Consider the following 109,845-nt stretch of genomic DNA (forward strand, 5'->3'; position numbering starts at 1 on the left):
CTCTTCTTCTATTATAAAGATAGAAGAAGATATTATTTCTTTTTCGCTTTCGTCTATAATAAACTAGTTATTATTTTTATAAGATTAAAGATATTAATTTAAAGATAATATCGCTTAATTAAAAGCGGAGAACGCGATATTTTAATATTTTAACGCTCGAGTAAAAGATATTATAATATTATTTAAATAAGAGAGAGTCGTATTAATAAGAAAGATATTAATATTTAAAAATAATCTTAGCGTAATAAAAGATTTAATTTTTAAATATAAGAGATTTAGATAGTAATTAGTCTAGCTAATTAAATTATTAAAGCGTTTAAATTAAATTTTAATTCTATATTAATATCTAATAAAATAAATTTAATAGTTTTAAGATATTAATATATATTTTTATTAATATAGCTAGCGATTAGAATATTAATTAAATAAATATAATTTTTAATTCTAATAATTAAAATAGTATAGTAATAAATAAATACTAGTATTAAAGTAAATAAAGTATATATTATATTAAATAGAGAAGCGTTAATAGCTAAATTAATTAGAGTTTTAAATTAATAAAATTAAATATTAATTCTATATTAATATTATTATATATTTTTAAATATATAATTACTAATTATAACGCTAATTAGAAAGAGTTAATTTTTAATTTAAAATATCGAGAATAATATAGCGATATATTATTAAAGTAATATAAGTTATTAAAGCGATATAAGTTTCTATTATAGCGAGAAAATAGAATTTATATATTAAATATTAATCTTATTTTATTTCTAATATTTTATTTATTTATATATCTCTTTTAATTTCTCTTTAAATATCTTAATTTTAAGATATTAATTAAATCTTTATTTAGCGTAGACTTAATTTTCTTAATTAACGATACTTAATATAAGATATTAATAAATATATTTTAATATAAAAATAATAATAAATCTTACTTTTTTTTTAATATTAATAATAAAAAATAATAAATATAGTGGTAAATAAAGATAATATAGGCTATATAGAATTAGTTTAAACTTAATAGCGACTATTAATCTATCTATTAAGACTTAGAAATTAGAAAATTCTAGAAATAAATATAATTTAACGAATATACGCTCGTCGATTTCGAAGAGTTATATATTATTTATTATTACTATAATAAGATTCTAATTTATTTATTTATAGATTACGAAATAAGCGATATAATAATATATATTAAGTCTAAAAAATATATTAAGAAATCTAATTTAAGTAGTTTATAATAAACGAATTTAATTAATAATTATAAAAATTAAGTATATTTCTAAGCTAGATAATATAAATTATTAATAAATAGAATAATAAATAGAATATCTAGTTTACTATTTACTCTAGAAAAGATAATATTAAAATTCTCTTATAATATTAGAAGATTAAAAGCTTATATGCGAAAACTTCTTAAAATAATTTTATCGCTAAATTATAAATATTAGTATTTTATTTATAATTACTAATAATTCTAAGATATTATAACTTTTATACTATTTTAATTCTAATATATAATTAAAGTTAATATCTACTATAAAGAATTAATTAATAAAAAAAGTTATAGAATTAGAGATAAGATTATTAAAGAATTTATTAATTAATAATATTAAAATCTCTCTAATTTTAAATTATTAATTATTTTATAATTATTAATTATTTATAATAATCTTAATCTTTTTTATTAATATTAATTAGTAATAATATAAGATTCTTATAGACTTTAAGTATATCGAAGGTAAATATACTAGCTAGAAACTTATAAGTATTATTAATTTAATTCTTATAGAATATAAGATTTAATTTTATATATTTAGACTTATAATTAATAATGTTAATAATAATAATATACTCTTCGATAATTTAATTATTTATCTTTCTATTTTCGTAATAGATAATCTACTTAATATTAAAAAATTTAAGTTCTTAAATTATTTATAATATATTCTTTATATAATATATATTATTTAATTAGTCTTAAAAGAACTTCTAGATAATATTAGAATTACTTTAATAAATAAGAAATTTTAGAGAAGTTAAAGTAATAAAGAAGATAAGAATTAAATTCGAATAAATATAATTAACTTATTAATAATTCTAATAAAAATATAATATTTCTTATTATTATTCTAATTATTATATTATTAATTATATTAAAATTTAAAAAATTATTATATATATTAATATTAGCGATTAGCGTAAAAAGATCTTTTTTATACTATAAGCTAAACGACTTTAAAATAAAAATATTTTAATATTAGATAAATATTAATCTTTTAAAAAGAAGTAATATTATTAAAAACGCTCTTTTAAGCTCTTTTTAGAATATTAAGACTCGCTAAGATTTAACTTATTAGATATTAATCCGCGCTTTACTTCTTTATATTAATATTATATACTTTTTAGAGAATAGATTAACTATCTATTTAAGATTAAGTAATAAAAAATAATTATAAATAAGAATTATAATTTAGATATCTAAATAATTTTTAATTAATTTTTAATAGATTTAATATTTAATTTAGCTTATTAGATCTTTTTATAAATTTATAAAATTAATAAATAGAGAAAAGAAAATTATAATTTACTATATCTTTAATATTTATAATTATTTATTTAACTATATAGATAAAAAGCTCGAAAATTTATAAAGAAAGAGAATTTCTTAGAAAAAAAAACTTCTTAAAGCTTTTAAAATGGTTTATGAGAAATTAATTATCTATTATAATCGAATTTAATTAGATTTAGATTATCTATATAAATAAGTTACGCTTTTATATCTAAATTATAATAATATAAAATTAAAGAGATTAAATTAAAAGATTAATATTAGAGAGAAGTTATAGATAAAGATCTACTAAAAAGCGCTTAAAAGAATATTTTAAAATTATTAAAATATTAATATAAGTAGTTAATTGTAAAGAGCTAAGCGAATAAATTAACTAAATAAAAATATATTTAATTAAATAATAAAATTTAAGATTAAGAATTTAAATAATAAGAATAAATATAATTAGCTTTAGTAATATAGAAGAAATAATAAATCTTCTAATTATTATTTTAATTATAATCTTATTTCTAATCTTTATAAAGCTTCTTTTAATAATTTAGCGAATCTTTCGATTTTAGAGTAATAAAAGAAATTAAAGTCTAAATACGTTATAATTACTCGAATAATTTATAATATTCTTTATTTTCTCGCGAAGACTATTATATATAAGCGATATTTCTTAATAATTAAAAAATATTATAATACTTAGAAGTATTATTTATTAGCGATATTTTATACTCTAATAATAATTCTTTATATAAAGTATTAAGAAAATGAGCTTAAATAAACTAAATTTAATTTTAAAGGAGATCTTAGTATATCGAATTAGATTAAAAAAGCTAATAATACTTTATATAAAAATTTAATTAATATTTATAATAATTATATTAGCGAAGATAATAAGCTTACGAAAAGTATTCTAATAAGTCTAATATTTATAAGTTTATTAAGATATATTATTAATACTTTATAATATATAGAGAGATAATTAATAGGTTTATAATTAGAGAGAGTTAGTAATAATAGATTTAATTTTTAAAAAAGAGATTTAAGATAACTCGAGAAGCGAATTTATTTATAAATAGTTAATAAATTTAATTAGATAAAGATAGACTTAGAGAATTTAAAAGAATTACGATAAAGTAGAATAGAAGAATAATAAAGAGTTTAAGAGAAGAATAAATATAAAGTTTATTAAACTTATTTAACGCGTTAAGATAAATATATAAATAGAGATAGTTATAGAATTTTATTCTTATAATATTTAAAGATTTAAAATTTAGAATATTCTTTTATATTATAATTTTAAGAAGAAGAATAGAGACGCTTATAGTTCTAATTATTATTCTAATTATTATTATTAATAAGAAGATAAATAGCTATATTAAATTACTCTTTATATTCTCTCTCTCTTAATAAAGAAGAATAAATATATTCTATATATCTTAGTCGGATTATTCTATAAATATAGAAATTCTAATCGAGATATTTTATATATATATTATTTTATAATATAATATTATAAATATATTATACCGTAAAATATTCCATTAAGATCTCGAATCTATATTAGAAAAATAAAATAATATTCGACTCTATTTATATTATACTCGAGTACGATATAATATTACTTAATATAAAATATTCTATAAAATATATTATATCTTTTCGACTAGTACTTATTAGCGAGTAAGTATAAGAGTATTATCTATAATATTATTCTAGTTATAATAAATCGATTTATAAAAATAATAAGATATATTCTTATATCTATTATAATCGATATTACTTAACTAGCGAAAGTATTTTATTTCGAAATAGTATATCGCTATAGTATATCAAATAGTATTATTAATAATAGAGACTCTATATTTATTAATAGCTTCTAGTTCGTTATTTACTTTTATTCTAAAATTAAGCGACGCTTAAGTATCGTCTTTTATTTATAAATCGACAAGTAGACTAAGCGATAAAATTAGATACTAAAATACTTCTTATATATATTTACTAATAATAAGTAAAATGTTTAAGCGAAATAACTATTAATAATAGAGTTCGCTTATATAAATAATTAATATTCCTCTATTAAAACGATATTATTCTTTTTAATATATGAATATTATTCTAAAATTCGTTAAGAGATTAAGAATAACTTTATTAAGGGGGAGATATCCGCTATAAATAATAGAATAAAGAAGTTATAAGTATTAAGAAATAAGATAATAAAGTATTTTTATAGCGCGATTACGACTTAGTTTAAATATTATAATAAAATATATTAATCTTAAAGCTATAAGATAAATAATTTAATAATATTAACGATTAAGAATCTAAAATAGAAATATTTAAATAAGAAGTTATCTTATAAATTTATAAGATTATTTTAAATTATAGATAAGATAAAGGCGTAGATATATTATCTACTTCTACTCTCGACGTATAGAATTTATAATATCTTTTATATATTATTATTTAAGTTTTATTATCTTCGCGATTATAATAATATAGCGAAAGTCTTTATATAAATTCTTAATCTTATTAATAACGATAAGCTTTAAAAGATTAAAGAAATTATTAATAAGATTAAGTATAAAAAAAGCGTTTAGTATAAAGTTAAATAAATTAATTAGAATAAAGAGTATAATTAATAGCTATTAGATAATAAACTTATTAATATTAATAAGCTAATTTAAGTCTATAAGTAAGCGAGTAGTAAGCGAAAGTATTAAGTAATAAATAATAAGTCTCTTATTATTAAAGAGCTTAATTAATTATATAAATTAATAATAAGTAAATAAAGACGATAAAATAAGATATAATTATCGATTAGATTAAATATATTTCTAGATAATACTTATATTACGCGTATACTTCTTTATACTTACTATTATTAAGATATAAGTTAAAAAAATAATTATATTATTTAACTATCTATTAAACTCTATTATAAAAAAAAGTTTATTATATTAGAGTATATACTATTAATATAAATATATTTTTATCTAAAATAGCTATTAAAGAACTATCTAGAAACCCTACGCTAGCGCTACTACTAAAAAAAAATCGCTATTTAAATATTCTTTACTATCTTAATATTAGATTTCGAGTTAAATCTATCGATCTAGTTCTCTAATAAAAAGATAATTAAAGTATAGTCTTCGCGTTAATACTCGTTAACGTTTATCGTATATTAATAAAGACTCTTAAGCTTCTTTTTTAATAACTTATTTATTCTCTTTAATTTCTCTATATACTTATATATCGCTATAAACTAATCTTAAAGATCTATAATTATAATAAAGATAATTAAAATTATTATTATCGTATATCTTTATAATTTATGTTATTAAATAATCTTCTTATTAAGCTTAACTTATCGACGAGATAGCTTTTAAAACTATTTAGCGCGGCGATAATATTCTATTAATTTTCTTATTTATATTTAAAGATATAGAGAGATTTTAATATAATAATTAATATCGCGTTTTTCGACTTTATAGTTATCGTAGAGAGAAGATTTATCTTAAATATATAAATCGTCGTCTTAATAAAAGTAAGTTCTATATAATAAATTAGATATTAGAATTTATTAGCGAATATATATATAAAGTAATAGTAATAGAAATAGTTAAGAGTTAGTAGTCGCGTCTATAAAGCGACTATATACTTACTATTAAAGTTATTATTATTATTAAAAAAGAGTATTATAAAATTATTAGTTTATATATTAATATAATTAATAATAATAAGATATTTATAATAAAGAGAAATAGACTACTAATATAATAAGATATACTATACTTATATTAGTATTAATATCGATATTATAATATTAGAGTAAGCACTTATAAGAGAGACGTTAGAAGTTATAAAGAATAAAAATAAATAATTTAAAAGAGGTTTTTATATTCTTTATTATAGCGCTATTATTAATAAGTAATAACTAGTAATATAGATAGTAGTAACGCGATAATATTTCGCTGTTATTTATAGAGCCGCGTCGCCTAGCTATTATTATTATTTCTACTATTATTATTAATTAATAATCGAGAGCGTTATCGCGAACGCGTTACTTTATTAATTACTCTCTTCGAATTTCTATAATAAAGGTTATTATTACGTTACTTCGCTATAAACGTAATATATTATAAAAACAACGTTATCTATAAAGAAACTCTTCTCTCTTCTTTTACTTATTAAATTTTTGAGGTTTTATTATAAATTTCTAAATCTAATATTATTCGCTATAAGAATTATTAATTAGCGTTATAGAAACGTTAATATTAAGCGCGTTAGCTTACTATAGATTATTATTAATTAATATTATAAAAGCGATATTATTCTCGAAGATAGTATTAATATTATTATATAATATATTAGTAACGCGTCTACGGCGCGTAATAATTAATTCTATCGCGTTATCGAAACGATATCGTAATAGATTAACTCTTTTCCCTTATTTCTCTATTAGAATTTAAAGGTTTTTTAATAAGCGTTCTATTTTTACTTAGGCGTCTAGAAATTAGAATTTAAAAGAAAAGATAATTATTAGATCTAATACGTTATAGGCCTTAGCGCTACTTACGCTAAGACGTCGATATTATATACTCTATATTAAAGTTTCTTTTAGAATTTAATTTTAATAATATATCTTATATACTTAGAGACTTAGCGAATATAGGTCTACTTCGTATATCTCGAAGTTTTAATATTTCTTAGAGATTAATTCTACTATTAAATATACTATTAAACTCTATAACGATACTATATCTTTTATAGTCTATATCCGCTAGCTAATCGCTAGTAAACTATATTCTTATAGATATAAACGAAGTTAGATAATATTAATATCGATATAATATATTTATAAGCTTATCTAATAAATATAATTATTATAAATAAGATAAGAAAGACTATAACGTAAGTATTATTAAAGAGAGTCTTAAGAGAAAACGCGATTCTTAATCTAATTCTTAAGAAAATTCTAAAGCTATTACTCTCTTATCTATATAGAATATTTAATATATATATAATAAACGGCTACTATCTAAAGTACTTTAGAATATTAATAATAATTATTCTTCTAAAGTTAAATAAGGATTACTTAATTTCTAAAGAATATCGATTAATAGCTTTACTTAACATTATAGAAAAGATAATAAAGTTTATTCTTACTAGAAGAATAGCGTATCTTATAAAGATATATAAACTTCTATTAACTATATATATAGAAGATTATAGATTATAATTATATAAATACGATATTTACTATCTTCTAGAAAGAATATATTAAATCTAGAACTCTAATAAAGTAACTATAATATTATTACTAGACGTTTTAAATATATATAATAAAATCTCTTATCCTCGATTACTTTATAATCTTTAAAAGCGAAAAATTAATATAAGAGTAGTTAATTAGATAGAATCGTTTTTATCTAATAAAATAATAGTATTAAAAATAAGCGAAAACTTTATATTAAAGACTTCTATAGTAATCGAAATTTCTTAAGAATTATCGCTATCGCTTATACTTTATCTCTTCTATAACTTAGATCTTATTAATAAATATAATAATCGCATCGACTTAGAAATAATAGTTATCGACTTTATAGACGATATAAATCTTCTAATAATAAGAGACTTTATTAAGAAAAACTATAACGCTCTTTATAAAATTTATAACGAAGTTTATATAAAATAAGCGTTATAATATAAATTAGAGTTTAATTCTAGCAAATATCAACTATTATATCTTAATAGAAAATAGAGATTTAGCTTAAACTATCTTCTATAACTTAACGAGAAATAATATATTAAGACGAGATACTTTATTCGCTATTTAGAAGTCGAAATTAACTTTAAACTTCTATAAAGCTATTATAATAAAAAGATTTAATTTAAAATTACTAAAAGTATTAATATATTAATAAGAATTATCGAATCGATATAAGATAATAATTATAAGAGTATAAGATAGCTTTATTAAATAGTAATTATCTTATAAATAATATACTACTACTTAGTATAATACTAGTTTAAAAATATTATTAGCTATAATAAAACTTATCTTTTATCGCTATAAAGAATTTAATCTTAGATAAAAAGAAAGATAATTAAAGTATTTAAGATTATATTTATTCTAGTACTTAATATAAAAGTATATCTTTTATTAATTAAATAATAGCTAGATAAGATTATCTTAAAAGCTATCTTATAAATCGCTATTAGTCTAATATATAGCGAGATTATTAAGTTATAATTCGAGCGATAGAAGTCTAAAAGAAAACTTAAGAAGAATAAAAAATTAAGTTTACTAAAGCGATATATTAATAGATTCGAAAAACGATATAGCGATATTAATAAGATTAAGAAACTATATTCTTTTAGCGCCGCTCTTAATTAAAAGTCTTCTAAAATAATAATTTATAAGATTAAGAAAGTTATTAAAGAACTAGTTAAAAAATTAATTAATAAGAGTTATATAATAATATATATAGATAATAATAAGATTAATAAAAAGATAAGAGCTTTAGCTATATCGTTAGATATTAATTCTATTTTTAATATTTATTTAAGCTTAAGTAACTAATATATAATATATTTAACGAAGCTATATAATATTCTTTAAGCTTTAATTATAATAGTTATATACTAAATAAAATTATAACTTAATAGAGTTATAGTAAATACGAATAATTAAATATTAATTTAAACTATTAAAGATTTAAGTAAATATTTAAGATAGATCTATATAATATAAATAATATAGATTATTAATTCGCTAAGATATCTCGAAATAGTAATAGAATTATATTAAATCTCGATATATATTAATATTAATAGTAATAAATAGACGAATAGAGAGACGAAGAAGGTTATTAATTAGCGAGAGTAAGTAGTTTATAATAAAAGAGTAAAGGTAAATACTAACGAAATAGTCTAATTATTAATTATATAGATAAGAATAATATTAATAATTAAGATAGCTATTAGAGATTATACGATGAAATAATAAACTATTAAATAAGCTAATAAGAAGCGAGGCGATATTCTTAAAAGAATTTAATTAATATTGAAACGACTCAACACTCGCTATTACTAGTACCCATTCGGTCTAGTTATAAATATATAAAGGCATTCTCTATATATAGATATCCTTCTTTCTTAGATATTATTAAGAATATTATATCTAGTAATTAGTCTTATTATATAAGTAACTATATACTCTAATATTACTAATACTAATTAGTATACTTTAATACTAGTATATAGATTAGCAAGACTATACTCTAAAGAAAGTCCATCTCGATATCGTCGCGGTACTTCACATAATTCTATATTATATAATCGATTTCGCTTATTATAACGATTCGATTAAATAGAACTATAATTTCTATAATTTCTATAACTTCTACTCAGCAGAGAAAATACCTAGAAAACATTAAATATTATTAAGCTTCACACTATATTAACATATAACACATATTAAAATGAATACCAAAATGGCTACTAACTCTCCACCTATGACTATAAGTAAGCTAGAGAAACTATAAGAAGTTAAGCCACCAGACAATAAAGAGAAACTCGAGAAATTCGTTCGTTAAAGAGTACAATAATATAAAATACATAAATTTTCCACACTCTCTAACGTCTTTGTTGACGACTTTACCCTATATATTAGAGAGAACTTCAAGATTCTTAGTAAGAACGCTATTATCAGCCTACGAGATTGCCTACGGATTAATGAAGCCTATGTTAAGAAAGAAAGAGAATTCTCAATAGCCAAAGAATTAGCGGACGTAATCAAGGAAGAGATCCTATAGCCACCAGACGACGAAGACCGTCCCCCACCAAAACCATCTTATTACTACCCTCAGCGACCGTTTTAATCAATATAGAAACAACAGCCTTATCGACCGGAGAACACTATTTCTCTCCCCCGCAACCGCCTTATCGACCGGAGAACACTATTCCTCTCCCCCGCAACCGCCTTATCAATCGGAGAATCCTGCTTCAATTCTCCCCCAACACCAGCTTACGGCCCAAATTACCGAGTCCCACACCTACTACCCTCGCCCTATCAAGTCATTTAAGACTTCGGGAATAATTAAAATCATGGCTATACTAAGAAACTCGCTACACTGGCTAAATTGTATATAAGCGAGAAGAAGTACGGTGAAAGCCCTACCGAAAGTCTCAGCTATAAATTCATGATTTTCATAAATCTTTACAAGAGAGTCGAGATTCTCTAGTAGATTCTTCAAATAGCATTTCTAACTATGCTAAAATCTATGGTATTGAAGTACTACTACTCTAGTTATTAAGAAATCAGCCTCACTATTTAATAACTCTTCGATCGATTTCAGAGCTATTTCGAGAGAGAAGAACACTATCGTCTTATGCTTTATAAGTAGAATAGCATTAGTCTAAGAGGCTTATTCCGAGCTAGTCCCGAAAAGAATAAAGAAACTATCTTTAATGAGATGATTTAATAACTTCGTTAAATCTAAAGAGAGCTAAACTACGAATTTCAGTTAGATATAGCACTTTGAAATAAGATAGTTATCTTTTATAGTAATATCTCTACGTATAGTATTGTAATTCTATAATAGATGACTATAATTACGGGGCTAATCAACAATATCTATACTATAATCGAGAATCACGAAGAGATTATAAAGGCTAAGAGATTCGAGCTATTTAGGCCTATAATATACTTTATTAATTAAAAGTATTATACTAATTAACCTCTAAATTAAAGTAATTATAGCAGACCGTTCCCGTAGATAAATAGCTTTTAGAAAAAGCGGTGCTTTGTCTATAGAAAGATAGACTACTAGTTAACTAAGTATATCGATAAGAAACGCTAGAAGTCTTAAAATAAGTTCGCTAAGCGGTTTATCGGCTTTATTAATAAGCGATATAACTTTTATATTTAAGAGTTTAAAGGCTAGAAGGATAAGATCGAGAATCTTAAGATCTTAACTCTCGATATTTAAGATAATAACTTGAAAAAGGCCGAAAACTTTATTACGACCACTTTCATAGTTATATTAAATCAAGCCTAAGCACGTTACTTAAAGCTTTCTAGTTATTTTATATACTATAATATTATTAAGTCTAATAGCTTTCTTAACATTAGTCGATATATCTTAAAGTAGTTTTATAGTATTATACTAGATATCGAAGTCGCATATATGTTTACTACTAAATACAGTTAAGTAGAAGTCTATATAAGGGAATTCGATATATAACTAGATATTATTATCGATAGTATTATTACTTAATTTAAAATTGAAATAGTAGCGTTAATTGAAAAACTTATAGTAAATTCGTTTATTAGTTAAGTCGACTTCCACGTAATATAGACTAATATCTTATTTCTACTATACATTCAAGATATAAATAGGCTAGAAATCTATCTGAATAATCTTAAGGACTAAGTTATTTTAAGAAATGAATCTACGGTCCCAATTGTTCGTTTTTACGAATATCTATTCTTGATATAGAATTCTATATTAGTTAACTATCTAACTAACACCGAGTTACGTTAACTATATCGTCGATTTAGTCATCTCTCAGTTAATAGACTTGTTCGGACCTTGGAGAAAGCTGGCTATGACGACTCCGAATACCGTTATATATTTAAACGAATCACCGAGTTCTGTATACTCTGTTAGAAGCACTCTCGGTTTCCAGGCCGCTTTAAATTCTCACTTAAGGACGAGAACAATATTTATTTCAATCACATAATTATTATCGACGTTCTCTATATTAACGATAGCCCAATTCTATAAGTTATTAACGAGAAAACTTTATTTTAGACCGTCCGATAACTAACGAATATAACTGTCTTCTATATATAGAATATACTTAGATTATACTAAATAGACGTATATATTAAATCTTTAAATATTATTATCTATAACGCTGAGACTAATTTTAATAGTATCGAGTTTAGATAAAACGCTAGAACTCTAAATATTTAAACGAAATGCGTACTAGTTAAGGCCGCTAATTCTATCGACCTAGTAAAACGATATTATATTTTATTAAGACGAGTCTATTCGATAATCACTGCGAAACTAGAGAATTAAGATATTAAAAAGGAGATTCGCTTATAAATAGCTGTTAAGGCTGTTAACGATATAGCCGAATATAACGACATCGTTTTCATATTATTAGTTTTTAAAACCTTTTCTCGTATTATAAATGACGATATATTAACTCTATCTACTACTAAGAGAATAAAAGCTATTATTATAGTAATAACTAAAGTTATAAAACTTCACGCTAAGAGATAAGTTAATAACGCTCTATATTAGCGAAACGGCTTCTAGATAATAAGAATATATAATACTTTAATTAGTTCTCCGATACTAGTCTAAAGAACGTATTAAAAGAAGTGAACCGGACTATACAAATTGCTAACTACTTCTCGAGAGACATATATCGTCGAATTATCAAATGGTCTTACTAATTTTCGAGTTACTATCGTTAAGCTATATTTGAAAGAAATAGACACCTTAATCGAGTCTCTCGAGTTCTTCGAATAAGAATCTTTATAGTTAGATAATATTTAATACGAAAATAACGATAATAAAGACTATTAAGACTCTTTTTAGGACGCTTCACTACGTTATAACTCTTCTCGACGTCGATATATTTCTGCCCGTTTTCGGAACTCTATTAATATCATAATCTATATATCTAAGTCTATATCATAGTTATCTTCATCAAACTTTTAGATATCTCGATAAAAAGAACTTAGTGAATTACTTGAAAAGGGTATATTTAAGATTATAAAGATCGAAGATGTCTTTATAGAAGCATGAATATTTGGTACTCGTTTTATGAATTAAATCAAGAATAAGAGTATTAAGAAAGTCTTCGAGAAGTCGCGACTAGTAGTGCAAGCATTCAATAACTCGGAGAAGTATGAGATTCTTACTTAGGCCCCCACTATCTAATAGACTAGTTAACGACTTATTATCGCTCTATCATTAGCTATTCTACAGCTATCTCTATATCTACGCGATATTACTTAGGCATATACGTAATCTCGATCCGAATTAACTAGAGATGTCTTTATTTTAGCCTTAGCTGAAATGGAATTATTATCGAGAACGATACTTCGTATTATTCTCCCCCTTTATGAAATTACTAAGTCCGATATCTACTAGTTTTAGATATATTATAAATACTATATAAAGAAGCTAGAAATAACCTCGTCTATATTTAATACTTATCTATTATTTAATAACGATATAATAGTAATTATTGGCTTATAAACCGATAACTCTCTTATCGTCGATACTATCGAGTTTATAGATATAAAATTATAAGAATTATACGCCGCTAAACTATTAGCTAAGTTATTCGAGAGACTTACTTCGAAATAGCCTCTCGAATTTAATAAATTTTTTATTATACTCGGGGATAATATAAAAAATTAGCTAATATAAGTAGGTAAAGAAGATTTAATTGCTTTTAAAGTTATTTATAAAAGAGTAATACGTCGCCTAGAGGGCTCGAGGAGCGTATATTATAACGGTATCGCAGTTATAAGCTATATTTACCTTATTATACGCCGCTTAGATTATGAATCTTATTTACGACGACGCTTAGTATCTAAATTACTATCTTTCATGGTAAATAAAAGAAAGAGACCTTACATTCGTTAAATTAGATGTAACGTCTCTAAGAATTATAACTTTTACGAATTCGTTATTCGTTAATAATAAAGATTTTTCTTCTTAAATCGACTATGTAATAGCTCTAGCTGACGCTTAGAATAAGGTTAATATTATTTATTAGCAATTGATTAAATGCCGCTAAGTTATTAGAAGCGTATTGGCCTTCGAACTTTATATATTATCTCTAGAATTCGACGTTGTAGTTATTATAAAATCCACTCTGAATTAAATTTTCTCTAGTACTTTCTAGGGGAAGATACCTCTTTCTATATATATAGACTCGAAATCTCTATATAAATATCTTGTTAAGCTAGGGATAATATAAGAGAAAAGATTAATAATAGATATTCTATATCTGAGATAGTCGTATAAACGACGGGAGATTACTAAGATTCTATGGATTAGAGAAGATAAGAATCTAGCTAATTTAATAATAAAGGATAAGGGATATAACGTACTATAATGTCTAGTGGATATAAATTATCTGAAACTAAATCTAGAAGATTAAATAGAAAGATAAGATACTGATATTAATTAATAGAAAGCCGTCTTAGTATAATATTACTAGAAATACGTCTAGTATAATTAAATTTATATTTACTATAGTAGAGGGAGTAATTACGATTATAAGAGTTATAAAGAAGAAATATAATATGTAAATAGCCTTATTTTCTATTTTTTGCCAGTATTGAAACGACTTAACACTCGCTATCACTAGTATCTATTCGATCTAGTTATGGATATATGAAGGTATTCTCTATATATAGATATCCTTCTTTCTTAGATATTATTAAGAATATTATATCTAGTAATTAGTCTTATTATATAAGTAACTATATACCCTAATATTACTAATAATTAACATCGTCGAAATAAATATAACTTTTATATTCGAGAGTTAAGTACGCTAAGACGTCGTTAATAATAGAAATAAGAATTAAGAAAATAGATCTTAAGGTCTTTCTTTATAATTAATAAGTATTAGATATAGAGAATAAAGAATATAAGTATAAAGCGAAGTAGATAACTCGATATATTCTTTATAAATATAGACTATTTAATAAGAAGCGAGAAATATAATAGATTAAAGAAAGAAGAAAGATAAAAGAGAAGATTATTACTTATAAGAATATGCTAATAAAATTACGCTACGCCTCTATAATAGCGAACTTTATAAGAAATACTAAGCTTATTAGATAATATTAAGCTCTTAATAAGAATTAATAATAAGAATTTACTAGAGTAGACGATTAAAAAGAAGAATACGATTAAGACGAGAGAGTCTTAGCGATATAGAGTATATCTTTTTTTAAGAATTAAGTATAGTAAGATATAGAATTATAACGATAACTTATATAATCTTATTTATTTAAGACTATATAATTAATTAAAAGAATTAAATAGATTATATAACTTATATAGTCGATTATTAGAGTAAGACTTTAGAGTAATATAATATAATTAATTAAAAATCAATTAATTAAATCTAGAGCCAGATATTTCTTAATAATTTCTTAGAATTTTAGAGTTGAGAACTTGAGATAACTAAGCGATATTCGATTAAGTCGTTTATAATAACGACGTAGACCTTTCTATATTTAAAGACGTCTTTTTCTATATTTCATATACTTATAAGAGACTCCGACGTTATACGAGATATTCTTATTTATCGATATCGCCGCTATTAATATCTAACTTCACATTAAAAGAATAAATTATCTCCGCTTCGCTCTCCGCTCTACTCTTCGCTATATATACTTACTTACTTACTTACTTACTTACTTACTTACTTACTTACTTATTTATTTATTTACATCTATCGCCGTAACGACTCTTATAAGCCTAGTCGTTTAAAGAATAAAGGGAGACTATAAAAAATAGAGGGAGACTATATCGTCTAATCGAAGTAATAAACTAACTAGCGAGGCTACGGCATTTTCTCTAATACGTCGTATCGTCGATTTAACGAGTATTATAGTAGTTACCTCGAGGATTAATATACTAATAAGAAAATTTCTATATAGTATCTACGTATTTATTAAGACGTATACGATATTCTTAAGTACTAGTATCGCTGCTATAACTAAGTTAGCTAAGTTTTTTAGTAAAATAGAATTAAAAGTCTACTTCTTAACTACTATACCATAGCTTCTAATTTAACGAGAGTCTATTTAACTATTTATTCGACTTTTTTCCATATCACATAGTTACGCATTTTTGTTAAGGATCATATATACGTAGGGTGTGAATATTACATATCGGGCAATACATCAAAAAAATAAGTCTTGGTAGAGTTTTCTACTCAGACTCACCTCAAGGCCGGTGGGGCTAAGCTGAGACTAGAATATTAATGCTTTACATAGTAGCGACATCAATGCTATATATATGGAGTGTATGCATATGAAGTACATAGTAGCGATATTACTGCATGCATACGGGGTATATAGTTGCGATATTACTGTGTGCACAGTAGCGATAGCAGCGTAATGCTGTGCATACTTGCGCTGATAAGGGCATTATGAGAAATAGAGAATAGGGGGAGAACATGAAGCTTTTCAGTATATATTCAGTGTACATCCAGTGCAGTAAGTGGACATCTTTCCACTACTCTCCAATCTTGAATAATGTCTAATGCTTAGAGTATCAATCATGACGACGGAACCAGACTACAGGCACTCGCTTTGGCCGAAGCTGGAATTGGATAAAGCGACGTACGACTCGAAACGGTGTACCTAAGACTCGAAAGGAGGCCGAAAAGCGATGGGCCTATTGCTGGAAGCATGAATTATCACAGAAGAGAATTCAGGAGTGGATAGAGCGTATGCCTAGATATATTGCCGAAGTTATTCGTTTACGAGGCGGTAACGAGTATCGGGAGGGCCGTGAAGGAGGGATGAGCGGCCCTATGATCCAGATCCGAGCAATGTACATACGTAATTATATGAAACATCGTATGTAGATTATGAAGCTATTCAAGAAATTTGCCAAAATGCTAGAAATGCCAAGAATGCCAAGGGTTTTAGCGCATGTTCAGGACTTTCGGTGGCAACCTCCGTACCCCTATATTCTTAATCATTGAGAAACCAAAAAGTTCCCGCAAGCACCCCCCTTCCGATAATTGAAAAATGAAACTTCTGGAATAACTTTACAACGATAAATTATAATTTTCTAAAAACTTTATAACTATTAGAAGATATAATAAAGACTATAATTTTTAATTTTTAGAATATTCTAATGATCTATTATATAGTAAAATAAAAATTTATTAAATTCTTAAGATTTTTTCGATAAGTCTTGGCGATTATAGAATAGCCGAGGTAACTTTTCAACGTTAAGCGTATATTCTTAATTTATACTATATCTTACGATATCTAAATTAAAATCTTCTAAAATTCTTAAAATTAATTATTTAGTATCATAAGAAAAGATTATATAAATTATAGATTATAAAGACTAATGGTTGTAAAGATATTTAAAAAAAATTTAATTTTTGGTTTTCGAGGGGGGGTGCTTGCGGGAACTTTTTTGTTTCCCAATGATTAAGAATATAGGGGTAGGCTGGAAAGCGTATGACCGCTTTCCCACACATCTAGCCCTAGAGAAGCCCTCCAACGGTTGACCGGCTCAAGCTCAAGGCAAAAACAGCTATGCGAGGAATCCAATCACGTCCTTGGTTTTTCTTAGATCCTTCGCCTTCCCTTCTTTGTTCGTCCACCTGTGTCGCTAAGACTGAGACCTGCATGCGCTTTCCTTACCTTATTTTTAGAGTATCCGTCCACCTCGCTTCATTTAAAGAAAAAACAAGAAAAAATTGTTTCTCGAGAGCTTCAAGGCGTCGCCTGAATATATCATTGTCCTTTTGTTCCTTTAGCCCCCCGCTCTCGACACTGCCTCTTCAGCAGCTCGCAACGACATTTCTACCCAATCCTTCTCCTCCAAGCCTTCATTTCCCATCCCTCCCCACAGTCCCCCAAACATCTTTCGAGGCAGCAGCCGTCATGATACTCTTATCCATGCGCTCGCAAGACCCGAGCCCCAGCCGCCAGAGCAACGACTCTTATAACCCTTCTCTCCCAGCCAGACGTAGGGACACCTCACCCCACACATCCGAAATTCGAAAACAAGTAGCAGGGGCAATGCTGTCCGTCATGCCATCAACGAGGCCGGCAGCACCCAAAAGACCCAAGCTGTCTCTCCAAACCTCCACATTGTCCTCGCCAGCAGCTCAAAGGTCAGCCGCAGTCACCAGCCTCTCTGCTTCTACAGAGTCTCCCACCAACCGGAACACTTTTGCGAACATTCTTGACGCCCCTCCCCCTACACCGACGTCTGCCATCCAACCCCAGGTTCATTTCCCATCCTCTTCGACTACTTCGTCCGCCTTCCCAGGAATTTCTCCTTTCCATAATGACGCTCCTTATATCCTCCCCATTGGCACTCACAGCATCCTTCGCAACAGTCCCTTACCCCGACGGCATGTATCTGCTGCGTCAACCAGGGCGCCGAGACGGATGTTCCCACCCGTGAAGCGAGTAGCCTTCCAAGAGAGACTAGTCGAGTTTATGCCTACCCCAGTCATTGAGGGACTTTCAGACTCTGAAGTCGAGACTTCATCAACGGAAGATGACCACAAAAGAAGACGAGAAGTCATCGAAGCAGAGGACGGCCATTCGACGCCTATTCATGGAAGGCGCAAAAGGCGAGATTGGGTCTGGAGACCTGTGGAAGACGATGCATTGACATCGCATGATCTTGTCTCCGTCGGAAATGACGCCGGGGCTCCACCAGTGCAGGTACAAGTCGATGTAATAAATGTGCAGCCTGGCTCGGGGACGGGGAAAGACGATGTTGCCGCAAGGCAATCCTCGACAAGGGAATCCTCAACACGGGAACGAGGATCTACCAATTAGCGCACCGAAGCATCCACATCTATGATGCCACGACTATCTACGAAGTTATGAGCCTTGAATTGATACCCACCTCGCCGACCTAAAGGGGCCAGCAGTATGAAAGAGATGATGGAAGTGAAAAGTAATACTGGGCGATTACGATTACGATGACGATGTAGATACGCACTGTAAATATTTCGCTTACATAGGTAGCATGAGGAATCTATTGGAAGTCTGGCGTAGTCTATTCGAAGAATGGCTCGATGCGGAGCTGACATTTCGAGAAATTAGCTGGATCAGATAGGTTCTTCAGTTCTACGCTGTCAATGATTGTTCGGTGCTCTTACATGACCGCTCAAGTGCAATACAAGCTATCTCTATAATTAAGTCTCTTGCGTTCAAGGGGTCGCTCTGCTCATGGCGATCAAGCGCTTCACTCCAACCTGATATCCGGTCAGCCTACTTCTCGAATTAAGATTCAACATGATCAACCCACCATCCAGTTCCCACACTCATCGGTCTTGTTCGTCATTATTTCTACATGTATGGCTTGTGCTTGCTCAAATTCCCTGGCCTGTATCGCTTGCGAGAGCTCTGCCATATTCGCAATTGTATCTGCCTTGAGCAGATCCTCGTTGTTGAGGTGATCGAAAAGTATATTAAGCCTCTTCTCCGTGTCATTAACTTGCGCCTTGAAGGAGGATGGTGCTCGTGACTTGACACGCTGCATATCTTGATTGAGGATTTCGTAGACGGGGTGTGCGTTGGATGGAATATGACTTCGGTCTCCAGGGGCTAGATACTTTTAGCGGCTTACCCTTTAAGACGTGTCTCCTGTGGTACTTACGGTATTTCGGAGAGGGTAGAGCGGACTTGCCCTGGGGTTGAGCAGTCCCAGGCCGAGAACCTTGAGAGGACGCTTGTGGTGGTCCTGAAGGAGCCGCGGTGGATCTAGGTGGGGGGCCAGCTGATGGAGGCGGCTGTTGAGATGGGTTCTGCAAGGGAGTATTATAACTCTGCTGCGGAGCATACGGATTAGCAGGCGGCGGTCCCTGTCGATTGCCTCCAGGCAACATTGAAGGATCTTGCGGATTTAAAGGTGCTGCGGGTTGCGTAGGTTGCGAGGGGGGCATAGCGGTTACTGGGCGGCGGAGCAGATGGTGGAGCATTATACGGTGATGGTCCACGGGGAATCATGGGGTGTTGGTGAACAGGCAGATTGGAGGATGACGGCGGAGGGGCGTAAAGATTTGCAGCAGATGAGGGTCTCTCGGGCTGTTGGTATATAGCTGGATTCGTAGAAGGTGATGAGATCCCTGACGGCGGGGGGGCAGGTCCTTTGGGCGGTGGACCTACTAGTGGTGTCGACCTCGGCGGCGCCCCAAATGAAAGCCCAGTGTTAGGCTGCGGTGCTGGTTGGTAGGCTGTCGACGCATTTGCACCAACGCTTGGGGTCCCGCGTCGGGAAGTAGGAGCTTTGAAGAAGCTTTCAGGTGTATCGTTCCAATTACTCAGGTTCGGAGCTTTGGAAGGGGGCGGAATTGGAGGAGACACATTAAGATTTCGTGGAGGAGGCCCGAGAGGCTGTTTTTGGTATGAAGAAAAGGTGGGTGCAGGTGCAGGTGCCAGCGCCGGCGGTTGTCCTGGCTGATACCCCCCAGAGCCATTGTAGCCTGGCGCACCATTGGTAGGAGCGTATGGCTTCTGAGGCTGAGCAGACAAAGCCGGTGCGTATGGGTTGCTTGAAGCAACGGGTTGTCTAATAAGACTGGGCTGCTGCTGCTGCTGCTGGAAATCCAGTTGTGGTACTCGCTGCGTTACGCGCCCAGTATTCGAAGGCTGTTTAGGTGCTGATGCCGGTGCGGCTTTGTGTGTAGCTTGCTGTACTCTGCTCTTTGCGACCTCTGCAGCAGGATAGTTGCTAGGCAATAGTTCAAGGTACCTCTCCGCAATTTGAAGCTGCCCATGCGCGGAAGCAATATCGGCGTACTCGATGTATTTGTCGTACAGAGAAGCGAGCTTCCAATCCGACGTTATCCCTCTATCGCTGTCTCGATAATGAGTAACCTTGCGGAATATTGTGACCTTTTCAATAAAACTTTGCAACGAACGTGCGTGAACGGAGAACGGGGAGTCTTTGCTCGTTTCTTGTAGTCCTGCGCCCTCGTTCTCTTCCAACTCCGCGATCCAGATAGAGACAACCTTCTCCAATTTAGAACCTGCAAGGTAACAGAACGAGGCGTCTTTTCGAAGATTGCTATCGTCCCCCTCGACCTTAATCTGCTCATCGAGTCTGTCTCCGAGTGCTTCGCAGAGGTCAGGGAACTCCTTGCTATCGGCGTACGTGCAAAGAGTCGCCATTATCTCTTTCCAGCTAGATAAGTCTGCATTGTGTACCAAATCCCAAAGATTCTTGCCGACGACAGATGCTAACAGGCGCAGATAATTCGGACCTCCGGCCTTTCGATTAAAATAAGCCTTCTGCGTCTTGTCAATACATTCCTGACCTCCGCAGATGGCGATCATGAATGCATCCGATAGCCTGTCCTCTTGCAAGCATACATCCAACGCCTTATCGAATTCTCCAAGCAGCAGTGCTCGCGTGATTCTTTGATCCGGTTCAGACTCTGAGCCAGAGTACAGTTGAAATGGATTATTAGTCTTTGCACCTTTAGTGGCTGCAAGTTCGGAAAGAAAGCTGTCGCCGTCAGCGCTGTTATCGAAAAATGCCGAGAGTCGATTGGACTTGGACGCCGATGGTTCTTTCAACCCTTGAGGGTCTTCATCCTTTGAACCATTCATTGAAAGCTTCGAAACACCATCTGCTACCTCGTCATCTTGGCTTGAGAATCCAAGGTAGTCCACGAGGTCCTTTCTTGGACTCTTCGACGTCAGTGTCTTGATGACCCTCCAATCTGCCTTTTCCGCGTCAAATGTAGCTTCGGAAATTCTGATTTCACAGATTCCACTTAGATCATTCTCCTTCAACGCTGCTTCGAATGCCTCGGTCGACGACGCAATACCATCGTCAATTGCAAAAGTCGAGATGCGAACCATCGATCTTTTTGATGTCTCCGATGCACTTCCTTTGAAACTGACAACCTTCCCGCCAAAGCCAAATGATGCACCGCAGGGCCTCTGTAACCATTTGGGTGCTTTTTGGAGGTTGAAGCTCGTGCCTTGGGGCTGTGATTGCGCTTTGCTGAAGAAGTCATCGTCGTCCACAGTCTGTGAGTGACTGCCAGCGGGACCGTCTGCCTCAGGTTTGGTGCTTTGAATTGACTGAATTGCGATTCTGCCGTCGAAAGAAGCTGTAGCAACAAGACCAGGATTGTGAGGGTTCCATCTTGTTTGGAATGCCCAATTGGTAACAACTGGAAACTCGCCGTACGAATCGCCTGTTTGAGGATTCCAGCAAATGTTTCTGTTGTCTTTTCCAGAAGAGAGCAGCAAATCACCATCTTGTGAGCACCAGGAGAGCGAGAGTACACCTCCATCATGGCCTTGCAGGACCTAATAGCGTTCAGTGTGCCTCCTCGTAATATACAAAGAGTACTTACCCGCTCCGGGGCGTTCGCGTTCCTCAAATCCCATACTAGGATGACAGGATCTGTATCATTAGGAATGGCAGTGATAAGCCGGGTGGTCTGAACGAAGAATAAGCCACAGCCTTTACAAGTTTACGGTGTTAGATACCTTGACTGGATCCCAAGCTATTGCGCTGACAGGCTTTCGGCCCAGATTGTTCAGGGTCAGACTTTCTCTCTTGTTCTTCACATCCCACACGGTCATTGTCCCTCCGCTACTGCCCGTGGCTAAGATGTGTGCTGTTCTTTTATTCCAATCAAGGCAGTCGAAGTCGTCAGCTCTGGCGACTGCATTACCCATGCGGAACGGACTTCCAACGTTATTAAGATCGGAAATGAACAGCTAAATCAACCTCAGCTGCCGAAAAAGACATCTAGATAATCTGCATACCTCGCCTTTAGCTCCCACAGTAGCTAGCAGCTCTGACCGAAATGCGTTAAACTGTAGTGCTTTAATAGCGCCGCCGTGTTTTGACGTCCGTGATTTGAAGGCGTCCCTGGGAGAAGGTAAGACTTGAGCATGGGCATTGGACAACGAGCCTCACCCATCCCCACTGAGAAGCTTGTCGGCATCCCATAGATCCAGCGAGCCATTTTCCAGCGCGCCAGCAACTATGCCTCTCGATTGATTGTCGTGCCCATTCGTCCATGCAATGTCGTTAAATCTAACCCAGCAAATCACTGTCAGCAGTTTTCTTGCAGACGTGAGAAGAGGGGCAATGATTTGGACACTTACCGCGAGTCAGTACTTATGCTTGCGGCTGGTTTCAGTTCCCGACCCTGCTGAGGACTGTCCAGGTCCAGGTCCCATAGCTCAAGTTGCGTCTCATTGGAAAACCCCTCATCAACTGCCCCGGCCTTGGTACCAGTAGCGAGGAAATGTGAAGATGTGCCGGATGACCAGGCGAACGTAGCTGTCCTTGGGATCTCTCGTAACCCAACCATGTTAAGCCGTTGAGCGCTTCAACCGATGTGTTCGTGGAACTGGAAATGAAAGGCAGGAGAACAGATGGGAGAAGGGAAGTCACAACCCTGCTGAAATGCTTCACGATATAGACTTAAGTTAAGCGTCAGTTGCTGCATGCAAGATCTAAAGCTCAGCCATGGGTATCAAGTATCAATTGCTGCAAAGTGTCCTTGACCAGTTCTTGGAGTGGTGCTGTAGTTTTGTAGCGTCGGCGTTTCAACTCTCTTTTTCTCCGCTCTTTTTTTCCGTTAGGGTCCAGCTTCACCACCCTGCGACTAGCCGACTACAGCCTCATGGATATCTTTGAAAAGGTCATAAACCACTACATTATATTTATCCCCTGATTGCACCATGACAGACTCAGTACGTTTTTATGCCGCTCGTCTCTAATCCCCAACAGCTAACGTCTGTAGTCGCGCCTGAAGTCAACAATCTACGTTGCTGGTCTGGACAACGCAGTGAACGACAAAATATTGGCGGACGTCTTCTTGCCTTTTGGCGAGATTTTAGAAGTCACAATACCCAAATCAGAGCTACCATCATCAACGGACCCTCACAGAGGGTTCGGCTACGTCGAATTCGAAATACTAGGAGATGCGAAAGAAGCAATCGACAACATGGATCAAAGTGAGCTTTTTGGTCGAGTCATCAAGGTCGCGGCAGCCAAACCGCAGAAGGATAGTAACGAGGGTCTCGGAAGCAAAACGGCTGTCTGGGAATCGGTAGGTCCGGCCTCGTCGTTGCTATGTCGGCACTCAAATTCTGACCATATGTTCAGGAGGGGTATCTTGCAAAGCATGCCGTGAGCGAAGAAGATCGGATAGCAACGGGTCCAGGACGAGAAGAACTGGAAGCCATACCAGAGGACCCAATGCAAGGTCTCGAAGGCTTAGACGTAGCTGGACCGCAACCAGTGTGAGAGCGCAACGGAGGACAAGTCTATTTGACTCGCTTGCCTCTCTGAGTGGGACACTGGGTTCTTTCAAAGATTGCATGCCAGTTATATGTACATGACGACATTTCTTAACGCGCATTGCTCAAACCCTCAGCCAATTTCGAAACCTCGATTCCAGCACCGCTCGCAAGGCACACCATCACCGTTTGGGACCATGTCCAACTTTGGAGCAACTGGTTCACTTAAAACTCTCTGATCGGTTCGTCTTGTGAAGACGTAGCGTCTTGTCCGTGACCAGTTTGTTTCCCAGACTGTAGACAGCAAATCCGATTGCAACACTGAAACAAGGGTTCAATCATTTTAGTTGCTCACTGCGGATTAATCGCACTCACCCAAGCACAACACCTATTGTTATAGGAGACATTAGCGAAGGCAGTATTAGTAGTCTGTGGAAGAACACAGCTTACCCAGTGGCATAAGCTCCGGAGGGATCTTCTTCAGGGTTCGCAGACGCTGAGATATTGTGTGTGCTACCCAGACATATTGTTAGCTTCATGATTCGGGAATCCTCTGTGCAAGGCTGAGGTTTTGATTATAAGACTGATGAACACACCACTGTGCTCCTCTTTCTGCTGAAAATTAGTGACTGACAGGGTAGGTGGACGACGTTGACTTACTGGCATTGGCCTGAAAAGTGGCCTCGTAGGCTGCATCCTGAGTATGCGAGTTGGATACATGCTTGCGAAGACAGTTGCGAGCTTCAAAGTGTGACGCTTTTGCACCTTATGTAGTTGCCATTGATGATTTTCAAGACGCCCAAATATGGCGGGTAGGCGTTAGCGTTTTGCCAAGAACTCCGAGCTTTGACGTAGTCGACCGAGCTACCGACCTCAAGTCACCTAGCTCCTCAATTGTATCGGCATTCAACGCCTACAGCTGTCTTCTACGATACCCACGTCCTTTATCAGCATTCATCAAAATGGCGGACGATGAAGACAAGCTCGTGACCAAGCCGTTCAAATTTGTCACCGGTAAGTGCTCCTTGCTCAGGTCTCTTCGTTCTGTAGACACTAATGTACATGGCAGCCGGTCAGCTTCCTCCGCCCTTCCTAGCATGAGGAACACTCGGAACGAAGTCTCTTATGTCCACTGCCTTGAGCCCTACTAACCGACGTCCTATCTCTAGGCTTCGATGCGCGATTCCCCAACCAGAACCAGTGCGTATCCAGTCAGTTCCTACTTTGTGGATAGAGCTTATACCTACCATAGGACCAAGCACTGCTGGCAAAACTATGTCGACTACCACAAATGCATCTTAGCCAAAGGCGAAGACTTCGCTCCTTGCCGTCAGGTACATCGTTTTAGGCTCTACGTTTGGGTATTCTTGCTAAATTTCGCCCTCCAGTTCTTCCTTGCCTACCGGTCACTTTGCCCTAGTGCTTGGTGCGAACGCTGGGACGACCAGCGAGGTACAACTGGGCCTTCCCGTACATCGCATGGCTGCTAACCTCATTGACAGAGAATGGCAACTTCCCGGTTGATCTTGAGTAGAAATAGATTACTCCCCTCAGAAGACACACGCAAGGCATATGTGACAAACGGTTTTTGGGACTCAACTCGGCTGTGATTGCTTCAATGAGCACTCCGCATGATTGTACTACAAAAGATTATGGAACAATAGAACTGAGATCCTTCCGTCTTGACAATCAAGAATCCATTGTTCTGATGTTTTGTGAATGCTATGCAATACGTGGGCAAAAGTGATCCGTCTCCTCCCTTGGCGCTTGATATGCACGGTGTAATATGCATACAATTGTTGCTTGTAACGACAACTCTCAAGCAGCCTCAACTCCCCCTCTTGCCAAATCGAGTACTGCTTTCTCCTGCCTCTTAATCTCATTCAACCTGGCCTGCGCCTCTCTGTCTCTCTCGCTCTGCCTCTTCTCATCATCCACGTCTCTCAATTCAGCCAACTCATCAGGACTCGCCTCGTACGGCATTCCTTTTGTCAACTCTAACAGCCTAGATAGAATCTCACTCTCGTGCTTATGCTTCATGTCAATCGTCTCTATTTTGGCACCAGACGCATGTCCTGATGGCGCAGTAGATGGATCTGTCGACGAAAAAGGTGCAGACGATGCTGTAGCGGAAGAAGATCTTGGAGGAGGTGTAAAGAACACTGTAAGGGTCGCGGGTCCTTCCTGGTCAAGAGTGCGGTTTACTGTCATTGATATTGCCGGATTGTGGTATTTGAGTCGGGGAAGAAATTTGCGCCAAACTTTACGAGCACCAAAGTGGCCATCGTTGAGCTTATGGGCAAAGTCGAGATGAATTCGCTTAACGTCGTTCGATAATACAGCTGCTCCAGGTCCAATGCGTATATCAAGAAGCTATATAACATATTAAGGCGTGCCCCAAAGATATTAGACAGCCATCTGTCTTATACTCACTTTCTGTGCACATTGTTAGCGACATGAGATTCAGCTCCTCATAAGCTACGACTCACCGCCTTCAGCTTTTTCGTGCGCTTTACAACGTTCATTGTCCCTGCGCTGATGATTTTCGTGTTTTCAATGCTCGTTGTCGGAGAGTTTGATTCGTAGCGCCGATATTCATTACTTACGCGATACCCGCTAATTAGCTGTTTTTTTTTCGAGCTAAAGTATCTCGCCAATTACCTTCGCTTGTTCCCACAATAATCTTGCTGTGCACTGCAAACAACTTTTCAGAATGGCCTCATCGGGGCTCCGTGCTGTAGGCAGGATAACGGTAGGGCATATTCGAAGCTCTTGGAGACATAAGACTCTTTCGAGGGTGCAGCGATTAGCGATTACTACTACCTCCATCTACCCTTCTACTTCTAGACCTACGGTCAATAGAGACAGATTGTGGGCCGATATTCATCACACTTGTCAATATGGTCAGGGCGAGAGATGGGGAAAGTAGGTCGTTGTCTCGAGTGTTCCTTTTCTGTCCGTCATTCCTTGCAAACTACGTCGAATACAGGAGACATCGGGGCCGTCTGTTCTGACTGAGCTGACCTTGGGGCAGTGGCGAGACCGACACGGGCATGTCCAGGTTGGCTTTATCTGATGGTGATCGAGAAGCTCGCAATTGGTTTGTGGCAACTACAGAATCCCTTGGTTGTAGCACTACGGTTGATTCGATGGTAAACCTGCCCTTTTGCTGATTTGATAAACTGATTGTCATTATCATCGACGCAGGGTAATATATTTGCGGTAAAGAAAGGCAAGTATAAAGGGCCCCCAACAGTGGTAGGATCACACCTGGACACTCAACCCACTGGGGGACGATATGTAAGACTAAGAGTCTCACTAGTCGTTAGAGCAACGCTAAATAAAGAGCAGGATGGAATTTTGGGAGTCTGTGCCGGAGTCGAAATGCTCAGAGTTTTACACGAGGAGAAAATCGAAACCCGTTTTCCCGTGGGTGTGATCAACTGGACCAAGTGAGCAAACTTAGATATAACTCTTACAACACTGATGCGTTAGTGTGGCTTGCAGCGAAGAGGGAGCGAGGTTCCCCATCTCAATGGTATCATCAGGTGTATGGGCCGGCCAAATTCCCCTCGAACAAGCCTACAGTCTTCAAGAAGTTGGAGGTGGGAAGCAGACCATGAAACAGGAGCTCGAACGTATTGGCTATCTGGGTACAATGGAATCCAGCTTTAGCGCAATGCCTATCGCAGCAAGTAGCATAGTCTGTGAATGTTGACAGGTAGAAAGCTGATTGTAATGGCAGGCACACTTTGAATTGCATATCGGTAAGAGAAATTGGTGCCGTTTCTCTGAGCACCCCTACAACCATGTCTCTCAACACTTACACTCAAAGCAGTGCTGCTCTCGTTCTGCATATCATGTCTTGACTTGCGAAGGTTGAGCTGACTAATTCGAGGGGTGACAGAACAAGGTCCTCGTCTTGAGAGCCAAGAGCAGAAGATTGGAGTGGTTCATGGTGTAAGCTCGGAGTACCGGCAATAAACAAATCAGCCAATTAACTGTTTGCACGTGCAGGTCCAGGCCTACCGCTGGCACACTATCCAGGTCAACGGCCGCGACTGCCATACTGGCACAACAGATTTTGCTAACAGGTCTGAGTATGTACTTCCGGAGTGCAAATTTCTTTTTTTGAACCAAATCTTGAGTCTGGAGGTTTGCCTCGGGAGCTCTTACTCTATCGACAGTTTTCGAGACTTAAGATTGCCCCTCAAATAGGCGATACTGACTCTGGAATCTCACTATAGCGCGATGCTCACGGCAGCAAAGATGATACTACACTCGCATCGCCTCGCAACGAAGCACTCTTGTTTGGCAAGTACCGGCATCTTAACCTTGAAACCTGGAAGCACGAACACTGTTCCAGGATTTGTTCGTTTTTCACTTGACATCCGAGCCGGTGAAGACGACCGCTTGATGATGCTGGAACACGAGCTCAAAGTTGATTTTGATAAGATCGCAAAGAATGAAGCAGTGGATGATTTGAGCGAGAGCGGAACTATTGGCAGAGGGTGCACTGTGGAATGGACTCTTGATGCACCAAGTGAAGCCATCGAATTCGACGAAAATTGCATTCGTTGCGTGGACGAGAGCGCAAGAGATCTTTTCGGAGATGAATATGAGAAATTCACCCAGGCAATGATTAGTGGGGCTGGGCAGTACGACTTTCCCGGCCCCAAATTTTTTGTGGATATCTTCATGTTTTGGGAATCCACACACATCTTTCATGAGCTCAATCCCCTTTTGTAAAGAGCAACTGCTGACATGCGAATTCAATCAGTGACAGTGTGTTTTGCAGTAAAGTGGCACCAACATCCATGATCTTTGTACCATGCCGCGATGGAGTCTCACATAATCCGACCGAGTATTGCTCGCCTACAGACTGCATGAATGGAGCGCAGGTTCTCATGGGCGCTGTTTTGCGCTATGATGTGCTTAGAGCACAACGAAGTAGCATGTGATAGAGAGGGACCGCTCAGTAGACCTGGTGGCAGGATGTAGGTTCATTCATGGTTCATGTGCAAGTAGCACGTCACAAGGAACGTAGAGCAGAGACTACAACGATTTTGAGGTTCACTTTTTGATAATGGCCTATTTGCAGTGTCATCTGCCTCCTTCGACCAAAACTACCCCGGCATTTTCTCTCACTCGACCAAACACGCTACTATTTGGGCCGCTCTGGCAAGTCATCCTCGATGGCACGTTCGCAGGGTCGCAGGCAGCCCTTAAGAGGCAGGAGCACCACGCCCCCTGCCAAAACCGCCGCGGAATGAGGGGGCGAATTCGCCAGGAGCACCACCTTCCTTTGCGTCTCCCATTTCACGTCTTCGGTATCCGCCTTCACGGTCTCCACGGTCGCCGCGATCACCACGAGGTCCGCCACGTCCACCAGGGCGACGCTCACGGTCGTCACCACCCATCATTCCCTTGGGAGGAGCGTGAGAACGCTGTTGCTTGATGTGGGTAGCGGGCACGATCTCGGCGGGTAGATGAAGCCATTCGCGGAGATAATCAAGACCTTCGGGAGTGAGAGTGTAATAATACCACTGCCAAGAAAATCTTTCACCGTTTTAGCAAGAGTCTCTACAGTGGATGTGGAGAGCAAAGACTACTCACTGGGTCTTCAGGTAGCCGCGAGACGTTAGAGACTGGCATGCCTTGACGACCTGTGACACGTTAGGCGGAGTAGAATTTTCAGGCACGGTAGATCTTACATAGAGGTTCTTGGTGTCAATCTCATTGTGCTTTGGGAGGTTGAAATCTTTCTTCGCCGTGAGAACTCCCTCTGGGGGATTGGTGAGCACAAGTGGATGAAGCCAGCAACATGGCCAAGTCGAGCCGGACTTGGGAGGTGGATAGACATACCACGGAAGAGATACTCGTGAATCTTCTTTCTGTCGGCTTTAGGGATGAGCCTGATATCGGTTAGCTATTCGTTGAGCAGAATCAGATTTGTCATAATTTTCATCGCTTGCACTCAAACTTGGAGGGATTCCCGACAATGATATAAATGCGAGAATAAACTTACATGATCGCGAGTTCCTGTCGTGAGTCGGGGAATCGCTTTGATCGATGCTGAGCTTGATTTGATGTTATTGGCGAAGGCAAGCAAATATGTTTGTGGGAGCTAGTGAACTAACGCCGGAGTGCCTTGGCGCGCGGCTAATTTCTTTATCGAAAAATGGCGTGGTTTGTCCGGCTGACCAGATTTTTGCTGTTCAATTTTCCGTTCCGAGTAGAGTTCATTATTACATGACCTCTCATCAAAGCGACAATTTCCGGAATTCTCTCCTCTACAGTTATTTAAATGGCTTCTCAGATCATCAACGTCTTCTTGACTTCGTTTCCCGGTCTTGGTTTGCCTTCTACCTTGTCTCTACCTGTCGACAGCTCTACTTCTATCACAGATTTGAGGCAACAGCTTTCAGATCGACTTCCACACATAGACTCTCGACTCATTTTTACCACTACCTCAAACAAGGAGGTTTTCTCTTCGGAAGCCCCAGTAGCTACCTTACTTTCCAGTCCCAATGACGCATTCCTACCTCTCCGACTCTCGGTACCGTTATGTGGTGGAAAGGGTGGTTTCGGCTCCCAGCTTCGTGCTGCTGGTGGGCGCATGTCCTCCAAGCGAAAGAACAACCAAGGCGATAGTAATAGCTCCAACCGCAACCTGGATGGCCGGCGTCTCAGGACAGTCAACGAAGCGAAAGCCCTGGCTGAGTACCTCGCGCTGAAACCAGAAATGGAGAAAAAAGACAAGGAAGCCAGACGAGCTCGCTGGGAGCAAGTTGTTGCTCTTTCCGAAAGAAGAGAGGAAGAGATTCGAAATGGGTCAAAGGGAAAAGTCGACGGCAAATGGGTGGAAGATAAAGAAGAAGCTGGAGAGCGGGCGCGAGAAGCAGTGCTGACGGCAATGAGATCTGGAGATTATCATGACAATCTCAAGGAGTCCTCCAGCGGTAGTTGTAGCGGCGCATCTGCTCAGACAAGTGAAGAGAGCGAAGAAGAGGATATGAGAGACTTGAAACAAAACGCACTCGCAGTTTCCTCGATTTTACAACCAACCCCTACGCTCGCCAGGTCATACTTCGGCTTCGACGAAGACGACGATTTCATGAGTGATGACGGAGAGGGAGAAGACCGGGCCGACGATACCACGGTAGATGTCACTGCATCTGTAAACGGCAAGGGCATGAGTGATGACGGAGAGGGAGAAGACCGGGCCGACGATACCACGGTAGATGTCACTGCATCTGTAAACGGCAAGGGCAAATCAAAAGCCATGGCGTAGCGAGTCTCGAACCATATTGTGCCATTCATTTATGATTAAGCGATGGCGTTGTTGGGAGATTTTTCGATAAGCAGGGAAATTCACGATTAGGCCACCAGGCTTGATATTTACCCAATCAGATCATATTTCCAAAAGTTCCCGTCTGAGGCTACGATAAGTACCTGTCCTCTTGAAAGTGAGAGTTGGAACAAGCTCATTAGCTCCCAAAATCACTGGCCCCACCAGCCCTGTAAACAAAGTATATCGTCGGACTCACCACCTTCAAAGTGGATTAGATCTGCTTCATTGATGGCATACGGCATACGCACAACTAACCTGTTGAAAGCGCCCAGTAATCTGATACCGCTGTTTCTCTGTCCCTCAATCGCATCATGTACCAACATCAGCTATGGTCTTGGAAGACGGCCTCCGAGACCTCGCAAGCACCAGCTCCATGTTGATGCTACCACAACACCCTCACACGGCTTTCCAACTCCTTCACAACTGTTAAATCTTCCACGATCATGCCCAGGTTGCGGTGCGTTTACACAGACCGTCAGCCCGGGGCAGCCTGGCTTCTATGGCAACAATCGAAAGTCCGTGAAGGCTTTCATAAGTCGCCATGGGCAATGCCCGGATAAGGGACATGATGGGGAATTAAGACTGTTCGAACGCATCTTAGGAGCTGCAGACGCATCTTTGTTGTCTCAGATGGGCCTACAGGGAGGAGGGGAAAACAATACAGAGGGTCAGATAATATGAGCATAGTTTCAAGCATCAATCTAATCTAGACACAGGCCGCAAAAGCTCCACAAACATACCCACACCAGTTTGTAACCGCTGTCATGACCTGATACATCATCGTACCGGCCACTCCGTAGTCCATCCAACAATCAGATCTATTCAAGAAATCATTGCCGAATCGCCGCATAAATACAACCACGTCTATCATGTTCTGGACGCAGCTGATTTTCCACTTTCTCTCATACCTTCTCTTCAACGAAGTCTTTCGCTAGCACCGCAAAGATCATTGAATAGGAGAGCTAGAACGAGTCACTATCAATATGGGCGGAAAGCGGAGATGAGTTTCATCATTACACGTTCGGATCTGTTGGCCCCGAAGAAGGAGCAGGTCGACAGCCTGATGCCTTACATCTTACAAGTCCTTCGAAATGCTTTGGGTGGATCCGCTGAAAACTTGCGCCTCGGTAACGTGCGCTGTGTAAGTTCAAAAAGGGGTTGGTGGACGAAACAGGTCAAGGAAGATATCTGGAATCGAGGTGGAGGTGGGTGGATGGTCGGCAAGGTGAACGTCGGCAAAAGCAATCTGTTCGAGAACATCTTTCCGAAAGGTCGGAGCAATGACCTTAATTCCGGCTCCTTCCGGTATGCTGCGCAGCAGAAACTGCCTCGTGACGTACCTGATGCCAACGGAGACGAACAACAGAGGAGCCAATCAACCCAGGACCCGCCCAAGGAAACGGAATCACAGCTCTTAGAAGACTCTTCCTTGCCTCCTGCGCCACCAGAAACTCCGTACCCTGTGTTGCCTTTAGTATCGTCTCTCCCTGGGACGACAGCGTCTCCAATCAGAGTACCATTTGGCGGCGGCAGAGGCGAGTTGATCGATTTACCTGGTCTGGCGCGTGGGGACCTTGAACAATTCGTTACGGATGTTCACAAGGTTGATCTTGTAATGCATGATCGGGTCAAGCCAGAGCAACTCGTGATCAAGCCTGGCCAGTCACTCCTCGTTGGGGGCCTGTTGCGTATCACGCCGACTACGCCTAATTTGATCTTTTTGGCCTACCCGTTTCTACCATTGAGGTGCCATGTTACCTCTACAGAACGGGCAATTGCAATTCATACTCAGCGCGAAGATTCCGGTGTATCTACAATTGCGAAACCGGGCATTGGAAGCAGGATGCAATCAGCCGGGAGTTTCTCCTTGGAATGGGACGTCACCAAGCAGCGCGCTGGACCATTGACCAAGGCTGCCGCTGCCGGATTGAGCACGAAAACATTGCCATTCATGGTGTTTTCGGCTGACATCCTGGTTGAAGGATGCGGCTGGGTCGAACTTGTTGCTCAGGTTCGGAAAAGGGACATGGAAACGGGGATGGAGCCTGGTGACCTTTTCGACACCAGACCATATCCAAGGGTTGAGGTTTCTAGCCCTGATGGCGGCCATGTAGGAGTTCGCCAGCCTATGAATATTTGGTCGCTCTGTGGTGAGAAGCCTGTGTCGTCGAGCAAAGGGCTCGTGAGGCCAAGACGTAGCATGAAAGGGGTCAAGAAAAACTTGAAGAAAGCCAGGAGGGCAGTATCGTCATCCTAAATTTACGGGAAAGATACCCTGTGAAATATTCAAGAGATAAATTTTTGAAATATGGGATATACCTACCGTAGCTGGATGTTATGGGCTCACGTATGGGGACAAAATAATCAATTGGTTGACTGATAGCTCTTCCCGGGTCCCTTTAAATAGGTAACACCACGACTACGAAAACCGTACGGCTTAGTAATGACCTTAGTACTATCGACGAGCGAGATAGTGAGTACTTAATTCCCAGGGGTGGTGCGGGTGTGAAAACCACGGCCTTCCGACACAGTCCCGTAACGAGAGCTTTACCAAAGAAAACCTCGGCAACAACCTTTGAGCTGTTGATGTTTTCTACTATTGCGCCATAGAAGCTTTCTTCTGAAAGGGGTTGATCATCAAAATACCAGGTGATGAAGTGCTCTGAATTTGGTTGTTCCAGCGCCACGATAGATGTGTGTGGGAAAGCGGTCATACGCTTTCAAGCCTACAACTAGTATAAGTTACTGTTTAGTGACGGACTACTAGTGATCACCTTTGGGTCTAGTCGTAACGAGCATAACCCGTCCCGCTTCTACGATCCGCGGGCACGCTGAGGATTGAAAACTACCGATAGTACCTGGTGGTACCTTACTTTACATACAGGTAGTGGGGCTTGGCTCTTGGCTTGAACGGTCAACCTTCACTTTGGTCTTTCCCTCTATTTCCAACAATGCCCTGCTCACCCTTTGATTTCCAGGAAATGCCCAGCGTATCGGTGGTGCACACATATCATCCACCGTTGCCTTTACTACGACTCCTGCACAAGGATTTTCGCGATACGGGCCAATTGCTTTCACCACGTACTGCCTGCGCGTCCCACTCGTATCTACTGCATGTCTCGAGATCAGTCTTACGTTAAACATAGTTCTTCGTGTAGAACAAAAGCTGCCCATTCATATCGACTTGGCACCCTCGACTGCGACCAGCAATCAGTCCGCACTGACCTGCTGGTAAAGATCAATGCCTCCTTGGCCGGCTCGGCTACACCTTGGTTCTCCTGCTCCAGCTCCGGGCCCAAAGTCAAGAGCTCCAAAGAGTCCGCCGCATCGCGAAGACCATACTGAACAGAATACGTACCATGACCAGCCACTTCACGGCGTGCCCGTAATCGCTTTGACCGGAACCTCGAGTCCCTCCCGTCCAAGCCATGGACGATCGTACAGTCACCCTTTCCCTTCAATCTTTGGGAGTGGAAAGAAAGCCGAGAAGATATCCGAAGTCGATTACAATGACGACGCCTTAGAGACGTTGACTGAACCCCCATTTGTGTCTACTGGGCTTTCTTCCAAGGATCACATGGCAGTGAATGGGACGTCTTTGCAGAACGGGGAAAAAGATCTCGTAACAGGCAAATGCATTACTTGCGATTCCCTAGTCAGATGGCCCAGGCACTTGGATGTCTTCCGTTGTACGGTGTGTCTCATGGTGAATGACTTGAAGCCGGGAGCAGGGTCATCGATGGAGGGTCGTCGGGCGGAAGGCCCAAGTACTGCCACATCCTCCTCATACCCAGACCTGCCCAGAAAAGGTACCACAAACCCTATGATTAAAATATCCATCTAACTTGCAACAACAGTCCTGTCTCTGTCTCTCGACAGGACTCGAAACCTAATCGACGAATGCATAAGTCTGTATTTACAGTCGCGCTTGGAGCACTGTTTCGACCAACTTTCTCAGCGTGTGCATATTCAAAACAAACGTGATCACAGCACATGTTCCTCGTTACCATTGCTTGCTGGAAAGTTTGGTCTCGCAAATCCCAATGTTGGACAGATCGCCCCTACGATGCCATCCCCCTCTAGAGCCCCGCCGGCGCCGCCACCATCCGCATTGCAGGCGCCGTCGTTCAAAGTTACTAGCGCTGCATCTGAACCTACCCCGCAGCACGCAAAAGAACCTCCTCGACTCATGTTCCGGCCGTTGGAAAATTATTTAGTAGCTTGTTTCAGTGGCGTCGAATGCCTGAATACGTCTTTTTTGACCGTCAAAACTCATCAATTGCTTCGAGCTGCCAGCGAAGGTACAGTACTTGAGAAGTGTATGACTCCAAGAGCTGAAGATCGGTTTCCTCATGAGACCCCTTTTCCAGAATTAGATGCGAAAACATTGCTCCTTGGAGACTTCGCGGAAAACGGGACCTGGTGGACGGGAAGAAGCCATCTAGAGCAGCTCCGATCTCATGGCAATGCTCTCAAAATAGCAGAAGGGGGTTTTGAAGAAAAAAGTAATCTGAAGTCCCCATGCGTCAATTGGGCGGAGTTGGATGAGTGGTATCACGCGATCGTGACTGTTGGGAGCTCCTGGAGGCAGAGACTGCAGAAATTTCAAGGAGGGGATTTCTTGAGCGAGAAAGGAAAGGCAATGTTGAGAACTACATTGACGGAAGATCTCGCGCAGATTGAGGAAGATTTTGCCGAAGCTTGTGCGCATGTCCAACGAGCGCTGCTCAAGGTGACTGAGAATCTGCTTCGACGTCCAGGACGGCCCTTAAAAACTCCTGAAGATTGCCGCTTCTTACTCATACTCCTCACAAATCCATTGCTGTACACGCCTGAACTTGGCAAAGCAACACTGTCCACCGTCGCCAAGTCCGAAACATCTGCTAGCCAAAGCCAGAGTACCGCCCCACGGCCGCTGATGGCTTCTTTGCGTCAACCTTCAACGTCCGATCGACGGTCTCCGAGCACCAGAAATGGTAGCACAGGCAAGCACTCAGGTATAATCAAGCGCATTCTAGGTCTCATGTCAAACCTTCCAAGCGAGTGCCACCACTACCTTATCATATGGTTCTCTCGATTCTCTGAAGTGCATTTTCGAAGAATTGTAGATCTCACTGGAAGTTTCGTCACGTATCGCCTTACCAGACAGCACGGCAGGAAGCGAACTAACAGTCACGATGAACATGGCGGGCTAATACCTAGTATTTCAGGCCCAGGTCCAGGAAGCTCTGCTCAGCTCCATGCCGCTCTTGGTATATCAGGGGCGCCTAAGTCACCTGACAGGAACGATGCCGGCATGCCATATGGCGAAGACTGGCAGATAAAAGCCGCTGCAAGGGTTATGTCTTTACTTTTCTCCGCTAACAACCAAGGCTCGTCTCGAAGACGAGACAGTACCAGAATATCTCCATCTGCCGCTTGCAGATCCAGGGCTGGCTCAGCCGCTCGAAATCGAGCCCACCGGCACGGTCAACTTCTCCCAACCAATGCCTTTTACAACGTTCTTTTAGATTATTCCGATCTGGTAGCCGACTTCGAAGCTTGGGAGTCTCGAAGGGGAAGATTCTCTTTCTGCCAGTATCCCATGTTCCTGTCCATTTGGGCCAAGATACGCATCATGGAGCACGACGCTCGTCGGCAAATGGAGATCAAGGCCCGCGAAGCGTTCTTTAATAGCATCATGAGCCGAAAGGCAATAAACCAGTATCTTATACTGAAGGTGCGAAGGGACTGCCTTGTCGAAGATAGTCTTCGTAGCGTCAGCGAGGTCGTTGGCACAGGTCAAGAGGAGATCAAGAAAGGCTTGCGCATCGAGTTCCTTGGCGAAGAAGGGCTAGATTCTGGTGGGCTTCGCAAAGAATGGTTCCTCCTACTGGTTCGCGAGGTGTTCGATCCGGAACATGGCTTATTCGTCTACGACGAAGACTCTCACTATTGCTATTTCAACCCTGGTACGTTTGAGACATCGGATCAGTTCTTTCTTGTGGGAGCGGTTCTTGGCCTCGCCATCTACAATTCTACTATCCTCGATGTTGCGCTTCCCCCATTTGCCTTCCGAAAATTGCTCGCCTCCGCTCCCAATTACACTGGACCTGTGACGTCATCTTTACGTCCGACTTCTGGTTATACCCTGGAGGACCTGGCGGAGTTTCGGCCAACGCTCGCTAAAGGCCTAAGACAACTACTGGAATTCGACGGCGACGTTGAGGAAACATTCTGCCGAGACTTCGTTGCGGTTGGGGACAGATACGGCCAGCTTCTGGAGGTCCCACTGTGTTCCAATGGCGAAAATAGAGCTGTCACCAACAGCAATCGATACGAGTTTGTAGACCTTTACATCAAGTACCTTCTCGACACGTCTGTCGCCCGTCAATACGAGCCTTTCAAGCGTGGCTTTTTCACAGTTTGCGGAGGGAACGCCCTCTCACTTTTCCGTCCCGAAGAGATTGAGCTTCTTGTACGGGGCTCAGATGAGCCTTTGGACGTGGCAACACTGCGCACGGTCGCCATCTACGACGGTTGGGGCAAAGGCATCAATGCATCCGACGAGCCTGTGGTGGACTGGTTCTGGGACGCCTTCGGAAAGGCTAGTGCCAAAGATCAGAGGAAGCTATTGAGCTTCATCACCTCTAGCGACCGTATTCCGGCCATGGGCGCTACCAGTCTGGTCATTAAGATCACGTGCCTTGGGGATCACAGCAATAGATTTCCCATAGCCAGAACATGTTTCAACATGCTAGGTTTGTACCGATATCGCGATAGAAGTGTTCTGGAGGCCAAGCTCTGGAGAGCGGTCATTGAGAGCGAAGGTTTTGGGATCAAGTGATTCTCTAGGTACCTAGGCGTTTGTCGCGCCTCTATTGTTTGCATTTCCTGATAGCCACGGAGATGAGGTGCAATGCACAGGTCTGAATGGAACGGATACCTTGACAGCGGCTTGATTACGGGCGTGGGGTTTCGGAATTGGGGCAAAGGCGTTGTGCCCAATTCGCTTGGACCTCCATTCGGACATTGGCCATCCCCAGTGTAAAACAAAGATACCCCAACTGCCGTCTTGAGGGCATTGCAAGCATAGTTTTTTCAACGAAATCTAGGAGTACGATAAAGAAAGCTGTCCTATCTCTGGCCCAGTGACAAGCGTAAAATGCCATGATTGCGTCGAGGCATGCGATCGGTCTGGCGTGGGCACTGTGTCAAAGCCTTCGGTGTTCCTGTAAAGCTGTCTGGATCGACCTTCGATGTCAGCCTGACAGGTCACATAACAAGCGTTCCCGTGAAATAGTTTGGAGCATGGCAGGAGAGAACGTGTGATTCTCTCCGTTCAATTTCGTTATGATTTGATACGGCAACTGTTTGATGGGACAGGGCTAGACGTATACATCAAGTAGAAGCTTTTGAAGCATTGTGCAACGAATAGGAGCAATCCTTTTAGCGCTAGATCACGCTCACTGCATGCCATGGCCCCAATAAAAGCAAGTTCAAGCTCAACGGTAACGCCAGTATGACTCGGTATTGTGACGCTTCCATGTCTTCCTCCTGCCCGCCGTAGTCTTGTTGAACTTGTGACCCCTGCCCAGCCCACGAGACTTCTTGCCGGTTGCCGTGAGACCTCGAGATTCACGGTGCTGAGCTTATGTCAGCTAGAATGACTACTGAGTGAGAGGACAGAGTGTTACCTTGTGCACAGGCTTGACAATCCAGTTGATGCGGGGATCGCGGCGAATGGCCTTGTGCTGAGGGTCGACGAGGATGATCTCGAAATATTTGTAGGTCGAGTCTTGGTTGATCCAGTAGGAATTCAGCACCCTCAGATTGGCGCATCGGCGCCCCACGCGTTCTTCGGCGGTGGACTTGAGTGAACGCTGGTACTTCAGCTGGTTGATACCCTGGTTGGTGGGTTTGCCTTCAAGGTGTTCTAGATCAGCATCTCTCGAGAGACAAGGGCAAATCCCTTGTACTGACCGTAGGTAGCGCCTTTGGGCGCAGGTCGCTTGCGTCCTCCACGACGCACACGCACGCGGTAGATGACATAACCCTGCTTGGCCTTGTAGCCTAGACGACGCGCCTTATCCGGGCGAGAGGGACGAGAAGCGCGGTGGATGACGTGCAATTGTCGAAGCTATATCCATGCACTCTCAGCAATGTTCAACGAGTGTATAGCAACACACATAATGTGCCACAAGAATTTTCCCGGCCAAATGTAGGTTTTGCATGGCGCTTGCCTCATTGAAGGGCATGAGAGGGCTGTCTTACCTCCCAGCATCGGACGCGCAGCAGGAAACGGAGGACATCGGATTGCTTCTTCTTTTGAAGCTCTTCGACATCTGCGGTAGGTTTCAGCCAAAGGTTGGGGGTACTGGATTGCTGGGGAGACCTTCTTACATTTGAGGGCACCCATCTGCGCTCACTTTCTGTCAGCCTGGAATGGATCGCAGAACAATCAGGCGATGCCTTCGAAGCAAGTAGTATGACAGACAGGAGTTACTCGGAATAGGAGATTATACCTTGACTTGATTGACGAGAATGTGTCTTGTCGTGATGTTCCGGAATTGGATTCGTCATTCTTTGTGGGCGGCTCGTCGGCAACAATATAAGCGAGGCCTGGTAAGGCTGAGCCCAGCTATTTCAACTTGGACTCCGTGGACTCGCAACTTGACGAAGCATTCTGGCTTTATTCATATTGAGATTAATAGACTCGATTTTTTAAGGGCCTTGTGAGACTTAAATCAGCTATGCCTCAAGCTACTGAACAAGTTCCGTTACTGTAGCTCCTAAGAAATGGGCATGCCCTTCTATTACCGCGAACATCACTCGCCATCCTCCGGAAGGTTTTTGACTGTACGTCGCACACCTCGTTGTGCATTCTTTGCTACCACTGCCCACGTATCTTCTCTTCTTCCGTCTAGCGCCTCGACAATTTTCTCCTTAGCTTCACCCACAGCAAATCGATTCCACAGATCGGTGTCCAAGTCTGACATGTTACACTTGAACTGCTCCTTTGAGGATTCTGAGTCTTCATTGAGAATTTGATGTACCTCAGACTTGATCTTCTCTCCCTGTTGGTTGAGAATACGTTGCAGCGTTTGTAAGTCCTTCTCCCATCCAGACTCCATCATCGGGACCCTTTGTCCAGAAGCGACCTGTTGAGACGCTCGTTCGTAGTGTCCTAGCAATCCTCGCGAAGACGCTATGTTAGACTTGGCGCTCTGGTAAATGGCGCATGCTGTGGGCTTCGATGTGGAGGACGGGTCGACCCCCTCCTCATCGATATCTGTTCGGTCTCGCTGGGCGTCGTGTATGACTTTGATGAGAGTGTCTTTGAGTTCAGAGTCTCGTTTCGTGCTAGAACTCAAATTACTCGGAGTCATCCAACCCGTAGATACATAACGAGCGTACACGCCAAATGCCTTCTGCTCGAGTAGTTTGGCTAGCCTTTTCTTCTCCTCCTCAACAATATTCTTGAGATCTGAGACCGCTGCATGGCTCCTCTTCGCAGGTTCCTTCGCTGCAGCCAAGAATTCTCTGGCTTGGATTTGAGTTGATTCATTGAGCACGGCGTAAGAAAAGGCTTACACGCTCGTTGAGTGTCCTAGTTCTTCTTCAGGGTCAGGCACGTCTCCCATCTGAGCAGGCTGCCGATTCGAATTGCTCGGTTTAGACCTCTTAGCTCTTGTAGAGTTGTAGTATGTTTCACCTACGCAGTTAGGATTCAGCTGACTCGACACTGCTGGAAGTTGAACTCGCAGGACAAACCGTTAGACCTTTTACCAGCTTTGGCCATGACGGATAGTTGTTCATGGGAGTAGATGGCCTTTGATTGATTTCACTGAATGCAAACAGTTGCTGAGGTTGTCTGGGTTGAAGTAGAAAATACCCGCATTTGCTTGGGCTCTCAGCTACGTCAAGTCAAGGAATCTTTCGTTTCGTGATTCAGCCTTGACGGGTTGGTTCTGTGGGGTCTTCAAAGTTGGTCCTTCATGTGTTATGATTTATGCCAAAGTGCTTGGATCAGGCGGGGTTCACATCACACAGAGAAGTGCCCTAATACAATGGCTCTTTGAGTAAGGACGAGCACACCAAAGGTTAACATTATGAATAGTTTACGTCAAAGTGCACACCACATACTACCATTCAATCTCGTCCTTCACTTATTCTAGATAACAGCTCGATCGTCAACCAGTGCTTCTAGGTAGACACGTGACCTGTGACATATTTGATCTACCTGAGAAGGTATCTGGCTACCATCAAGTCAAGCCAACGTCACTATTATTCCATATATGTCATCAATATGAGAGTAAGAAAGTTGGTCTATGCGCATTTGCATTCATAAAGTCGTTCGCATTCCCGCAAACCATACGTGCCGGAAACACTAGATTCAGACCTGTAAAAACCCCCGAGCTGTACGCAAGGCCATCGCGCAGACAGCAAGAAATGGACGTGGCCATTCGAACTTGGCTGTCGTCGATTCATCTGCTATGCATGAGAGAAGAGTTTATCGCAGCGAGCACAGACCATGGAATGGTGGAATTTCCTCCTAAGATCGGGGACTCTCCCCGTGTTCGTCCTTTCAAAGCCGCTCTTGGACCCCAAAGCAAATTCACGGGAGGTCAGAGGTGTCAAGGATTCAATGATAGTCCTTGAAACGATTGATTCCAATCCCTGCCGAAAACATGTGACGCTTGTATCCCGCCGTTGCCACTCTGCGGTCTGGCGGTAAAAGAGGAAGAGTGGTGAGGATTTGGTGCGTTATAACCGGGAGAATTGAAAGGCGAGTGTATGTTAAGTACCTGATGGAGACCCTGACGGTATTCTATCGGATACTGGTCTAGCGAGCGAACATCAAGGTCATGAGAGGGAAACGGTTGTGCGTAGAGCTGAGGAAAGGCTATGGGGCCAACGGTAGCATTATCGCGACTGGCGCTCCAAGCGTGGTCGAAGGCGCCCAGTGGTGCTTGGTTTGGACCACTTGATGTAGACATTGGATATTGTCTCTGTGGATGGCGGTTGGAATACTGGTCTGTATCAGCGCTGAAAACGCTGGACCCAATGCCTCCAGGCAATTGCAGTCCTCCTGCTGGTGTCTGGAATGACGCGGGATTGATTGCAGACATCCAAATACGGGTTTTGTAAATCTTGAATAAATCTGTGACCAAGGAATTGAAATTGATGTACTCATCGGCGAAGTAGTAAAAGGTAAGTTTCTTCCAGTCCCTAAAAGGCATTAGCCCCAGCCCATGGCATATCTCGCTCACTACCCACATTTGGAATTCGGCTTCTAAGATCTCCATATTGAGACGGTGTTCGACCACTTTCTGCTGGCAAACGCGTTTTGCTTTGGCCTCGTTGCCTTCTTTGTCTCTCAGAGTCTGGATCTCGTGAGGTTGTGCCAGTCGTTTGATCATCTTCGGCTTCAATTCGCTGTTTGGAAGGTCCTGTGGGCCCACTTGCCCCGGCGATCCGCTCATCCCTTCGATCGCACTATTTGACGTGTTTGGTTGACCGTTTGGGTTGGGCCCTGCCACTGTCCCGTCTTGACCATGACGAGAAAATACCATGAGCCAATTGTAGTGTTCTTGCATGTATCGGTCCTTCAATTCTTTCGCCTCGGCGAACGGCACATTGTTACTGGCTACAGTCCCAAGGTCTGCACCTCTGTCCGCCTCCACGATCACCAAATCACCTTTCTTTACCTGAAGACCGGTGCCTTCTTGCACGTAAAACACGTCAGCTCGTTGGGCCTTGAACGTTACAATGTAGAGGAGTTGACTGGGGCGCGCTTGTAGATGACCGAGGTGCTGCGAGCGTCCGTACTGGCTCTGCATGTACTCCTGGTGATGATTTACCGCAGAGCCGTGGCCCTCTCCGCTCCGCACCGAGGGGTCCCTTCGGGAAAAGTAGGCAACTGCGAAGTTACGGTCGCGTAAATGTTCCAGTCCTAAATATCGTTCTTGCATAATTTGAGGCGAATGAAAATGGGTACACTCACTACCATCGCCTTGGGATGGGCGAGCCAATGCATCACTATACCCTCCGGGACTCCCATGTCTACCATTAGATCGGAGACCGATGTCACCTGCGCTATGCCCGTTCTGCGAGTCACCTGCTGAACCGATCGAGTTCTGTCGGGTCGGTACGTCGGCGAAGGAATGACGACGGCTCTGAGGTGGCTCTCCCATTCCACCAAAGCCTAGTGAGCTTTGCCAGTGTCCTTTCTTGACACTCTCCAGTGTCCTGTTCTCAGGAATGCCTGCCACTGTATAATGCGGACTCGATTTAGTAGCGTACTCACTAGATCTCCTCCCGTTCACACTTTCGTATTTGTACAGCTTGGGAGTTTCAGAGTCCTCAAAATCGTACAAAGCATACTCTGTCTCTTCGGCCAGTGGGTCACGTGAGTGTTGACTGTACACTTGAGCAGAACTACGCAGTGCTTTGCTTGTGATACTAGTGGCTGCTCGATTGCGTAATTTTGCGCTTTCTGATCGTTCGGCGGCTGCCTGCCGGAGCATGGCGTTCTCCGTAGCAAGCTGCTGAATCTTGGTTTCCTGTGCTGAAAGCTGAACGTCCGTTTCCGAGCCGTTAGAGCTTTCCTCGTCGTCCTCGACCTCCCGAAGCTGTTCCAAGAGAGGTGGATCGTGTGACAGATCTCCTAACATGCTTGGACGCGAGGGTCTGTGCTGAAGCCCTGCATACGGTGCTCCATTCCTCGAGCGGCCGTAAGCATTGTAGCCACCATAATTGTTGGAAGGCAAGTTCGAAGATTCTGGATCCAGTTGACCAACCGAATACGATTGGGACCGATATGTCTTGAGCGTCGGTTGAAGCGGGATTGCAAAAGGGATCGCAGAATCTGCCATGTTTTCTTGACTTAGCGGAGGACTGTGCAAAGGCTCCTCGGTGTAAAGGCTCGTAGATCCAGGAGATACCATGCTGGTGGGTGACGGTAATACTTCGGTCAAACGTTGAGGCAGGCCCTTTTGCGGGTCATTGTTCCAGATAGTGTTTCCCCATGGAAACGAAGTACTGGTGGCATGGCCGCGGCCTATCGTTGACCCAGTACTTGATGCAACATTTCCTCCCCATGGTGTCTGATCATTAGGAGATGCCGTCGTGTTGGGGCTAGCTGGTGCAAACGGTCCGTTGCCGCCCAAAGACCCCTTACGATTTGGCACTTGTTGCATGTCTGTGAGCCACGATAGTCGGCGGACTGGTTTTGGTCCAGGATTGCTGGTCACGGGATGCAAGCGCAGATGATGATCTTGTTCGTCATCAGAAGATGCGAGTGCCTCGGAGTCGGGTGTAGAGCCACGGAAACCAGCTTTGGACCTATCGAGGAAGATTGACGCGCCACCCCCTGGAAAGCCACCGAAAGAAGTGCGCTTTGCTTGGCCTGCCTGGGCCTGCGAACTCGTAGTGGATGTCATCTTGACAACCTAGACGATATGATCTTGGGTGAATAGCTTGTCCACGGGCTTGAGACCATTCCTCGTAACCGTTCTATGAGACCTTGCTCACTCAGGATATTTAGATAGATCTTTGAACTTCGAGACCGCTACGAACGTCAAAAGTCAGTCACACGATGTAAGGTGATAGGCCATCGAAGCTTGCACGCCGGGAGTCCGTAAAAAATGTGAGTCAGAGAGTCTCTCTTTGTGGAAGAGAGGTGATTATTTAATGAAACTTGCGTAGATCAGAAAGGGCTCACATCAACAAAATGCCTGGTGAATAAAGTGCACCCTGTCCCTCGCCGACGACAGAACGTGACAGACTCAAGCCTGATTTTGATGGTCGGAGTATTGTCCAACGAGTTTTACATCAATAAACACTGCCTGGTGAAATGCAGGCTAAAAGTCCGTCAGCAGCTTCATATATCACCACTCAGCCGCAATGGTATCCCTTTGACTTACATTGCACAGATCTTGTGAGGTAATCGCAGGTCTCGGTAGAATTTCGTTATTTATGAATTCGTGATGATATAGCGATCTAAACGAAGTAACGTCTCCTTCGAAGTCTATGCTACCACATCAGTATTGACTTATGACGAGCTGTTGACGCTATTCAAGGCTTTGCAGCTGCAAGGAAATGCCATCTTCCTTACGTCCCATTAACCTGTCTGAGAAATACGAAGCATTTAGAGATCAACAGAAGCAATGCTCTCAGTCTGTCGTAGAAATCGATCGAGTCATCCCAAGCATGGAGGGAGCAGCAAGATGGCATGACAGCGCAACAACGTGCGGGTGAACTGCAATGACAGCAGGGAAGTAGCAACGACCCACCTAGCAGTTCTATTCACAGTCTTATTCAGAGCAATTCTTCCTCTAATTTTTGCGAAAATTGTTGAGAATGGACGCCGGCGGATCAATAGTCCTATCAGTAGTAGTTGGGTATCTTGCAGAAGTCAGCAAGCTGCTTAAGAAGAAGCGTTGCCAGTGATCGTTCTGCAAACTTTGAGAGACACGCAGGATTGGAAACGCGTACCAATAAAAGGATCAACAAGAATAGTATAACTGAATCTATGTATGCACAGGCGTAATAGAAATTGGTCACAGATAGTGTCTCGGAGATATACGATGTTCAATTGTGGTGCTTTTAGGCTCCGCCAAGAGTCTTAAACAGGACCCATAAAGGATTCAAGTATGTACCCGATGATTGTGTTCTTCTCTTGCTCGTCAATTCTTCCCGGCCGAATACTGTTGTAGGACGCGACGGCCCATCGAAGGTACCAAATTGGGGAGACTGTGGATAAGTCTTCAGGTCGTTGAGGTGGCGATATCGACCATCAAGACGACTGGCCTCATGACAGTCGGGAGTCGAAAGCCTAGACGGCTAGACAGGGAGGAAGAAGAACAGCTGTCGAAGTCTTCTGGTTCTCTAACGGCGCTGCTCTTGCGCGGGTGTTTCACTCAGGATGATTGCGGGGTTCCAAGCAGGTGATACGTTTCCAATTCGATGTCCCTCTGGGTCCTTGTCGACCAGGCTGCGTTCACAGTGGGAGTATTCGTAGATGATAGGGTTCTCAGGAAGGGAAGTAAACCTCAATAAGGGTGGGAGCGAGCAGAGGAGGAGAGGAGGCCAGAGGCCAGGATGTTCCCCAGGGATCTTGAGGCGCTAAAAGTGAAGGACCCCAGTCGTCCCCGCGGGCGCGGGGTCTCTTTGAGTCTAAAAGAGGCGAGAGGCGTTCTTTTCAAATGCGGAGAGAGACTGGAGTCAAGTCTAGAGATGCTGCAATGCATGAGGATCGCACGAGGAGGGGTAAAAGCTCTGTCAGTCCTAAAGTAGCCAATGTCGATCATGCCATCTGATACGCTGGTCTTGGGTACATGCAGCCTACATGCCTGTGCTGAAGGGATTCGAGTAGTTATAGAGAATTATTCTACAGGTAACGCTCTCAACAAGCCAGTCCGGCGGGATGGCGATGCGATACGGTGGGAAACTCCATCGCATGTAGCGGGATAATAATATCGAGCAAGTCCCAGGTCAATTCGCCTACTATTGCTATGCTCGAGCCTCGAGGTTGTGAAGGGTCCAGCTCACAAGCCACAGTTGGATAGCCTTCACAAGGACCAACCGGGATACCCCACACTTTCACTTTCACCAGTTTGAACATGTTAGGTGTACCCGTGTACCCGAGCAGCAAGTAGCCGCATGCACTAATGCTTCATGTGAATACTATTATTTTCAGAACATCACGAGACAGCTGTGTTTGTCGATCTCGCAGGTCTGTCGTAAAGTCAAAAGAAGAATAGAGGCCCTGCAACAATGGCCGTCACGCTATATCGCAATCCCCAAAAGTATTAAGAATATCTTTTAAAGTGAACAACAGACTACCTCAGCAACTTGGTTTCTACTCGAAGCAAGACATGTATCGGAAATGCTCGGCGAGCTTTTGCAGATAAAGTGGCTATCTGATCAGGCGCCCAATTCGTCTGGATTCTTTGTCCGGCATGTTTGCCTTACTCGGTCCTCAGAAAAGCTTCCAGACCACTCACAGGTGACCTTGATAGAAACCAGATGTGCGAGGTAAGGGTTCTTGAGAGGCCATCATAAGATCGTCCTTAGCATTCAACCTCTCGGTGCATCCCAAACGCCCTGCAGAGTCACTTGCAGTATCGTCAAAATTCCACATTCGTTTATTAACGCTTCAGGCTTCTGCAGTATCCAAGCTCCCTTTCCCTACTGTTGAAGCAATGGCATCTGGTCCCTTCTGTTCCTTCAACTTTGCCTCGAATTTGGCAAATTCTTGCATAGCAATCTCCTCCTCTTGATCAAGCACTTGTGTAACAGCTTTGACTTCTTCAATCTGTAGCGGATGATTGTCAGCACAGACATAAAGCTTATGGCCAAAGCAATGCATCACTAACGTAATGCATAAGCATACTCTCGATGCCATTTTTCAAGGTTACAGTGCTTGAATCACACGTTCTGCAAGCACCGCGGAGCTTCAGTAGAACATGCCCATTTTCAAAGCCTCGAAACTCAATATCCCCCCCCGTCTTCTTGGATCGCTGGTCGAATCCGGGTCTCGAGAAGTTCCTTGATCATGCCTACCACTTCGCTATCGTTCTCGTCGTATCCAAGCGTATCTTGTTCCCCTCCTTCTTGCCCCGCTTCAGCGGACTTGTTCTCGATCGTATTGACAATCTGCTCGCCAGAAGTGACTGCTTCCGTGATCAAACTGAAAACCTCTGGTTTGACGTGCGCCCAGATAGCATCAGAGGCCTTCGTGACAGTAATGAAATCTGGACCATAGAATATTGAAGTAATTCCATCGACGTTCAGCAATCGCGCTGCCAAAGGCGAAGGGTGTGGAGGCGCCAATGTAGATCTGGGCGACAAATACTCGAGAAACGGCGATGCTAAACCCTCAGGTAAAATAGTGTGGTTGGGAAGGAATTTGAGTGCCTTCGATGCCTCAGTAGCTGATACTGGTCGTGTGGGGTCGTTTGCTCACATCAGCGTTTGGCGTATTCTCTGTTTGGATGAATATCGTTCGAATTGTGCCAGCGAGGGCATGTGGTTGGAACTTGGACCTCGAATTCAACGAGTCAAGCCGCGGTCTAAGTCGTATACTCGAAGCGGTCAGGGTGTTTGATGTGGTGTATTGATGCAGTGCTTTAGAACACCTTGGGACTGCTCGTGATGCTGTTGCTGAGGGTCGCAAGACGCCTAAGGATTGCAAAGAGGCTCGAGGGAAAATGGTCGACATCTTTTAGAAAATCAAGTACACTTGTTGTTTTTTGAGGAGTGAACGTTGAAGCGATCATGATAGAAGCCCGAACACCGTCGTCATTATTACTAAATTTGCCGAAAATAACCAAAGTCCTCTATCTCTCGGGTGTTTCTATACCTCAGCCAACGCTAAAAAAATTATCATTAGCATAGTTTTAGAGTGGCTGCGCTATACTCGTATATATTCGAAAGTCTTTAATATCTAATAATAGACGATTTAAATTTTACTTTAGTAATTTATTCTTTTATAATAATAACGAGTAAAGGCCTATAAATTAAATTTATAATTTTTTTTTTTAATTAGAGCTATCGAGTAAATAGATAGATAATATTAAAAGTAGAATATTAGATATATTAGAATAATTGAAAGACTAATTATTAATTTATAAAATATACGAATATTTATATATATAAAATAGATAACTAATAATAACTAATAATTACTAGCTCTAGTAATACGCGATATATTATACGATAGTCGAAGGGGCTAATATTATAACAGATAAGCGAATCTTTAATAAGCGAACTTTAATAAGCGATATTTGAATTCCTTACGCTTTAATAATTATAAGACTAAATTTAAGAATTTTTTTTCTTCTAAAAGTTCACATTTCGTTCTATAATTTAAAAAAAAATCTTAAAATTTTAATAGAAAATAAAAAAGTTATTCTATGTGTTAATAATATATATCTATTTTTTTAATATTTAATAATTACGAACGCTAATTTATTTACTCGCGATAACTTAGTCGATCTAATTAAAGAGCGTAGTAATTTTAAATTTATAATTAGCTATATATATAAATTTAAGATTTTTAAACTTAATTCTATCTTATTCTTTTATATATACTAATATTAAAAAATTAAAAAATTAAAAAATAGAATATAAAATAAGATATCTAAGATAGAGTTTTAAGAGTTTTATAAATTAGATTTATATTAAGAACGTTATATATTAATATAATAAATTTTATTTAAATTTTATAAATTCTATATCGCGTAATAAGACGTAGAAAAACTCGAGATAAGTTTTCGAAAGAGTATTCTCTAAAATTTACTCTCGAATTTATTAAATTTAAGATTATATATTATTAGATAGCGAATATTATTAAATAAATATAAGTATTTATATAAGCGTTATATTAAAATAAGATATAACGTTATTAAAATATCGCTATTATCGTTAATAATCTCGCTAGTAATATATATAATAGAATAAGATAGACTTAAATTAAAAAGTCTTAAATTTATATATATAGTTTATTATAAATTTAAGAATATTACGCTTTTTAATTAAACTATTTAAATTAGCTTATTAATTCTCTTAAGTCTCTTTTATTAAAAAAATAAATATATATTATTTATAAATAAAATAACTTTTTTATTTTCTATTTAAATATTAAGATTTTTTATTATTCTAGAGCGTAATTTACGCTTCTTATTATCGAAAAATTTATAAAATTTAATCTTATAAATATTTAAAGAAAAGAAATTTAAATATTATCTATTAGAAGTTCGCTTATTAAGTTTACTCGATAGTCGATAATTCTATTAAAAAAATAAGTATATATTATTTAATTTTAGAATAACATTTATATTTTCTATTAAATTTTAAAAAATTTATTTTAAATTATAGAACGTAATTTACGCTTTTAAATAAAAAAAGAATTATTAAATTTAATCTTATAAATATTTAAAGATAAGAAATTTAAATATCGTCTATTAAAAGTTCGCTTATTAAATTTACTCGATAGTCGATAGTTTTAATTAAAAAATAGATGTATATTATTTAATTTTAGAATAACTTTTTAATTTTCTATTAAAGTTTTAAATTTATCTTTTTAAATTATAGAACGTAATTTATACTTTTAAGTAAAAAAAGAATTATTAAATTTAGTCTTATAAATATTTAAAGATAAAGAATTTAAATATTATCTATTAAATTTACTTTATAGTCGATTACTCTAATTAAAAAATATATATATATTATTTATAAGAGTCGTAAGAGTCTAAAGAATCTAAATTAGATATAGTTTAAGGCTATATTAAATTCGAGAGAATTATCTCTCTAGTATAAATATATAATAGTACTAGACGTATAGTAAATATTATAAATTATGCTTATAATAGAAGCTAGTAACTAATAGCTTAATATAACTTAATATTAAGATATATTTAGATAACTAGATTTCATAGAAGAAGAATCATCTTTTTTACTACTTAAGAAACGTCTTTCTTAAAAAACGTCTTTCTTAGAAATAAGATTTCTAAGAATCTAATATTATTATAATAGTAATAGCAATATCTATATAGCAGCAGCTACTATATAATAACTTACTACTAGAAATTAATAGAGTTCTTTATTAATATTAAACTAATTCGAAGTTGAGAATCCTTATACTTCTTAAATAAGAACGAAGAATCTTCGTACTTCTTTATCTTTCGCTACTTCTATATACTCGTTAAGCTAACTTTCTATAATATAATCATTTAGACCTAATAACTACGAGATTTTATTACCTTCGATTATTAAGTAAGCTCCCTTATTAATAAAACTACTTAAAAGATTATTTAATATCTTATTAAGAATACCTTTAGATCTACTAGACTAGTATTATTATTATTAAGAGATTAATAAATATAATCTTATTCTTCTTTATTTAATTCTCTTTCTTAATAAACTTAGCTAGAAGATTAGACTATCAATTATACTTCCCTAAGAATAATACTTTATTCTTTTTCAAGAATCTACGACTTAGAAATATCGCTTTTTCAATTTCTCTTCTACTAGTAATACTCTAGAAGTAGAAAAATATACCCCTTTAGATTAAGCTATAAATATCTCGCCTATTAAATCTTTAAATAATAATTTTTAACTTACTACGAAGTTTAAAGATTTATAATATCTTTTATTAAAAATCTTAAATACTTTCGCTAATAAGATTATTTATTATTATAGTAATAGTAGAATAATAGATAAAGAATTCGAAGTAGATTCTTAAGCTATTAATATAAAAATAATTATTATTAATATTATTAATCGCTATATAAAAAATTACTTAAATTTAAAATCTTCTAACTTATCGAGTTCGCTAGAAAATCTAGAAAATCTAGAAATATTAAGTTAGAATATTATTAACGAAAATAATAAACCCCGCTTTCTTAACAGCGATATCGAATTCTTCGATTCTTTTTATAATAATAAATCTTCTAATATAATAGTAGATATAGAATATATCGAGAAAGAAACCTATTTTCGAGATATTACTATCTTTATCGATAGAATTAAAAATATTATAAGAGTTAAGAATGTAGAGCTACTACGGAATAACCTGCAGATCTATCGAAGCGGATTCTTCGATTCTTTCTACGATAGCAAATCTTCTAATACGACAGCAGGCATAGAGTATGTCGGGAAAGAAACCTATTTCCGACATATTATTATCTTTATCGATAGAATTAAGAATATTACGAGAGTTAAGAATATAGAGCTACTACGAAATAATCTATAGATCTATCTTTAAAGCGAAGCACTTAAGTAATATATATATTAGCTTATTAATAATAAAAAGCGTCTACTAACTTATAATAATAATATTAAAAAATAGAGTACTACTTTATTTAAGAGATTTAAATCTATTAAAGTATCGAAAATAGCTACTATTATTAAGAAATAATATATACTTAATAATATTATAAGATATTATAAGTTACGTAAGTATACTATAACTATTATTAGAGTTACTAAAATAATAAAACTCGATAATAAGTATAATTAGCTTAATATTATTTAAAATAATCTTAATATCAAATTTTAATCTAATATAGATCTACTTACTATTTAAATTACGCTAAATTAATTTTTTATAACTATAGATATAAAAAAGAATTAATAATAAATAAAGGCTTTAAGAATAACGAAGTTTAGTTTAAGTAATACTTCTTATATATTAAATCTATCTTATAGAAATAATCTTAATTAATATAATTAAGTAAAAGATATATCTAACCGATCTATAAACTCTAGTTTTTAGAATTTTAATTAATTATAATAGTAATCTTTAGCTTTTCTTAATTAGTAGAATTATTAAATTTATAATTAATCTTAAAATTATTAACTAGCTTATTAAAGTAACGATTCTACTTATTAAAGCTACTCTTAAAAAGATATATAGTAAATACTATTAGCTTTATTAATATAGTATTAGATTACTACTAATTTAAATTAGTATTAATAGTAAAACACATATAATTCTCGCTAGTCTTTTTAGTCTAGTCGTATCCTATATTAACCTAAAGAAGCTTATTAGAATACTATTATTTAATCTTTTTAACTATAAGAGTAGCGAGCTTATTAAACCTTAATTAATAAAATAAAGAAATTCGAGGATTTTTAATAGAATTTAAGTTACTCGAAGGATTTTAATAGCTTTCATAACGACTATAGTAAGAAGAATATTAAGAAATAAGAAAACGATTACTTTAACTTCTACGAATCTTATAGAAGCACGAAATCGAAGATTAATTTCATCGACTTATCGCTATTAGAACACTCTTATTAACGATATTATAAGAAGTTTAAATCTAGAAATAAGCTATTCTATTACCTTAGATAGTAATACTAGAATTACGAGAATCCCGAGAATTTTAAGAATTTCAAATATGCTATCGAAGTAGATATCTATGCTATCGAGACGAATTCTATACTTAAAATCATTAAGTCTACTATCGTAGCACCGCCTAAATACGAGTAAGAAATCGCTTTTCATAGTTTTTAGTATATTAAGGCAAATACTCATCTAAATTCAAATTCTTTCGATATAAAAGTTTATCTAAATTTCGAATACTCGATTACTCTCGAAGATCGAGCTTTACTAGCTTTCTTATCTAACTTCGAGAAACAAATCTAAAAATAAATATCTCTTATACCGGTCCGAGGCTACGGTAATAAAATCACGAATATTATAGAGTATATTCTTATAAATCTATACTTTCTAAAAAGTCTAGAAAATATAGAAAAAGCTACTCTTACTAAGATATAGATAAAAATTTACTTAATAAATAATCTTAAGACTAATATATTAATTAAAACGAATATTCTTATATTATATAAGTTTCTATTAAACTACGAGTTATAGTTTACTATTATAAATAATTATTAAAATATTAAGATCTCTACTTATTTTATAACGAAGTCTTACTTTTAAGTTAAGCGAGTCGTAAAAAGTAAAGTCTATACTTATATTATTATTTAACTTTATAATAAATATTCTAATTAGCTATTATAACACGCTTTTTAATAATTATAATTATCTATTTAAATTTAAATTCTTAACTTTTCTTAATAAAGAAGACGATATTCTTATTTACGTTATAGATTTCGCTATATCTTTTATATAAATAAGAAATTCTATAAAAGTACTAATCTTACTTTCTAGAAATACGAGACTAGATACTATAATAGAGTATATTATAAATAAATACTACTAAGTTTCTTATAAATTAGTAAACTTAGTAGCTTATAAATAATATACTTTAGATTAATCGAAGATAGCTATCGTTATTATAATTACAAATAATTTTATTAATATAAATTATACTATTACGATAGATTCTAATCTTAAATATATACTTTTAAATAACGTAATTATTTATAATAAGAATAAGGCTTATTATACTTTTAGCTTCGTTATAATAAAATTTAAAGATATCTTTATAAATTTAGAAAGTATTATAGATATTTCTAAAGAATAGTAAATATTAATCTTATTAAAGCTAGACGTTAAAGTAAAGTTATTAAAAGTCTATTTTTTTAATTATAAAGATCGAGAAGTAATTAATATTACTTTTAATAAGCTATAATAGTAAAAAAAGCTTTATTTTTCTATATAATTAACTTCTTATAGTTAATCTTACTTTATAATTTAATAAAATATATTATAAGATCGTAAAAAAAGAATTATTATTAATATCTAAGAATTTAATACTATAATAAAAGATAATAACTATCTATTACTTTTATAATTAAATATTATTATATTAATAATAAAATATATCTATATTTCTATTATAGATAAAGTTATATAATTTTATTAATTTAATATAAAGCTTTTTAATAGATATAAATTTACTATTATTAATTATCGTAATTAAAAAGAATTTAATATAACATTTATAAGATATAAGAAATTTTTATTATATATATAATATTAGACTAATACCCTACTACGTTTACTTTATACTTTTATATATACTTTTATAAACGATATTATTATCTTTAATAGAATCTTTTAGAAGTATAAATCTTATCTTTAATAGCTATTTTAGCTATTATAAGAGAAACGTACTTCTCTAATATTAACGAAATTCTTTCTAGAATTCTTATTAATAATACTATTAGAATAGCGCGTTAATTCCCTTAGTATATCTATAATAGAAGAAAAGATTAAAATAATTACTATACTTTGATTTCTATTAAGTCTTTATAACTTAGAAATCTTTCTCAGCCTAATAAAATAGCTAAGAAACTCGATTCCCCGCTATACGTAGCGTACTTAGCCGTTATAGAAATAAAAGACTTTTCTTACTTAAGCAATAATAGCTAAATCAACTACTTTCTTAGATTAACCCGAAGCAGCTACTACGCCTAATCACGTCGGCAAATAAAGACTCTATATCTCTAAGTCTATATAGTAAGAAGTTTTCCAGCTAGTATACGATTAAAGTTTCTATATAGGTTTTTACACTATCTACGCTAGAATCTCGTTATTAATCTATATTAAAGACTTATTAAAGTACTTTTAAATTTATCTAAAGTACTATCTTAAATATTAACTTAATTAAATTAAGCGTTATCTCACTTATAGCGAGCTTAATTTAATTTCTATATCGCTAATTTCTTTTTATATTATAATAATAAATTTTATTATTACGCTTTTCTTCTAAGAAGATAAGAATATACTTTTTATTATAATATATAAATTCTCTAAAAGAAAACTTCTTATACTAGAATTTAATAAATAAACTATTATTAATTAAGCGAATACTTTACTTATTACTCTAATATCTTATAATTAAAATATTTTTATCGCTATAATTAACGACCGTAATACTAAGTTTATAAATATTTTCTAAAAAACTATTTTCGAGAAGCTCGAAATTACTATAGCGACTTCGATTATTTATTATTCCTAGATAAACGAATAGTCGAAAAAAACGAATTAGATTATCGAGATTACTCTATAATTTCATCTTACTACTAATACGAATAACTAATTAAGTATACTTTTATTTCTTTAAATATATCTTAATAACTTAGTCACTTTAATAGAATTTACATTAAACGAAATTATATATAGATTTCGAATATAAGATATACTAAAACTACTTATAGACTTACCGCTAAAGAATCTTAATTAACTTTATCTTATTAAATAAAAAAAGGTTAATAACGCTATTACTTTCGTTAATACTATAATAAAAACTCGCTATAATAATAATTATAAGGCTATTAATCTTTATAAGAGATTATTAATTTATCTAAGACTATATTATAACTACTTTATTTTTAACGTTAATCTTAAACTTTCTAATTAGAGAGTTAAATTATTTAAGATATTAAAGAAAATCGAAAATCTTACTTATCGACTAGATTCTTTCGAGTATTATATATATTTATTCTATAATATTTATAATCTAATTAAAGCCTATATTAGACTAAGCTAAAGATTCTTATTATAGAAAACTATATTCGCTATAATTAATAAAGAAAGAAGAAAAATAGATAAATCTAGACCTTACTATTAGATTTTTATTATTCGAAATCGAGAAACTAAGTAATAGATAAGGAATTAGAAGAAATATTAAATATCTAATATATTAAAAGAATAGTAATAAAAAGCATAATACTTAATACTTACTATATATTCTCTTAAAAATAAAAAATCTTATAATAAAGTACGACGCTCGAATTTCTACTAATCTTATAAGGAATCGTTAAGAAAAGAAGAAAACACTTACTCTATTAACTCTTAAAGCTAACGCTATCGAGAATCAAGCTATTACTATTAAAAAACGAGGTTATTCTTATAAAAAGAATTATATTTCCCAGAAAAGACCTACTTCTATAATTCGAATTATAATAAAAATACTAATTTTTATAAAGAATACGACTTCGCCGCCTACGTTATTATCTACTTCGCTATTAAATTCTTCTACTACTTCTACTACCCGCCGTAATATATAGCTTCTTACTTAATAAAATGTCTTTCGAGAAAGGCTATTCTTATAGAAGATAGATCTTACTACGAAAGAAAGAAAGTTCGTGCTTTACTTACTTACAATCCTTATCTAACTTATCTAAAGAAATTTCTCTACTCTATTACGGAAAGCTTAAAGAAATAAATTTCTTTACTTATAGCGAGGGCGCTATATTTCTTTTTCTTATCGATATATATTATAAATTATACTTATAGTAGAAGCTAGTAGCTAATAGCTTAATATAACTTAATATTAAGATATATTTAGACAATTAGATTCCATAGAAGAAGAATCATCTTTTTTACCACTCAAGAAACGTCTTTCTTAAAAAACGTCTTTCTTAGGAATGAGATTTCTGAGGATCTGACGTTATTATAATAGTAAAGGTGTTGATAATAGAGGTTTAATCTCTCTTACTAATATATTATTTAAGAGATATTTCTACTAAGTTCTCTAGAATTCAATCTATCTTATATAGTAATAATTAAAATATTATTATTAAGTTATATATATCTAAATCTTATTATAATTCTAAATTTTATAACTTTTAGCTATCTACGTTAGTAAAAAAGATATATTTAATTTTTAATAATATTATTATTATAATTCTCGCTATTATCTATAAAGTATTATATTTATTTTAAAATAATCTAGATAAGAATAATATAATATTAAAGTTTCTAATAATAATATAGACGAAAGAAATTCTTATACGAATTTTTTTAATTCGAGTAATAATAATATATAATATTCTATTTCTTAAGATAACGAGTTTATAAATACTCTTATTAACTTAATTAAATTAGCGAGTTTTCGAGAATATTAAGTAACTCTAACTTATTAATATAATATATTATTAAGTTATAAGATTTAGAATTTATTAATAAAAGAGAAAATAAATTTAAAATTAAAAGATTTAAAATTTTATAAGAAAATTAATATCGAGAAATTAGATAATTTTATCGACGAATATTAATAATAATTTATTTTTAAGAGATTTAAGCGAGATAAGCTTATTAAAATTAATATAAAATTATAAATAGCTAATTATAAGAAGTAAACTATAAAGAAGATCGTCTATATCGAAGATTATCTTAAAAAATATATTAATTTTAAATTTAAATTATAAAAACTTTAATATCTAGAAAAACCTCGATTATAAATATATTTTATAGAGTTATTTTATAAGTTTTTTAAAAGAGATAAGAATAAAGTATAGAGTAAGAATAATTAGAAGCTCGCTACTATTAGATAACGTAGATTAAATATTATTAATATCTTTTATAATTATATTTATAAGCTATATATTTATCTATAAACTTTAAATTAACTAAAATCTATATTTAATTAATATTTCTTTAATTACTTTTATATATAAGTATTATTAAAGTATTATATTAAGCTAAATAAGTTTATAATAAGATTAAAAACTATATAAGAGCTATTAGCGTAATTATATAAGTATAAATAGTTAATAAAACTCTAATAATTAAAAAATATTAATGAGAATAAATTTTGAGTTAAAAGATTAACGAAGTTTTAAAATAAAAAGAAAGATATTAAGTTCGAATATAAGAGGGTTATTAATTAGAAACTTAAAGATTATAATAAAACTATTATCGAGTAAAAGAAAAAGAAAGAAGAAATTAAGAAATATATAATATATAAAGATAAATTAAAAAATAATATACGAAAGTATTATTATAAGAACGGTGTATACTATAAGTATAATATATATAAATATCTTACTCGAGATTATATTATTAAAAAATAGATATTTTTTAATTTCTCTAAGATATTAAAGTTAGTAAAAAATAAGTAGATATAATAATAACTTTAATCGCTATATCTTAATCAAAGATAATTATAAATAATCTTAAATTAATAGATATTTTATTAGATAGTCGAACTCGCGACTTAAGTATCGATTTATATAATAACTTAATTCTCTTATCTATAGTTAAAATAGAATCTTCTATTAATATTAAAATATAAATAATAAAGATTTATACTATAGATTAGTAAATTAAAAAATTATTAAAAATAAATAATTTCTATATTAAGAATACTCTAATATTAAATATTAAAAATAAAATTAAGAATTTAAATATACTAGCTAATAATAGAATTAAAATAAATATTATTAATTATATAATTATTTAGAAGATAAACTTATTAGTACTTAATATTAATATTAAATTTAATATAATTTATAATAAGGTAGTTAAGATCTATAGAATATATTATATCGAATTTTAATAGAAGAATAAATAAGATCGAGTTTATTATTTTTAGAATATCTTTCTCGCTATTAATATTAATACTTAAATAATTCTTAAAATACTATAACTAATTATAGCGAATTCTAATATTAATTAAATTAAGAGATTATTTTAGTAAAGAATATATATCGCGATAGTAACTCTAATAATATCATATATCGAGTTAATATTATTAATTTAAAAAAATTTATTAAATTAATTATTAATAAAGAAGTATATTATTTTATTATATATACGCGTTAAATAGTATCTATTAATAAGTCTTTTATTTATAGAGATTATAAGTAGAATATTATTTAGATTAATCTTACTATTATTAAGACTATAGAGCTCCTTTTAAAATATTATAAATATTTTAATATCTTTTTAAATAATAATACTATTAAATTATTTAATTACGAATTTATAAATTATATTATTAATCTTATAAATAAAAAATAATTATTTTATAATCTAATCTATAATCTAAATAAAATAAAGTTTAAAATGTTATAAAGTTATATCGAGGTTAATCTTATAATTAGCTTTATATAACTATCTATATTATTAACGAAATTATTAATTCTCTTTATATAAAAATCTAGCGAGAGCTTATATCTTTATATAAATTATTAAAAACTAAATATAATTATAATTAAGAATCGTTATCTCTTTTCTCTAATTAGAGAATCTATTAATTATCTAGCTATAATTAAGAGATATATTTAATTAAATCTTATTACTATATATTATTATCTTTATATTAAAAAGAATAATAAATAGAAGACTACGTTTAGAATATATTACGATTATTATAAGTATTAAGTCTTACTATTTAGACTTATAAATTAGTATATATAATAGAATAAGGTAGGGCTGAACTAGAAAACCTTGAATTTGTATGTGCAGCCAATCATCAATTCGTCAGGTCTACGCTTTTTGGTTAGACACCGCGGGTAAACAAATTAGCGTCCGCGACCATCAAAAAAATAGGTGTACATTATTGACATATAGAATAACTTTTTTGTTTTCTATTAACTTTTTGAGATTTTAAATTTTAAATTTTGGAGCGCAGTCTGCGCTTTCCGAATTTTTAACAATTTTGAAATTTGGTCTTATAATTATTAAAGCGCAAGGAATTCAAATATCGCTCACCAAAGTCCGCTCACCAAAATCCGCTCGACAGCCCTAATCAAAAAACAGGTGTACATTATTTGATTTTAGAATAACCTTTTTGTTTTCTATTAAAATTTTAGAATTTTTGGTTTAAACTATAGAGTATAATGTGGGCTTTTAGAAAAAAAAAGAATTACTAAATTTAATCTTATAGATATTTAAAGGTAAGGAATTTAGATATCGCTTACCAAATATCGCTTACCAAAATTTACTCGACAGCCCCGATCAAAAAAAAATGATTATGAATTTAATTCATAGGCCTTTACTCGTATATTTATAATATTTTAAACGTATATTAATTAAGCGTTAATTAAGAAGTTAGATATCTTTTATATTATTTATCTTAATAATATTTTTATTTATATATAAGATATAGATATAAAATATATCGAGATTATAAAGTAGATATTAAATCGATTAAGATAGTATAGACTATTGATTAATTTTTAGAAATATTATTTTAATATAAATAAAAGATTTTTTTTAGCTATATAATTACCTCTATTAAGATAAAAAAAAAAAAAAAAAAAACTATTAATTAAGAATTAGCTAAAATTAAAATTATTATAAAATATTTAAATATTTATTAAATTTATAAACTTTTATTATAAATTTATTTAAGATTTTAATAAGATCGTTATACCCCTTATAAAGTTAATAAAATTATTATTATTTATAAAAGATTTACGAGTTATTAATATATAAAGAAATAAGTTAATAATATTTAATTCGAAGTCGCTTAAATCTTAAGAAAATAAGCGTATTCTCTTTATATTTATTAAAGATATATAAAAGATATTCGATAAATTAAAGATAGTCTTTATAATTATATTAATCTTATAATATTTTAATCTTAAATTACTAATATAAATAGAGACGAATATATTAAGCTATACTTTAAAAGATATTTTAATATAATTATATAATAAGAAGTAATATTTAATTATTTATTACTCTTATAAATAAATCTTAATTAAGATTTAATATAATAATTATAATAAAGAGCTATTAGCTATTATAAAATTATTTAAATATTAACGCTATTATTATAAGAGTAACTATTATAAAATTAAAGTCTTAATAAATTATTATAATTTTAAAAAGTTTATAAATATAATATATTTAAATAGTAGATAAATATAATAAGTTTAAGAGCTTAATCGCTATAACTTTATAATTAAATATTAAAAAAAAAAGATAATTCTATAAATTTTCTTAATAGAATTTCGAAATATAAGTAAGACGATAGTATTATTTAATAAGAGAATTATTAGTTATTAAATAAGCTTAAAAAAACTTTATAAAGATTTCGTATAGTAGAAAGAATAAGATTTATATCTAATTATTTTCGAATACTTATTATAGAAATTTACGAAGTCTTTAATATATATTAATAATAAATATATATTTATACTACTATCGCAGTTAAGAATTCTATAAAAAACTTTATTAATAATTAATTTTTTAATAATAAGCTTATAAAGCTAATTTATAAGAATAATTATATAAAAAAAGTATTTATATAATTAGAATCTAATATAAATAACTCTCTAAATAATCTTAGCGACTAATTTTATAATTATTCTAATATAAAATTATATTATAATAAAAAGATCTATATTCTTAAATCTTTATAAAATATAATTTTTAAAAGATATCATAATAGCTTATTAGCGACTTATTTTAATATTAAAAAAACTTAAATATTAATTTAATATTAATATTTCTAACTAAGACTTATTATTAATATAAAAGAATATATTATATTATATTCTATAAGTAAAGGCCTATCAATTAAATTTATGGAGTTAAATTCTTCTAAGTTATATCGAATTTTAGTCTTAGCTCTAAGTTAAATCGAACTCTAATTACTTACTATACGTTTTTAATCTACTTTTATTACTATAAAATTAATTTAATCTATATAGTATATAAATATATATATATGAAGAGAGGCGCGTTAAGGCTTAATTAGAAAGGTATATTAAGTATAAAGAATTAATTCGTAATAATTACTTATAAAAAATAGAGAAATATAGTATATAGATATATATATACGAAGAGAGGCGCGTTAAGATTTAGTTAGAAAGGTATATTAAGTATAAAAGATTAATCTATAATAATTACTTATAAAAAATAGAGAAAGATTATATCCTTATAATAAGAAGTATTAAAATATTAGAAAGAAATGGAGATAATATATTAATTAGTAATATAAATTCTATATTATCTTCTATCGTAGTAATAAAATAGCTATTAGAGTAAGATATCGAATAATTTCAATTTATTTAAATATATATTATTCGATATTTCTTTTATAAAGACTTAATTAACTATAATTATTATAATAGATTCTTCTCTTATAATATTATTATAATAATATATTATATTAATATAATAGAGATAATAGACTAAGTTATAATAATATTCTCCGCTTATTAAATAATATTTTAATATAGAATTATAGAGAGTATATAATATGAGATCTTAGAGAGCTAAGCTATATTTTTAACGATAATAATTTTATTACCGCTTAGTTTCTTTATAGTATTCTCTATATTTATCTATTATAATTTCTTCTCTTACTTCTTTTTTTATAAAATATTAAATTAAGTAATTAGCTAAGTAGTTAATTAAGTAAATAACTAATATAATATAGAATCTTAAAGAGCTAAGCTATATTTTTAATAACAATAATTTTATTATCGCTTAATTTTTTTATAATATTTTTCGTATTTATCTATTATAGTTTTTTCTCTTATTTCTTTTTTTATAAAGTATTAGACTAAGTAGCTAGCTAAGTAATTAACTAAGTAAATAACTAATATAATATAAAATCTTAAAGAGCTAAGCCGTATTCTTAATATTAAAAACTTTATTACTATTTAGTTTCTTTATAATATTCTCTATATTTATCTACTATATTAACTTCTCTTATATTAACTAAGTAAATTAATATAAGATTATAAAGAGTAAGTCTATTATATTACTACTACTAATAACTATCTCTATAATATTCTCTATAATATTCTTTATATTTATATATTATAGATTCTTCTCTTATTTAATTAAATGCGAGGGTATTAAAGATAAATATATTTATATTAATAAAATTAATAGAATTAATAAAATAGTAAAAGAAGAATAATTATATAAATAGGTGAAAGAATTATTAATTAATTCTAAACGCGTTTAATATAATTATAATATTTAAATATTAATTTAATCTACTAATAGTAAATTAAACTTTATTATTTTTATAGCGTTAAAAAGCGTATACTAGGCTCTATAATTTACGAAATTATAAAGAAATAATATTTATAGAGAGCTGGTTATTTTAGAGTATAAAACTTCTATATATAAATTTTTGATAAGAGAGCTTAAAAGAGCTAGCGGGCTAATTTAGTTAGTCTAGTCAAAAGGCGTAATAACTCTAAATTTATAATTGGCTATATATATAAATTCAAGGTTTTCTAGTTCAGCCCTACCTTATTCTGTTATATATACTAATATACTAACGAGTAAAGGCCTATGAATTAAATTCATAATCATTTTTTTGATCAGGGCTATCGAGTAAATAGGTGAGCGATCTTTGGTGAGCGAACTTTGGTGAGCGGGCTATCCGGCTGTCGAGCGAACTTTGGTGAGCGATATTTGAATTCCTTGCGCTTTAATAATTATAAGACTAAATATAGAAACTATTTTTTTTATCTAAAAGCCCGCATTTTATTCTATAATTTAAAAAAAATCTCAAAATTTTAATAGAAAATAAAAAAGTTATTCTAAAATCAAATAATGTGTACCTATTTTTTAGTTAGGGCTATTCGGCTACATTTTTTTAATAATTGCGGACGCTAATTTATTTATCCGCGATGACTTAGTCGATTTAATCAAAGAGCGTAGTAACTCTAAATTTATGATTAGCTGTATATACAAATTTAAGATTTTTAAGCTTAGCTCTATCTTATTCTTTTATATATATTAATAAGTAAAGACCTATGAATTAAATTTATAAAGTTGAATTTTTCTAAGTTAAATCGAATTTTAGCCCTAGCTCTAAGTTAAATTAAACTCTAATCGCTTACTTTAATCGCTTACTATTACTACTATAAAATTAATTTAATCTATATAATATATAGATATATATATACGAAGAGAGGCGCGCTAAGATTTAATTAGGAAAGTATATCGAGTATAAAGAATTAATTCGTAATAATTATCTATAAAAAATAGAGAAATGTAAGAGTAATATGAAAATATAGATATAAGAGTAGTATGTAGTAAAGATGATTATTCTTTTACTAAGAAGTAACTACTTATAATACTAAGCTAAGATTCTTACTAAGATATCTTCTTAGTAGATATAAAGATAGATAAAATCATATATCTATATAATTACGCTAGCTTACTATAATAATATATCGTTAATAAAAAGTATAATAACCTCGATATATATATAAGTAAAGAGATAAGTTATTATAAAGTAAGTAAATATAGTAATAAGACTCTTATATAATTAGTTTCTTTCTTCTCGATATTATAATCGCAATAGCTTGCTTTATAATAATATCGATTACGAAAGACTTTTATAATTACGTCGTTAATAGCGAAGATAGTAACTCTAATAGCGGAGATAGTAATAGTATAGTAATATTATCGATTACGGAAGGCTTCTATAAATACGTCGATAATAGAAGGGGTAGTGGCTCTAATAGAGGGGATATGGCGATCTTATAGTCTTTTATTAATTTCGGAGTATCGCCTAGCTACTTGATATTATACTATTAATTATACTTAGAGCTATATTCTTTATAACGTATTAGATATTTAATTAACTAACTCTTATTATAATATCTAATATACTTATTAAATAAGAATTATAGCTTATATAACTTATAGTTATTAATATTATCTTCTATATAAATAGAATTAAACTTTTTTAATAGTAATTTATAAAAAGAATTAATATTAGCGGGCTATAATTCTAGCTATACTATTAAGAATATAAGATAAACTCTTTAATAATTAGATATATCGAGGTGATAAGCTTACTTATTTACTTTAATAATAATTTTAAAAGAATTAATATAGTATTAATTAATTTTATTTATCTTAATAGTATTAATAGATTAAGAAATAGAGTAGCCTTTATATAGATATAAGAGTATCTTATCTCTCTTTTTAAAGTATATAGATTAGTACTTATAATTATAGTAGAATTTCTAAGATATTTAAGTGAAGCTTATTATATTAATAGCTTTAATCTTAATAGTAATATATATTTATTATAGTAATTCGAATAATATAATAAGATTAAGAGTTTTATTAAGAGGGAAATTATAGAAGAGCTTATTCGATAACTTAATTATAATAGTTAACTATATATTATTAAAAAGTATTTATATATATAAGAGAATAATAGACTATATTAAAGGCTTTTATAAGATATATAAGTAGAAGTATAAAGCGATTTCAGTCGTCTAATTAATACGTTTATTACTACTATTTATTTAGAGATAATAAGCTATAAAGTATAGTAGTTTAACTTTAAATCTATCGAATATAGCTTTTTATAGCTCTAATAAAAATTTAGAATCTCTATTAAATAGTAAGATCTTTAATATTTTTTAATTATTAATATTAAAGCGATCTAGTAGAGTAATAGCTTACTCTTTAATATCTTAAATAGATTTATTAGAAATATAAGTAATTTACTTTATAAATTTATTTATAATAATTATTATATAATTAAATTTCTTATTAGATAGTAGTATAGTAAGAATAAAATTAAGTATTAAGATATAAAAAGATAGAGTAAAACTCTCTATAGATTATAGATAACTATAAGACTTATAGCGGCGAGTTTATAATATTAGATATTTAGAATAGTATTTAATATAGCTATAAAGGTGTTTAGATAATCTCTATATATACTATAATTTAAAGATTATATTAAAAGATCTTTCGAAATCTAAATAATTATTTCTATAAGCGATTTCGAGAATATTTTTAATTAGCGATTAGGGTATATATAATTATTCTAAATCGATAAATTTATTCTTATAAAAAATAAGGTTAGAATTTATAATATTATAAATAAAAGAAAGCTTAACGCTCTCGCTCTTTATTATTAGTTTTATATTAATATTAATAATATCGATAATTTTTATCTAGTATAAATCTATGCTATATCTAGTAAAGAGCTTATTATAAAAGACTTTATTTATCTCTATTACGATAATAGAGTAATTATAAATATTACTATAATCTATTACTTACGTAATATAGATATATAAGATATTAAGCTTTAAGTAATCTTTAAGTAGCGTTGATTTATCGATGCTAGTAAGGCGTAAGAGAGTATTTAATATAATATATTCTTTACTAAACTTATATCTTATATCGAGATAAAATTAATAAAGAAATTAAGAAATATATACTAGTTATATATTTAGTTTTATTATAAATATTATAAAAGTAATAGAAGATTACTTTATAATATCGAGAATAGTTAAATAATTAATTTAAATAATAATAAATCGCTTAGATAACTTTATAAGATATTAAATCTTCTTAATAGTCTATACGAATTTTACTATCTCGAGTTCTATAAATTAATAATTCTTTTTAATAAAGATTAATATTCTTAATAAGTATATAATTAGTTTTATAATAGTTTTAGATGACTACTTAGTATTAGCTATAATAATATATTTCTTTTTAATATAAAATACTTATACGCCGAAATCCCATTTTCTAAAGATATTAAGATCTATTTATAAATCTTTATTTAAATTAAAGTATATAAATAATAAGAGTCTACTTAAAGCTTTCTATAGGCTTTTAAAGCTTTAATTCTCTTATAGAAAAGCCTTTAATAGACGGAGTTTAAAGAAATAAATATAATATAAATTATTTTTAATAAGTGCTTTTTTAAGTAAGTGGGTTTTTAATACTTATAGAGAATTAGTAAGCTATATATAGTAGTAAATTAAACTTTTTAAATAGTTTATTAGTTTAAGATAATATTCGAGATCGCTAAGTATATTAAAATAGGCGATCTTATTAATAACTTTTAATTTATTCTTAGCTATTATTATATTAAAAGAATTAATTTAATAATCTAATAGATTAATATTAAGATATTTTAAGAAGATTTTTATAGATATAATAATAATATTATACTTAATTAAAATTTAAAATAACTTTCGTAGATATATAATATATTTCTTTAAGGTCTTAAAGTCTAATATAATATTATTAATATATATTTAAATAAAGTCTTTAATAGATTATAGAATTTTATTAATCTATCGCTATATATAAATTATAGAATTTATATATCCTATAATTAATATATTAAAAGTTTCTTAGTCTTAATAAGAAATTATAATAAGTATATAGCGATTATTATAGTAAATAAGTTATTAATAAAAGAAAGATATTATATTAAATATAGATAAATAAATATATTCTAATAATCTTATTATAATATCTAATTATAATAATATAAGATATATATTTAAAATAATAAGATTATTAAGGCCTCTAATATTTACTATAACTCTTCTCTTTCGCTTATTATTTAATAGTATTTTCTAAATTATAAAGATAAGATAGCTAAATAAAATAGGCTTAATAATATATTTAAGTCTATCTTATTATTATAAATTATCGAATATATTATTAATTATTATTTTATTATTAATATCTAAAGAATAGATTTTAATATAATTTATTTATTTTAATAGTTTATTTTATTTAATTATATTTAAATACTTTAGCGTAAAGTCTTTATTTGTAATTATGAGAAGTAACTACTTATAATACTAAGCTAAGATTCTTATTAAGATATCTTCTTAATAGATACGAAGATAGATAAAATTATATACTTATATAATTACGATAGCTTACTATAATAATATATCGTTAATAAAAAAATATAGCGATCTCGATATATATATAAGTAAAGAGTATAAGTTATTATAAAGTTAAGTAAATATAATAGTAAGGCTCTTATATAATTAGTTTCTTTCTTCTCGATATTATAATCGTAATAGCTTTCTTTATAATAGACTTCGAAGGTTTTATTAACGATAAGGTACTATTATAATAGTATAATTAATTATAAAAGACTTCTATAAATGCGATAGAGGTATTATAGATAGTAGCTTTAATAGCGAAGATAGTAATAGTATAATAGTATAATCGATTACGAAAGGCTTTTATAAATACGTCGTTAATAGCGGAGATAGATAGTAGCTCTAATAGAGGCGATATAGCGATCTTATAGTCTTTTATTAATTTCGAAGTATCGTCTAGCTATTTAATATTATATTATTAATTATACTTAGAGTTATATTCTTTTTAATATATTAGATATTTAATTAAATAATCTTTATTACGACGTCTAATACGCTTATTAAATAAGAATTATAGTTTATATAACTTATAATTATTAATATTATCTTTTATATAAATAGAATTAGACTTCTTTAATAATAGTCTATAAAAGAGATTAATATTAGCGAGCTATAGTTCTAGCTATACTATTAAGAATATAAGATAAACTCTTTAATAATTAGATATATCGAGATAATAAGCTTATTTATTTATCTTAATAATAATTTTAAAAAAGTTAATATAGTGTTAATTAATCTTATTTATCTTAATAATATTAATAGATTATAAAATAGAGTAGTCTTTATATAAATATAAGAGTATTTTATCTTTCTTTCTAAAGTATATAGATTAATACTTATAATTATAATAAAATTTCTAAGATATTTAAATAAAGCTTATTATATTAATAGCTTTAACTCTAATAATAATATATATCTATTATAATAATTCGAATAATATAATAAGATTAAGAGTTTTATTTAGAGGAAATTTATAGAATAGCTTATTCGATAACTTAATTATAATAGTTAACTATATATTATTAAATAGTACTTATATATATAAAAGAATAATAGACTATATTAAAGGCTTCTCTAAGAATATATAAATAGAAATATAAAGTAATTTTAGTCGTCTAATTAATACGTTTATTACTATTATTTATCTAGAAATAATAAATTATAGAGTATAGTAGTTTAACTTTTAATCTATCGAATATAGCTTTTTATAGTTTTAATAGAAATTTAAGATCTCTATTAAATAGTAAGATCTTTAATATTCTTTAATTATTTATATTAAGGCGATTTAATAAAGTAATAATCTACTCTTTAATATCTTTAAATAGATTTATTAGAAATATAAGTAATTCGCTTTATAAATTTATCTATAATAATTATTATATAATTAAATTTCTTATTAGATAATAATATAGTAAGAATAAAATTAAGTATTAAGATATAAAAAGATAAAATAAAACTCTTTATAAATTATAGATAATTATAAGACTTATAGCGATAAGTTTATAATATTAGATACTTAGAATAATACTTAATATAGCTATAAAGATATTTAAATAATTCTTATATATATTATAATTTAAAGATTATATTAAAAGATCTTTCGAAATCTAGATAATTATCTCTATAGGCGATTTCGAGAATATCTTTAATTAGCGATTAGAGATATATATAATTATTTTAAATTAATAAATTTATTCTTATAAAAAATAAGATTAGAGTTTATAATATTATAAATAAAAGAAAGCTTAACACTCTTCGCTCTTTAAGTTATTAGCTTTATATTAATATTTATAATATTAATAATTCTTATTTAATATAAATCTATATTATATTTAATAAGAAGCCTATTATAAAAGACTTTATTTATCTCTATTATAATAATAGAGTAATTATAAATATTATTATAATTTATTACTTATATAATATAGATATATAAGATATTAAGCTTTAAGTAATCTTTAAATAATATTAATTTATTAATATTTATAAGGCGTAAAAAAGCGTCTAATATAATATATTTCTTATTAAACTTATATCTTATATCGAGATAAAATTAATAAAGAAATTAAAAAGTATATATTAGTTATATATTTAGTTTTATTATAAATATTATAAAAGTAATAGAAGATTACTTTATAATATCGAGAATAATTAAATAATTAATTTAAATAATAATAAATCGCTTAAATAACTTTATAAGATATTAAATCTTCTTAATAATTTATATAAATTCTACTATCTCGAGTTTTATAGACTAATAATTCTTTTTAATAAAAGTTAATATTCTTAATAAGTATATAATTAGCTTTATAATAGTTCTAGATAATTACTTAATATTAGCTATAATAATATATTTCTTTTTAATATAAAATATTTATATATCGAAATCTTATTTTCTAGAGATATTTAGATCTATTTATAGATCTTTATTTAAATTAAAATATATAAGTAATAAGAGTCTATTTAAAGCTTTCTATAGGCTTTTAAAGCTTTATTTTTTTTATAAAGAAGTCTTTAATAGATAAAGCTTAAAGAAGTAAATATAATATAAATTATTTTTAATAAATATCTCTTTAAATAAGTAAGTCTTTAATATTTATAGAGAATTAGTAAGCTATGTGTAATAGTAAATTAAACTTTTTAAATAGTCTATTAATTTAAGATAATATTTAAGATCGTTAAGTATATTAAAATAGACGATCTTATTAATAACTTTTAACTTATTTTTAGCTATTATTATATTAAAAAAATTAATTTAATAATCTAATAGATTAATATTAAGATATTTTAGAAAGATTTTTATAGATAGTAATAATAATATTATACTTAATTAAGATTTAAAATAACTTTTATAGATATATAATATATTTCTTTAAGGTCTTAAAGTTTAATATAATATTATTAATATATACTTAAATAAAGTCTTTAATAGATTATAGAATTTTATTAATCTATCGTTATATATAAGTTATAAAATTTATATATTCTTATAATTAATATATTAAAAGTCTTTTAATCTTAATAAGAAATTATAATAAGTATATAGCGATTATTATAGTAAATAAGTTATTAATAAAAGAAAGATATTATATCGAGTATAGATAAATAAATATATTCTAATAGTCTTATTATAATATCTAATTATAATAATATAAGATATATATCTAAAATAATAAGATTATTAAGGCCTCTAATATTTATTATAGCTCTTTTCTTTTACTTATTATTTAATAGTATTTTTTAAATTATAAATATAAAATAGCTAAATAAAATAGACTTAATAATATATTTAAGTCTATCTTATTATTATAAATTATTAAATATATTATTAATTATTATTTTATTATTAATATCTAAAGAATAGATCTTAATATAATTTAACTTTAATAGTTTATTTTATTAGTTATCGCGTAATATAATCTTTATTTAATTATATTTAAATACTTTAATAAAGTCTTTATCTCTTTATAAGATAGAAAATTTATTAATTAGATCTATTAGAATCTAAGTATTATATTTATTATTATAAATTATAATATTATTTAATAATTTAATCTCTTTAATAAGATTTAATTAAGATATAATAGCGTTATAAATAAGCTATAAAAGACTATTAGTTATATTTATTAATACTATTATAATAAAAATAATTATTTTCTTAATTTAATTACTTATAATAGATTTATCTATAAAAGACTTCGATAAAGACTTTATAAAGAAGATATTTTTATAATTAACTTTATATAGTATATCTAGATAAAGTTTTTTAGAAATTTAAATAATTTAATTAATTTTATTTTTAATTAGAATTTTAATAATATATAAATTTATAAGATAAGCGTATAGAGTTAAGTTTCGCTATACTATTAACTTAAAAATATAATCTCTCTTAAATAATTCTTTAAAAGAGTTAATAGATATTATAATATCGATATAAAATATTATAATTAGAGCTTTATAAATATAAATAATATATCTCTAATATAAATTATATTATTAATTAATAATATTAATAGTAATAGTATAGCTATTAATATATACTTTAACTTAAATAATATTAAATATAATCTTCTTAAGATCTATAATATTATTTTTTAATAATATATAGGCTTTTAGATTATTAATAAGATAAATCTCTCTTTAAATATAATAGAGAATCTTACTATTATCTATCTTATTAATAGAAATATATATTAAAATTAGAATATATTTATTAATATTATATATAGCTAAATCTAAGCCCTTAATATAAAGAGATAAGATTATTTTTTAAATTTTTATAAGAGATAGTAATATTAATAGTTATAATTTATCTCACTAAAGTAACTTTATAATTAATATTAATATAAATCTTCTTATTAATTATATTAAACTATAGATATATAAAGATATAAATATAATTTTACTCTCGAAAAGTAACTTTTATATCTAGATTAAACTTTTTAATAAAGTTAAAGTTAATAATTTTAATAGAATAAAAGTCTTAATAATAGAAGACTTCTAATTAATAAACGAAAGGCTTTTATTTAACTACAAAAGGCTTTTATAAATAATCTTTTTAGCTATAAAAGGCTCTTATAAATAACTCTTTTATAAATATTTATAAAGTTTTATTTTTAATATAAATAATATATCGTAGTTTTAATAGATTATATAAATATCGACGAAGTTAATATAGATCTCTTTATATAACTATTCTTTATAATTATTAGCGAAGCTTTTCTTAGATAATTCGCCTTAATAAGCTTTTTATACTTTATTATATTCTTAAAAGATATTAGATTAATTCTTATTAATATAATTAGCTTAATTATAAACTATTTAATTATTATAATTAGCTTAATAAATAGCGATCTAACTATAATAGATATCTTATAACTATTATAGCTACTTATCTCTATTACTTTAATAATTATAATTATCTTATCTTAAAAATCTTTTATCTTAAGAAGAATTTAATTACTTAAATTAATTCGAGAATATTAAATTTAATATATTTAAAGAATTGGCGATTTAAAGGTATAGCGATATAATAAGTAAATAATTATCTTATAAAGAAGCGTATTACTAATTTAATTAATAATCGTATTATTAATTATTATAAGCGTATTATTCTTTATTATAAGATTTATTCTAATAGCTAGAAGACTATCGCGAATAGAATTAAAATTAAAAAAAAAGTTAAATAATTAATTTTTATAGTTCTATTAATCTTAATAATTAATATTTAATTAATCTTATTAAAGATCTTATTAAAAGATTTAATTATTACGTTATTATTATAGTAATTAACTTTATTAAAATCTTTAATAAAATAATCTAGATATCTTAAATTATATATTTTTCTTTAATTTAAATATTTAAATAAATAAAGAAATCGATATTATAATAGATAATAAATTTATAAAAGTATATAAGTCTACTATAATATCTTAATAGATAAATATTAATTAATTTTTAATATTATCTATATTAGTAGATTTAATATAATAAATAACTACTTATATATAGCTCGAAGGCTCTCTTCTATTATATATATTTATTAGAGTATACTTCTTAATAATAAAATAAGCGAGTATTATTTTAATTAATTTCTTAAATTATCTTAATAATATCTTATATTATTTCTTAATATCGTTATCTATTTATAGATTAAGCTTCTTAAAATTTAATAACTTAATAATATATTATAATAACGCTATATCTCTTAATACTATATTAAAATTAACTTTAATTATAAAAAGTCTTTTATAATAACTATATCTTATAATTATTTAATAAAAAGAATAACGCTATAAAAGTAGATATCTTTATTAATTATAACGATCTCATTTTCTCTATAGAATTTATCGAGATAAGAGATTAAAGTAATTAAGATTTAATAAATTTTATTAATTAAAAGTACTTAATAAGATAGATAGCTTTTTAGATAAATCTTATAGCCTTAATTATTTTATAAAGTTTATAGAATTAAATAATATTTATAGATTCTATAATACTTAGATTATAGCTCTTTAAATAATATTATTAATATCTTATTAAAGCTATTAATAATTAAGAGAAGAATTTAAAGTTATAATATTATTATAGATTATAATCTCTATAAAGATCTTAAATATAGAAAAAGAATATTTACTAGATAAGCTTATTAATATAAAACTTTTTATTTAAATAATTTTTAAAGATTTTTATATAGCTAGTAAGAGAGAGCTTAATAAAGATAAATTTAATAGAATAATATTAATTAAAGAAGATTTTAATAGCTCTACTAGCTATATAATAAGATTATTAAAATCTCTAATTATCTTATAAAAGAAAGATTTATTAATAGTTTAATCTAATAGCTATAATACTAATAACTTAAATTCTAAAAAATTAAATTTAATTTTTACTCTATTATTTTATAATATAGATAAAAATCTTAATAGCTTTAAGAGGCTTAAAAATATAAGTAATAAGATATTAAATTATAAATACTATTGAAGGCTTTAATAGATTAAGATATAAATATACTATTTTAATAAAGTCGTCGATTTAAAAGACTAATATAATTATTTTTTAATTAATATAGATATAAATAACATTAATATTAAGAAGATATTCTATTAGATTAAAATTACTTATTAAATTAATAAGATAGTAAAGACTTTTAATTAATAAATAAAAGAGCGTATTAGCGAAAGGCTTAGATAGTAGAATAGCTATAAAGAATTAAGTAAATAAAGTACTATTAAATAAATAAATAATAATAAGAGAAGCTTCTAGATTATTCGATAGTTAATTAATATCGAATAATAATATTACTATTATATTATAAGAGTAATATAAAAATATAAATATAATAAGTAATATATAGTAAAGATAATTATTCTTCTACTAAGAAGTAACTACTTATAATACTAAGCTAAGATTCTTATTAAGATATCTTCTTAATAGATACGAAGGTAGATAAAATCATATACTTATATAGTTACGATAAATATTATAGTTATTTTATTAAAAAAAAAAAAAAAATTTTTTTTAAAAAAAAAAAAAAAAAAAAAAAAATTTAAAAATAAATAAAAAAAAAAAAAAAAAATTAAAAAAAAAAAAAAAAAATTTTTTTAAAAAAAAATATTTATTTTTTAAAAAAATATAAAAAAAAAAAATTTTATCTATGTTTCTTTCTTTATAAAAATATATAAAAACTTTAAACTTAGAGCTCTTATACTTTAGAATCTTTTTTAAAATTTTATATAAAGTATTAGATTTTAACGCTAATCTACTTTTAGAATTAATTTAAATTTACTACTTTTTTAAAGAAAGAATTTTTTCTAAAAGAAGTAATGGCTATAAGAGTTACTTAATTCCCTTATCTTTTTAAATAACTTTTCTTCTTTTAAAAAAATTTATCTCTTATTTTTAATATCTTTCTTTCTTCTTAATAAAGCTTTATTTTTATTTTATTTTTATATCTTTTTTATAATAAAGTATAATTATTTATAATTAACGAAGTTAGAAAATCTATTTTATTAGAGTTAACGATTTTACTTATCTTTTAATTTTAAACTTTTTTAATAAGAAAATTCTAAACTTTATAAGTAGATTTTTAATAAGAATTATTATTAGATTATTAAATTAATTATATAGACTTATAATCTATCTATCGACGTTTTACGTAATTAAGATTTATATATTTAACGAAATCGATCTTAGAGTAGTAACTCGTTCTCTTCTTTAAAGACTACTCGATTAGAGAAATCTCTTATCTATTCTCTTTTTAAAATTATAGTTTTAAATCTATAAATACTCTAATAAGAGTAGTTATTATCTTTATATAAGAAGTTTATTATTATATAAATAATAATTACTTTTTATTTAATAAGCTAAAATAACTCGCCTTAAATTTAAAAATATCTTTATTTTCGAGAATTTAAGTCTTAACTTAAGAGGTTATATAAACGTCTTTTTAAAGTTATTATTTTCTTTTTTTTTAAAGATAATTTAATATTCTCGTCTTAATAATAGAACTTTTCTTTCTAAACTTAATAAAGATAAAAAAAGAAGATTTATTAGTCTTTTCTTATTACTATTTATAATATTTATATAAAGAACTTAATCTCTTTTTAATTAATCTTAATTTATCTTTCTTTTTATTACTTTTAAATTCTATATTAAAAATAAACTCGACTTTAAAGAAATTAAGTATATTAAATTTTTAGAATTTTTATATAGTTATAGACTTAATAAATAGAATTCTCTTTTTATTAGATTAAGCTATATTTAATAAAATATTAATAAAAATTATTAAATAAAGGCTATAAATTAAATTAAATTATATTAAGTAATAATTTTTTTCTAAGTCAAATCGAACTCTAATCGCTTTATATACGTTTTTAACCTATATATAAATATCTATATAAGAGAGAGGCGTTAAGATCTAATTAGAAAGGTATATCGAGTATAAAGAATTAATTTATAATAATTACCTATAAAAAATAGAGAAAGACTATATTCTTATAATAAGAAGTATCGAAATATCGAAAAGAAATAAAGATAATTTATTAATTAGTAATATAAATTTCATATTATCTCCTACCGTAGTAAAATCTTTCGAATAATAAAATAGCTATTAGACAGTAAGATAATTTTAATTCGATTCAAATTTATATCGTTCTTTTATTTATAGAGATATATATTAATTATAATAGTAGATTCTTCTCTTATAACGTTATTATAGTAATATATTATATTAATATAATAGAGAATAATAGACTAAATTATAGTAATATTCTCCGCTTACTAAGTAATAATTTAATATAAAATTATAGAGAGTATATAACGTGGGATCTTAGAGAGCTAAGTCGTATTCTTAACGATAATAGTCTTATTACCGCTTAGTTTCTCCGTAGTATTCTCCGTAGTATTCTCTCGTAGTATTCTCCGCATTTATCTATTATAGTTTCTTCTCTTACTTTTTAATATAATAAGATAATAGACTAAGTTATAATAATATTCTCCGCTTACTAAATAATAATTTAATATAAAACTATAAGAGTATATAACGTAGATCTTAAAGAGCTAAGTCGTATTCTTAATACTAAAAGCCTTATTACCGCTTAATTTCTCCGTAGTATTCTTTATAGTATTCTTTATATTTTCTTTTTCTATTATATTTTTTTACTTTTATTTTTATTATATTAATTAATTAATTAAATAGTTAATTAAGTAATAACTAATATAACGTAGATCTTAGAGAGCTAAGTATTCTTAACGATAATAATCTTATTACCACTTAATTTCTCTATAATATTCTTCGCATTTATCTATTATAGTTTCTTCTTTTACTTCTTCTCTTATAGAGTATTAGATTAAATAGCTAGCTAAGTAAATAACTAAGTAAATAACTAAGTAAATAACTAATATAATATAAGATCTTAAAGAGCTAAGTCGTATTCTTAACGATAATAATCTTATTATCGCTTAATTTCTTCGTAGTATTCTTCGTATTTATCTATTATAATTTCTTCTCTTACTTCTTCTTTTATAGAGTATTAGATTAAATAACTAGCTAAGTAATTAATTAAATAAATAACTAAGTAACTAATTAATAATCTAATTAAGTAAATTATTAAGCTAATAAAGTAGATAGTATTAACTAAGCGATTAATCGAATATCGCTAATTTAAGAGAAGTATATAGAAGAGAATAATAGCTATAAATTCGTTCGGGCTCTTTTTAAGAGTTTTTTAACGTATTTCTAAATAGATAATATATAAATAACGCGCGATATAGTTGGCGAGCTTTACTAAAGACTAAATAAGACTTAAATAAGAGTTAAAAGATAGACTAAAAGAATATAGGCTATCGAAAAGATCGTTATTAAAGAAGTCTAATAATAAATCTCGTAATAGAGAGTCTTCTATATCGTCTTTCTCTCATTTAAAAGCTTCTTCTTAATTATATTTAAAATCTAATACGCGTTAAAAGACTTTAAAATAGAGTAATAAAAAATGAATTAGAGAGAAAGACGCGTCTTAAGAGATAGTATCGCTAGATTAAAAGGTATTATCGCTAACTTAGAAGAAGTATTAGTAATAGATAGCTATTAAGCTCGCTTACGACCTCGATTATCAGCAATAACGAATTCGCTAAAAGATAGTCTAAAGGCGTTAATAGAGGCTCTAAGAGGCGAGTAAAAGAAGTATATATATCTAAAGCGTTTAATAACATTTCCGCGAGGGATATCGAGAACGATTATATTTATATTAATAGAATTAATAGATTAATAGAGTAGTAAAAGAATAATAATTATATAAATAGATAGAAGGATTATTATTATTTAATCTCGGATACGTTTAATATAACTATAATATTTAAATATTAGTTTAATTCATTAATAGTAGATTAAACTTTATTATTTTTATAGCGTTAGAAAGCGTAAAGCGAGCTTTATAATTTGAGGAATTATAAAGTAACTATATCTATTATAAGCTAAGTATCTTAAAGTATAAGACTTCTATATATAAATTTTTAATAAGAAAGCGCGAGAGAGCTATTAAGCTAACTTAGTCGATCTAACTAAAGAGCGTAGTAACTCTAAATTAATAATTAACTATATATATAAATTTAAGATTTTTAAGCTTAGCCCTATCTTATTCTTTTATATATACTAATCTTACTTTATAATTTAGCGAGATATATTATAAAGTTGTAAAGAAAGAGTTATTATTAATATTTAAGAATTTAACGCTATAATAGAGAATAATAACTATCTATTACTCTTATAATTAGATATTATTACTTTAATAATAGAATATATCTATATCTCTATTATAGACGAAGTTATATAATTTCATTAATTTAATATAAAGCTTTCTAATAGATATAAACTTATTATTATTAATTATCGCGATTAGAAAGAATTTAATATAGTATTTATAAGATATAAGAGATCTTTATTATACGTATAACATTAAACGAATATTCTACTATATTTATTTTATACTTTTATATATACTTTTATAGATAATATTATTATTTTTAATAAAATCTTTTAGAAATATAAATCTTATCTTTAATAGCTTTTTTAGCTATTATAAGAGAAACGTACTTCTCTATAATTAATATAATTAAGTATTTTATCTTTATATTTTAATAGATTATAAATTTAAATTATATTTAATAACTATTTTAATAATAATATAATCTATTACTATAGTTATAATTATTTTTAGATATTTATATTTATTATAATAAAGATAATTATAACTATAAAAGACTTTATTAATCTTCTTAATATAAAAAATTTCTATTTTAAAATAATTATTCTAGATTTAAATAACTATAATTCGTTTATAATTTAAAGATTAAAGGGCTATCATTTAAACGCTTTTACTTTTTAATTAAAATAATATAAAGTAAGTTAAAATATATTATATCTAGTTAAAATTATTAAAATCGCTATATAATTAATTAAATTATATTATTATTAAGATCTTTAAAATATTATTAGTTTTTTTATATAAAATACGCTAAATAAAGAAATAATACGCTCTTATTTATATATTATAAATATTAAAGAATTAGATAAGTAAGTATTTAGACTTTATATTTATTTAATTATAAAATATTTATAATAAAGACTAAAAACTAGTTATTTTAATTATCACTAAAAGAAATATAATTTAAAAAAAAAAATTTTAGCTTTAACGCTAATTATATAGTTTTTAATTATTATTAATAAAGATATATTAATTAAAAAAATAAAAATCTTAATCTTAAAAGCGAAAGAGAAAAGAAATCTCTATTATTATAAAGAAGTCTTAATATAAATATTTATTTTAGAGGTAAAATACTTTAATAGTAAATAAATAATCTTATAATTAATCTCGTTTCGATCTTAAATTTTAATTAAGTTAATTTTAGAGAAGATAATTAAAGCTTTTAATTATTAAGATAATTAATATAATTTTAATAATATAATATTATATCTATATATAAGAGATAGATCTTTATTATTATAATATTTTTAAATTATTTTAATATTTTTAAAATTTATTAATTACTTAACTTTTTGATAGAATATTATTCGCTATTTTAAGTATTAATAAATAATAAATCTTTATAAATAAAGATTTAAGCTATATCGAGTTAATTTTAAAACTTAATAAGATTTCTCTTATACACTTAAATCTTTAATATATTATAAAAAATATTTTAATAGCGAGAGTAAGTATATATTAAGCTCTCTTATTAATTTTAATTTAATATTAAAATAATTAATCTCTAAGTCTCTATTAAAGTTAATCTTTAATAAAGATCTCTTTAATTTTTAAACGCGCTTAATTTTATTAATATTATTTATTTTAATTATTTTTTTAAGCTCTTATTAATATATAAATTTTATTTTTAAATTTAAACTTTAATAAAGCGAGCTTTATTTAATTTATTTAGCTTATTCTTTAATAAAAAAGAGCTTATTAAGTCTCTAAATACTATATCTTTTAAGAAATCTAAAATTTTAATCTTTTTAAATTATCTTAATAATATTAATAAATTTAAAAATATTTTTAATTATTAAATTTAAAAGTAATAATTTAAAAATAAATTAAAGCTATTTAGGCTATAGCGCTATATTAAAAAAGATTATATAAAATTAATTATTAATATTATTATTATTAAAGTCTAAATTAATAACTAATTATAAATATAAAATTAAATCTATATTATATTAAAATCGCGTTATAAAAAAAATTTATATTTTAAAATTAAGAATAAAATTAATATTAAAAAAGTTTAAAAGATTTTAAATAAGTTTAAATCTTAAAATTTAAATATTCTTAATTTTATATTTAGAAAGATAAATAATATTACTTTTATAAGATATAATAATAATCTTTAATTCTATATTAATAGATTTATAAAGATTTTAAATAAATTTAATAATTTATTCTTAAAGCTAAAAGTTTAATAAAAATTAAAAAATTTATCGCTTTTATTTAGATTTAAGATTTTTTATATAATTTATATTATAAATAATATAATTAAAATTATAATATTTTTAAAAATAATAATATTATAAAGTTTAATCTAAATTATATAATTACTTAATTTATTAATATTATAATTAATTTTATTAATTTAATTAATATTAAAGTTTATATATTAATTATATTAATTAATAATTTTTATATATAATTTATAAAGTGTTATTATATTAATTATTATTAATAAAACTATTAAATATAAAATTTAATAAAAAATTTATATTAATAACTTTTATATTTATATTTAAATTTATAAATATTATAATTATTATAAAAAGAATTAATATAATAATATTAAATATATTATTTTATATTTTAAATTTAAAAAATAAAATAATAATAATAATAGAGAAGATTATAATAATTATAAAGATTATAATAATTATAATAATAAAGATAATAATAAAAATAATAATAATAATAATTTCTCTAGCTTAAATAATAAAGATAAAGATAAAAATATTTAAATTAATAAGTTTATTATTAATTATTAATTTAATAATATTAAGATTATTATAGTATATATTTAATTAATAATAATATATAATTTTATAATATATATTAACTTTAATCTAGAGAATATTATATATCTTATTATTAATTCTTAATTTTTATAAAATTAAATCTATTATTTCTTTATTAAAAAGATTTAAAGATTATAATTTAAACTTCTTCGATATTTATAATTATTATATTATTATATTTATAATTTATTAATAATATTTATATTTAATATATTACTTATAACTTCTTAATCTTTTAAATCTTTATTTTATTTAAATTATATTATTTAATTAATAAAGTTAATAACTTAATTATAATTATTAATTTTAAATATATTAAATTTAAATATAAAAGTCTTAAAAATAAATAAACTCTATATATAAAAGATATCTAATATATTTCTAATAGTAATTTTAATCTAATTTCTTAAGAATAATTTAAAAATTAAAATTATTTTTTTTAATTTATATTTAAAAATATTAAAATAAAAAAATATAATATTATTTTTAGATATTAGCGTAATTATCTTTATATATTAAATATATAAATAAAGACTTTTATATACTTAGTAATTATTAATAAAGATATTTTTATTTATAATAAGTTTATTATATCTATATCTATATCTAAATTTAAATTCTTATTCTTATTCGCTAATATTCTTAGATTCTTAAATTAATAAAAAAATCTTATATATATAATACGCTTATTATAATTATTTAAGATTTTAGAATCTTAAAAAATTAATTAAAATATATATCGAAATAAATTTATTTATTTTATTTTTTAGAGATATATATAAATTATATAATATTATTAATATAAAAATTAAATTATATAAGCGTTATATAATATTAAATCACTAAAAAAATAATTTAATTTATAATAATCTTTAAAAGTCTTTCTTTATTTTTTATAATAATTATAAATAAATAATAATCTTTCTAAATAATAAAACGCTTTATTTCGCTATATTCTTATTTTCTAATAAAAATAATCTTATAATTCTTATAACGTTTAAGTTTTTTCTAAATTAAGTTAAATATAAAAATTATATTTATATTAGATTTTATAATAATTATAATTTCAAGTATAATAACTATAATATATATATCTTTTAATTTATTAAAGAAATTATTTAAAAAAATATTATATCTAATAATTTTTAAATAAATAATAAATTTAAATATTTTAATTAAATAATATAATAGTAAGATTAAGCACTATATTTAAAGAGAGTAAACTATTATAAAAATATTAATCAAAATTTATATAAATTTCTAATTATCTATATAATCTATAATTAATATTAAAAAGAAATATTATCTCTTATAAGGCCTTTATAAACTATTTATCTAATATTTTATATCTTTAAATTATTAAATAAATTAATTTCTATTAAATATATCTATTAAATATCAATTAAATTAAATATAAAAATTATATTTATAAGAGGGCGCTTAATTAATTATAAAGCTAATTAATTTTATTATATATTAATATTAAATAATAAAATTTAAATTTATTTAAATATAATTTAAATTAATAATATTTTTTTAAATTTATTTTATTTAAGCTTAATCTCGCTAAAGAAAAAAAGATTAATAATTAAAATCTATTTAAGAATAGAAATAAGCGTTATATAAATACGCTAGAAAAAGATTATATATAAGCTATTAATTATTTCTTTAATATTAATTTTAAAAAAGAGAGTCTTAAAAAGAATAAGATAAAAAATATTTATTAAAGTAATAATTACCTTAGCTAAAGTCCGTTAGAAGAGAATTTATTATTATTATATAAATTTTTATTAAAGAAAAATATTTTATATTTTTATAGTATAGATATCTTCGCTATAGATATTATTATAGATATCTTTATAGATATATTTAAAGGGAATAAAGTTCGAAATTACTTAAAACTCTAAGCGAAAATACACTTATAAAATTTATTTTAATACTATATCTTTAATATAAGTCTTAATAAGATTTATAATTAGATTTATAATTAATTAATAATCTTTTTTAAAGTAATTTAAGCGATATAAAGTTCTTAAAACTTATCGCGATCTTTTATTAGATTTACTTACTCTTTTTAATTAAAGCTAATACTTTTAAACTATTTAAATCTTAAATCTATTAAGAGATAATAATAAATAAATATTAAAAAATAAAATAAAAATTTATTATATAGAAAGAAGTTAACTTTTTTATAATTAATAATATTTAAATTTTAATAAATTTATTTTTAAATATATATACTCTAAATAATAAATAGATTTATAAATTTAAGTGAGATTTTATAGAGAAGATTATATAATATAAAGTTTAATAAATAATTTATAATTTTAAATAGCGCGAAAGATATAAATTTTAATAAGACTTTTATTTTTATAATTAAGTTTATAAATTATAAAGCGATCTTTATTTTAATAATAACTCTTAATTAAAAATTAAAATAAATAAATATTAAAATCACTTTTCTTTATAATAATATAAAGAAAATTATCTATATAATATAATTTATAAATTTTAAAATAAATAATAAATATAAGATATATAAGTTAAAGAAGGCGCTATATAATTTAAAGTAATCTCTTAAAAATCTAATATAATATTCTCTTTATATATCTAAAAAAATTAGACTTTAAATTTATTATAATTAATTTCTTAATCTTTATTAATAATATTATAATTATTATAATTTATATAAATAATATTCTCTTAATTAATTTCGATAAAGTAGAAATTTAAAATATTAAAGATAAGTTTAATAATTATTTTAAAATAACTAATTTAAAATTATATATTTATTATCTAGATATAACTATTATTAAAAATTATATTAATTATATTATTTAACTTAATTAAATAAAATATATTAAAAAGTTTCTTATTAAATATAATATATAAAAATTTAAAGATATATTTATTTTTATAAATATCGAAAGATATTAGATATTTAAAGAGAACTTTTAAATCTTTAAAGTCTTTTATATTAAGTATTAATTAATAATAAAATTATTAATATATATAATACTTAATATAAAATTAGATATTATATTTATAATCTTAATAATATTTTAATATAGTTTAAACTCTAATAAAGTCTATTAAAAAGCGATTAAGCGAATCTTTCGCTATTTTAAATAAATTATTAATTATTAACTTATTTTTAAAGAAGATTTAAAATCTTTAAATAATTATATTAATATCAATTAAATCAATAATTAAGATATTTATTACTTTATATTTAAATATATATTTAATATTAATAATAAGATTATTAATTAATTATTAAAGCGATAATTTATTATAATACTTTTAATTTATAAAATTAAATATATTAATTAAATATAAATTATTAAAAAAGTAATTTAATTACATAATTTATTAAATTAATTTAATTTTAATAATAAATAAATATAAGTAATAATTATTTTTTATAATAATTAAGGCGTTATAATACTAGCTAAAAACTCTTTAATTTTATATTTATATTAAATATATTAATATTTAATATTACTATATATAAAAATAAGTTATTACTAAAAATATCGTTTTAAATTATATTTTTATTAATTAATAAATAATTAATAATCTTATTAAAACCCTCTATAAGAATAAATTTAAGAGTTTTTATTAATTTATTAAATTAAAATATTATTTATAATTATAATTTAATAATCTTAATATAAAAAAGTTATCTACTTTAGAGAAGCTATTTTATTAATTTTTATATTATAAATAATTAATTTAAGTTATTTATTAAGTCGCTATATTAAGCTTAATACTTATATAAACTCACTATTTTATATTAAAATAGCTATTTCTTTAGCGCTATTATCGCTATTATTATTAAAACTTTTAAAACTCTTTTAAAAAATCTATATCTATTTATTATTAATATCTTAAATATTATATCTTTAAATTATCGCTATTATAACTACTATTATTAAGAATTAATTATCTAAAATAATCTTTATAGAGATCTTTATAGCCGGCGATATATAGCTAGAAGAATTTCTTTTAATTATTTTATTTAGTTATTCTTATATATATTCTTCAATCTTAAATTAATCGATTTTTAATATATATTAGATAACCTAAAAATAAAATTTTTAAAAAACCGTTTTTTAATAAAAAGTGGAATTTAAGTTATATTTAAATAGGGGCTATAGTTTAATATAGTTATTTTTAGATTTCGACTTTTCACTTTATCTACTCTATTTTAAATATCGCGAACTTTAAATCTTATATTTTTTTAATTTAATTTATATAGGGGGGGATAGGGGTATAAGAGGTAAGAGGGGTATATTTTTACGCTAGCTACCCGGCTACTAACTTATCTTATCTATTTAATTTTAATACCGTTAATATTAAACTTTCGAGTTTACTAGATTTCGCTTATAAAAGAATATATGCGAAGGAGAGTATTAAAATTCGAATTATATAACTCTTAGCGTCTTAGCGATTATATAACTACGTTACGTAATACGCCTTAGCGCGCCTATATTAAGTCGCTCTTTTCTTTTATAGAACTCTATAGTTAATATAACTAAGTGTTCTACCTTCATATTTTAATTAATAGTTTTATAATCTTATTTTTAAATTTATAATTTATTAAAAATTTTATATTAAATATTATTTATATACTAATTATATTAAGTAATAAATAATAATTTTTTATTATTATTATAAATTTTTATTAATTTTAAATAACTATTATTTAATCTATATTATAATCTAATTATTATATATTATAATTCTTTATTTTAAATAGATAATTTATTAAATTTAATAGCGTTATAACATTTACTATATTTTTAAAAACTCTAAAAGTAATTATTAATAATTGCGATTATGAAAAAAATAGTATAAATTATTATAAGTAATAGATGAAACACTTAATTAATTAGATCTAACTATAGAGAGTATTACGAATATATATGTTATTAAGTCTCGATAAATCTTTCTCATCTCGACTAACCTTTCAATTTAGTTAGGTAATATATTTCGATACTTCTATATACTTAAAATATAGCTCGAATTAAATAAGTAGAAAAACAAAAAAATACTCTTATCTCTTTATCTCCTCTATTCGAGTAAATAACTATATTTAAACGTCGGATAATAAAGGTAAAGAGGGCATATATATAGGAAAATTCCATTCACCTTATATAAAAATATTCTTTTTTTTTTTTTTTTTTTTATTAAAAAGCGGTTTTTTAAAAATTTTATTTTTAATTCACTTATAGTAGTATATTAAAGATTAATTAATTAGCGACTAAAAGATTATAATATCTATAATAGAATAGATAATGTAAAAAATTGAAATCTAAAAATAACTATATTATATTTTTGGGTATCTAGTATTATAATATTAGCCCCTTCGGCTATCGTATAATATATCGCGTATTACTAGGGCTAGTAATTACTAGCTATTATTAGCCACCTATTTTATATATATAAATATTCGTATATCTCCATAAATTAATAATTAGTCTTTTAGTTATAATTATTCATTCTAATATATCTGATATTCTACTTTTAATAGATTATAAGCTCGAAAGCGGGTAGGGTAATATCGAATATTCTTACACTTTCTAATATAAATATCAAACTAAGTCTTCAATAATTATTTATAAATAGATACACCTTATAGCGATAGCCCATTTTTTTTAGCTTCCGTACCTATCGACGAGAGGGCTGTCGCTATTTAATTAATCCCTATATAAAAAATATCGAACTAAAATCCTTCTTTTATTTGAGGTCCCGAAATTAATACGGATAAAAAACCCTTATACCATACGAGGACCCGAACCAATCAAAACCTCTTACATTATTTCGAGGTCCCGAAATAATACGGGCAAACCAATAAAACCCTTAGATCATTTTGAGGTCTCGAAATAATACGGGCAAAAACATCAAAAACCCTTAGATTATTCCGAGGTCCCGAAGCAATATAGGCAAAATATCAAAAACCCTCATATTATTCCAAGGTCCACGAAACGGGTATTCAAAAGCCTCGGCACTCTTTCTATTTTCCTTATCGGGGTTTTTTTTATAGATTTAACGAGGCAAAAGAATCTCGAATATAAAGCGTGGATTTGAAAACTAATATATATAGAATATAATATACTAGAATTTAGGGAATCTAGCTTCTAAGGCTATCGAGGAGTGTTATAATATTAGCCCCTTCGGCTATTATATAATATATCGCGTATTACTAGAGCTAGTAATTATTAGCTATTATTAGCCATCTATTTTATATATATAAATATTCATATATCTCATAAATTAATAATTAGTCTTTTAGTTATAATCATTTATTCTAATATATCTAATATTCTACTTTTAATATCTAGTTCTTAGCGATATAATAGTAATATACGCTTTATATATAGTACGTTAATAAAATAAGATATAGATAAAGGCGTTTTAAAAGAGCTTTAAAAATTTAATAGCGATAGTAGTAGTAGCGCTAAAGAAATAGTTATTTCGATATAAAATAATAAGTTTATAGAGTGCTAAACTTAATATAGCGACTCGATAAGCGACTTAAGTAAATTATTTAAGATATAGAGACTAATTAAAAGTAGGCTTTCATATAAATAATAATATTAAAATCTATTTACTTCTTAAGGTGCTAGAGTTAACTCTTTCTTAATAATAATCTATTTACCCCTTAAGATATTAGAGTTAACTCTTTTTTCTTTCTTAATAATAAATATATTATTAGAATATAAAATTTATTTACCTCTTAAGATATTATAATTAACTCTTTTTTAATAATAAGTATATCGCTAGAATATAAGAAATAGTTATTCTATAGGCGAGGTTTTAAATTAATAAATTTTCGAAAGAGCTTAAATTTATCTTTATATAAGATTTTAATAAGTCTATTAACTATCTATTTATTAGTAAAAATATATTTAAAATTTATATTATTATTAGCAATTTAGTTATATACTTAATAATATTAAATATTAATATATTTAATATAATTATAATACTAAAAATTCTTTACTAAAGCGATTATATCTTAATTATTATTAAAAATAATAATTATTTAAAGTAATTTATTAAGATGAATTTAATTAAGTAATTTTTAAAGTTAAATAGCTTTTTTTATAATCTAAATTTAATTAATATATTTAGTTTTATAGATAAATAATATAATAGTAACTTATCGCTTAAAAAATTAGTTAATTATTTTACTTTCTAAATTATAAATATAATTTAAAATTAATTTTTAAATATTATAATTATTAATTTAGTCGAAGTCGATATAGCTAATTAGATCTTAAAGCCAATTTTTATAGATAAGATATTAGTAAATAGTTATTTTAAGATATTAAAAGATATACTTTAATAATTATATAATAAGCTTTAATAGAGTTTAAAGAATATTATAAGATTATTAATATAGTAAATATAATATTCGATCTTATATCTAAGTATAGCGTATATAAGAGATTTAATAATTAATTAATAAGTTTTTAATTAACTTAGCGAATATTATATAATTATTCTTAGTGAGAAGTAATTACGCGTTAATCTTTATAAGAGTAAATTATAATTTAAACTCTTATATTTTATAATATTTAAGAAATTATTTAATATAGATTAATTAATTTAAATATAATATTTAATTAATATAATTATAAATTATAATTATATTTAAATAATAGTTATAAAAATTTAAATTAATTATTTTAAATTTAATATTAAGTGTATTTTTAATTTATTAAATATTAGATTAGAAAGAATTAATAATAAGAATATTATTTATATAAAGAGCGATAATAATATTAATATCGAAATTAATAAATATATTATAATCGATATTAATAAAAATAAGATCGATTTCTTATATATAATTAGTAAAGATATTATATTATATATATAAAAATTACTTTAAACTATAGAGTACTTTATTAAGCTTATAAATTTATTAAGAATATTTTTTCGAGATAAAATCGATAAATTATTTTATATAGATCTTCTCTTTAATATCCCTATAGAGGAAAAGCGATTTTAATATTTATTTATTTTAAATCTTAATCTTCGATAGCGATTAAGATAAAGATAATCTTATAAAATATAGATTTAATTATTAAAACGAAGGTTTTATTATAATTTAAATCTTCGCGTTATTCGAAATTATATATTATTTAATAAGTCTTATAGCGAATAACTTTATTATTAAATTTATATTTTAAAGTATAAATCTATTTATTATAAAGTATAATACGTCTATAAGATAGATTAATAAGAGTTTAAATATTATTCTCTTTTAGTAATACGAATTCTTCGATTATATCGCCTTTCTATTATTTATAAAAAGAATTATTTATTATAATTTTTTTATAGGTCTTTCGATTTATATAACTCTATATTTATAATTTAAATAATTATAATATAGAGTATAAGAGAGTTTAGAGAGAGATTTTTCGGGATTAAATAAGAATAATTAGAATATAAAAGTATATTATTTTATATTATAGAGGTAGATAAAGATATAATAATAGAAATATTTATATTAGAATTAAAAGAAGTTATTATAAACTTTAAAGGCTTTAAAATAAATCTAGATAACTAAATAAGTTTATTTATATTTATTATATTTATAGAAAGAAAATTTCTAATTAAAAAAAACGCTATAGATCTAGATATATTCCCCTCTATAGCTAAATTATTTAGCGATTAAAAAGATATTAAATTAAGTAAAAATTTATTCTTTTTCTTATTTTATATAACTTTTAATAAGTATATAATATTATTATTTAATAGTAGTATTCGATAGATATAATTATTATTATAGTTTATAAGAATATCTTTTTAAGTGTAATATTATTCTTTCTTTTATTTAATAGCTAGTTTTCTTATTATAGCAAAATTTTTAATTTTAATATATCTAATATATATTAGATAAAGTTTATATTTAATATAAATCTTATATAAAGTAAATTTATAGTTTATAATAGAGCTATAATTATAAAGATAGTTTATTACTATTATAAACTTTAATTAAAACTTTTAATTAATATTAATATTCTTTATAATAATATTAATAGTATTAAAGAGAGTTTAGTTAAGTTATTTAATAATCTTATTTTATTTAAAGTTCTCTAATTAAACTAGCTTTTAAGTAATATTATAATTAATATAATAGATATTAAAATTATAATTCTTTATACTCGCTTTTATAATTATTTTATAGACGTCTAATAGTAAAATTATTATATTTATTATAAAGTTAAAAGCACTTAAAAGTGATAAAGATATCGCTCTTTTATTTGATAACTTTAATCTTAAAGCGTTTATTATAGTCATTTAGAAAGATAATAAAGTATTTTCTTTTATCGAAACCGCGTAAAGTAATAAAGTTATAAATATTAGAATTTAAATTAAATTATTTAATTTTTTTCTTAAAAAAATATAAAAATTTTATAAAATTTTTTTTTTTTTTTTTTAAAAAAAAAAAAAAAAAAAATTTTTTTTTTTTTTTTTTTTTTAAAAAAAAAAATATTAAAAAAAAAAAAAAAAATTTTAAAAATTTTTAATATTTTAAAAAATTTTTATAAAAATAAAAAAAAAAAAATTTTTTTTTTTTTTTTTTTAAAAAAATTATTTTAAAAATAAAAAAAAAAAAAAAAAAAAAAAAAAAAAAAAAAAAAAAAAAAAAAATATTTTTTTTTTTATCACGTGACTCTTGGCGTCTTGGCGATTACGTGATATGGTTACGTAATACGCCTTAGTATATTTATATCTAGTCGCTCTTTTCTTTTATAGAACTCTCTAGTTAATATAACTAAGTATTCTATCTTATATTTTAATAGATTATAAGTCTAAGCTCTATTTAATAACTATTTTAATTATTTTATAATTTATCTATTATCTATTATAGCTATAACTACTTTTAATATATTTATTATATTAATATTTATTAAATAATAATAATTATAATCGCGGAGAATCTCTTTTATTAATCTTTATAATATAGATATTTTTTATTTTAAGATAATTATTCTAGTTAGATAATATATATTAAATATACTTTTAATAAAAAGAATAAGAGTCGCGAGTAAGAGGGGTTATATCGAAATTATTAATATATTAATATATTATATTAATAATTTAGTATATAAACTCTTATATCGTTTTTAATATAAGATAATTTTAAATAAATTAAAGTATATTATATTTAATTATATAATATCGAAGTTATTATATATCGTAATAGAATATTATATATCTATATCTTTTTATTATATAATCGCTATAATCGCTAAAATATTATTAATTTCTCTATATTAAATAGAATACGCTAAAGATAAAAGATAATATATTCTTATTCTTATATTTCGCTATATTAAAAATTAATAATAAGCGATTAAACTCTAATATTTTATTATATAATTTCTATAATAAAGATTAAAATCTAATTTAAGATAACGATATAACGCTAAAAAAAAAAAATAATCTATATCTCATATATTAAGTATATTAATATATAAAGAGAAATTATTTTTTAACGTAGTAATCGAAAAATAATTATTCTCTATATTTATAAAAATAAAATAATCTTATAAAGAAGCTTTAATTAAATTTAATAAGCGAGCGAAGCGAAATTATAAGTAATCTTATATTTAATCTTAATTAATTTTTTTAATAGAAGAGTTAATTAATAGATAATATTATATTATAAATATAATAAAGAATAATTAAGATAATCGCGATAATAATATAAAAAATAAAATTTAATTAAACTCTCTCTTAAGTATAAAGAAAAGATAATCTTTTTTATTAAGATTATTATATATTTATATTATATTTCCCCTTAATATCTATAAATTAAAGTTTATCTTTTTAAAATATTATTAATTATATTATAGATTATAATATAAAATTTCTTTTTAAATAACGCTTTAAATTATATTAAGCTAATTTTAGAGCTTTATAAAACTTTTCTCTATACGCTTTAAATAATTATAAATATTTTAAATATAAATAATATCGATAGCGAGTATACTTTAATTTCTCGCGTTAATTCTATTATTATATTAAGTTAATTTATTTTTAAATTATTATTAAAGTTAATTTTAGATAAAGAGCTTTTAAATTTATAGTAAAGCTAGTTTTATTAATATTATTTATTTTATTTATTTTATTAAGCTCTTATTATATTATAAATCTTATTTTTAAATTTAAACTTTTATTAAAGCTTTATTTTATTAAGTTTTAAAAATTAAATTAATTTTTTATAAATAGTATTATATCTAAATATATTAATATTAAGCTTTTAACTAATTTAAATTAACTTTATTAAATTTCTATATTTAAAAACACTTTTAATTATTATAAATAAAAGCGAGATATATAAGATTTCTTTATTTTATTAGATCTTTAATATTATATTAAAATTAATATAATTTAATTAATCTCTTATTTAGCGATTATTATAAAAATTATAATTAAATAATAATTTATAAAAAATATTTTTAAGATTATTATTAATATAGATATTATAATATAAATTAAAGTATATTATAAACTCTATATTATAATAAAAACTCGCTATAAAAATAATTCGCGTAATTTTATTAAGAGCTATATTAACGCTATAATTATTTAAAAGAATTTAAAAAAATATAAATCTCGCGAATTAGATATTTTTAGCTTTATTATTTAAAGACTAAAGTCTCTTAATTCTTATTATCTATAAAAATAAGTTATAAATCTATATTAATTAATTTATTAATCTATTATATAAAATTAATAGCTTATTTAAGAAATTTCTCTTTATTATTAATAAGAATTAAAAAATTTATTATTTTTATAAAGAGCTTAGATAATTAATATATTTAGTATTATAAGATTTATAATTAAAATTATAACTTTTATAATAAAGATAAATCTTTTAAATTTATATTAATTTATATTAGAATATAATAACTTAATATTATCTCTAATTTTATTATCTTTATTAAGTTTTTTAATACTTATATAATAACTATCTATATCGAAATAAGATATTTATACTTTTATTTCTATAACGTCTTATATTAATTAAATATTATATTTAAAATAATATTAATTCTATTAACTTTTATATCTAAATATAAATTTATAAATTCTATATTATTTATAATAAAAACTTTTATTTTATTAAAAAGTATCTTAAATAATTAAAGTATAAGCGCGTTTCGCGAAGAATCTTAAGTTTTTAAAAATAGAGATTATAATAATTATAGCGATTAAGATAAAAAAGATAATTAAGAAAATAATAATATTAATATTAAATTTAAATTTAAGAAATTTAAAAAGAAAAAAAATTAATTCTTTTAATATTAAGATAGTTATTATAATTATTTAATCTATAATAACGCGCTACTTTATTACTTATATCGCTATTATATTTATTATTAACTTTTAAATATTAAATAATAAAATTTATAAATTTTTTAAAATTAAATTCTTAAATAGAGTTTTTATTATTATACTTTTTATTATAATAATAATATATTCTCTCTCTAACTTCATAATTATATATATACTTAATATATTATTTATAATTTCTTAATTTTTAAAATCTTCTCTAGATTTTAGAAATTTTATTTTATTAATAAACTTATCAATAATAGTTATATAGCTATTAACTTTAATAATATTAATCTTAAATATAAAATAAAAAATATTAAGTATATTTAAACTTTTAATAATATTTAATATATATTAGAATATAATTTTAATTTAATTTTTAAGAGATAATTAAAGAAGTAATAATACTCGCTTTCTTTTATTCTTAATAATCTTTTTATAGAAAAATAGTAGTTTTTCTTTAAATATATTTAGAGTCATCTTTATACGCTTAATATTTAAAAAAATATCTCTCTAGTCTTAATCGTTATTAATAAAGAAATTCTCGCTTATAATAAGTTTTTTATTAAGTCTATAAAGCTCTCTAATAAATAAGAGTCTTAAATTAATAAGAATACTTTATATATATAATATACTTATATAAATTATTTAGATACTTAGAATATTAAAGAAGATAATTAAAATATATATTAAAATAAATCTTTTTAAATCTTTTTTTAATAATATTTATAAGTTATATTTTATAGTTAATCTTAAAATAAAGTTTTATAAACGCTATATTATTTTTAAAAGATAAAAAAATAACTTAATTTATATCGATCTTTAGAGATTATTTAATATTTTTATAACGACTATATATTTATAATTATCTTTTTAAATAATTTTACTTTACGCTTTAATATCTATCTTTTATTAAATAAATTTAATAAGTTTATTTTTATTATATTTAAGTTATTTCTCGATAATATAAAATATAATAATTATTATTATACTCGCCTTCGCTCTAATTATAATATAAAATATTAGAATTATAAAATAAAAGTCTTTTATCTATTTAGAGAAATTATCTAAAAAGATATTATATTAAAAAACTCTTAAATAAATAAAAAAGTTTAAATAATTAAATATTATTATTTAGTATAAAACTAATATAATATTTAAAAAAAGCGATCTATCATAGAAGTATTAAATCGAGTTTATTTATATTAAAAATTATTTATATAATTATTAACTTATAATTAAATAAGATATTACTTCTTTTAAAATTTATATTAATTTTTCTTTTAATATTTTTTATCTATATATTATTAAATAAATAGACTTTTATTAGATTATATTTAAAGCTATTAATTAAAAAAAGTATTAAGATTATATAATTAAGAAATAACTTATAAATTATTAAGATTATTTTTATTATATACTCTTAAATAATAATAAAATTACTATTATTTTTAATATTAAATAATTTAATAATATTTCTTTTAAGTTCTATATTCTTTATTTTAGAAAAGAATATATATAATAATATTAAAATAATAGTCTATTATAATAATCGTCGGCTTATTAAAACTATTAATTATCTTCGAAGAGTTATCTTTTCTCTTTATTTATAGTTTTAAAGAAGAATCGCTAAAAGAGATAAGTAATTTTTATTAAAGATAAAGTTAATAACTTATTTAATTTTATTTAAATTTTTAAAAGAGCTTAATTAATAGTTTTAGTTAACTCAAAGTCTTTAGAAAAGTAATTATCTAATATATTTAGTAATAAAACACTCTCTATAGCCTCTATAACGACGTATTTTAAATTTATTACTCGCTTTATAAATAATTATAATTTAATTTTAGCGATAAAGTTATTTATTCGATATCTTAAGAGTATATAGAAAACTCTCTTTAGATCCTCTAGCGCTATTAATAAAAGTCTTTTCTTTTAAATTCTATAAATCTCAAATCTATAAAAAAACTATATTGAACTCTTATTATAAGATATATTAGAAAATTACTATAGAAAAAGAAGTTAACTCGCTTATTATTAATAAGAACTTAAACTCTAATAAATCTTTTATTAAATATATATATTTTAAAAGATTAATAGATTTATAAGCTTAAGCGTAATCTTATAGAGGAGATTATATAATATAAAGCTCGCTAAATTATTCGCGATTTTAAATAATAAAAAGAAATTAATTTTAATAAAATCTTTATCTTTATTATTAAGTTTATAAATTATAAAGTAATCTTTATATTAATAACTATCTTAAATTAAAAGCTTAAATAAATAAATATTAAAATTATCTTTTTATATAATAATATTAAAGAAGATAATTTATATTATTTAATTTATTAGCTTTAAGATTAAAGATTAAAAGAATAAGATATATAAGCTTATTAAGATACTTTACGATTTAAAATAATCTCTCTAAAATTTAATATAATACTCTTATAATCTATTTAAAGAAATTAGATTTTAAATCTATTACTATTAATCTCTCTATATTTATTAATAATATTATTATTATCGCTATTTATATAAATAATATTCTACTTATAAATTTTAATAAAATTAAAATATAGAATATTAAGAATAAGTTTAATAAGAAGTTCGAGATAATTAATTTAGAATCTTATATCTATTATCTTAATATAATAATTATTAAAAATTATATTAATCAAATTCTACGCCTTAACTAAAAAGGCTATATTAAGAAATTTCTAAAGAAATATAATATATTAAGCTTTACGCTATCATCTACTCTTATTAATAATAATAAATTTTATATTATTAAAGATAATTTTATCTCTATTAATTAATCTCGCTATATCTATTAATTAATTATAAAATTACTTATATATATAATATTAGATATTTAATTTAATCTTATATTTATCTATCTTAATAATCTTTAGATATATTTTAAACTTCGATAAATTTTATTAAAAGGCTATTAAGCGTATTTTTTAATATCTAAATAATATTAAAAACTAATAATTAATATTTAAAGAAGATCTAAAATTGCTTATTAATTATATAGACGCGAACTAAATAAATAATTAGAATACTTAATATTCTATCTCTAATTACGTCTTTAATATAAATAATATTATTATTAATTAATTATCAAAATAATAGTCTATTATAACGCTATTCTTTTATAAGATTAAATATATTAATTAGATATAGACTATTAAGAAGATAGTTTAATTATATAAACTTTTTAATTAACTTAATCTTAGCGCTAAGTATATATAGACTATTATTATCTACTACGATAATTAGAGTATTATAACTCTTATTAAAAATTCTTAATTTTATACGCGTATTAAGTATATCGATATTTAGTATTACTATATATAAGAATAAGTTATTACTAATATCGTTACTCTTAAATATATCTTTATTAAATAATAGATCGTTAATAGATTTACTAAGGTACTATTTAAGAATAAATTTAAGAAGTTTTATATACTAATTAGGCTAGAATATCGTTTATAGTATTACCTATTTAGAGGAAGCCGACTTCTACTTCAGAGGAGCTATTTTATTAATCCCCGCAATTTAGGTAATCTATCCCAATATATAGGACGGAGAATTTCTTCCAATTATTTTATTCAATAACCTCGAATCGATCGATTTTTGATGTGCACCAGATGGCCTAGAAATAAAATTTCCGAAAAACCGTTTTTTTACATTTTGGGGGTTTGACATAGTCGTTTTTAGATTTCGACTTTTCACTTTAGCCACCCGACGCTAAACTTACTTTAGCTACCCAGCTCGGATTTCACCTTATCTATCCGGTTTTAACACTATTAGCGTTAAACTTCGTGTCTATCAAATTTCGCGTATAAAAGAATACATGCGAAGGGGAGTGTTGAAATTCGGAATCACGTGACTCTTGGCGTCTTGGCGATCACGTGACACGGTCACGTGACACGCCTTAGTGTGTCCGTATCTAGTCGCTCTTTCCTTCCATAGAACACTCTAGTCAATACAACTAAGTGTTCTACCTCATATTTTAATACCTTATAGGGGCCGGTAGTACGAAAGACGATATATCTATAGATAGTGTGTATAGCGTAGATGACTGGTTTTTGATATCGATCGTCCCCACTATCCAGTCACAACAGGCAAATCCTCGGCTAGTCAACAGACTGTTTTGTGTGACATATGTCTCTACGGTCAGAGAGTCGGATTGGCTGTTTTGATAAACCTTCTGTTGAGATGAATAATTCGTCTTGAACAACTCTCCGTTTTGTTTGACTCTATAATTTATATAACCCTATGTCTGAATGGAAGTTATCGACTTGTCGCATGCCATCCAAAAACTATATTTATAAAGATTATCGAGGGAAATTTCCTTCATATCGATAATATAAATATAGGCGATATTTTCTATATATAGTATATATAATTTATTTTAATTAATTCTCGCGTCGGTTATAGCGTAATAGACTCTTAAGACCGCTATTATAATATCTATCTCTATTTAGAATTATATTATAATTATCGTATTATCGATATATATTATTATCTTTAATATCCTATTTCTTACTTATATTCTTAGAATTTAAGAGTTATAGATGATATATTAAATAAAATCTTTAATTATAATTACGAATAGAGGGTAGCTTAAAGAATTCCTCTATCTTATATCGCTTTATATTATAATTATTTCTTTAATATAGCTATTAATATAAATCTTAATCTTAGCTTTTTTATAGATAAGTTATACTTAGATAATAAATTTTTTAAATATATCTAGTTCTTTTAGAATTGCTAGAAGAAACTTATAGCTAACTCGATTATATACTTTTTTCTAATCGAGAAAGAGAATAGCGATTTCTTTTTATTTCTGCGATGGCTTTTTGGCGAGTTTATACTTAATTATTAGAAATTGAATTATTTTAATATTATCGTCGATAAGTTTCTTTAATAAAAAAGTTGATTATTATTTATTAATTATCTCGTCTAAAGCCTTTACTAGATATTATATTAGAATATCTATAAAGATTTTATAATCTATATTTATAATAAATAGAGGGCGATAATTCTTAATATTAATTTATTTCCTTTTATTTTTAAAAAGAATAGTTAGAATCTTATTTATCTAATACTTTAAGAGCTTCTACTCTCATTATATCTAATTATAGAAAAAGATTAATCGAGCGACGATAATTAGAATTTTCTCTTTTTCTTCTTCTCTTATTCTATAATAGCCTTATAGAACTCGCTTAAAAAGCCGTCTTTATTTAGCGAGGTTTCTAAGAACGCCCGATAAATAGCGGCTTATACCTCTCGAGCTTTAATAGAGTTTTTTATTTTAATAGTATCTATTAGACTTACCCGATCTATTATACATCGTAAAATTTTATTTTAAACTCTCTTATTTAAAGGTTTTATATTATAAAGATTTTGATAGTAGTTAGTTACTACTCTAAGAATACCCTTCGAATCTATATATATCTCTTTTTAATTATTTTTTAAGGCCTCGATAAAGCTATAATTTATATATCTAGCCCTCGCGAAAAATTATCTTATTAACTTTTTATTAAGAATAAGATATTTAGTTATAGTATTATAGAAATAGAATTAATTATATATATCTATAAGCTATTCCTCACGCGTTTTAATAGTTACTATTTTTTTCTCTAGCTTAGAGTTTAGTAGTCTAAGATATCTTTTCTTTTATAGTTATAGGCGATTGCGCTATAGATTATACTTAAGTTTCTAATCCGCTCTATAATTATTCTTTACGATTCGTTTCATAAATTACGCTATTAATGCCTTATAAATCATTTACTCTTTTATTAGATTTTCCCCTAAGAGTGCCTGTAATTGTTGAAAGTAGTAGGTGGAACACTTAGTTGATTAGATCTAACTGCAGAGAGCATCACGAATATATATGTCGCCAAGCCTCGGCAAACCTTCCTCGCCTCGGCTAACCTTTTAAATTTTCTTAGTTAGGTAACTTATTTCGATACTCTTATATACTCGAAATAGAGCTCGAATCAAATAAGTAGAAAAACGAAAAAAATACTCCTATCTCTCTACCCCCCATTCAAGTAAATAGTCATATTTGAACGCCGGGTGGCAAAGGTAAAGAGGGCATGTACATAGGAAAATTCCATTTACCTTATATAAAAAATCCCTTTTTTTATCAAAAAGCTGGTTTTTGAAAATTTTATTTTCAGTCCACTTAGTGCACATCAAAGATCGATCGATTAAAGGTCGAAAGTTTATAACGTCCACAATAGGATAGGTAATATTAAAAGTTGAAATCTGAAAATGACTATATTATATTTTAGATATCTAGTCCTTAACGTATAGTAGTAGAAATAGCTATTTCGATGTAGAATAGCAAGTTCGTAGAGTGCTAAGCTTGATATAACGACTCGGCGAGCTAACCCGAGTAATAATCACTCGAGATATAAAGACTAATTAGAAGTAGGCTTTTATATAAGTAATAATATCGAAATTCATTTACCCCTTAAGATGCTGGAGTTAACTCTTTCTTAATAATAATTTATTTATCTCTTAAGATATTTATAAAGCTTAATCTCTATAATAATAAGCGTATTATTAAAATTTAACTTTATTTACCTCTTAAGATGCTATAGTTATTACCTCTTTCTTAATAATAAGCGTATTATTGAAATACGAGAAATAATTATTCTATAGATGAGATTCTAGACTAATAAATTCTTAAAAGAGCTTAAATTTATTTCTATATAGGGCCTTAATAAACCTATTAACTATCTATTTATTAGTAAAAATATATTTAAAATTTATATTATTATTAGTAATTTAGCTATATATTTAATAATATTAAATATTAATATATTTAATATAACTATAATATTAAGAATTCTTTATTAAAATAATTACGTCTTAATTATTATCGAAGATAATAATTATTTAAAGTAATTTATTAAGATGGATTTAATTAAGTAATCTTTAAAGTTAAATAGCTTTCTTTATAGTTTAAATATAATTAATATATTTAGTCTTATAAATAGATAATATAATAATAGCTTATCGCTTAAAAGACTAGCTAATTATCTTACTTTCTAGATTATAAATATAATTTAAAATTAATTTATAAATATCGTAATTATTAGCTTAATCGAAGTTAATATAATTAATTAAATCTTAAAGCGAATCTTTATAGATAAGATATTAGTAAATAGTTACTTTAAGATATTAAAAGATATATTTAATAACCGCGTAATAGGCTTTTAATAGGATTTAAAGAATATTATAAGACTATCGATATAGCGAATATAATATTCAATCTTATATTTAGTATAGCGTATATAAGAGATTTAATAGCTAATTAATAAGTTTTTAATAACTTAGCGAACGCTATATAATTATTCTTAACGGAAAGCGATTATATATTAATCTCTATAAGAGTAAATTATAATTTAAACTTCTATATTTTATAGTATCTAAGAAATTATTTAATATAGACTAATTAATTTAAATATAATATCTAATTAATATAATTATAAATTATAATTATATCTAAATAATAGCTATAAAAATCTAAATTAATTATTTTAAACTTAATATTAAGCGTATTCTTAATTTATTAAATATTAAATTAAAATGGGCTACTAATAATAATATATATAGATTATATTAAAGAGCGATAATAATATTAATATCGAGATTAATAAATATATTATAGTCGATATCGATAGAGATAAAATCGATTTCTCATTATATAGTTAATAAAGGTATTATATTATATACGCGGGGGACTACTTTAAATTATAGAGTATCTTATTAAGCTTATAGATCTATTAGAAGTACTTTTTCGAGATAAAATCGATAGATTATTTTATATAGATCTCCTCCTTTAATATCCTTATAAAGGAAAGTAATTTTAATATCTATTTATTCTAAATTCTAATCTTCGATAGCGGCTAAGATAAAAATAGTCCTTATAGAATATAGACTTAATTATTAAGACGAAGGTTTTATTATAATTTAAATCTTCGCGTTATTCGAAATTATATATTATTTAGCGAGCCTTATAGCGAGTAACTTTATTATTAAGTTTATATTTTAAAGTATAAATCTATCTACTACGAAATATAATACATTTATAAAATAAATTAATAAGAGTTTAGATATTATTCTCTTTCAGCGATACGAATTCTTCAATTATACCGCCTTTTTATTATTTATAAAAAGAATTATTTATTATAATCTCTTTATAGATTTTTAGCTTATATAGCTCTATATTTATAACTTAAATAATTATAATATAAAGTATAAAAGAATTTAAAGAGAGATTTCGGATTAATTAGGGTAATTAGATTATATATAAAGATATATTATTTTATATTATAGAGGTAGACGAAGGTGTAATAATAGAAATATCTATGTCGAAGTTAAAAGAGAGTTATTATAAGCTTTAAAGGTCTTAAAATAAATCTAGATAATTAAATAAGTTTATCTATATTTATTATATCTATAGAGAAAGAAAATTTTTAGCTAAAAAAGACGTTATAGATCTAAATATATTCCCTCTTATAGCTAAATTATTTAGCGACTAGAGAGATATTAAATCGAATAAGAATTTATTCTTTTTTTTACTTTATATATACTTTTTATAAATATATAATATTATCGTCTAATAGTAATATTTAATAGATATAATCGTTATTATAATCTACGAGAATATCTTCTTAAGCGTAATATTATTTCTTTTTTTATTTAATAATTAATCTTCTTATTATAATAAAGCTCTTAATTTTAATATATCTAATATATATTAGATAAGACTTATATTTAATATAAATCTTATATAAAGTAAGTTTATAACTCGTAATAAAGCTATAATTATAAAGATAGTTTATTACTATTATAAGCTCTAATTAAAATTTTTAATTAATATTAATATTCTCTATAATAATACTAATAATACTAAAAAGAGTTTAATTAAATTATTTAATAATCTTATTTTATTTAGAATTCTCTAATTAAATTAGCTCTTTAAGTAATATTATAATAAATATAATAAATATCGAAATTATAATTCTTATACTCGCCTTTATAATTGCTCCATAAACGTCTAATAATAAAGTTACTATATTCGTTACGAAGCTAAAAGCGCTTAAAAGCGATAAAGATATCGCTTTTTTATTCGATAACCTTAATCTTCGAAGCGTTTATTATAATTATTTAGAAAGATAATAAAGTATTTTTTTTTATTCAAAGCCACGTGGGGTAATAGAGCTATAGATATCGATATTAGATTAAATTATTTAATCTTTCCCTTAAGCGAATATAGGATTTATATAATATATTCTTCGCTTTTTTAATAGTATATAAAGCGTAAGACTTTATTTCTATAATTTTTTTAATAAGATTTATATCTTTAAATAACTTAACGAGCTTTTAAATATTTTAATATTCTAAATAATCTATACGAGTATATTAAAGATTAAGAGTTTCTTTATTAATTTTATAGAGCGTATCGTCGAAGTCGAAATCGAAATTAGAGTTAAAGATATTAGACTTAGCGAGAATAGAAATACCTTTATTTACTAAATTAATCTTCTTTTTATATTTCAAAGTAATCTAAAATATAGCGAACTTTATACTATACTATTTAGATATTAATATAAATATCAATTTAGCTTTAAACGATATTAATATAAATTTTAACCTTTTATATATAAAAGATATATAGATTATTTTTCTATAGCTAAGCGATAATATTATAATAATTAATTTTAATATTATTTAAAACGAATTTTATAGATAGATTATTATATATTAATTATTTTTAAGAAATTAGATTAAGAGATAGCTCGAGAAAATAAAGAATATTAATAAAGAATTAATTTTTTTTTCTTATTATTAATAATAGTACTAAGATATATTTTATTAATATTAATAAGAGATAAGAGAAGTCCTTAATACCCTTAATTAAATAAATATTATCTACTTTAAGAGTTAAGAGAGATAATATTTAATAAAAATATTTTAATAGAGAGTAGAGTGCTATAAGTAGATATAATCTAAAGTCTATCGCTTAGGATAAGCTATCGCACTTTAGCGATAATTTTCGATATATATTTTTCACACTTAATAAAATTGGGATAACGCTTTCTACTAGACTTATAATCTCTATTTTTATTCTTTTTATTAATAAACTTAAAGTTATTATCTTAAATATTACATATATTCTATTATTATTATTAATATATTTAATTTTCTTGAATAGATAGCTATAAGGGATCTAAATTATTTTAATATAATAATATTTCATAATAACTGTATAATTAACTGAATTTATTATATACGATTATTAATGATAAGATATAACTATTTATCGAAATAGCGTATTTATAATTATAATATCGATAAATATAGGCGATAGAAAGTATAAATTAATATAATATAATACGTATATAATATAATTAACTTAGAATATTCGCTATTATAGTTACTTTAAACTAAAAAGTAGCTAATAATATATTTAAGCGAGATAAGCTTTATGATTTTTCTAGTGTCTTAAATAAGATTAGAAAGTATAAATAAAATAGATATTATAGGCCTTATTCAAATCGATATAAGAAGGGAATATTAATAAGAAAATTTATCTTTTAATTTTAGCTTAGATAAAGATATATTAATAATATCTATATATACCCTTAAGGCGAGTCGCTAATTCTTCTTTATATTTAGAGATATTAGAGATTAGTTAATAGCTAATAATAGAGATTATAATGAGTATTAAAATCTCTTTAAACTTATTATTAATAATAATTATCTCTTATAGTAGATAGTTATTTATTTTAAGCTTTCTAGATTTAATAGTAAATTATTATTAAGATAACTTTAGATAATATTAATAATTAGTTTATATCTTAGCTTTTATTTAATAACTTTATATTTTTTAATAGTTAAAAGACTATCGCGAATAGAATTAAGATTAAAAAAAGTTAAATAATTAATTTTTATAGTTCTATTAATCTTAACGATTAATATTTAATTAATCTTATTAAAGGCCTTATTAAAAGATTTAATTATTATATTATTATTATAGTAATTAGCTTTATTAAAGCCTTTAATAAAATAATCTAGATATTTTAAATTATATATCTTTCTTTAATTTAAATACTTAAATAAATAAAGAAATTAATATTATAATAGATAATAGATTTATAAAAGTATATAAGTCTACTATAATATCTTAATAGATAAATATTAATTAATTTTCGATATTATCTATATTAATAGATTTAATATAATAAATAACTACTTATATATAGTCTAAAGGCTCTCTTCTATTATATATATCTATTAGAGTATATTTCTTAATAGTAAAATAAGCGAGTACTATCTTAGTCGATTCCTTGAATTATCTTAATAATATCTTATACTATTTCTTAATATCGTTGTCTATTTATAAATTAAGCTTCTTAAAATCTAATAATTCGATAATATATTATAATAACGCTATATCTCTTAGTACTATATTAAAATTAGCTTTAATTATAGAAAAGTCTTTTATAATAACTATATCTCGTAATTATTTTATAAAAAAAATAATGCTACGAAAGTAGATATCTTTATTAATTATAATAATCTTATCTTCTCCGTAGAATTTATCGAGATAGAGGTTGAAGTAATTAAGATTTGAGGAATTTTATTAATTGAAAGTACTTAATAAAATAGATGGCTTTCTAAATAGATCTTATAATCTTAGTTATTTTATAAAGTCTATAGAGCTAAATAGTATTTATAGATTCTATAGTACTTAGATTATAGCTCTCTAGATAATATTATTAATATCTTATTAAAGCTATTAATAATTAAGAGAAGAATTTAAAGTTATAATATTATTATAGATTATAATCTCTATAAAGATCTTAGATATAGAAGAAGAATATTTACTAGATAAGCTTATTAGCGTAAAGCTTTTTACTTAAATAATTTCTAAAGATTCTTATATAACTAGCGAGGGAGAGCTTAATAAAGGCGAATTTAATAAGGTAGTATTGATTAAAGAAGGCTTTAATAGCTCTACTAGCTATATAGTAAGATTATTAAAATCTTTAACTATCTTATAAAAGAATAACTTATTAATAATTTAATCTAATAACTATAGTATTAACGACTTAAATTCTAAAGAATTAAATCTAGTTTTTACTCTATTATTTTATAACGTAAATAAAAGCCTTAATAGCTCTAGGGGCTTAAGGGTATAAATAATAAAATATTAAACTATAAATACTATCGAAGGCTTTAACAGATTAAGATATAAATATATTATTTTAATAAAGTCGTCGATTTAAAAGGCTAATATAATTACTCTTTAATTAATATAGATATAAACGACGTCGACGTTAAGAAGATATTTTATTAGATTAGAATTACTTATCAAATTAGTAAGGTAGTAGAGACTTTTTAATTAATAAATAAAAGAGCGTTAGCGAAAGGCTTAGATAGTAGAATAGCTATAAAGAATTAAGTAATAAGATACTATTAAATAAATAAATAATAGTGAAGAAGCTTCTAGATTATTCGATAGTTAATTGATATTAAATAATAATATTACTACTATATTATAAGAGTAATATAGAAATATAAATATAAGAGTAGTATATAGTAAAGATGATTATTCTTCTATTAAGAAGTAACTACTTATAATACTAAGCTAAAATTCTTATTAAGATATCTTCTTAACAGATACGAAGGTATAGTAGAATCATATATCTATATAGTCGCGATAGCTTACTATAATATAGTCGAGACTATTAATAATAATATAATAGATATATTTAATATAGAGAGTAACTTTATAGTATATTAATATATATCTAAGATCGTCGTCGATATCGATATAGGCCTTATTAATATGAATAAAATTAGAAATATTCTTTTTAATAGAAATACTAGAGAAATCGAAGAAGTCGAAGATATAGAAGATAGTAATATAGGTTTAGAAGAATTTAACGATAATAATATTAAAGAGATATCTCGAGATAGCTCTATTACTTACTTAGATTTATATCTCGATATATTATATAATTCTCGACTAAAACGAACTTTTATATCTTTTTAGAAAGTTCTTTTAAATAATAAATAAAGTAATATTAAATGTAAGCTTAAAGAGCTATTATCTATATTAAGTGTAATAAGACTCTCGAATCGAAACGTCTATATTATAAGTAAGCTATACTAAATTATAAGAATTTAGATTATTATAATTTCGATTTTATCTTCGATCTCGTTACTATTATTTAGTAAATAATTAATATAAGATATTAATAAGCTATTACGAAGATTAATAATTTTAAATTATTAATCTATAATTAGATAATAACTAATCTCTATATTAAATAATAAAAGAAGATTATAAATAAGTAAATGAATTTCTTTATTATAATAAATATTTAAAAGCTTATTTCGAGAATAAAGAATATATTAGTTCTTATTAGTAAGTAAGTTTATAAGATAAAGAAGAAACTTAATAGCTTTATTCTCTATAAAGTATACTAAGTAATTCGAGATTTTAAATAGATTTACGACGTTAATTACGACTAAACCTTCGCTTTAATTATTAAGTTTATATTATTTAAGATATTATTTATAATTATAGTATATTATAATCTAAACTATAAGTAAATAAATATTATTATCGTATTTCTTAATATACTATTAAAGGAAATTATCTATATAAAATAACTTAAAAAATATAAAAAGAAAGATAATAAGATATATCTACTACTTAGAGTATTATATAGTTTAAAATAATCGCTATAAGAATAATACTTTACTCTATAAGACTTTCTTATATTTAAAGAATCTATTAAATTTAATTACTTACTCTTTATTAATAAGAAAATATTACTTATCGTTAGCGTATATATAAATAATATTTAGATTTATAATCTAAAAGAATTAAAACTAGATATCGAAGCTTAAATGAGATCTTTATAAACGGTTCGCTATAATCGATCTCGGGTTATACTTATATTATTTAAGTATAGAAATTTAGAGAAATTAAAGAAAGAGAATCGTCTAAATTACGTAAACGACTTATCTAAGAAAGATACTATTACGATTTAATATAATTAATTATATATCTATCTTTATACTAATAGTAGTAGATATTTAACTATAAGAGAAACTAGTCGATAAGATTAAATTAGAAGTTATTTAGAAGTATTAATTAATAATAAGATCGATAATATACTTTATAATTTAGACTTATTCGAATATCTATTTTATAGTTATAATTCTTTCTCGATATAATTAAAATCTTAATTTAAAATATATTATAGTCGTTAAACGAGTTATTTATTATTTAAAGAAAATACTAACTTATAATATTATATATAAAATAGCTAATATATTAAAAGACTATATAAATATTAATTAGATCTCGAATTAAGAGACTCGTCGATTTTTTAGAGTTTATATATTTTTACTCTATAATAGAATAGTTAGTTAAATATCTAAACGATAATAGTTTATTATATTATTATCTTATAAGATTAAGTATATAGCTTATACTTAGATAATAAAGAAAGCTATTTAGTTAATTAAACTTCTAAGCGAATTAGATATTAATTTTAGATTATCTAATAGACTAGTATTAATTAAAGTAAATAATTAGAGAGCTATTATATTAATTAAAGACTCTCGCTTTTACTTACGTACTAAGTATATTAATATTTAATAGTATTTTATATAGAATTAAGTAAAAATAGAAGTAATTATATTCGAATAAATATTTACTAACGATATAACTACGAATAAACTTATTAAAGCTCTTATTAATAATAAATTCGCTATATTTATATATTAAATTAAACTTAAGAAAAGCGAATAGAAGAAATAGCTTAAATTCGAACTATATAGAAGTATTAGAATTAATAGTATTTCTAGCTATTATTTAAACTATATGAGAGTATTAAAATTAGTTAATAGAAAACTAGTATTTCTATATACTATTAAGTTTTAAATAGATATTATAACTACGTCTTATAGTAATAAATAGTCTTAGCGTAGCTTCATATTATAGATAGATAGTTATCTTTATTCTTATTATATACTTCTTTATAGAATATAATAATAAA

At 27.7% G+C, this 109,845-nt stretch overlaps 16 protein-coding genes across 16 annotated transcripts; 7 read left to right on the plus strand and 9 right to left on the minus strand.

The window, feature by feature from the left end:
- Positions 1-18,263: 18,263 nt before the first annotated feature.
- HO173_010593 (uncharacterized protein) lies at positions 18,264-19,175 on the plus strand (the record flags this gene model as incomplete). The annotated part of the gene is made up of 1 exon (XM_037312478.1): positions 18,264-19,175. The coding sequence occupies one exon, from the start codon at positions 18,264-18,266 to the stop codon at positions 19,173-19,175; it is 912 nt and encodes a 303-aa protein (XP_037160694.1).
- A 377-nt stretch (positions 19,176-19,552) lies between these two features.
- HO173_010594 (uncharacterized protein) lies at positions 19,553-23,686 on the minus strand (the record flags this gene model as incomplete). Its single annotated transcript, XM_037312479.1, has 9 exons — positions 19,553-19,597; positions 19,651-19,949; positions 20,002-20,173; positions 20,229-22,667; positions 22,715-22,801; positions 22,851-23,084; positions 23,133-23,238; positions 23,287-23,406; positions 23,478-23,686. The coding sequence occupies 9 exons, from the start codon at positions 23,684-23,686 to the stop codon at positions 19,553-19,555; spliced, it is 3,711 nt and encodes a 1,236-aa protein (XP_037160695.1).
- A 373-nt stretch (positions 23,687-24,059) lies between these two features.
- Positions 24,060-24,627, plus strand: HO173_010595 (uncharacterized protein; the record flags this gene model as incomplete). Its single annotated transcript, XM_037312480.1, has 3 exons — positions 24,060-24,071; positions 24,122-24,430; positions 24,487-24,627. The coding sequence occupies 3 exons, from the start codon at positions 24,060-24,062 to the stop codon at positions 24,625-24,627; spliced, it is 462 nt and encodes a 153-aa protein (XP_037160696.1).
- Positions 24,628-24,841: 214 nt separating this feature from the next.
- Positions 24,842-25,340, minus strand: HO173_010596 (uncharacterized protein; the record flags this gene model as incomplete). The annotated part of the gene is made up of 5 exons (XM_037312481.1): positions 24,842-24,941; positions 24,996-25,008; positions 25,071-25,133; positions 25,217-25,232; positions 25,281-25,340. 5 exons carry the CDS (start codon positions 25,338-25,340, stop codon positions 24,842-24,844), a joined length of 252 nt encoding a protein of 83 aa, XP_037160697.1.
- Positions 25,341-25,582: 242 nt separating this feature from the next.
- HO173_010597 (uncharacterized protein) lies at positions 25,583-26,154 on the plus strand (the record flags this gene model as incomplete). Its single annotated transcript, XM_037312482.1, has 5 exons — positions 25,583-25,634; positions 25,790-25,820; positions 25,873-25,954; positions 26,009-26,072; positions 26,123-26,154. 5 exons carry the CDS (start codon positions 25,583-25,585, stop codon positions 26,152-26,154), a joined length of 261 nt encoding a protein of 86 aa, XP_037160698.1.
- Positions 26,155-26,438: 284 nt separating this feature from the next.
- On the minus strand, positions 26,439-26,831 carry HO173_010598 (uncharacterized protein; the record flags this gene model as incomplete). Its single annotated transcript, XM_037312483.1, has 1 exon — positions 26,439-26,831. One exon carries the CDS (start codon positions 26,829-26,831, stop codon positions 26,439-26,441), a length of 393 nt encoding a protein of 130 aa, XP_037160699.1.
- Positions 26,832-27,520: 689 nt separating this feature from the next.
- HO173_010599 (uncharacterized protein) lies at positions 27,521-29,581 on the plus strand (the record flags this gene model as incomplete). The annotated part of the gene is made up of 10 exons (XM_037312484.1): positions 27,521-27,552; positions 27,655-27,772; positions 27,828-27,920; positions 27,972-28,072; positions 28,116-28,323; positions 28,366-28,387; positions 28,528-28,580; positions 28,638-28,720; positions 28,868-29,278; positions 29,401-29,581. 10 exons carry the CDS (start codon positions 27,521-27,523, stop codon positions 29,579-29,581), a joined length of 1,302 nt encoding a protein of 433 aa, XP_037160700.1.
- A 264-nt stretch (positions 29,582-29,845) lies between these two features.
- On the minus strand, positions 29,846-30,866 carry HO173_010600 (uncharacterized protein; the record flags this gene model as incomplete). The annotated part of the gene is made up of 6 exons (XM_037312485.1): positions 29,846-30,179; positions 30,237-30,286; positions 30,335-30,405; positions 30,486-30,535; positions 30,649-30,695; positions 30,825-30,866. The coding sequence occupies 6 exons, from the start codon at positions 30,864-30,866 to the stop codon at positions 29,846-29,848; spliced, it is 594 nt and encodes a 197-aa protein (XP_037160701.1).
- A 61-nt stretch (positions 30,867-30,927) lies between these two features.
- HO173_010601 (uncharacterized protein) lies at positions 30,928-31,914 on the plus strand (the record flags this gene model as incomplete). The annotated part of the gene is made up of 1 exon (XM_037312486.1): positions 30,928-31,914. One exon carries the CDS (start codon positions 30,928-30,930, stop codon positions 31,912-31,914), a length of 987 nt encoding a protein of 328 aa, XP_037160702.1.
- A 288-nt stretch (positions 31,915-32,202) lies between these two features.
- Positions 32,203-34,231, plus strand: HO173_010602 (uncharacterized protein; the record flags this gene model as incomplete). Its single annotated transcript, XM_037312487.1, has 2 exons — positions 32,203-32,641; positions 32,691-34,231. 2 exons carry the CDS (start codon positions 32,203-32,205, stop codon positions 34,229-34,231), a joined length of 1,980 nt encoding a protein of 659 aa, XP_037160703.1.
- Positions 34,232-35,215: 984 nt separating this feature from the next.
- Positions 35,216-38,800, plus strand: HO173_010603 (uncharacterized protein; the record flags this gene model as incomplete). The annotated part of the gene is made up of 2 exons (XM_037312488.1): positions 35,216-35,783; positions 35,832-38,800. 2 exons carry the CDS (start codon positions 35,216-35,218, stop codon positions 38,798-38,800), a joined length of 3,537 nt encoding a protein of 1,178 aa, XP_037160704.1.
- A 658-nt stretch (positions 38,801-39,458) lies between these two features.
- On the minus strand, positions 39,459-40,536 carry HO173_010604 (uncharacterized protein; the record flags this gene model as incomplete). The annotated part of the gene is made up of 5 exons (XM_037312489.1): positions 39,459-39,599; positions 39,651-39,877; positions 39,937-40,093; positions 40,228-40,298; positions 40,479-40,536. 5 exons carry the CDS (start codon positions 40,534-40,536, stop codon positions 39,459-39,461), a joined length of 654 nt encoding a protein of 217 aa, XP_037160705.1.
- A 245-nt stretch (positions 40,537-40,781) lies between these two features.
- Positions 40,782-41,755, minus strand: HO173_010605 (uncharacterized protein; the record flags this gene model as incomplete). Its single annotated transcript, XM_037312490.1, has 3 exons — positions 40,782-41,496; positions 41,548-41,668; positions 41,728-41,755. The coding sequence occupies 3 exons, from the start codon at positions 41,753-41,755 to the stop codon at positions 40,782-40,784; spliced, it is 864 nt and encodes a 287-aa protein (XP_037160706.1).
- An 835-nt stretch (positions 41,756-42,590) lies between these two features.
- On the minus strand, positions 42,591-45,398 carry HO173_010606 (uncharacterized protein; the record flags this gene model as incomplete). Its single annotated transcript, XM_037312491.1, has 1 exon — positions 42,591-45,398. The coding sequence occupies one exon, from the start codon at positions 45,396-45,398 to the stop codon at positions 42,591-42,593; it is 2,808 nt and encodes a 935-aa protein (XP_037160707.1).
- Positions 45,399-48,115: 2,717 nt separating this feature from the next.
- On the minus strand, positions 48,116-48,350 carry HO173_010607 (uncharacterized protein; the record flags this gene model as incomplete). The annotated part of the gene is made up of 2 exons (XM_037312492.1): positions 48,116-48,274; positions 48,336-48,350. The coding sequence occupies 2 exons, from the start codon at positions 48,348-48,350 to the stop codon at positions 48,116-48,118; spliced, it is 174 nt and encodes a 57-aa protein (XP_037160708.1).
- A 100-nt stretch (positions 48,351-48,450) lies between these two features.
- HO173_010608 (uncharacterized protein) lies at positions 48,451-49,180 on the minus strand (the record flags this gene model as incomplete). Its single annotated transcript, XM_037312493.1, has 2 exons — positions 48,451-48,876; positions 48,926-49,180. 2 exons carry the CDS (start codon positions 49,178-49,180, stop codon positions 48,451-48,453), a joined length of 681 nt encoding a protein of 226 aa, XP_037160709.1.
- Between the last annotated feature and the right edge of the window lie 60,665 nt (positions 49,181-109,845).

The sequence above is a fragment of the Letharia columbiana genome (assembly GCF_014066305.1).
Source record: "Letharia columbiana isolate WasteWater2 chromosome Unknown Sc0000050_s0, whole genome shotgun sequence".
Taxonomy (NCBI): Eukaryota; Fungi; Ascomycota; class Lecanoromycetes; order Lecanorales; family Parmeliaceae; genus Letharia; species Letharia columbiana.